Source organism: Gorilla gorilla, chromosome 18 (genome assembly GCF_029281585.2).
Source record: "Gorilla gorilla gorilla isolate KB3781 chromosome 18, NHGRI_mGorGor1-v2.1_pri, whole genome shotgun sequence".
Taxonomy (NCBI): domain Eukaryota; kingdom Metazoa; phylum Chordata; class Mammalia; order Primates; family Hominidae; genus Gorilla; species Gorilla gorilla.
In genome coordinates this window covers 110,198,614-110,342,792 of record NC_073242.2, presented here as the reverse complement: position 1 = coordinate 110,342,792, position 144,179 = coordinate 110,198,614, and the positions used below count along the sequence as shown (strand labels likewise).

Genomic DNA, 144,179 nt, shown 5'->3' with positions numbered 1-144,179 from the left:
ACATAACTTTGTTGTGAGCTCTTCCAAAAACCTGCACCATTGAGCCTGTAAGTAAGTTGTCCTTATAGAAGCGTATCTTTTGATTGGGTTTATCAAAAACATAGTGCCATACTTCTCCTAATGACCCAAGTAGAACCCTAACCATTCCATGGGGAAACGTTTCCTAGCCTAAATTATAATGTATATTAGTCCACTACCACGGTACAAACTATGTGGTCTAAAACCACTGTGTGTCCTCTGGACTCCAGTTTGCCCATTTGTAAGCTGAGAATAATAATAGTACTTATACCATGAGCTATTTGAAGATGTCATTTAATGCAGGAAAACGGTTGAGAACAGTGTCCGGTACAGATAAACACTCAATAAATATTGGAAATCCACTTACAAATACACATGGATATGTGTAGATACAGAATTCTCTCTTGAAGACTTCAGGAGCCAGAGAGAAAGGAGTGGCTGGCTCTAACTAAAGTCAAGTATCATTTACTCTTCTGGAAATCTCGATTACAGGGGTGGAAAAGAACTTCCACAAACTGTAGGCTAGTGATAACTAAATGGTAGGAAAGTAAGGTCAAAAGCAGCAGACCCTGGCAGAAACGGGGGGGAAGAAGACAAAAAGATTTTAAAGAGGGCCCCCAGGTGCCTGACTTAGCTCACAGGCTCCGGGATCTCCGGATAAATTCAGGGCTAAAAAAAATGAAGATGCCCTTACCACTTTGACAGCCTGACCAAGAATGCCATCCTTTGCACCTCATCTGGTCTAAATACTCAGTTTACAAATGCATGTTGCTCAGCATCATGTGTTATAGATGCTTTATGTTTATTCAAGAACTCAGTTTCCAGACATGCGGTTTACCGCAATAGACAGCTGTTGATACTCTGATCCCATGAGCATTATAATATGTTTTAAAATTGCGACACTTTTAAAACCAGATGTTCTACATAAATTGTACGCAGGGGGAGAAAAGAGAAAAAAAAGAAAGGGGAGAAGGAGAAGAGGACAGGCAGATCTGTCAGTTGGCAAAACACCGGAGCTCCTCAGGCTCACAGAAAATTCACAGCAAAACTAAAGTGAACGCCATAAAGCTTGTTCTGGGTTTTCTTCTGCAGAAAAGATTAAAGGAAAATTGTTTTAGCAGAAAGAAAGCTCCATCCTCAGGAAAGACAAGCAAGGGAGCTGCAGCTAAGGGAAGGTAAGCCCCTGGCTCTGCTGTGGTTCTGAGGTTCTTGTCTCCAGCTGTTTTCCAGGATACGCGGGGTATGCACTGAGGACTTCACTGGTTCCTAATCTCTTCTGAGGTCCTATGTGTATTGCACAATTTTACAGACTCCACTTCTCTCCCAAGAGTTCCTTTTGGTTGGAACAGAGGCTTGTAGGGTGCAACATTGTAGGTATATGTTGTGAGGTCATGTGGTTAAGAGGAGGGCCTCTTCCTTACACTACCTGGGCTCAAATCCTGACCCCACCACTTAGTGAGCTCCCATGGCTATATTACTTCATGTAAGTCTCCGTTGTCTCCCTCTGTAAAATGGGACCATGATGTCACCTCCCTAATAAGGAAGCAGAAGCATTTAGCATAGTGCTTGATGAACTCTAAACATTTCATATATTCTAGATACTTTATATGTAAGACCTTTTTCCCAATTCAAACTACTTAAGACTGAGTTGCTTTGAGAGGAATTTGGCATCTTTACTTCTCCCCTGGAATAATTGTATAATTTCGGGTGTCCTCAAGTCAGTCCTGGAAATCACGATTCCACCCAATTGGAAATGACCAGTTTGGAGAGAAGCAGAGTGGTAGCATGCAGTAACGGAAAGGCGGCACCATCAGACAGATCTGGGTCCTCACCCAGGATCTGCACTTTGCAAGCTCTGTGGCCTTTTCCAACAGCCTCAGCTGGCCAGGCCCTGACTTTCCACCTGAATTCTTAGGAATACATTTCCATCTCAGAGAGGGTGTGAAATTAAAAGGAGCCAATTCAGGTTAAGTATCTCGCATACAGTAGACACTCAATCAGTTTTATTTCTCTTATTCCATCATCTACGTGGCTCCTGAAAATACTTTTTTGTATATTTATCAAATAGCTTCTGCCCAAGTACAGAATTTATCAAATTATATTTCTATTTGCTCATATACCTCCTCTGCAAAAATAAATAAATAAAATAAAGAAATGCAAACAGAAATAACAAAGCAACAGCATCTGAACAAAATAAAACAAAAGTCTTAATAGATATACACTGACCCCTGCTTACCTCTCCAGTGCAATCTCATGATTCCACCCCATCCCGACCTCCTACCCAGCCACCCTGAAACCAGCCACCTCCTTCAAACATCTCCATTTCCGTCACCCTTGGCCTTTGCGTTTCCTGTCAGATTTTGGCCTCATACCCTTTTCACTGTTCATATCTCAGCTTAGACTTCAGTTCTAGAAAGCTTTCTCCAATATTTGCCTCATTTCTTTGTGTTCCCTTGATACTTAGTTCTTACCCTCATCCCAGCTAAGAGTTCACTGTATTGTCTTTTCCCGTTTAATTGTCTCTCTTATTGTACTATAAAACATTTGAATGCGGGGGTGGTGTCCTGTTCACCATGTTACCTTAGCATCCAGCACAATTCTGTTCCTAGAGAATTGAATAAATACTTGGTGAAGGTATAAATACATAAGCGCATGGATTGAAGTTTGGATGGATGGGGGGGTGAGTGAGTGGGTAAATTAAAGACAAGGGAGGGGATGAATGGATAGATGGATAACCGGATAGATGAGTGGATAGATGGATGGATGAATGGATTGATGGATGAACGGGTGGATAGATGGATGGATGAGCAGATGGATGAATGGATGGACAGATGGGTAAATGGATGGATGAATGGATGGATTGATGGATGGATGGATGAGTGGATGAATGAATGGATAGATAGATGGGTAGATGTATGGATCAATGGATGGGTCAATAGATGAGCAGATGGATGAATGCATGCATGGATGGATGGATGGGTGGATGGATGGATAAATGAGTGAGTGGATGGATGAGTGGAAGGATAAATGGGTGGGTGGATGGATGAATGGATGGATAGATAGATGACTAGATGAATGGATGGATGGTAGATGGATGGATAGTAGGTGAATGAATGGATGGGTGCATGCATGTTTGGGTAGATCGATGAATGGATGGGTAGATGGGTATGCGGATGCATGAATTAATCACTTAGGACTGGAAAAGTGGGCATCTGACGTCAGCTACATTTTCTGTAGTTTAGTTGTAATGTCTGCCAGCTGAATGTGCCCAGGAAATCAACAGTGATAGTGAATTGACTGTGTGATCAAATCTTTTCTTTGTGGTAACCACTTTATCTTTCTGGTAAGTTCTGAAGTCCTTCGTGTGGCCTACTTCGCTGTCACAGGTCAGCTCTGCTTACTTCTCCAGCTTCATTTCTCATACACCATTATCTCTGCTCCTCTTCATCTGCGAGGTCTCCCTGACTACCATCTCTTAGCCATATCCTTCTTCCACTTTTGCCCCCCTGACTCCTACTCATCTTTTTGGGCTGAGCTTCAGTGTAGCTCCTTTAAGTGAGTTTTTCTTGACCTGTAACCACCTTCTCCCTAAGTCTCCAAACTGGATTAGGCCTCTCTGTTATTTGTGCTTACACCTGCTTCTCATATTCAACATAGCAGTTACCACAATTCTAATTATGTGGGAATTGGTGTGATTGTTGGTTTAACGTCTGCCTCCTCAACTGCAGTGTGAACTCGAAGGGCCAAGTTGATAGTATTCACTGCTGTAACACCAGGGCATTTCTGGGGTCTGGTAGAGTGTGTACTTAAGAAATAACTCTTATTGAAATTAATATTTCAGGGGTAGGGGCCTATGAATCCCATAATATTGTTTCTAAAATGCAGAATTGGTAGTAACTGGCATGAATTAATATAAACGTACTAGTTGTTTATAGCACATGTCCCCCTGGTCAGTCAAATGTGATTGATTAGTCACAGGGGTGGCTAATACATGAAATATGAAATCTCAGATTTCATATTAGTTTTTCAAAGAAGTCCACAATAGATCTCCACCTTGGAAAAATGAAGTGAACATCCACCACTCTGGCGTCTGAGAAAAGCCCATATTATGAAAGATTCTTGAAAACTATCAGGGCCCCTGTCCACAGTCCCAGACAATGTTGAAGTTTGTGTTTTCCATCTGTGCCAGATTCCCCTTGACAAAAGCGTCCTTCACAGCTGTATGTTACACACGAAGAATATTCTGGGTCACTTGAAGTCATCAGTGATTCATGCCTGTGGAATCAATCTGTCACCAAGAAAGACACACATGGAATAGAGCAATGTGCATAACAGATTCCCTCCTTCAGGGAAGAAACTCTCCAAAAAGTTTGGGGGAGAAACGGACCTTAGTGGTCCACAGGACAGATGTGAACATCAGCCTCAGCCATCACCAGGGTGTCAGGAGGAGGGAGAGGAGAGGGAGAAGAAAGCAGCTAGCTCCTTTTAGAATGAGAGTATGCAACCCCAGGGTGACTAGATACCAGGTCACACACGTCACAGAAAAGAGTCAATGACAGTAAGGCAGCAGGTGTTGTTTACTATGTGCCAGACACTGTGCTCAGGGCTTGCCAGGCATTCTTTATCCACTATTTACTTAAATTCTTACAATCAGCCAGTGGAGGCTGGTACTGTTATTATCCCCCTTTGTGTAGGATCAAACAGAGCCTTCCTTCTTTTAATAATGGGGAAATGGAAGCAGGATGAGATTAAAGGTCTTGCCAAAGGCTACATAGCTACTAAGTAAGTAGCAAGACATAATTTGAATCCATTTCTGTGCAATACTAAAGCCTATGATCTTTCTTCTGTCTGCTATTATGTCTTGACCCATGCCAAAGTTTCTGAAACTCAGAGAAAAAGGAAAGCTTTTTGGCAACTCAGCAAAGGCAATTATGAACAAACCCAGACTGTGCTTGGTAAATGTGTATGTCTGGCTGGAGTGGACCGTGAGTGTTGGGGAGGAAAGTCAAGCAGTTTAGAAAAGGCTGACTTGGTCGTGGAGCATCTCAATACTTAGAGATGGGTTCTAGCTTCCATCCTCTTTGCAGCAGGGAGCCCGTGACCCATTCTGAGTGGCACTATGGTTTTGTTCAGAATTCTTTTTTGGATTGAATTGTTACAAGAGGATAGAGGCAGTGAAGCCAGCCAGAAGGCTGTGCAATGACTTATTTGAGTAGCCCCAGACTCATCTTGTTATCCTTTCACAGAGAAACCCCTGTAATTGCCCAAGACTTTGGCATCAACTCCTCACCAAGACATTCAAGGCCATCTACCTCTTTAGCATTTTCTAATGGCTATCCCGCCACTTGACACTTTAGACCACTGATCTTCTAGGTGTTCTGATTGGCTACGCCTCTGCCCAACTCAAGAGCTTCATACATGCTACTTCCTTTCCTCTAAAATACTCTGAAGGTTCTTTAGAGGACCAACTCTTATCTGTCTTATGAATCCTTCCAGCTGCAACGTCAGGTGCGCTTCCTCTTTGGGCATCTTTCTGACCCTTCCCTTCTGGATGGCCCTCTTCTATGTATACCTACAATGTCTTGACTTTTGCTTTCACCTCATTTATCGTCACTGTATTAGTTAATGAAATAAGTGTGCAGTTACCTCATTAACCTCCCTCCACCCCATCATTCTCCCTCTCTCTGTATTTCTTGAAGCTTTATGATGTCAAGGATGATGTCTCTCTTTTTCATTTTCATGCCATCTCTCCTTAGCACAATATTTGTTCAAAGAATGGATGAATGTGGTGAGGATTCAGAATGCTCAACCTGAAATGGTGGAGTGGGAAGAAGTGGGTTTTGATTGGGATGAAGTGGGTTTTGATCAGGATGAGTGAAAAAGGAAGGGTATTGAGCCTGGGCTCAGAGCACAGCCTTTTGTTCCACAGCCAGCTATGGCCAGCTGCCAATCTCAGCAGCAGGAAGTAGACACTCAGTGATTAGCAATTAATTCACCTATTAAACTAGCCAACTATATGAAACGGAGAAAGAAACACCCATAGCATGTGGCTAGCAGAAGACACCTCCAATCACCACTGCAGCCATGTCTATGTGCTTTTCGGTCTCTTGTCTATCTTGACTGACGTAGCGAGCCATGTCAATAGCTCCATCTTTTTGAGGTAGGAACAGGAATATATATGTTAATAATAATATGAAACAGCCAAATTGTCTCTTCCCAAATATCCAAATGAAGAGACACTTTCAAATCCAATAGAGGAGAACAACATTTCTTGAGTTGTTGCATGATAAAAAAAAAATCTCTCTGTTACCTTTGTATTTGAATGATAAAATGACTGGCTATAAATTTTAGGTGTAACATTTTCTTTCCCTGAGGGTATTTTACACATTGTCCCACTGTCTTCTAGTATTGAATTATCACTGACGTAAAGTCTGAAACCAGTCTAATTTTTCTCTCCTTATAGGTCACTTAACTGGCTTGTCATGAGAGTCTCACTTTTTCTTTGCAACTTGAGAACTATGCCAAGATATGTCTTAGTATTGGTTAATTTCTACCAATTTTTCCTGGAGCACATTATGCTCTCTCTTAAATTATATCTTTGAATTTTTTTCTATTTCACTTATGTTGTTGAATCCTTGCCTTAGACATACAATTGTGTTATGTTTAATCTTTTTTGTCTTCCAGAGTCATTAATTAATTTCTAATCTCTTTTAATTATTTCAAACCGTAAATTCACAAGTCATTATATTTTAGGAAAACATTCTTGACATATGTCATTAAATATGTCTTTTCTTCTAAATTTTTCTTATTTCTTTAGTGTAGTTTAGAAATATCAGCTCTACATATTCTTAACATACATCAGTTACGTCAAATATGCTTGTATTACTTTATTCCATTGCTATCATTTTATCTTGAATCCCTTTTAATTTTTGCCTTTTATTATTATTTTATCTTATTTATTTATTTATTTTGAGACAGAGTCTTATTCTGTTGCTCAGGCTGGAGTGCAGTGGTGAGATTTAGGCCTGGCTAATTTTTTGTATAATATATTTAGTAGAGAAGGGGTTTCACCATGTTGGCAAGGCTGGTCTCGAACTCCTTGCCTCAAGTGATCTTCTCGCCTCAGCCTCCCAACGTGCTGGGATTGCAGGCGTAAACCACCATGCCCAGCCTATTATTAAATTTTGATCACTTGTCTCAAGTCAGTCTTTCTGTTCTTAACCATTTGTCAGCAATTCTTCCTTTAGTGGCTTACAAATCGGTTTCCAAAGGTATTGACTTCTATAAAGGCCTTTTATTTTTCTCTGCTTTCCTGAGTTTGGCCATCTCATTTCTCATCTGTTTCTACAATTTTATCATTTATGTCTCAAGCCCTTATAGGTCTGTTTTGAGGTCATTCTCTGCTTAATCTCTTTGAAGAGTTGACTGAGTGTGTATAGTTACTAATGCCTGGTTCCCTTGAGACAACCTTTACACTGGATCACACTGCTTGAGAACGTCCTACCACAAGATGCAGTTGTCTTGATTTCCCACTCAGGGAATGGGGAGTTGGCAGGATTTGGATAGAAACAATATGCTCAATGACACAATCAGGCCTGTCATTAGCTGAGATATGTACTAGAGCCTTCCTGAATGGGTACACCTACACCAGCAGCATCAACACCACCTGAGAGTTGTTAGAAATGCAGATTCCCAGGTTCCACCCTGCCAGACCCACAATATCCAAGTCTGCATTTTAACAAGATCGCCAGGTGATTTAGGTGCACATTAAGGTCTGTGAAGCCCTGTCATAGGACACTACCACAGCAAAGATATTGCTTTAGAGATCATTCACTCCTTTCCTAATGTCCTTAAAAAATGATATTTACCTACACTCTGTGAAGAATGTCTTAGAAAGACAGCTCTCAGCTGAGAGAGAAGGCTCGGGACTGTATTTGAAGTTCCAGAGTTTGTTGGTATTTTTCAAAGTGTGAACACTTGTCAGCTGAGATTTACTGCCTATTTGAAGGGGAGAATGGCTGCCTGAGTGAACACGCTGATCAATAATTCAAATTAAGAAATCCCATTTTTAACACTCACACCACACCAAATTGATGGCAGGGCCCATGTTGTAATTATTACAAACTTCAGCTATTAGAGATTCCACTCTGATTCCTGTAGCCAAGAAAAGAGAAAGATGAGAAAAACCACTCTGCTTCATTTAAGAGATTGTGCTACTTTAAGACATAACCAATGGTTGGTATTATCCCTGCAGAAATCTTTCACTGTAGGCTGTATCATATTTTTAAAAAGTATGTACTGGGTCTTCTTTAATGAAGATGGAGGCACTGGGTTGAGAGTAGAATATGAAGCTCACAAACACAAGAGACTGCTTCCTGAAGATCCAAATATATCTAACATCCTAAATGTGGTTTTGAGGTGCTCAAATCTCTTGGGCTGTGATTTGTTTTCTGAAAGGACAGTTCAAGAGAACATGGTTTTGCAGGGCACCATGAGAAATGTGAGTTACATAAAAGAAAGCGCTTCCTCACAGCATAACACAGAAATCAATGAGAGGTTTGTCTATGAATGCCTCAGCTTCAGGAATGTCTTTACACACCTAATGGATGGCCAGGTGCATCAGAAGGATATTCTCACTGGAGGCTGAAGGATACAGTTGACGACCTTCAGAGGTATTTACCAATTTTTCTGAATTGTAGCTATGTGACAAAGCCAAAATATTTTCTAAATTTTTTGAGAAAACATAAACCTGTGGTTCAATGCTTGTAACACAAAATTCAGAATGTTGATTCCACTGACTTCAGTACCCTTTTCAGAGGAAGTGGAGAAATTGTCCATGAAAGTAGAGTGTCCTTTTGGTATCTTAGGATTCACTGCTTCCCAAACTTCAATCCAATTTCTCTTTCTTGATTCACAGTAGATCCTCATACTAGATTAGGGTCCAAGTAGTGCCCACATTCTTAAAAGTGAGATGATATAAAAGTGGGAATATTATATAATTGAGGACCTAGTATGCTTCAATCCAATTAAAATGAAATTAGACCATCCTCTAGGATGGTCCTCTGATCAATTAAAAATAAATGGGATTGAAGGTTGGGAAGCATATTAGATCCTCAATTATACAATGTTCCCATTTTTATATCACCTCACTTTTAAAAATGTGGGCACTGCTTGGATGAAAACCTTTAATTCTCTTAAGGGACTTGGAGGCAGATACTGTTATTATCCTGTTTTATGGATAAGATAAATGAGGCTCGGAGAAACTAAGTCACTTCCTCAAGATAACTTCCCTCAACTTCTAAAAGTCAGAACTTGAACCCAAGCAATTTAAGTCCAGATTCAGAGCTTTCAGTCACTATATGAAGCTGCCCCTCATCTAACAGTATTGAGTGCCAGGAGCTGTCCTATGTTTTTACATTGATAAGAATAGAATATACAAGTGCTGAGAAGGTCTGGAGTGGAGCTGGAGGAAAAGTCTTGAGAGTAGCCCTTGAAGAAAGTTAGGAGCCCAGATAGGCATAAAAGGTAGAAAGCACCATTATACGATATCCTGTCATAGTAGTAGTTAGATGTAGTTAGATACTACACATATGCTGGCCGTATTCATGTTCTGTATATCATGAGGAATGCTTTCGTCTGCAAGTAACAGAACACTTGATTCCAGAGGTACACACACATGAAGATTTAGTGTTTCCTTGTTGCATAAAGTCCAGTGGTAGGTAGTACCAAGCATTAGTCTAATATAATGGTTCTCAACCAGGGATAACCACCTCATCCATATGGGACATTTGGCAATGCCTGCGTGCATTTTTGGTTATCACAACTGGGGGATACATGTTTTGGTTGTTGCTAAATGCTACTGGCATCTAGTGGGTAAATTTCAGGGATGCTGCTAAACATTCCACAAGGAACAGGACAGCTCTCCAGAACAAGAATCTTCTGGCCCAAATCTCAATAGTGCTGAGGCTGAGAAATCTGGATCCAGTAGTAAATATCATTAAGGCCCATCCCTCTGCATTTCTCTTGGCCTTTGCCTCATGGCCTCAGATGGGCTGCTGAATCACATCCTTGTTCCAGACCAGAAGATAGCAGATGGGAGAAAAGGTGCCTATCATGTCTTTGTCTTTTCCATTTTTCAGAAAAAAAACTGCCATCTCAGAACCCTGAGAAGACTCCACTACTAAATGATGACCAAAACTGTGCCCCCTACCCCCCCATAGAGAATTTGGGATGGACAATGTCCTGCATAGGATCTTGCTGTCCCAAACAAACTCAAGGTCTCTTAGCAAGGAAGAAGACTCCTGAGCATCCCACAGTTACTGTGTGCCATATCAGGCCAATGTGTTAACTGCTATTCTTCATGAATGCAGATGGTTCTTTTTCCAATCAGCCCTGGAGAAGCCATACAAAGTGCAGTGACCACACCCACTTTAATTGTGTTAAAGCAGGCTCCTAAGTCTGCCAGCACCTCTTTACCCACATCCCCCCAAAGAAAATGTTTTTAAAGTGTCTTTTCCCATTGATAAATCATCTGAGCAGAGACAGATTGAATTATTTATCTGGACTCTGAAAATCAGGATGGTTTATTCTCAATGCGGCTGCAGTCCAATTTTAGGAAATGTATTTGTGGAGCAATAAATAACAATATTACTCCCAGCCTCCTTTTATTGCTGTTTAAGCCATTCATTCAACAAATATGTAATGGGCTCTGATCATTAGCACTAGGCTTGAGTACAAATTATAGATATGGTAAAACTTCTGGAGTATAAGCTTTTTGAGAGCAGGGATTGTATTATCCTAATATCCATCATAATATCCCCAGAGCCTAGCACACCAAATGGCTTATGGTCAGATTGAAATATATTTATTAAATGAATGCATGCATGCAGCATTATCTTCATGAGGATTATATTGTAGTTAAGTTGGTGGTGGTTACAGAAAGTGTATATTATAATAATGTACTTCGTTTGTTTTTGATGTTTTTTTTTTGTTTTTAAGACAGACTCTTGCTCTGTCACCAGGCTGGAGTACAGTGGTGTGATCTCGGCTCACTGCAACCTCTGCCTCCTGGGTTCAAGCGATTCTCCTGCCTCAGTCTCCCAAGTAGCTGAGACTACAGGTGTGTACCACCACACCCAGCTAATTTATGTGTTTTTAGTAGAGATGGGGTTTCACCATGTTGGCCAGGATGGTCTCCATCTCCTGACCTCATGATCCGCCCACTTTCGCCTCCCAAAGCGTTGGGTTTACCGGCGTGAGTCACCACACCCGGCCATATTGCATTAATATTTTAAGAAAATATGTATAATTTCATTTAAAAAGATAAACAATTCATTATAAGATTTTCACATTTCCTCCAAGTTCTACCAACTTGTGAGCCTATGATTTCGGTTCAATATTTCTGACTTGAATGAATATCAAGATATGCTTTCTTTTGGAGGTTTCACCACATACCAGAGACAGAGGAGAAAAGAAATGGTCGATATTCAGACTGCCCTCAGAGTATTTTACAGAGGCTACCTCTCTGGGTAGATCAGAGGAGCTTCTTGCTGCCAGAAAATGTGCTTCCATTTCTTCTACTTCCTGACCTCCCACCTCACCCTTTTCAGCCTCCACATTCTGGCGTGGCATTATCCAGGAAGCTGTAACCTTCTTACTGACAGCTGAAGGTGGGAGACAGCCTGGATTTCTCACACAAAGCTTCCCCCTGGGGATGCTTTTATGACGTCCTTTGTTGGGGCAGCTTCTGTGGAGGAGGGAACCATAATTCTCTCCAGATTAAGAAGCAACATGCAGGTGTGAGGAAGGCTCCATTGCCAGGAATGAATTCACCAAGTGAACGCATCATGACTCAGATCCAGCCTGGTCACTTCACAAAGTTCTTTGTGGACCATGTGGCCTAGAGAAGAACTGCTGTCACTCCCCACCCCTGTATATGCTTCTGTCAGCACACTGATGAGACTGTGGCGCTGGGGTTTATCAGGTCCATCTCTTGCTGTTATTTGTGAGCTCTTTTGTTCATGTGTTCATCCCACCCATATTTATTGAGCACCTACAATGCGTTTGCTGTGCACTACATGGAATGAGACAAACACAGGAGTCCCTGTCCTGATGAGTGTTATGTGCAGGAAGGGAAGACAGTGAATGAAATACTAGATTGTACTAAAGGGCAATTGGAAACACAGGTGCACACTTGGATGATATTGTTCTCTGGGGACACTTAACAATAGGTCTGGTTTATGGACCAACTCAGGGTAGGCTCCACGAGAAACGTGTGAGCCAAGGACAGACAAATCATGACAAAGGCTGTCTTATTATCTGTCTTGTGTCTCTAGACCCTCGTAGGATACCTGGAACAAAAAAATAAATGCGTGTTAACAGGACTAAATAAATGACTCTCCCGCCGAGGTGTCTTCTGGATCCTGCTCCAGAAGGTGGAGCTGAGACCTTCACCATTCCCTCTTCTGCATCTAGAGGCCTCCTCACCCACCTTGTCATGCACAGCATTCCCCACCCTCTGCAGTGATGATATTTTGCAATCACAAAGTGAATCATGTCACCCCTGCACAAATCTCCCTGTGCTTCCCCATGGCAGGTAGGGAAAGCCACCTCTCTTGAGCTCTCTATTTCCATAACATAGGTCTTCTTCTGGATTCCTGAATTCATCACACATTCTTTCTATTGCAACTTTGAACATGCTGTTCTCTTTGCCCTATGCCCTTTCTGTTTTTCTTCACCCAGCGAACACCCTTGCATTCTTTCAGAGCCCAAACATAGAAATCCTTTTGGTTATGCTTTTCCCAACTCATCTCATCATAGGTAGGCTCCCTGAGGATTGCATCGTGACTGTTCACGAACCTTGCATTTCCACTAGTCTGTGGAAGCCTTCTTCAAGAATGCAGGCATTATTTTAAGAACCTTTGCTTCCCCAGCACTCTGTCTAAAAGGCCAGAGGGACTCAATGAATATTTCTAAAATAAATTGGGCATTTTTCACTGCCTTCCAGGAATATTCACTATAAGACACAAAATAGTAAGCTTTTCGTTTTCTAAAAGTGGTAGTTACCATTACAAGCAAATTTTATTGTTATTTATGAAATGTAGAAAATGCTTTTTAGGAGCAGCATTTGGCTTTTGTTTATACTTTATATGCTGTACTTCAAAATGAATAATCAGCGTGGCAGTGCCCATGCCAAGGCTTCTTGCCTAGAGAAGATCTTCCAGGTGTCTTTGAGGATCACCAAGGCAAACAAACACATTTCAAGAGCACCTTATAGACAGTTACCCTTCATCTCCAAAGAAAGTTCTTGCCAAAGGCTTTATTCTCCAACATTCTGCTTGAAAACTGAAGTAGGAGCAATTGGATTGCCCTTCTGAGTGACTTTCTCAAGAAGATAAGTCCATAGAAATAAGCAAGCCCCAACCTCACTACTGAACTAGTTTGAGACAGCCCTAGAGAAAAGATCCCCAGAGAATGCATCAATTAATTTGGATATTTTCTTTATTGGTTATCAAGAAATGATATGCAGTGTATATGTACTGTACTGTGTATCACTGTGATCACTTTGCAAGGCCAATTTATCATTGCCATTTGCACCTTCAGTGGAAGGATGCTGTCGCTGCTGAGCCCAAAGTTCTAATGAACTTAAACTTTACAATAGCTACAGGAAATTAAGCAATGCCATTTCAGAATACGCTATCCCGTTCATCAAGTTAATGCCAGGGTTCCATGGACAGGATGTTCAGGGATTGATACATCTTTTGAAGCATGTAGTGACTCAAAAAAAATAACTTTGATAATTTATATAATTGACCATGTATGACACGTATTTGCCTGAAGTTTCCAGCAAGGTAGCAAAGAAGTTGTTTTTGTTTCTGATTTTAAACCCACTCCACTTCATCAGAGAGTTATTTGCAAACAGAACTGTTGCCTGTTTCAAGTGGCAATTCACAACGTTTTCAAAATGTTTTCCAATGAAATTGGAAAGAAAGAATTATTATTTGATGCTAAGATCACTTTTTTTAGTTAGGTTTAGACAAGAGCCTTAAGAAAACTTAAGAAGATTGGTGAATTGGGATTAGGAGAATGAGAGACTTTCTCTCACTAGTGTTGTTGTGTCATTGTCATTTTTAATGCCCCAGATCTCAGGACCATCATCCATAAAATGAAAAGATCAGAATGAAAGGTCTTAGAGTCTCACTTCCACTCTATCTGATTATATTTCAAATGAGGGTAGTGACAAGATAAAAAGTTACAAGTTGAATAACATAACTTCCATCGACACCACGCTTTCATCCCTTGTGAGAAAGGGTGGATAAATGTCGAGCCTAGTTAACTCAACCTAGGACTCTCTCACTACTATAAGAGAGTGAGAAATGTCTATCCAGATCTTTTGTCCATTTTTTTGATTGGATAATTACATTTTTTTCCTATAGAGTTGTTTGAGCTCCTTATATGTTCTGGTTATTAATTCCTTGTCAGATGAGCAGTTTACAAATTTTTTTTTCTATTCTGTGGGCTATCTCTTAATTTTGTTGGTTGTTTGCTTTGAGGGGATGGATACCCCATTCTCCATGATGTGACTGTATCACATTGCATGCCTGTGTCAAAACATCTCATGCACCCCATAAATATATATACCTACTATGTACCTATACACATTTTTAAAAATTAAAACAAAAAGAGCTTGTAAAAAATGAGGGAGAGGTGCAGAAGATGAAGAGGGAAAAGAGCTATCTCTAGTTTGAAAGCACTAGGCTGGGGCTAGAGGGCTTGAATTTGAGTTTTGAGGTCCCCTTAACTCTTTTTATCAGCTTTGGTTGCTTCATCCATCAAAAAGGCATCTATCACCTCCATCCTCCTTGTCTTGGGATGGGGGAGGCACTATGAGGATTAAATGATGTAACAGACCCGAGAGAGCTAAACCAAAAATGATAATCAATTGTACACATGTTAAGCATTATCACATTTATTAAGCTACAAGCTCCACTGACTGTTTATGCCAGAGTTTACCACGGTGGGTTTTTTTTTGGTAGATATTTGCTGAATGAAATAATAAACATATTTATTCCAAAATCCGATCACTATTGGGTGAAGAAGACTATTGGTTGTGATTTGGGGATGAGTTCTCCTGAGGATGGTGAGAAGAAAAAAACTGGACGTAAGAGTCAACCCACTTGCAGCAGTGGCAGCCCTGGTGATTTGGGGAGTATAGTCCTTCAACCCCCCAGAACGGTGATTCTTCCCAAGCTACTCCCAATAAACATGCTAGCTATGTAAAACCAGTGTGCCTGTTATGCAAGCACTGCTTCTTGGCTTTTCTAGTGCTTCTACAATAATTGCTCTATGAGCCCTGAGTTGCTCCTGCAAAATTCTGAAGCTGCCAGTCCCCCAAGGGTAGTAGTCCCTTTCCTATTACTCAGTGATGGATCAAGGAGCCTGCCATGAAATCTTCCTGGTATTCTTTCAAGAAAGTAGAGATGGGGGTATATAGTGGAGGCCCCCTAGGATCTGAACTGAAGAAGCTCTGTGATAAGAAACGGAAGGGTGAGGAACTCCTCATTTACCTATAAGGTTCAAGTCACAACTCTAGGGGCATTCCCTTGACTTAAACAGTACTTCCACCTTACGCTTGGTGGCCTGTAGCGTTCTTTATGTGGCTATTGTCCTAGATAGAGGGGAGGAATTATTTTGAGTGTAAGGAAGGAGGTGGCATCACTCAGACACCACCAGACCAGAAGTCCTATTTCATAAAAGGCTTGGGCATTCCCTGTGTGAGCTCCCTCTGGACTGTGATCCTGTGTGAGGAAAGACCCCACTTCCTCATCATGGAAGAGACCCAAGAGCAAAGCCAAAGAAGAGGAAATGACTGTGGGTCATATTCACAGTGGAGTACAAACAAACAAGCTGCCCTTACCCAAAATGCTACACATTCCAAAGACAAACATTGTGTTGTAACATTTTAGAACCTTAGTTTAAAACGGCACATGTTTTGCTGTTGAAAGACTAATTACTTGGTGACCAGAAGGCATTTCTGTGCCTATTTCTTTGAGACTTGATCCAATCCAGGATAAGAAATGAAATAATATTTATCACCATCATGTTCACATGAGAATACCTACTTTGAGTGCTTGGTGCAAGTCAGGCCATTATAGGTACTTTACTGGCATTGTCAATGAGCCTTGCAACAATCCTGAAAAGTAGATATCACTATCATTTTACAGATGAGAAAACTGAGGCTCATTTTGAAACACGGTTTCTCAGCCTTAGCATGACTAATATTCTGGGCTGGTTAACTCTTCGTGTTGGAGGCTGTGTTCATTGTAGGACGTTTAGCAGCATTCCTGGCCTCCATCCAAGACTCTGGGAATGAGTTTCTACTTTTGCTGTTGATGTAAACACCAACCATTTTGTATAAAAATTACACTTTAATAAAGCTATTAAACAAAAAAGCAAACAAACAAACAAAAAAGTCACTAACCAGGTAGCACTGTTGATCTTTGACAAAGAGGGTTGAATCTAAATTGTGTTGAAAAAATGTAGCGATCAGCATTAGATAATTAACCCAGTGACCGTTTTTTTGGTAAATTTTGAGCTAAATTTTGCCTTATTATGTTAGCCTCTTGCTGAGATTCCTATACTTAAACACTTAAAGAGGATCTCAAATACCAGAGCGATCATTTTCATCAAATTCCAAGAATTTGTCCAGTCTGATTCTGCTGGTGATAATGTTAACAGTATATCTTTTAAGAGTTCCAAGCATGAATTATTTGCAACAGAAGTTTGATGGTAATAGCACACGTTATACATTAGTTCTTAAAGCTGAATAATGGAAGGCTTGTGCAGTATGGGTCGATAGAATTTGGATTTCTTCAAATCATTTTCCCTTTGCTCTCCCACTAAGCAGACAGTCCTTCTGTGAGGTCAGTCCACTGCTGTGACAGCAGGTTAGTGCCCTCACCTTCTGCAATGCAAAAGAAACAGTGATACACCCTTATTTCAAGATCATGCTTTCTGTGTCCCAGGCACCACCCCCAGAGCTCTAGAGAACAGTTAGTAATTAATTGATGAGAGCTGGTTTTCCAGACACGTTAGAACATGTGCTCCTATTGCTGCTTGGGTAGGAAGAGTTGAAGTGGAAAAGAGGATGTCAGATAACACTCTCTTTGCCTAAAGAAAAGAAAAGCAAAAATATATCAGGGTAATAAGGCTGAGAGGGTGATAGTCACTTCTGGAGTTCCCCCATATGATCGTGACTTTCCCACCCTTTACTTTTTACATATTTTCCCCCCTTCTCTGTCCACCTCTGCATCATCTTACTCTCCATCTACAGTAATAGACTTTTCCCTTGGGCTTCCAACAGGTTTTTTTCACTGCTAAATGCCTAGCACCTGGAATAGTACCCAATATATAGTAAGTGCTCAGTAAATACTTTGGAATGACTGGAATGTATATATCTCGGATAGGATGAAAGGTCTGTAAGTTGCTACAACATGTCTCCACTTCTGCATGAGAAGAATGATGGCATCCATTTCCCCAAAGAAGGATTGGAGTGGTTCAATTGGATATTGCTATCTCCTCTGGACCAGGCCCTGTACCAGGTCTTCCCATATGCCACTGGCTTGTCCATAGCTTGGGCACCTTGGGATGAGGGGCTCTGTCCTTGTGTAATCATCTGTGTTCTAATGGGTGAGATGCAGGCCAACAAATGGCACCTTCTGCTTAAGGACCAACCTTGGGGCATTGTTATATGGACATGACAAGCATTCAGATATTCTGGACAGTTCTTTAGAACTCCAACAAATATGTATAAATCATCTATTTTGTGCTCAGCACTGTGCTAGTTGCTACATGTGTCATTAGAATAGAAAGAGTGATTTAAAAATGTTTCCTAGCCCGGGTGCAGTGGCTCACGCCTGTAATCCCAGCACTTTGGGAGGCCAAGGCGGGCGGATCATGAGATCAAGAGATCAAGACCATCCTGGCCAACATGGTGAAACCCTGTCTCTATTAAAAATACAAAAATTAGCTGGGCGTGGTGGCACGCAATTGTAGTCCCAGCTACTCAGGAGGCTGAGGCAGGAGAATCGCTTGAACCCAGGAGGCAGAGTTTGCAGTGAGCCAAAATCACGCCACTGCACTCCAGCCTGGGAGACAGAGAGAGAGTCCTTGAAAAAAATAATATATAAATAACAAAAAATGTCTCCTAGGCAAGAAGGGAGGATTAGAAAGGAACACAAGGAAACTTCTGGGAGAGACAGATATGTTCATGGTCTTAATTTTGGTCATGGTTCCATGGGTGTATTCAAAGGTCCACACTTATAAAAATTGTACCGTTTAAATGTATTCAGTTTATTGTACAGCAGTTACATATTAATACAGCTGTTAAAAAATGAAGTAAAAAAGATGTCTTCCAAAATGGTGAGACCATTGTTTGTCGGGATGAATGCTTTCATACCTCTCCCATTCCATAGTGTTTGTTTGAATGTTGGATGAGAACAACCTTGGTCTGAATTATAACTGCTGGGAAGAATGGGCCAAGTCAAACAGATGCTCTTTAATAAGGAACAATGTGAAACTTCTTTTATTTGTGACTGAAAAGCTAATGACACAAGTATGGGATTGGAGAAAAATGTCTAAATACAGAAAAATACATAGAAGAGATGGAGAATGTTTAATTGACAGTAAATTCAACAGTGCACTCTGATTGCCAGAAAAGAAAAAATAGTCAGATTTTAGGATGCATAATCTAGAAGAAGGAAGGAGATCATTTTGTTCTCTTGGGTTCTGTATTCAGCTGGAAGATTGTTTGTTTCTGGTGGATCATGAATTAACAGGGACATTTGGGTAGGATTTTTAGAGGAGACGAACCAGGATGGTAAAAATAAAAAGATTTAAGATAATGTAGCATGAGGAACAGTGGAAGGAGCTAAGAATGTCTAAACCAGAGAGTGCCTTCAAGGATCTGCCAACTCCTGGGGGAAGAATACTTGGCAGGTGCCAGGTACTCTGTGAACCATACATCACGTGGCTTAAATCATTAACCCTGCAAAACAAGCCTGTGAGGGAAAGTGGGCTCAGTGTAGTCATCAAATATTTCTGGCTCTTCACCTTCTGGGTCATATTAGGATTGCAGTTTAAAATCAGGCATAGCTGAGTAACTTTCTTTGGCCAGAAAATGTGAGTGCACAGTTTCTGGGTGGAGTGCCTATCAATACAGAGTCACCATCAGTGAGCTGGCTGAGTGAAGGTAACAGAGGTCAGGGCCTCACCCTAGCCAAACTAATGTAAGACTTTTCTTCTTGGTCACTTTGCAAGCCAGGGACCCCCTGACAGTAATGCTTGACCTGGTCCTCACTCAGCCAGAGCTGGCATGCCCCCACTTGCCTGTATTATAACTTGTACCCACTTTCAGTGGTTCCTGTGCTCTTGTACCATGCCCAAGAAGAATGAGGATATGCTGGACATTGAAGGGTGAGGAAGGCAGAGAAGAATTTTATTGAACAATGAAAACAGCTTTTGGTGGAGAGGGGACATGTTGGTGGTGGCCCCCCTACCTGAAGATGGGAAAGTGCCCCTGTGTGGCTAGATCCAGAGCCTTTCATGGACTCAGAATGGGGGGTGCATGCTGATCGGTTTGTGAATATGTAGAAAAGGTTAAAGCAAAGACCACTCAAGGTTGGGCATGACAGTATAGAAAACCAATTACAAAAGGTTAGGTGTATATGAAATAGGTGAATGGCGGGGACCAATGAGAGAAAAGCACGCCAAACAGGAAGACAACTTCTCAATCCAGTCAGAGGATTTAACGTGGAGCTTGGCTTTCAGGCTCTAAACTGTCTTCGGCTTGGAGATGGAGTTTCACGGGGAACCTGCCCCTACCTGCCTAGGCATTTGGCTGCCTCCTGTCGCTATCAAAACTACAAAGATGAGGTGTTATTTAAACTGGTCATTTAGAGCTACTAAGAGTTGTGATTGTCCGTTACTGCAGCAGAGCAAAGCTCACCATGATTGACAACTGATGGTAACTTATATCTTCATATTTTGAGCGAGTAAGTAACTTGCCTAAAACCTGACATTTGTTATCCCGCATTTGTTAACCTTGGGTGGGATCGATTGCTTGGCAGGTGACACTATAATGACCACAACCAAGTAGGATTTAACAAGGGTATTCTATTACTTGCAAAAAGTGAAGAGGACACTGCGAATAGTTCCCAAAGCAGCACCTCCCCCAGCAAAGGTGAAAACAGGGCTTTTATTCAGCAGGTTAAATGAGTCATTGTATGTAGAGGTAGGGTGAAGGCAGCACGCATGCTGTTGTAGATCATGTTTCCACACACATTGCATGAATAGAACATGGTGAATAAGCTCCTCTCTGAGCAGGGTTTTTAGTGTGGCAGTGAGGAGCATTGGCCAAAATTCATCTCCACTTCTGGATTCAACCAGTTTTTGTTTTTTCCAAGGCTAAGCTTCTTCTTGGAACTTTCTAAAACAACAACTCAGGGTGTAACAGTTACAAGTAGATACTTTTACACAGTGCATTCCCAAAAACCCAGAGACCCTGAGTTACACTTTCAGTCTGGGATGAGTATTCCCATGAATCAAGCTACAAACTGCATGCACTTCATCAAAGGCTTCATTTAATCAGTAGTCTTGAGGGCAGAAGAAGGAGCAAAACCAGAAGTTAGAAGAGGCCCAGTTTTTGGTTCAATGTTAAGAGATGACTTTTTTACAACTGCAGTTATCTGAAATAGAAAAGGTTGCTTGGAAGGTTTATATCTTTCCATCTCTGCATGTGCTAAAGGAGAAGCTTTCTAGCTTCTTTCCTGGGACGTGGTGGTGAAAATCGAAGCATTGATAAGGTGTTTTTGCTGAAAGACTTGTTAGTTTCCTTCCAGCCCTGATGTCCTAGGAGACTGTACCTCTTAAGTGGGAGAGATTCCCAGAGGGCATTTCATAAACAGGTGCTGACTGCAATAAAACATTCTCAACTAGAGTGGAGAGAAGGGCAGTTCTTTGCAGCGTCTAAGTAACTGGTATATTGAATCAATGCTGATTTCCTATACACCCTATGTAAGTTCAGCAAAACCCAGCTGAGTCCTCAAATATTAATTGCCGAGAATGACTTGTCTGCTCTAAGGGGTGATGCATAGCTTTGGGTCCATCTTTATTGTGTAATATCGCCCACTAGCAAAATACATTTATTTCTTTTTTTTTCCCTGACCCCCCCACCCCGCCCCCGCCACACACACACTGCCCCTCCTCACGCCAGATTAATAAACACCAATGTTTTGTTGTGAGAGGCAATTCTCTCTGCATTTTAGATTCCGTCTTCTTTTGGTGGGATACTAAGACCCATGCTCCCCCAGACTAAAACTCTCAGCTACATAAATCATAGAGCAAGGGGATTTTTATGCAAAATAAAGCACTTTCCATGCTTTTTCCCTTGCAATGATTACATGATTTTCCCCTGAAACCGAACAATGTATGTTTCATAAATAGATCTCTCTCTCTGTAAGCAAACCTTGGAAATAGATTATTTGTTTGGTTTGCATTTTGTTTCCCAGTGTTGCAGCAACCAGAAGCCGGTTCTCATAGACACACCCCAAAGAGGAGGAACGAGAAGGGCTGCAAGTCATCAAAGAGCCTGTCCTTTACTTAGGAACTTGCTGTCTCTGAATGGCATATTGCTTATTATAACTTGGATCGTGAGACAGTCAGAGAGTGTTGAAAGGGTCCATTTCTAATCCTGGGGTGGGGGATGGTTCTCAAATTATTGGTGAGAAAAAAAAGTAGGAAAAAATGTATATTTTAATATCTGAAAGTTCATAGCATTTCTAAGCAGATGTTTATTTTTAATAACCTCATGTCATTTTTGAGAAAAACTAAGAAAGTTTAACATTTGAGAGGTATTACCAATCTCTGCAGAAGATACCAAACTATAGGAAGTCTGTGGCATTCTTCACATAGTAGCACGTGTTAAATACACAGACTGTTGAACAAAAAAGACAATGCGGATCTCTTTGAAAGAAATGATACATTTAATACCAGGGTTGCAGGTGGTGTTCAATAGCAAAATACTTCTAAAAGGTAAATACCTCCATTTCAGAGAACACCTGTGGTGCAGAAGTCCCCTCCCACTGTCAGAGATGGAGATGTAGATTACATCTCCTGGCTCTGACTCTCTGACTTAGCATGGCCAATGGCCATGTGAGAACCAGGGCTCCATGCCCAGCTTCTCTAAAGAGACTAAGTCATTTGATTCCCAGGACAAAGGAACTCCAAAAGAGTGGACACAGCCCAGCAGGGAAATCCTGACATCACACAAAACAGAGACAACCTCATTCTTCTGGAATGTGAGGGGTTTAAAGGATAGCAGAGTTGAAATGTGTCTTTGTACCTTACCTAAATCTGAACTAAGCCCATCAGTTTTCAAGTATCACTGAGAATATGGTAAATAATCTCATCGCCTGCAGTACGTGAAACATTTGATGTGAATTTCAGGTTGGTTCATTTCAAAAGAGCCTCTATGTCTCAGGAAGGTAATATAGCCTCGTGGCTTCAGACCCTGGAGCTCTGAATGTCAGACCTCCTGAACTCAAATTGCACTTCTCCTACATGTTACCTACACGATAACTTTGCAACAAAATGCTTCTTTGAACCTCAGTTAACTCTCTGTAAAATGGAATAAGAATGGATGATTGTCAGAATGTACACAATTCTTACCTGATAGTATACACATTATGGTCATACCGTCAGCACTCTTCATCAGTGCAAAAATAGATTTCCTGAATATTTTGACTGGCCATCCTTTGCTATGGCAGTGATACTAAGCTGAGAACCCATACACATTCAAAATTACAAAAATTCTAGACATGGGAATAAAAAGCATCCAGGGTTTAAAGCCTGAGTTCTCGAGTTCTCTACATGCAAATGCATTAGCATGTGTTTTGACACGGATGTTAATTTTAATGCCTGTGATTGAGAGAAAGGGCAAAAAGCAGGGCAACTAATGTACATGGCAAGTCCAATCCCTGTTACACAGCATGGTTAGCATGGTTTTGCCTTTCCATCAACTCTTGGCCAAGTCCCTGTGCTTGACAAGCCTTTGAGAATGCAGGGAGGGATTCCAGGACCAAGACATGCTGTCTGGTTGTTCTTGATAAAGGGTCTCTTGGAATGGGGCGTAACTCTAGTATCTGCTATCTGAACCCTCCTCATTCCTTGCGCCATACTTCAGCTACCTCTGGCCATAGCATTCAGGCTACTTTCCCTTCACTTCCTAGACTACAAGCTTTTAGGAGCAGCTGAAGGGTCTAGGTATCTTTCTCATCCCCAGTGTACAGAACACAAGCAATGTATGTACGTGAGTGTCAATCGTTAGGTGCGTAATGAATGAATGAATAATGAAACATTGCCTTTCCCTATTGTTGAACACAGCAAGCCATATTACATGTATTGATTTAATTACATCTTTTTAGGCAGCACGTATATGCTGGTTTTACTTGGTGTCGTATCCTCAGGCTGAACACAGTGCCTGGCCCATGGTGGATGCTTAATAAATGTAGCATTGTGAATGAATGAAGGAGTGAATAAATGAGTAAACCATGGACTGGCTCAATAAATATTTAATGTTCTAGGCTAAATAAAACATTTGCCATCTGATGACTTGGGTAACTTGGGGTATATGCATCAGCTCATTAAGTATACGGCAAAGAATCAGTCATTAAGCTTGTCTTGTTATAAAATAGGATTTGAGGGCTGCAGTAAACCCAGAATTATGCATGCATGAAATAAAACTTTGGTTGTAGGCTTTCTGTAGCAATTCCATTCATCTGAGTTCCATCGTGAATTGAGGGTCTTTTTTTCAAAGCCTGTTTTGATTGTTTGTTTGTTCGTTTTGTTTTTTCCATCCCCCATCTCAGGGGCAGACCTGTAAATGCCAGTATACGTTTTTCGTAAATGCTTTCTCACAAAAAGATAAAAATAAAGCATGATTGGGTGTGTGATTCTTCTTTTCATAGACACAATTCAAGCTTTATTTTATAAAGCAGAGAATGTACAAGGGGCTTATCAAACACAAATGTCAGGACATCCCTAAGTGTTGGCAAGGATGTGAGAAGAACTGTCATACATTACTGCTAAGAATATAAAATAGTAAAACTACCTTAGAAATCCGTTTGTAGTTTCTATTAAAATGAACCTTACAACTGCACTATAACCCAGCAATTCTATTCATAGGAATATATACCCATATATTTGCATATGTCCAAAAATACATGTATAAGAATGTTTATAAATGACTTACTTATCTTAGCCAAAACATAAATAGATGCGGTGTTTCCAGTCAATGGAATACCATATAGCAATTGAAAAGAACAAACTACTGGTACAACAGTACTGTCCATGTATAACTTAGTCTGGAAGAATCCCACACATATTTTGTTCAGTTAAAGAAAGCAGACAAAAAGAGTATGTGTGTATGTGTGTGTGTGTATGCGTATGTGTATATATGTACACATATATACTTATATATATGTATATATATGTGTACATACATAAGTATATATTTACACTCTTTGTTATATGTATATATATATACACACATATATAAAACATTCAAAGACAGGCAAAACAAATCGATGATAATGGACATTTAAATAGTGGTAGAGGGAAGAGTACAGTGGTAGAGGGAGGCACATGGTAGCCCTCTAGAGAGTGGAAATGTTTTCTATCTTGCTCTCAGGGATGTGTACGTGGGTAACCTGTCTCATTAAGCTGTATACTTAAGTTTAGCATACTTTACGTACACCTGGCTATAGGTATATTACTCCTCGTTTAAAAAACTAAATAAATAATGGCACCTGGACTAGTGGCTCACACCTGTAACCCCAGCACTTTGGGAGGCTGATGCAGGTGAACTGCTTGAGGTCAGGAGTTCAGGATCAGCCTGGCCAACATGACAAAACTCCATCTCTACTAAAAATATTAGCTGGATGTGATGGTGTGTACCTATGATCCCAGCTACTCCGAAGGCTGGGGCAGGAGAATCCCTTGAACCTGGGAGGTAGAGGTTGCAGCGAACCGAGATCACACCACTGCACTCCAGCCTGGGTGACAGAGTGAGACCCTGCCTCAAGAAACAAAATAAATAAATAAATAAATAAATAAATAAATAAATAAATAAATAAATAATGGCAACAAATGTCAGGATACTCTTGCTATACCAAAATTGCTTAATTCCTTCATTCATAACTGCAATCTTCTTCTTGGTCCAATTTAAATAACAACAAATGGCCTTGGTTAGATTTCCTAGGTGTTACATTAACAAAATCAGTTCGTCTACTCTGATGTTGGTAACATGGACCTGTTACTGCAGAGGACAGTTGTCATATGCTGCATCTAGCTTTGACCCAGTAGCCATGTGAGTTGGGTTGGTATTTTGGCTTTGCTGTATATTATCTATGGGACCTTGGGCATGTCACCTTACCCCATTCAAGTCTCAGTCCATTTATCTAGGAAGTGGGAGTAATATCAGTATAACCTCATAGGGATGAAATGAGAAAATATACGTGAAAGTGGTTAGCTCAGTGTTTGGCACAGAATAAAGGTTACCTAGCCATGGTATCGAGAGAATTAATACCAGTATTTGTGCTGGCATAAAGAGCAATTGCAAAGGTAGTAACAGAATTACTAGAGTCACATTGACCTGTGCAGACCATAGCCTAGACAGCTGTGTTTTGAGCTACAAGGATCACAGTGAGGGGAATATGAGTGCTGATAGTTCTAATGATATTGCGGCCATATCTTGTCAGAATGGAAACCTCCATTCTGGCTGGGAAAAAAGGGAATGTGGCCTGTAAGATATTTGCTCCTGGATCTGGAAGAGCCCATACTTAAGGTAGGGCATTTATCCATGTTCCTGGTGTCACCAGACCCCAAAATAAAGCCAGATGTGCCATGTTCCTGCCTGCACCCCCACCTGTGGTTCAGTGGGCAGATGGATCATATAATTCTCCATAATGATTCTCCCCCAGTGGCTGCCACAGGACAGTGTGTGATTACTGTGCAGAAAAGGAAACCAGGGGTTAAACCTTGGTGGAACCCATGTCTGGTTAGATCATTTACGTTCATAATTACTTTCCGTCACCACAGTGGAGTGTGTCTGGTTGTTCATTATGGGAAAAGTGATTTGCTGTGGCGTCCACATGGAGAAGGCCGTATGACTCATAGGTTGGGGCCCAGATCAGGGAATGCCAAGTCCTGGATAGGGCTGATTCAGCCTGAGATGTTGCCACTTTTCCTGACAAAGCTTTAACACTCAGAGGTAAGAAAGGCGTGCACTCAGTTAGCACGTAGAAGATAGATGGATGATTCTCCCAGCAGGTCGTACCCTTAGCAACAGCAATGGAAGCTGCCTTTTGTGTAGTACTCACTGTATGCTAAGCACTTACGTGCAGTGTGGCATGATGACCTCACATGGTCATCTATTCTGTCTGTCTAGGCACAATTCATCCCCACTTTAAAGATGATGAAACGGAGGATTATAGGAATGAAGTCAAGCTTGTAGGTAACAGAGCCAGATGTCAAACTCTGTCATGCAGGATTCTCAAGTAGGTGCTTCCCAAGAGGACCTGGCTGACTCTTTGAGAGTCTAAACTTCCGCCGGCTCTGACTAGGCTCTATACTGAGGCTCTCCTTAAGGATGATCAGATTGCTTTACGCAAAGGAACTTTGTCTGTATTGGGCCAGTTATCCTTGTCCTATATATCAGCTCTGAATCTCCAAATGAAGTATTACATTTATTCATGCAGGGTTTTAAGTTCATGGTGGTTTCTGGATTTTTCCAAGAAGGCTGACCACACAAAGAAAAATCTTCAGGAAAATGCAGATTCAGAATAACTCAGCTTTTACGGTGAAATCTCACACACATTTTTAGATTCCTGGAAGACCCTAAGATGAAAAGAAGAGATATGAAACCTTACGTTGGCTCCACCGAAACACAAGCTCACATCTCAATGCACTAAAGTACCACAATAGTTTGACACTAAGACAGTATCCAAAAGCTTTGATGACAGAGCCCAATAAATAAAAGTAGTTACAATTGGGTCTTATGCCTAGTATACAAGATGTGTTCAGTGAAGTGTAGTAATTGTTTGTCATTCTGTAAAAGATAGACAGGTATTAGTTTTTATCTTCTACAAGTCAGCCAAGAGCCTTCTTAAAATAATTCAGCTTCCAGACAAGACTCTATCCCCCAAGAGAGACCCACACACCATTTTGCATGGAGGGTAGATTCCACCTTTGCCCATGGGCATCAAGTTCTCCTGGACCAAGTTGAAACCCACTTCTACAGAATCATGGGAGCAATGTGTCTTCCAACCAGAGGATAGAATCAAGCCCTTCTTAATGATACGGAAGACTGGAGGAAAAAAACAAATGCACAAGCATTTGATTGAGAGGAACTTATGCCTAACTTGCAATGGAATTTATTTATTCCCATCCACTCTGGGGCTGCTAGAAGCCACTGTGGCTGGCTGGTGTAGGGATATTCTCCACCAAGCCATCTCCAGGGGCCGCAGATATGCGCTCACAGAAACAAGTTGCATGCATACAGAGGGTGCTATGGTGGCCTGAGATTGTAGCAACTGTGCATTGAGAGACACTAGAAGTTGAAAAAAATGGCAGGCAGGGGTGAGTTGCAGTCACATGTCCCAGATTCACATCTGCTTAGAATATTTTTAGCTCAACACATTTCTTGTCACTGAAACTGAGCATGAGCTGTCACATACATTTCAAGATAGGGCCAGACTTGACTCTGTTTCCTATTTTTCAGCAGCTAAAGGCCCATACTTCAGAACTCATTTGGGTGATTATAGGAATGATGAAGTCATGACAATTTCATCATCGGGAAGGCCTGCCATGTCTTGTAAGTGATTTGATGTTTACATAGATCGGGCTTGGAAAATAATAAACTCTCAGGAAAGATATGGACACATCTCCCTAAGTCACAGAGAAGAAAATGCTAATTGCAAGGAAGAAACCAAAGCAATGTGTCCCCAAAGTTGCTCTGTGGAAGCCCAAATGTAGCTACCTAGTTCAGCTGTTCTCAAATTTAAATATGCATAATAATAGCTTAGGGGAATTGATTCAACATAGGTTTCCAGCCTCAGAGGATTTGGAATCACTGGTATGGAGTGGAGCCTGAGAATGTTCATTTTAGCAAGGACGGTGATCTTGGCATGATTCTTAAGAATTACACTCTGTACAGAAAGTTACATTGCATGCTAAGCTCACGCCCAAACTAGGGCGACCAACTGTCTTAGTTTGCACACAGAAAGTCTCTCATGCCAGGGAAACTGGGATAGCTGGTCACCCCGCAGGCTTCACTTGAACCTACACAAACCAATTTTAGCACAATGCCTGGCACATGGTGGACCCTTGAAAAATATTTGAGGAATGAATGAAGGAAGGAAGGAATATAGCTCCCAGTGGAAGCCTACGGTTGACTGGCTTGGCTTCCCTGCAGCAAGAGATTTGAGGAAACTTCAAAGGCTAACTCAGAGGGACAGCTTCGCCTGCTGCCCTGAGGAGCTGGTCACAGCCCTGGAAAAAGTGGTACCTCATCATGTTCCCATTTGTGCTGACGTGTGCAGGCGATGCTTGTCCTTAATGCAAAAAGAAAGGAGAAGAAGGCTGGAGTAAATCTCTTCTGTCATGATTACTCTTCCTGCCTTTTCACTGTCCTTTCTCTAAACCCTCAACCCTCCCTTTTCCCTTCTGCAGAGAGACCTGTCTACTGAGGAGTGGGAGGTGAGGGAGGGACCCTGGCATTGGGAGAATGAATTCCGTTCACGCTCTGCCTCTGACCCATTGGTGCTTCTTCTTGGCAAATCAGTGAACCTGTTGGGACCTGAGAAATGGCACTAAAAAGCTATGGGGATTGAACTCCTTTCTTATGTCACAAGGTTGGCCTGTGGTATGTGCATGTGGACAGGACTATGCTAAACCAGCAAGGCTCAGATAATAAAATGCAGTTCTCTTAAACATCCATTCATTCATCATTCCCTTATGCAATGGGTGGCTTGAAGGCCGTGTTCAGAGCTAAGGCCAGCACTGGGCTTTTGGAATCTTACTAGTTCAGAACTTCTGATCCTTAAGGAAGACTAGCATGTAACAGATAATCATATAGACCAGGATACATAATCATAATCATTACATCATGACGTGTACTAGAAAAAAAAAAAAGACAGATTCATCAGACCACATAATATGGGGACCTGACCCAGTCTTGTGGCTTATGGAAGATTTCCCTGAGGAAATAACATTAAGATGAGGTCACAGGTTGAGTTGGAGTTTGCCAGGTGAAGAAAGAGTGGAATGGCATTCTAAGACAAGGAAACAGCAGGAGCAAACACGTTGTTACAAAGGATAGCAAAGTTTTTCAATCCATCCATTTTTTTATGTTTCCCCTCTCGCTCCCTCTCTCCCTCGTTGTCTTTTTCTCTCCTTCTCCTCCATGTCATTCTAACATCTTTCTCGTTTTACTTCTAACGTGGTCAATATACATTCATCTGCTTTCTATTGGTGTTGTTAAACAGATATTATTGCTGGATCCCCAATTGGCATAAATGCTGTGGTGGACTTTCCTTCCAAATTTCCATCTCTAAGCATGCCCCAACATAAACACTGGCATTCAGTGGTGTGAAAGAAAATACAAGGCCAAAGAAAAACTCCTCATTCCATTGAGTTTTGCATTACATTGCAAATCACTCAAAAACACGATTTCTGGTACCGACCTTGCACCAGCTTCCGAGGTGTCTTGGGCTGCTGGTGGATCCTGAGGTCTTCAGGTGGGCAAGGCAGCCACAGTTGAGTTGGTTCAGCTTGCAGATTTGGTAAAGAGCTTGGAAGACATTTCCCCGGGAGTAGAAACAAGTGGCATCCTTCCAGGAGAAACAGAACTCTTTTCACGTCGTTCACTCTGATTTGTGCTACATTAAAATAAACCTTCAGTGTCAGCTTCTGGTGCGAGCCTTAGGACTCTTCTAAATGCATCGTCTTCACAAAGACATTTTCAGTGTTAATCAACAGAGCGCCATGGATTTGACGCTCTGGTATTGGAGTACAGGTTTTGCAGTTATTTATTTACTGGGAGGGAAACAGAACAGTGGTTCCATTTGCCACTCCTAAATTTATTGTCAGTCCTTCTGCGTGGTGTAAAATTGTTAGTCGTCTTCAACAGCTCTCAGAAATAAGCATTCCAAATATATTCGCCTACTGTACAAAGATGTGCTGATGCCACTCCTTGCAATTTTGCCAGAGAGGATGGGATATAATAGTAGATGTAACTGGTAGGAAATGAATCTTGGGAAGAAAACAAAAACCTAGGACTTTTGCAAAGGCTATGAAATAGCAGGAATTGCAAAGGTGCTTCCTGGCACAGCCTACTTAAAAATGCCCGGGTTAATCACTACAGGCATAAAACAGAAGAGAAGGAGTGTTCCCATATTAACACAGTGGGAAAGGGCAATATGATGAACTTTCTGTGTAAGATGGTCTCAACCAATGATCAATCAATGGGCCCACCAGCGCTTCCGTCTGCATCCACTACCTGGCAACTCATACCCTTCTCTCTTCTCTGCCAAATGAAAGAAAAATGGTCTGATACTGGAAAGAGAATTAGAATTGTGTAAACTGAAGCAATCTGGAAGTCCCCAAACCTTTCTGCCCGAGGGAGAAACTTCCAAAAACAAACAGGAAGTGGAAGAGGGATTTGCAACTATTTTGCCACCCAAGTCAAAGGTGTGCTGGAGCACGAGTGCCCCAGGTCACGGGAGCTGACTGGAAAGATCTCTTCCCAACTCAGCATTCAGTAACCTCTTAATGGCAGCGTGAAATCGGCCATGATTACCAATCAGGACTAAGCTAATTCATCAGCACACTTCTGCCTAACATCTACGGTTATCCACTTCCTACCCCTAGATTATATATCTATTTATTCATTCATTTAATTCATATATATTGAGCCCTTATTAGGTGCCAGCCCTCTGGAATAGGAAATCCATTCCCCATTTTACACATGTAAAAGCTGAAATTCAGAGAAGTGAGTTGACTTGTCCAGAAACACTTAGTGCCAGCCCTCTCCCAGGCACTAGGAATACAGGATGAAAAAGACAGATTAGATCGCTGCCTACGTGGAGTTTAGATACCGTCCCCTTTAAAATCTGCTTTTATTATATAATTATTCATTTATTTTTCATTTTTAAGAAATGGCATGAAGGCATGTAAAACTGCCCAGTGGAACTTCTGATCAGTTGAAGGATGCAATGTGGTCACAATGAACTAAAGTCCTGTCACAAAAAGTAAAGGCATTTTATATGGCTTTGTGGGTGTTGAAGATATCTAAGTGTGTGTCTGATTTTCGTTCATATTGCCAGTCACCAAAAAGAGTCACAGATAAGCCCTCGGGGTAGGACTCCGAGTTCCCATTTTATACATGTGAAATGGGACCGGTTACACCTTTAAGAAGTGGGAAGTGCCAATATCACATCTTTAGGAAGTGGAATGGGAATAGTGATTGACACCAGAGACCCCCAAAATGAGGCTACATATTCCCAGGTAATTTGTAAATAAGAAAGTGCTTTAAATTGTCACCACTGATTGCCATAATTATTAGCGGCTGGCATTGTTATTACTACCACCTAAAAGCATAAGGTCTTCTAATACCAAACCTGATCCTGAGCTTAGCTTTCTAGAAGAAAGAACCAATGTTAAATTTTTAGGTGTTGTTGCCTCCATAGCAGCCCTCCATAGAATTTCCTGGAGTGGTAGGGAGGGGATGGGGGAGAATGGGGGTTAGGCAGCCAGGATTTTCTGACGGCCAGTGCTCTGCAGTGTCTGAGATGATAAGCAGACAGAGATTCCATTAGCTCCACTGATCCAGCATTGGGCTTTAGCCAACAGCAGACCCATCACGAGACCCCGGGCCAGATATGAGCAACAGCTGCTAGAAACCGAGGCTTCTCTCCCCATCCACACAGTAAACCACTCTTCCTAGCGAAACAAAATGTTCTCATTTAAAATTATTTATTTATTTTTTAAAGAAAGCCATGCGAGGCGTTAAAGTTGTGCTGAAGTTGGTTGTGTTCAAAAACTCCACAAATGATAACAAATGTTTTTATTTTATTTCATTTTATTTTCCAAACCATATGGATGTGCCAGCTCAATGCATCACCGCTTGTTTATGCCACAGCAGCTGTCGGCACCCTGATAATGCTATATAGCATCACTCAAGTGCAAATTGCCAAACCAATGGAAATCATCTCACAAATTGAAAAAAAAATACAAATGAAAATAAAACCCCACTTCAAATAAGATTCCAACTGTAAACTTCTGCAAGAAAGAGTGTTGGGTGGGGGCGGGTGGTGTGTAGAATCCTATAAGTAGTTTTAAAATTCAGTATTGTTTTAACCAGGATAAAGTGTGACTCGTCTGGTTAATCACAACTAGTATTTGACCTTTACAAAGGTACAATTTATGTTTCATGGCCAAGTGCAACTTCGTGTTTTCTTTTTTTAATTATAACACTATGATTCAGAAGTCAGCCGCAAGAACAGAGTTTGGAAACTTGATTCCCTATAGCTTTTAGGCACTTTTTATGTATTTATTTGTTTGGACCATGAAAAAGTAACCACTCATGACAGGGGTAAACAGCCAAAGACACACATCTCTGCCTGGTGTCCTAGAATCACCCGAAACCTTTATTAAAGTAGTTCACATGTCCAGCCCCTGCGTCCTACATAGATGAGAGTAAGTTAAGCAGAGGATTACACTACAAAGAAAAGTCCTTCAGCTGGAAGGAAGCGAGCTCTGAAAGAACACATAGAACGTTGTGCTTCTGTTTAGCCTCTGTGAGCCAAAATTCTACCTGCTGGAACTTCCTTTATTGTCAATATTTCATGCTTTCATGCTGCAGACAGCTAGAAAGAAAGAGGAAGAGAAGTCATAGGCACAGCCCTTCAATGCAGGAGGCACTATGCATGATCTCATTCAATCCCTGACTTCAGCGATGTAGGCAAGATTATGCCCATTTTATAGATGCAGAAATGGAGGCCTGGAGTGGAGAAGTCACTTGTCCAGGGTTGTTGTGAGTTGAACTGTGTCACCCAAAATATGTGTTGAAATCCTAACCATTAATACCTGTGAATGTGACCTTATTTGGAAATAGGGTCTTTGCAGATATAATTATGATCCAAGTTAAGATAAGATTATACTGGAATAAGGTGGGCCCTCAACCCAATGTGGCTGGTGTCCTTATAAAAAAAGGAGAAGAGACACACACACAGAGGCAAATGTCATGTGAGATATGGATATGTACAGAAAGAAGAGGACGGAAGGACACATGTGAACACCATGTGACAATGGAGTCAGAGGTTGGAGCAATGTGTCTACAAGCCAAGGAAAATCAAAGATTGTTAGCAACCACCAGAAGCTAAGAGAAAGGCAGAAATCAGACCCTCCTCTAGAGTCCTCAGTGAGAGTGTGGCCCTGCCGGCACCTTGATTTCAGACTTCTAGCCTCTAAGCTGTGAGAGAATAAATTCCTGCTGTTTTAAGCCACCTCATTTGTGGTAATTTGTTATGGCAGGCCTAGGAGATTAATACAAAGGTTAATATGGTTCAGACATCTTACAATGGCCGGATATCTTTTACTCAAAATGAGAAAGAGAAATACTCTTGGCTGGGAGCAGGGGCTCACACCTGTAATCTTAACAGTTCAGGAGGCTGAGGCAGGAGAACCACTTGAGCCCAGGAGTTCAAGACCAGTCTGGGCAGCATAGTGAGATCCAGTCTCTGCAAGTATTTTTAATCAGCTGGACATGGTGGTACACTCCTATAGTCCCAGCTACGCAGGAAGCTAAGGCAGGAGGACACTTTGAGCCAGGGAGTTTGAGGCTGCAGTGAGCCATGATCCCACCGCTGCACTCCAGCCTGAACGACAGGGTGACCCTGTCTCAAATAAATAAATAAATAAATAAATAAATAAATAAATAAATAAATAAATAAAATATATAGAGAGGAGCAATTTCTATGCAGGAATTTTGGTGCATTTCAAAGAATTTCAAAGATAAAGGACAAATATACGACAGGGAATGGGAGAATTAAGGAGCATTCTCCATAGCTGTATTCATGACTCAGTATTGAATGCTTTCTCCATGCCACGTGTCTCACCAGGTATTGAGGATTCAGAGCTGAGCCCATGGGCCCTGCCTTGGAGAGCTTAGCGTTCGGTCTATAAGGCTGGGTAGTACTGGAAATGCCAGTGATGGATTTTATAATGCAGCGAGGCACTGGAGGCATTCTCACTAGAGAACTCACCTTTGCATTAGACTTAAAAGGATGAACAAGATAGTGCATGATGGAGAAGGCATAGAAAATTGCCAAGCAGATGGAGCTCTTTGAGCAAAGGCCTAAAAGCAGAAGGTTTCTGGGTTTAGTAACAAAAGAAAACCAAATTACAGAATTCCAAGCTAAGTTTGAATTTCAGATAAATAATGAGTTTTTTTTTAGTATAAATATTTGTTATGCAATAGTTGGGACATGACTTATACTAAAACAGTATTCATTGTTTATCTGAAATTCAAATTTAATTTGGCATGCTATATTTTCTCTGGCAATCTGATTGAAGCATGAACAGGAGCATTGTGTCCCGAGAACCACTAAGGGTTCCATATAACAGGGGGAAAGAACAAAACTGGGCAAAAGGCTGGCAGGAAAAGAATCTGAAACAGCAGGGGGAGACCAGGTCTTGAAAGGGTTTCCATGCCATGCTATGGCAGTGGAGAGACAACATTGTGGTTAAGAACCCGAACTCTGGTGCCAGAATGCTTGGGTTTGAACATCACCTTCACTGTTTACTCATGATATAAACTGGACCCTCAGTTTACCCATCTGAAACTGAGTGATAAAATAGCATCCAATGCAGACTATTGCTGTGGCAAGTAAATGAGTGGGTACATAGTAAGCATTCGGCCATGTTAAACTGCTTTTGTTGACACTGGACACATGCTCATGTATAAAAGCAAGAAAGAAATGCTTCTATCCAAATCAAATTGTTATCAGAAGTTGATAGACAAATATTGAGAGCACATACTGTGTACTTGGGATACAAATGTTTATGATAAATTCTTTGCTCTCCAGAGGTATGCATGTGTTTGGATACAAATTACCTAGAATATCAACTATGACAGTAGGTTCAATTATTTTTAAAGTACTTGTTGCCAGCTATGATTTGTTGGACACTTTCTACGTACCATCTCCACAGCCAAATGCAATGGAGTCTATCAACTCTGACAAGCTCTTTACAAAATTATCTGGTTTAATTCTCATAAAAATCTAGTGATGTTGGCATCAGTATCCCCAATTTATGGATGAGCTAAACAAGAATGGAGATGGAACCGTAACAATAGGAGTTTGGATGCCAAACGTCAGTGCAGGCAGGAGCTGAAGACATCTTCTTCTTAATAGAATGGGGGATGTTTAAGGCAGAATTTGATGGGTATGTGGAATTAGATTAGGTGACAGGAAGGGTGGTGATTGAGGAACAACTGCAAGTAAAGATCCCTGGCAGTGATTCACGCATTGGGGTGGTGAGGCAGCACTGAGGAGGAAGGTTGATTGATGCAGAAGCCATGTGTTAGAAAAGAGAAGACTGGCATCTTGCAGGAGGGCCTCCACTGGCAGGGTGAGTGGTTTTCTGTGGCTCTGGTGATCTACTGCAGGTTTTACAGAGAGGACAGACAGACTGGATGCCTGAGCTAGTTCTGAATGACAATCTGGAAGCAGGGTGGGAGCCAGAAAAGTCAACCTCTTGCCCAGACTCATCCCTGGCCAACGGCTTTCTCAGGTTGATTTATTTCTCTGGAACCAGTCTAGCCAGTGTGGGAGCTCTGGATTCACTAGCAGTGAGCCAAACCTGTGAGTGCCCAAGGCCTGATATATCTACTTGCCCTCCTCTCAAGGGACGTGACATCATCCAAGCACCAGAATGGGTCATTTTGATAATGCGCTACCTGGCGTCATTTGGCAAGAAAAATCCTACCAAAGAGAAACTGCACCCCAGTCCGGGGACCTATGAGTAGTGGGTTTAAGGAATGAAGAACCATTTTGCTCGCATGAGAAATATGTGGGTCTCTTCCAAGGCAAAATGGTTTTACAGGAGGAGAGCGTTCTTTGAAATCTTAACATTTACTTAGCAAACAAGGTTTACTCCTCTTTGCATGTTGCAGTTCAGATTTTTTCCTGGGTTTAAGACTTAAACCAATTAGTGTGAACACATAAATCTCCATATTTTTCAACATGTTTATTCAGTGTCTATTTTGTGTTAGTTTATTGAGTATCAATTTTATGTCAGGCACTATGTTCGACTTTTACATACTCTTTGAACATTAGTACATTCTCACTTAATCCTAATGGCACCAAGAGTTAACCCTATTTCATAGATAAGAAAACTAAGATTCAGAGAAGTTAAGGGACTCATCCATGATTAACTAGCCTGTAAGTGACAGAGCACAGACCTTGAATACAGGTCTCTTGACCCTAACCCTTACCTTTTTACCCACTTTTTATCTTTACAAAGGATTAAAAGACAAATAATGTTCTTTATTTTCTAGATGATGAAAGAAGAGAACCATTGCCTGACTTTTTATTGACTCAGAGAGACAGAAAACCCTCTCAGAATATCCTGCTCTTCTGAACTCTATCAGCTTAGAGATTCTTCCTGAAATATTCCTATTGCCAAACACGTAACACACATACACAAACACACACACACAACTGAAGCTATAAAAACGTCTTTACTCTTCAAAGGGGTCCCGGAAACAGCTTGAAATCAAAGATGCCAATCTTTTAACACTTTGTCCTAAGAAAATGTCGTGGGTAAAAATCATGGCAATGGGTTTCGGGTAGCGAAGTTAACGGGTGTCTCTTACTCTACATAGTAATTTCTTTGCTAGAAGTTGCATGTAAATTGATTCTTGCTTAATTCGATATGATTTAAAATTCACTTGCAAAACTTTAATTGAAATTAGTTCTACAGCATCTTGGTTTATAAGATGAATAGTCCTTCTGTAATCTGTGCATTTACAAATTGTGATTCCTTTACATTGTGTTACAGGAAACTTGTGACTATCTATCTGCTAAAGAGGTTGATCATTTATTTTTCCTCTTCTTGGAAACAACTCTAACTTAAGATTGGTCAATCTCAAAACATTAAGAGATGTAAGTCTTCTAAGTCTCCATGAGGCACTTAATATAAAATATTTTAAAAAATTCACCTGCAGTTAGGTGTAGACATTCCAAGTTCTTGGGTCTCAGTGTTCCCATCTAAAAATTAGATTAAATATTCTTTTCATTAACTTATATTTCTGTCAAATGCTCTCACATCTCCCAGGCTCTCTAAGTCAGAGTTTCTGGATGCAGAAGTATAGCATAGCCTAGAAACGATGAAGAGACTCCTTTTCACACAACGAAAAATGATAAATTCTAACTAGGAAAGAGAAATGATAATAAACAGATTACTGGAGCCACCTGATTTGTAGAACTTTTATTGTTCAGACAAGAATGTCAAGCTGCATAGAATTCACTCATCAGAGTCCTTACTGCAGACTTAACCTGCATCCAGAGAGAGCCAAAGAGTCCATGAAAATAGCAGTCATTCAAAGATCATCTCCTTTCATGACAAAAGCTCTCACCAAATCAGGTGCAACAACAATGTATGTCGACATAATAAAGGCCATATATGACAAGCCACACCTAGCATCATGTTCAACAGTGCAAAGCTAGAAGCTTTTCCCCTATAAGATCAGGACAAGACAAAGATGCTCATGGTCACCACTGCTATTCAGTGTAGTACTGGAGGTCGTAGCCAGAACAGTTACACAGGAGAAAGAAATAAAAGGCATTCAAATCAGAAAGAAAGAAGTACAGTTGTCTCTGTCTGCAAAGGAGCGATAATTTGGGGGTAGTAGTGCTAATGGTGATGATGGTGATAATACTGATGATGGCAATAGTGCTCATGGTGATGGTGATGTTGGTAGTAATAGTAGTCATGGCAATGATGATGTTGATGATGGTGGTGGTGGTAGTGATGGTGATGGTGCTGGTAGTAGTGATAATGGTGGTGGTAATGATGATGGTGGTAGTGGTGGTGGTGATGGTGATGGGGGCTGTAATAGTTGTGGCAATGATGGTGGTGATGGTGGTGGCTGTGGTGGTGGGGATGGTGGTTATAATAGCAGGTGTGACAATCGTGCCAGTGAGCATGACAGTGCTGGTGGTGGTGGTGATGGTGGTAGTAACGATGGTGATGGTGGTAGTGATGGTGGTGATGGTGATGGTAGTAGAAATAGTAGTTGTAGCAATGATGATAGTGAGCATGATGGTGGTTGTGGTAGTAATGGTGATGGTGATAGTGGTGGTGATGATAGTAGCAATAGTAATTGTGGCAATGATGCTAGTGATGTTAATAGTGGTGGTGGTGGTGATGGTGATGGTGATGGTGGTAGTAACAGTAGTTATGGCAGTGATGGTGGTGATGATAATGGTGGCGATGATAATGATGGTGATAGTTGTTATTGTGGTGGTGATGGCAGTGGTGGAGGAAATGGCATGGAAACTGTTATTTTAATAGCCTTGGAACTAATACATACTCTCATTCACTGCCCTTGATTCAGCTTCCACTCTCCCAACACTCAACCTCTAACCAGCATCCTTCTCTTGGTGTCTCCATACAACTACCCACCTGATATAAGTCTATCTTATCATCTCCCTTTCTCGTTATTCCTCTTTTCAAATCTAATTCTCCAACCAGAGACCTGTCTCATCTGCTCCCACTGAATCCAAATACTTTATTAGTGCCCCTGTATTTCTATTTCTGCCATGTGCACTATTTTTTCTTCTCCTTTTGCTCTTTTGAAATGACTTCATTGATTCTACCATCTTTTATTTACTTTCAGACTTGTCTTCTGTGGATACCATCATATCGGAGCAGTCCTCTTCTTTTAAATGGTCTCCAAAATTATTTGGCTATATGGTGTTTCTTTGGAATAAGTCCTAAAATGGTGAAATGTTTTCTCTTTCTGAAACTTAATGTCTGTCGTAAAGGCCTTTATGCACTCCTAAAATCTCCCCTCTCCAGTTCCAGAAGGCATCTGGACTGGCGTAGTCCACCTGTCCTGATATTGTGCTAAGAAACTATTACTGCATTACACATTCTCCTTCATGTTTTCTTTTCTAAACAAATAGCTGAACCAGTTAGAGAATCCTAGCTCTTCCAGTACATGCAAAATGCCCTTTCTACTCTCTTCTATTAACTGAAGTTTCTTTGGCCTTGGGTCTTCTCTTATGTCATGAGTTTATACCAATACTCTGTGAATCTAGGTTTAGCATATACAGTTGTTGTCTATGCTGCATTGTGATCTTGCATATATTAGATTCTCCTCATCCAAAAATCACTTTTAAGGATGGCTGTTGGAGTAAGAAGTCAGTGGGTGACTGAATGAACAAACACTGATTCAGTGCTGTAGACCTAGCACAATGGTCAGCATCCATTGTGCACTCAGTATTTGTTGACAGACTGACTGATTGACTGAATGAATGAATGAAAATGAGGAACTCAGAAAGAATGAGAAGACATGTTCCAACCATTCTCCTTGAGATGATCAGAAAAATTGTTACAAAGGAGGTGAGGTGATTTGCTTTTGGTGGCTAGAATTTGGATTGACAAAGAAGAAATGGATAAGGTGATAGGGTCCCTAGGAGGAACAAATAGGATATGAGGGTGGAGGTAAGAAGCAAGTCTCATCTCTTTCCATGAGAATATTTCCAAATACAATCTCCTTCTCTTCCTCCTCTTTCTTCTTCTTCTTGGATAATGGCTCTTTTCACTTCTTTTTTTTTTTTGCCTTTTATGTATTTATTTATGATTGTTTTAACTTTTATTTTAGGTTGAGGTGTTTATGCGCAGGTTTGTTATATAGGTAAACTGCTGGTGGTTGGGTTTGGTGTACATATTATGTTGTCACCCAGGTGATAAGCATAGTACCCAATAGGTAGCTTTTTAATCCTCACCTTCCTCCCACCTTCCACCCTCAAGTAGGGACCGGTGTCTGTTGTTCCCTTCTTAGGTCCATGTGTACTCATTGTTTAGCATCCACTTTTAAGTGAGAATATGAAGAATTTGGTTTTCTGTTTCCCGTGTTAGTTTGTTTAGAATAATGGCCTCCAGTTCCATCCATGTTATCGCAAAGGACATAAACTGGTTCTTTTTTATGGCTGCATAGTATTTCATGGGATATATATGCCACATTTTCTTTATCCTCTAATCAAATTATGCCAAGGCCACTAACTCCTAGAAGGTGCCTGGAGTGAATGAGGTGGCTCTAGCCATTTTCCCGTGGTTTCTCACAATCCTCCAGGACTCAGCCCTCACTTGCCTGGCCACATGCACAGTGGTTCTCAGTGTCCACTGTCAGTGTTTTATATTCCAACAGTCTCTGGCCCCATTAGCATGGTGACAAAACCTCCACTGCTGTTTCCACGTGGTGACCCCTTTTTGGTTTCTATCACATTGCTAAGCTCCTGAAGAACAGGGAAACCCTGGCAGAGAACTCTTCTCTTCACAGGCTAAGGGAGCAGACATTGGTGAGCAGATTAGCTCATCACTCAGCAAGGCAACAAGGGAAGAGCTTTGCTGTCTGTTCAGACCGAACGCACCCAACTCATACTGTCACATTGCAAGTTTATCTCCCCAACTAGTTGTACATTCCTTAGAAGCAAGGACTCTGTTTCTTTCAACTCTGTACTCCCACAATGCCTAACACATGGTTTGAAAACAGTAAATATTTATAAGAACAAATTGGTGAAAGCTTATCCCTTAAGCCGGCCTGAACTGAGTCATCATCAATGGTGCTTAGGATGATACGGTATTTGAGACTACAAGCTTTGGACCCAGAGGGACCAGGGGTTATGTCCTGATTCTGATCCTGTTGAATGACCTTGACCTTGACAAGTGATTACAATTTTAAGTGTCAGCTCCCTCATCCACGCAGTAAACACACCAGAACCTACCTCACAGGGTCAGATGAGGATTAGATAAGACAATATACTTAAAATGCCAGATAGCACCTAACATATATCAAATATTTCGTAAATATGGCCCACAGTTATTCCTTATGTTATGGCTTAAATATATAGAGTATAATCCAGAAATACCCATAATAAGGCCATTCCCCTGTTCAACTTCACAAAGATGCTCAAGATCAAGGCGATCTAAGACGACAGACCCAGCAGAAATGGAGGTTCCAAATGATGATCTTGAGACCTCTCAGACAAGCAGAGGTGCAGGGAAAGGTAAAGCACATGGAGTCGAGATCCGAAAAAATAAGAAACTTAGGCCCCTCTTAAATTACCTTTACCCAGCATTAATCACAAAGGATGCAGCATAAGGTCTATTTTTACACCAACACTAGAGGTCATCAACAGCGGACATTTTAGATTTTTTTTCTCTACTTCTCAAATTACTCAGGACTCAAAGTGGAAAAGACGACCTGTTGGTTTCCTGACAGGATATTTTAGGCAAAGTCATGGGGCACTGGCTTTTCTCTCCTCAGGACAAAGTAAAGTGATGCTTTGTCAACCGCCTGGCCAATTTTGTTGCTGTCGACAGTGGATCCTAATAACATGGTCGGCAAAGTAGGCTGGGGGCTCCTGTGTGATCTACTTTAGCTCCTGGATTCCCTATACAAGCTGTCTCCATTGATCAGATATAATCGAATAATGGCTGAAATTCTGCATCTCCATGGGCCCTATAGGCCATTTCTTTATGACATGACCAAATTGGCCATAGCGCATTCAATTTGTTTTAATGGCCAACACAGATGCAATTAAGCGGATTGACTGTGCAGCGATCCAAATTGTCCATTAAGAAGGTGGCCGAAATAACTGGACCGAAAGCCTGTATCCCCCATCCACTTATTTTGGGATGTCTAGACTTGGCCACACCTTTAATTTTCTTAAAACCCCTGTTAACTAGCTCTGTTTAATGTTGATGCTACAGTGTTTTTGAGGATGAAATGAAGCAGGTTTGAAAAAATAAAAAGATATTTTTAGGATTATTCTAAACCTTCTGATCTGAATGAAGTAATAGGAAGTAAGCACCTCATTCGAGCTCTGAAGATTTACAAGGATATGAGAAATTAAATGCATTGGTGCAGATTGCTACTCATACTCGTTTTATGGGGAGGGATTTATCTTCTCACATTAGCAGCCCCCAAGGTTGTGATCTGTCTATATAATATGTACCTGCATTTGAACAATTGACAATTGACTTCATCTGTTCCTACTTTGCTAATTCAATCTGTGAAGAATAACTACTCTTGCAGGAATTTTAAAGATGAAAAACACATCCATTACATTATTGAATACAATTGATCTGTGAGTACCTGTGTATGGTTAGATATATGCATTTGATTCCTTTGTACAACTATCAGACAGTCTATATAGGCAGTCTCATTTATTAGGTAGAGGCAGAATGTGTCTGCTGAGGTATTTTCAACTAGATACTTAGCAGTACAGGACCAGTTATTGCTAACAGAAATAGGCAAAAAAAAAAATGAGAAAAATCAATCTGATCTATGTTGAACTTTCATGTTTAAAGTCTCTATTTTCCATTTCAATGAGCATTTTTCTTCTACATATGTGTCATCAATAGTCACGGGCAAAATCAAAAAAGAGATGCATCAAAACAGAGTAACTAGCAAATAAATAAATGCATCTCAGCTGCCTTCCAAGCAATATATTTCTCCCATCATTTGCTATAATTACTAGTATCTTAGATCAATACTGTGTTTTTTGACTTTGAAAACACATTTTCACTACAATCTCATTTTATTCTCCAGGACTTCTTCTAAGTCAGGCGTGGCTATCCCCATTTGGCTGATGAGGGAAGCACAGCACAACTGAGGGGCTAACCAAGGTTACATGGTAATTAGTGGCAAATGGAGGAACTAGGGCTGCTGCCTTAGAGCCTTGGTCCCCCTCCTGAGAAGGCAAGGAATGCTCTGCAGTCACACTGACTATCTAGGCCCAATTCTCTTATAGACTCAGAGGAGGATGGCTCATCTCAACCTTACTGTCCCCAGTGTCTCAATTCTCTTGATCCCAAGCACTTTTCTCAGAGGCAATATGGTGCCATGGTTAAAAGTGAAGCATCTGGATTTGAATCATATCTTCACTTTTCTTGGACATAAACTAGAGATAACAAAAGCACCTACCTCATAGTGTTGTTTTATACTATCTCATGGCTGGGCTTATGAGTTCTCTCCTGTTGACCAGTCTATACTGATTGGGCCACTATGAATACCCAGCATTCAGTAAATATTTGTTGAATGAACAAATGAGAAATAAACTGGATGAAAATGTCAACTGCCTGTCATATAGTCATAAATACTCTACAAATGTTCGCTATTACTAATAAAAGTCTTTGTAATAGATGATATCAGAAAGACGGAGCCTTAGTTTCTTTATCTCTAAAATGGGCTAAATAATATTGCTCTTTTAGGGTTGTCAGAGCTATTTTAGAAAGATCTATACAGGGTGCCTGATACGGTATTTAGTCTTAGTGCTGCTGAGCTGTTATTATCACTGTTGGTGCTGGTGGTATTTAAACACTTTGGGACCCCTCTAAGATTTTACATATGTAAAGAAAGTGAAAGTGGAAAAGAAGCAATACAAAAAGGCTATTAGTCGTTGGGCAAAATCAAAAGAGAGAGGCATCAAAATAGAGTAGCTAGCAAATAAATAAATATATCTCAACTGCCTTCCAAGCAATATATTTGTCCCACCATTTGCTAAAATTATTAGTATCTTAAATTGATACTGTATTTTTTTGACTTTCAAAATACATTTTCACTGCAGTCTCATTTTATTCTCCAGGACTTGAAAGTGTTCACCATATACCACATATTTAATGTACAGCACAATAACTAGTCTATGTGGAAAATATCTGTTTTGCAGGTTACAGAAGCCGAGGCTCAGCCCTGTGCAAGGTCATGGCTGATAGAACTTGGGTGCCATTGTGCTTTTCTCCAAAATCTTTGATTTTTTTGAACCATATGTCCCTCGACTAGTGCTCTTGCCCTTCCCCATACTGAAGCATATTCTTCTCTAGGAATTTAATGCAGAGGCAAACTTTGAGAGCAGAGGCCATGTGAGGCTAATGTAGTTGCTCCCCCATTGGTTTGCAGGTAAGGCAAGGACTAGCATCAAATATCTGACATACAGCAGAGGCACAGTAAATACCTGCTGGATGATTAATAAATTCCTCCTTATCTGGGGAGAAGATCAGAGGGGTAGAAGTCTCAGGGCCTCCTTACCTGCCTTGGGTCTCAAGCAAACCCCAGAGGCTCCATGAGAACTCAAGACCACAGTGGATCTCTGTCATGCTATTGCTACTGCAAACACTTTTCAGGATATATTTCATATTTTCTCTCAATTTAGAAAGAGAGATTTGTTTAGCAGCCCTACATTAATACCTTCCCTTCTGCTGTGCCCCACAGCTCCAGCATTCAACAGCTCCCCCAGTAGACCCCATTTGTAACACACGGCAAATTTAATGATACTTGCAAAATATGAACCACCTCCTCAACTCTTCTATTTTTTTTCTGGTGACACAATTAGCCAGATGATGAAGCTCTTTAAAATGAAAGAAAACACTAAAAAAAATTGATTTTTCTACAAAGCCATAATATTAAAAGTATCATTCCAAACTGAAGTGGGGACTAATTTAGAAGCAATGCATAAATCTAAAACTATCTGAGTATGGTGACATTTTTTTTAAAAAGCCTTAAAAAATTATATATATGGAAACTTGTCTATCATTAAATTACTTGGTTTGGATTTCCACTAATAAAATATAAGGACTTGTTACTATATTAGGCAAGTCACTCCCATTATTAATGTGTTAGATAAATGGCTCCTCTATCTTGCAACTTTAAATGAAATGGAATTCACTAATCCTAATTGCTTTGCCTTCTACTGGAATTTTTTCCCATTAGTTCAGCATGTTTTTTTTTCTTCTTCTTCTCTTTTCCACTTGAAGAGGGGAGCCTTAGTCAACTTCAAGCCTTAGGGTATACTTTACGGGTTTATTAATTATCAGGTATTAATTCAAAGGGGTTAATTAAGCAATAACTTTCTATTGACTGCAGTATACAAAGAATTAAAGGCTTGACTTCACCTGCTGATTAAACACCTAGCGACCGTGCCTTCATGTTCCTCCCTGTGGTTGGGTGAAATAAAAATCTTTGACCAGTTCTGGTCATGGGTTGCAAGGCCACTCAGGAGGACAGTTAAAACCAGTTTGTATTTACAACTCAAGCTACCTTGAGATTGCCCAGAAAGAGAAAGGACTTCTGCTTCTCAGGGTTTCCGAGGAGAAATTTTGTCCCTAGCATCTTTGCTAAGAATCACCATTTTTTTCCTGCAGCATGCTTTTCAGCAATAGAAGGTGAAGGATGATTTCCTTCCCCATCTCTGAGGAGTTTTATAAAATTAAAACAAGTCAACATAATAACCCCACAGGGGTGATAGTAGTTTACACACCAATCTTGCAATTTTTTGAGATCATTTCAAGTTCAAGGTACATCTAAGCTTCATGCCCAGTGGTTGCAATTCTCCAAATCAAACTAGTGACAGAGGCATATCATACTTTCAAGGAAGATGGGCTCTTTGAAGACTGACCAACAACTCATCAAACAAGGGAAGAAGGAGATGAGCGTTCACTCAGAAGTTTCCACAAATTCAGCTTTTAGGAGGGAATAAAATAAAGCAGCTTTAAAGTCATGGTCTTGGGATGTGCTAGGATGTTCTTCTGAGAAGAGAAAATAAAAGGACAGTTCATGAAAAACCCATTCAACAGATGCTTCTGATTCATGGCCAACCCTACCCCAAAATTATGTGGTGATAGGAAGAAACAGAAAACTGCATCCTTGGGTCCCCGGTATCATCCTTTCCTACTCCTTCCTTTTCCAGAATAACTCAAATGAGATGGAACTTTATCCAGGAGGACCTACAGCATACAGTAGGGTGTTCACAAACATGGATATGGAATGATTTGCACTTGGATTTGAGCCACGGTTCTCCCATTTATTAACTGAGTGACCTTGGGCTGGTTATTAAGTTATCTGAGACTCACACACATACAATCCCATTCATTCCACTTAAAAATTTCATAAGGTAGATATTTCTCTAGTTTCCATATAATTGATGAGGAAATGGAAGAATAGGGCAGTTAAGTGGATGATCCAAAGCCACTCAGCTATCTCAAAGGTTGATATAAGATCAAATAAGACACATGTAAAATCTTTGGCACAGGACTGGTCCTACTAAGCACCTGATAAATGTCAGAGGTTGCTATTATTATTACATCACTCTTGTCAACTTAGCCATCTTTTTCTTAGCTAAATATACTCTAAAAGAAATAGGTATTTTTCTTAAAATGTAACAGAAATAAATCTATTAAGTTTTGCATGTAATTTTGACCTCACAATACACACATACGTACACACACACACACAAATGCACACATACCCACACAACTAATCTTGCTCATAACTCTGTATTTTATAAAATTTGCAAAGCATTGCTTTTAATGGCAAAAAACTGCAATTACTTTTGCACCAACCTAACATCAAAAACACATAGAGAATCCATTCTCTGTATAGGGAGACATACATATATAAGACCACATAAAACTATTGCAATATACACCCTCGAGAAATGACGTCATGGTACTCACAGTGGAGAACAAAAATCCATATGCTATAGTGACTCTCTTCCAAAGAGTACAGTATAGAAGGTAGGGGACATGAGTTACTGTACAGTGGGAAAACCTGGCAAACAATACTTCAGCCAGGTAATCAAGGTCAATGGCAACAATTTCAAATCATGTTGATAGTATGTGCCCTTGATGTGGTGTGATGAGAAGGGCATTTTACCTCTGGAGTCTTTCTCCCAAGATCCGTTCAATCATGAGAAAGTCATTAGAAAAAATTCCAGTGGTGAGGCATTTAGAAAATAACTGGCCAGTATTTCTCAAAACTGTCAATGTCATCAAAACCAAGGAAAGTCTGAGAACCTGTCCCAGCTCATAGTAGTCTAAGGAGATACAGCAACTAACTGGAATGTAGAATATTGGATTGGATCCTGGAATAGAGAAAGGATATTAGGGGAAAAAACATGGAAATCTGAATAAATTAGGGACTTTAGTTAATAATAATGTATTGACATTAGTTTGCTGATTGTGACAGATGCGCCACACTAATATATTAATAACGAAAACTGTGTGCAGGGGGCAGGAAACAGGTAATATGAGAACTCACTATTATCTGCCCAATTTTTCAGTAAATCTAAAACTGTTCTTAGTTTGTTAATAAAAAATATAAAAATAAATTTTTAATAAACTTTAAGAATGCATATAGCAAACAAAGGCCTGCCTTACTGCCCACATGCCAAGCTCTCGCTACCATGACCAGGTTAAAGGGGGGCCCCAGCCAGGCAAATGTTCAGGAGGAGAATTCTTTTGCATGTTCACTCCCTGAGACTGGAGCCCATCTGGCCAGTAGGAGCATCCGTAACCTAAGGGTACCTTTGACATTGGAAGTCCCCAGAGTAAATCTTGGTACCTTCTGAGGAAGGGGGTCCTTTAAGTTCAATGCTGGGGACATAGTGAATCCATGACTTCCAAAATCAAGTCTGTGTCCTTTGGTCAAACCTCCCTTCTCCATCTCTAAGTAGGTTGGAGAGGCTGAGAAAAGAGGCAACACTCACTTATGCATTGAAGTATCCTAAAAATATGTATTAAGTGGTAACCCTGTGTCAGTCTCTGATCGGAGCAAGTGCCTGGCTTCAGGGAGCTTAAAGTCTCCTGAAAAAGAACAGGGAGGTGGCCCTACTACAAGGTAACACCAAAGCTCTGCCTTATAAAAGACCCCAAGACAATGATCTGTGAAGGGCAGGACGGGATTATAAATCCCCATGTGCACTAAAGGGAAGGGTCTAGAAGGTCAATGTTTAGATATGAGGTCGCAGTGGTGCACAGACCTGGAGTCTCTCCCATGAGCTTGCAGCCCTCTTTCTATTTGCCTTGTCCCGTCCTTCTGGGATAAAGGCAAGCCTAAATTCAACATTTAAGAGAACAAAAGAGAAGCAGTGTGACCCAGAGACTACAAATGTTTTTCTTAAGCAACCACAAGGGACAGGCTGTTTGGTGAGCACACTCACCAGATGGCTGGGGCTCGTCAGCTGCTTCCAATCAAATCTTGCACCACTGAGTTGGTGCATCCCACACACTCAGCAAGATTCTGCTGAGGTGGGAGGGAAAAACACCCTATTTTCTCCATACCTAGAAAGTGTGCTCTTGGGGTTTGCAGGGCAGAATCCAAAACTAACAAGAAAGTATCAGGAGAAGGCAAAAGGAAACTGAAGACAGCACCCTGTTCTGGGCCATGTGTTTTGGTTTAAGTTTATGATTTTGGAGTAAAGGCAAGGAGAGAAACTGGTTCTTCAAGTCTGTGTGGGCAGAGAGAGGCAGGAAAGGGTTGGAAGAGGAGATGGAGAGAGCTGGCTGGGAAGAGATGAATGAGAAAGAGGGAACAAAGAAAGAAATTAGAACATCTAAAGATAATTTGCAAACATCACAAGGTGCAGAAGCTCAATTTATGACGATTAATATTATTTTGTAAATTAGATCTTCTTTACTTAATTTCAGATATGGAGAAAATCAAAGGCTGAATTTATTCATTTATATATAAATACGAATGTTGTACATATGGATATATATTCATATGTGTGCATATAAATATGCACACATACACGTATATACACACACATATATAAAATAGGAATTTTGGAAAACGCACCTTATTGGAAATTTTAAAATATATATTCAATACCCTACCTCCTTAAAGACCAGAATGTTTCCTTTTAAAGAAATGACTGTTAGAACAAATGTTCTTCCATGAAGGGGTTTCAGTGAGGAATGAGATGCGATTCTAATCATCGAATATGATGATGTTTGACTTTTAGCACCTCCCTGTCCATGCATCCACAACAAAATATAGCTCCTGAGTTTAACCTATAACCTAGATAGCACATTGGGCTTTGGACCACAGAACTCCAACAAAGATTCCAGTAGAAACAAGTGGACATTAGAAATGCTGCCTCCAACAGACCCTCCCTCTCAATCTGTCTCCTTCTCAATCTGAATGATGAGCTTTTCAGCTTTTTCCTAGAAACAGAACATCTTTTCGGGCACTGGAACGGTGCTTGCTGAATTGGACACCCCTACATAGTTCATAGGCTCTAAAACACAGGGAATTGCAAAAACACCCAGGTTTGCTGAGGACATTCAGTGTCATGTAGGTATGCACACCTTGCCACATCCTGGGGCCACCAGGCTTGTTCATACCTGCTTATCATTCCAAGATGCAGAGCAGGCAGATCTGCCCCTATGAGACGCTTACATAAAAGAAAACGCCACACTCTACCTGGAACAGAACACATGCCCCATCCCAAGCTATTCCAGACAGCAGGGATGGAAGAGGCCTTATTGGAGTTCAACAAAAGGCTTAGTTTTTGCCTTGTTCTCCTTTTCCTCCACTAAATCACGGGAATATAAAAATTAAGCCCAGCAATCTCTTACAAATGCAAATAAAAATTATCACTTAGATTATATACCTCCTGCTATCCAACGCTTCTTCCAAGCCCAGTATAAACGCACCATCAGACAGGATTTGAGCACTGGACATGCTAAGGTTGAAAGTGTCTTAGTATGGCCGGGCACAGTGACTCACACCAGTAATCCCGACACTTTGGGAGGCCAAGGTGGGTGGATTACCCGAGGTCAGGAGTTTGAGACCAGCTTGGTCAACAGGGTGAAATTCCGTCTCTACTAAAAATACAAAAATGAGCCAGGTGTGATGGCAGGCTCCTGGTAATCCCAGCTACTCAGGAGACTGAGGCCCAAGAATCGCTTGAACCCAGGAGGAGGAGGTTGCAGTGAGCCGAGATGGCACCACTGCACTCTAGCCTGGACAGCAAGAGCAAAACTCCATCTCGAAAAAAAAAATTGTCTTAGTATGAACTGGACACTTGTATGTATGAACGAGAATATGAAACCTTTCAGGGAAAGAAGAAGAGTGGAGAAGAAGGGAGGAAGAAAAGCGCTGCTCTTTCCTTTACTCAGGATGGAATACTGCCTTCCAAATTGGTCAACTTCTCTTTGCCCAGGAGTGGCTGGAATCTGTGTACTTTTACCGCCTATGGTTTGATGGTTAGAAATCTGGCCGTAAAACTTGATCAGTAAGCTATAATTTTCCCTCTCCAAGATTGCTCCATTGTGTAGAGATTTTGCTTGCTTGTTTGTTTGTTTATTTGTTTTAATTCTGATGAGATGCTAAAAATATCATGGGACTCATTGTTGACAAGGGCTGCTAAGTGTTTCTAAATCAGGATTTCAATGGATTTTGCTGCCATTATATGTGAGCTTTCTCTGAGAAAGAAGAAGTATGATGAAAAGGGCCAGGATGCAAATATACTATCCCGTTTATTTTATTTTAATTCAGTCAAGACTTTCCTCAGTCTTTTAAGCCAGCCAAAAGCATTTTAAATATTACAAGATCCCAGGTATCTATATTATCATTCATCAGTGGGTTACTAGCCCTTCACTAAAGTGATTCATAGTATATAATAGATGACCAGTAAATATAGACTTGGAGGATAAAGGGGTGACTGCGTAAAAGGATGACAGAATTAATGGTAAGTGGTTTCAAGGTTCTGGCTAGTTCTTTCTCTCTTCAATTCATCACTCAAAACTCTATTTCCTAGAAAAGTGCACAACTTATGCCAGGTGAGCCTGATTGTAGGCAATCTCTAGGCTGTCTCTGGCTTCTCTCCCACAAACTTTTCTTAAATAACCTGTCAGAGTGCTTGCTCCTGGTTTGTACAGAGCATGTAAGTTGCAGGAGTGTTTCCAGACTCCTCTGATCAGAACCATCACCTGGGTTGCTTACTAAACACACAGCTTCCCAAGTTCCTCCTATGGATTGCAACTTCGGTTGCACATTAGATTCAACTGGGGAGCTTTTAAAACTCCTGATGACCAAGCTGTCTTTCAGACCAACTCCATCAGAAATTCAGGGTGTGGGATTCAAACATCAGGAGTTTTAATGCTCCCCAGGTGATTTCCGTGTGCAGCCCAGTGTGAGTACCACCGTAGAGACTGTGAATCAGCAGATCTGCTTTGAGACCTCAGAGAATGTGCAACAAACCCCAGGTAATATTTGCCAGTTTCACCTAGAACCAAATGGTTTAATCAACGAAGCCATTTGCTAATAATTGTTTTATTTTTTATTTTTTCTGAAACGCCAAGCAAATCATTAGACTTATATTTTGGCTAGACTGAGATTTTTAGTCGACATCAAATAAAATTTAAATTGGTCCGCAATGTCAAAGGAAAGTAACACAACATCACCATAAAGCCTCAAAAAACTTGAGACAAAACTGAATTGAGAGCAATTAATGACCCAAAGTTAGCTTAATGATGACCATAATAGTTCACTTCTGTTTGGTAGGACAAGACTCATTTCTTTAATCTATACTGTCATTAAAATGGGCTACCATGGTGCCATGATAATTTGAATGGTTTAATATTGCTATTTAGGAATGAAGAATAACAGAGTTTACATCTTGGCTGTATATATTGTATATATGTATACAAATGTATACAATATAGTATATAATGTAATATAGTTACATTAACAAGTTGAGGGACTCTATGCAAGTTACTCCATGACTTTGTGCCTCACTTTCCCCATCTGTTAAGTGGAAATAATGCTGCCTACATTCTCTCAATATTAGCCAGAAGATTCTCTTATATGAGATGATATAGACAAAACAGGAGCAAACAGCAACCACTAATACATACTGGTAACCTTCCCTCGTGACCCCATATGGTTATTTATTAAGTCAATAACCTCTCTTCACAGGAACTGATTACACAATATTTTATGGTATTTTTCTGTTCGTACAGAAAAGCAAGAAAGAGCCCTGGGTCAGAAGTCGGGCAAAGTGGATTCTAACCTACATATCACTACCACCTAGCTGTGTAACCTGTAGTAACTTAGCCTATTTCTCAGGGCCTCAGTTTCCCTCAACACCAAATAAAGTGCTCCAAAATTTGGAGATGGTTTCAAAGCCATGTCAGAGTCCCTTACAGCTGCCACAGAGTGTGATTATCTTTGTTGGTAAACTAAGTGTCAGGGAAACACTCAGGCTTTCTTCTCATTTATTTCAGACTTTCACGCCATTGGTGATTTACTGATCATTTCATCTCTTAACTGAGAGAATTAGATCAACATAATCCAGAGAATAAAAACTAGGCCAATCTTTACTAGAAAAGAAGATTCAGATTTCAGGGTAACACAGATGCAAGAACATGTGCCTTTTCTGCCAGGCCCAGTGGAAGTGTATTCAAGGTTTGTTCCCTCCAGGGATAGCCAGCATCACACCAACCTCACTCACAGTCCAGTGTTTACAGGCACTCGAAAACCTCCTAAGAGTGTATTTCATAAAAGCAGGGCCTGTCCAAATCCCCTGTAATGTCTCCAAAGGGAAAGGATAGAGTCAATAATCAGGGCTGTATCTGTGTGTTGTAAATGCCCCAAACCTCTATTCCCTCTCTGAGTTCTCACAGGCACGTGTGCATGCACACACACACATAAACACAGCCATAAATATATACACTCCCATTTAATAGACTGGAGATTCAAATTACAGTTACAGTGTCATAAAACTATCTGCAGGGTGTGTGCAGAAGTCTAAGTGTGTGTGTGATGTGGGTTGGGGTGGCAAGCTTACAACCTTCCTCCTTCCCTTGAGGTTCTACATTCTCAAAACGTGAGATTCCTCTGGGACATTTAAATAAGCTGTATTCATAGGGGCGGCTACATAATTTGCAGGCCCAGTGCAAAATGAAAACACGGGACCTCTTCTTCAAATCGTATTAATAACTCAAAACAGCAACAGCAGAGCAGTAAACCAAGTATAAGACCTTCTAAGTACAGAATCTGCGCATTTGGGCTGGTCACACACCCACAAAGCAAGCTGGGGTTTGAGGATAACACACAGAGAGTCTGGATTCGATTTTTGCAATATACACCATTTCTTTAGGAAAGTTCAAACTTTCCCCCTGAAGGCTCTAATCTGAGTCTGCTGAATGAATTGACAAGAAATTAACAGGAGAAAAGCCATAACAAAGCTATTCAATCATAGTTTTATGTGACATGGGAGCCCTAAAAATGAAGACCGCAAGTCCCAGATAAAAACAGATACCCCGGGTATCTGTTTTTACCCGGGCTTAAGTTTGATGAAGCATGGATAGCCAGGTAGAAATAGGGTTAGATAAAGAAGAGTCTGATCTAATAGCAAGAGACTGAGGCAGAAAACCCAGCACGGCCTGTCTATTCAAATTTTTCTTAGCTTCTCTATGTAGCACGTCTTCCTCTCCAGTATGGGGCAGGACCTACAACCCACAAGGTAGGTCAGAGAATTTCTTTATGGCCAGTTCTGAAAAGTGCTTGCAGAGGTTCCTGGCATCATGAAACCAGAGTGTCTTGGGAATCAGACTGGCTTGGGTTTCACTCCTGTGGAACCATGTACTAACAGAATTTCTCTGACACTTCCACTCACCATTTTGAACTTCAACTTCCCATCTATTAAATGGAGACAGGGCAACCCACTCTCCGAATTACAATTAATTAGAGGATTAAATGCAATAAGGCATAGAAAGCAAACAAAATTCGAGGTCAAAGCCCGGTACATAATAAATATTCCAAATTGCCCTTCATTTTGGGCACAGATCTTGCAGATCAGTTCAAACAAAAACACACTATATATTAAAAGTGAGGCTATTGTAATTGAAGACCAAGAGAGATTCGGAAACCTGACAAATCGTTTTCAACCTGTCCGTTCTTTTGCCTCTAATGAGACTTCTCCTTTGGGTGGGAAGAGATGACCTTCTGAAAAGGCCCTCCGTCCGCGTCAGAATTTGGCGACTAAAGCATGCATGAGCTGGGAATGGTGACAAGTTGCAAAGGGAAAGGGGGAGGGTAGGCAGGGTAAGAAAGAAAACTTAGCGCTGGGGTGTGAAGGGTCTCTTGGTTTGTTTTCCTGGCTGGGACAGCGAACTTCTCCGCAGCCAAGTTTCTGGAGCGGGGCCGGCCGCTTCGCGGCTCCCATTGGTCCGGCCGCGGCTGTTGCTAGGCGGATGGACCAATGGCGCGCGAGGGGCGTCTGGGCTCCTCCTCTTCTGGGCCGCGGCTGGAGCCCGGGAAGCGGCGGCATCCGCGCTTCTCCCCGCGCGGCTTTTTCTCTTCTTCTTCCTTTTTTTTTTTTTTTTTAAGGCGGGGCGGGGCTGGGGGCGCGGCGCCGCGGAGCTCGGGCCGGCGGAAGGTTTACCTGCTAGGCTTGTCCCACCTGTGTGGAGCTCCCATCGCCCTCCAGCGTTGCGCAGCCTGGAGGGACAGGACGGACACGCGGGTATTTTTTTCCCCCTCACGCAAATGTGTATTTTGTGTTTTAATAACTTTATCAACTCGGTGAACTCTCGCGAGAGCACTCGCTGCGTGTCTTGCCTGTGTCGTCCTTCCCAGTCTCTATCCGGCCCCTGGGCCACCTCTCACAGTTGAGCCCCCAGCCCTTGAACGCACGCACACACGCACACACGCTGAGCTACCGCCAATGCTTGAGCCCCCAGCCCTTACACCCATACACGTGCACACACACACACACACACACACGTTGGACCACCTGCAACACTTAAGCCCCCGGCCCCTGCACACATACACACACACACACATGCTCTGGGCCCCTTCCAACACTTGAGCCCCTTGCCCCCCCCCCCCGCCACACACACACGCTGATGCGGGAGCATTTAGCACAGTTTCCTTGCTGAAAAAGCAGGACCTCGGTTTAGAAAATGGAAATTGCCCATGAGGAAAAGAGAGCTGAGATATATGCAGCCCCAGGTACTTCGGGTTAGTAATAATATTGTTAATAATACTATCGTTTCTGAGGGGTTTCTACCAGATGCTGTGTTGAGTAGTTGCCATGCTTAATCCTATTTAGAGCTTGGTGTGCCCATGGGTAAACAGAGGCACTGAGCAGGGGAGGCAGAAGCAGGACTGGAAACTGTCTGTGTAACTTTGGAGCTCTTGGTTCTATCCACTTACTGGTGTGGTTGCATGGCTGTACAACTGCCCATGTGGTTATGGCCCCCATCTTGGGATAGGTCTCAGTAGAACCTACATCGCCAGGGCTATGCCAGCCTCATGCAGTCCTATGCATAACTACCAATTCTCAGAATGAGCATGTTTATCACCCTTGGCCCATCCTGCCCCATCACTGTATTTAACACTTGCATCTTAGGTGGATCTTCCTCAATAATCCTGGAATGAGTAGAAAAGACCCATGTTCTGTGTGTTTGGGGAACATCTTATCTTCATCCTGCAACACACATCCACCTCGGCAGCTTCCCCTCAACTAATGTGGGAACTACAACTCAGAGAGGAAAGTGACTGGATCAAGGCTACTCTGATCAAAGCTGGTCACTTCCCACATCTGTGAGACAGTAGAGCCAGTTCTCTGCTTGGTGAAGCAATTCTGTAAAAGCATTTCTCTAACAAGTGACTGCAGACTTCATGTGAACTCAACTGCATACTGGAAGTCACTGTGATTCTAATTTTATGAAGAATTATCAAGTTGAGCATATTTAAAACTGTGTGGGGCTTTTTTTCTTATACAGTTTCCTTTTTTCTTTTTTTCAAGGTGCCTCCTTCTAATTCATCTTCACCATTGTGGTTGTCAATATGGCATGCAGAATTATTCCTCTTTCCAGGTGAGGACGCGGAGACATGGAGACACATGTAGCCCAGACACATAACAACACAGTAGGCAGGCCCAGTCCTGGAGCACAGATTCCTCCTCCCACTCCCCACACCTTAGCTAGCTTCTTTGCTCTCCCTGAGTGCCTATGGCTTACAAGTTATCCATTTACAACAAAAGGTTGTTTATTCAGAATGTAGGGACTGGGAATGCAGAAGCCAAAAAAAAAATGAAGTGAGAAATGAAATCTCTTCTGTTTTGTTGTTTGGAAACCGCCTGGGAAGTGGCCTGCCAGCTAGGAACAGGGTTGGCTGGTGAAGAAGCCCCTGGCATGACATTTTTCTGCTTAGCAGATGCCTGTGTGCCACCCTCGCCCTTGCTCTGAGCCTGGCAGTCGAGGGAAACGTGTCTGTACTCACTGTGCTGTTGTCTAAAAGGCTCAGCAGAAAGGCCCCAGCTAGCTTCCTTCTTCCCTTCGCAGCAGGAGAAGACCTAGGCATGCCCACCTCCTACCCTAACAGACAGCACCTAAGAGATGGTTCTTTTGATAACTTAAAGGAGATATTTTTGAACATCAACACAAGACAGTATTGCCCAGCAAGGGAGAGGTTTTCGGCTCCACCCATCCGCAGAGACTCACTTGGTCTCAGAGAGATAGTACTGTCTCCTTTCCTTAAATCCCCCTAGCTTAAAAAGCCTAGCCAGAACCCTGCTTATAATCTTTCGCCGTAAAGTTTATCTTCTAACTTTTCTTTAAAACCTATGGAAAATAAAAATTGGGATTGGAGCAAAGCAGATTATTCTGTTTGCAGAGGCTGATATAATTGCTGGCTGTTTTCCCTGGGATCCCACTGTAACTCTTTAGGCAGCCCTGAATTTTAAAGGATGTTTGCAAAGCAGCTTTCTTCCTGAACACTGTCCTAAATCCCTCCTGTTGTAACCCTCCACTCCCTCTGTTTGCCCGGCTTTGCCTGGTGCAGTGAGACGCCTATCCACACAATGGTTTGTCTCTCCTGCTTTCAGTTTTCTTTTCAGCCAACAGCCTCACAAGCATTCTTTCTCCCTTCTGCAAGTATTCCTGTGGAGTGTGTTCTGCCTCTCTGCTAGACGCTGGGATATAGGGAGCCAACACAGACAGGGCTTACAGTCAAGTGGGAGAAATAATATTACCCAAACTTTCACAAACCCCAACTTAACACTACTACAAAGATGTATGTTCATGACACAGTGACAACATACGCTAAAGGGACTTAAATCCAATTACAGCAATCAAGACAGGCTTCATAGAGGAACAGACCTGTGAGGTCTCATAGATAGACAGAGGGTAGAAGTTGGAGATGAGAGTAGATAGTAGAGCTAGCACAGGCAAGTGCCCTCTGCTGGGCTTCGCATCTGCCCTGAGAACAGTTAACAGAGCCTGTTCAGGCCAATCCACTTTCCATGGATGGGAAATTACTTTTTACGGAGACTGGTAAAAATTAGCTTCTCTAAGAACACTGGTCTTTCCCTTGAGACAAGAAATTGGGACCATATGTTTAGGCCTGGTCTTGCTAGGTGGGTGTACAGCTCACCAAAAGGATAAAATCAACACATTTTTCACTGCTTCCATAATCAGGGAGTGGGAACGTTGGAGTCCTACTGATTTTTGCCTTGGCTCAGGGTAGCTTATATTATTGAGAAAGGCTAACCTTTCAGTGCCCCTGTATTGAAAGAGTTCAGATTCAAATTTAACTGAGATTTATTAAGTGCTGACTAGGAACCTGGTATTTCCTAAGTATTACCCCTTGGAAGCCTTACACGAATTCTAGGAGGTAGAATTTTTCAACCCCTTTTCACAGATGAGAAAACCAAGGACTAGAAAAACCCCTGGATCCTCATCCCAAGTATTTGTCATGGATGCATAAGAGGATAAAGTCTTCTTTGACAGCTCACCAAATGAATGTTTTATGTCACGGGCTCACAAAATGTCAGGTTCAGACAGCATTTCATACAAACATTTTTTTTTCAATTATTTGCCAGTGTTTGATCTTTAGCATCCTTGACATGTCCACCTCGAGTTGAATCTCTCTTCTCTTAGGAAATTCACTGCCCTTTTGATGAAGGCAGTTTGACTTTCAGATCTTTGATTGTTGAAAAAAGCTTTTAGCCTTCAGACTTCCAATTGGCTCAGACAAGAAACATAACCATTTTAGGAATGATGTGGATATAATGTTTAAGCAAAGGTAATGGGCGTAAACAGAATCAGGGTACTAACAGCAAAGCTCATTACTTGGTGATTATGCCAATTCTGCAAATAAAGGAAGAACTCAGAGTAGCTTCATAAACACCATAATCTGAGTGTTTAAGAATCCCTGAGGGCTAGGCTCATCTCCTCTTGACCCTACAACCTCTCCTGCATCCTTGGGATTCTAAATTGCAATATTAAGTCATTGAATTGACCATTCTTCTCCATGGCCTAACAATGGAAATCCTTCTATACCTAATACCACCAAATTGCTGCTCTGAGGTTTACCTTTCCACACTTCTATGCTGGGGTTGGAGCAGAAAGGACCATGAAGTTGACATATTCGGAGCCAATGATGAGCCAAACCTAGAGTCAGTTTCCTAACTCCACCGGCAACCTATGTTCTGCTTCATGTTGCTTCTCCATTTGGGTGTTCCCTTGATAGATACCTACTGGATTGCACCTGTCTTAAGTATCAATCACAGCAGTCCCCTCCACCACTACCAAATAGAACCTCTCTTAATTCATCCATCCATCCAGCAAATATTTACTGAGCTCCCGCTGTGTGCAACAGTGAGGGGGTGAAGTGCAACAGTGAGGGGGTGAAGTGAAAAAGCAGCCCTGTCTCCACTTTCATGACATGTGCAGTTTTGTGGAGGAAAAAAGATAATATTTAAAGGGCCAGTAGTGAAATGCCAAAGTCCAATGATTATGCATAATCAGATTTTCCCTTCAAAAAAGTATCTTTGGTTCCTGAGAATGGAATGGAAGACAGAGAAGCAGACTTTAATCTCAGTCCGTTGCTAACAACATTGACATTTTATGACCTTTACTAATTTTTTTCAAGTACCTATCAGGCTGTGAGGTTATTGTGTCTGTTGGCTTGTTTACTAGTTGATGATCTTCCTTTACTGCATTAGAATGGAAGTTCCATGAAACGAGGAACTTTTCTAGCTTACTCACCTCTGAACCTCCAGCCCCTATCAGAATTTCTGGAACCAAGTGAGAACATCATCAGATTTTTTGAGCTAACACGTGACTTTCTCCTTAAACCTGACTGAGGCAGGAGTGCTAGAAGCAGCTCAACATCCAGGTGAGCAGGAGTTTCAGCAGGCAGCTTTCCCAACCCTTACCTATCTGGAGCTTCCTGCTGCCATTTTGTGTTATTGTCATTCCAAGAGCTCTAGTTTACTCTTTAGCAATTCCTTGGGGATTTGGAGAGAAGGCTATTTTTGTTTTAATAATTTAATTATGGGTTAATTGTTACATCGAAGTTCAGAGATAACTTCTTGAGTCTGCAACTGAAAACCTTATTTTCTACTTTCTCTCCCTGACTATCCACCCATCTCTTCCCAGAAATAGGTGCCTAACATAAAACCCATGTACTTGGCAGCTGGTCATGGAAGCATGTGAACTTTATCCCATGCTAATCAAGGAAGGGAGAAATGGAAAACTTGATCCCCAGGTGGCTTCATAGGAACCAAAAAAAAAAAAATAGAGGAGATGCTGGCATTGTCCAGTGCTGATAACATTTTCCTTTTTTAAAACAATCATTATGTTTGTGCTTGCAGCATGCTTTGTAATCACTTCTGATCACCATTCTTTACATCAGCACAGCATTTTATCCATTTTGAGGAAGCTGCAGTTGAGGTCAGGAGTGGATGAGGGCCTTCTCCTTGAGATAGGACAAACAGCTCTAACCCTGGAACAGATCCACATCCACAAAAGTCCCTGCTGTCCCTGCTACCATTTCCTCCAAGGGTTAAATCTCCCACATGATCAAGTGCAAAGGGGAACATCCACTTTCTGAGTAGGATTTGCACATGAAGAAAGAAGCAGCATCTCCAGGAAGTTGTTGTCAGGCCTGGAAGCGGGGGCTATGCTCAGAGCCCAACATCCACCCCATCTCTATAGTGTGGCACTGGCAGTTAGGGATGTTGTCTGTCATCCCCAAATCCCAGACTAGGAGGGGGGCAGTTGAATGTCACTGGAGGAGACAGAAGATGGATGGTCTTGGGAGGTTCCTCTGTCCTGTCGATGCAGACACACCCGTCTCTCTGTCTCATTGCTTACATCACCTTCAATTTGACCAGATGGACATCATGGGAGGATTTTCGTCTGGATCAGGATTCTTAAAACACTAGCAAAAAGAGCTGGCTCTTGGGAGAAATGAGGATGGGGCTATTAGAAGTTGGGAGCTGGGGCCATTAGGAAGCAGCCAGGCTGTGTGGAGGCACAGGGGGATTTCTGCTCAATAATGGGAAATGTGAACACAGGTTAGTGCTGTGATTACAGCATCCTGGAGGGGGTCCCTGAGAGGCCAGGAATACATTATGACTCACTCAAGCAAAACGTAGGGGAAGGGACTAAGGTTGCCCCTCCAGACTCTGAGAAAGGCACCCCTGTAGGAAGAGATATTCCACTCCAGGGTGTGGTTGGGAAGGGTCATTACAGAGCATCACACTGAAAAGTGGCACGTAAGTATTCGTGGACCTGGGAGAACTAGACCAGATTGGATCTGTTCAATGAAAGCCCAGAACAGAACTCTTTAGAGAGCTTGTAAAAGCATCTGCTAGCCCTGGAGTGGCAAGATCACTGAATTGTGGAGTTTTCACCCTGTTTCTGGGGGGTAATTTGGCAACATACATCAAGAGCTTGGGGGAACAGACTCAAAAACACAGATTTATTCCAAGAAAATATTTAGATATACACATAAAGATTTATACGTAAGAAAGTACATCCGTGGGATATTTATGTGGGTGAAAAAATGAGAAATAATCTAAATGTCCCACAACAGAGGAAATTACTAAATCAATTTCAGTGCCTTCCTACAATGGTACTTAGCAAATCTTTAAATATAAAATTATGTTTTCAAAGCAATGTTAATGACATGGAAGAATGATTATGACATGCTAAGTAAAAAATGCAGCTTACCTTATGAAAGCGAATTGGATATAATCCCAATTTAATATAGGGAAAAAAAACCCAAAAGGAAATAAGCCAAACTGTTAACAGTATTTATCTGTATGTAGCAGAACTAGGGGTAATATTTTTAAACGGTGTTCAATGTTTTCTAAAGTATCTACATATTAGTATGGATTGATAAGTATGTGTGTATAACTAATATATATATTACATACACATTATTTTTTCTCCCCTCCTTATCTTTCTTGCCCTGCTTATTCCTCTCCACACCAATGTTCACCACTTGACATACTATGTATTTAGTGGTTTCTTTGCTATATTTCACTCTTTGCTCTTTTTGTCATCATAAAAATTAAATATTCTTAAAATATTTTAGAAGAATAATTGTAATTGCAGGAAGGCTAAGCTTTCCCCATTTTTATAACTGTGACAAGTCGAGACCAGGATACAGGATATATTAAGCTTATCCTTTGTCATGGGGGCTGGTTAATGACAGCCATTAGTTTCAGTCCCAAATGGGGAAGTAGAGTAAGAGGCTACCCCAGCAGTAGAAAGATAGGATCGATGACCCCAGAGTAGAGGCTCTGAACCCTGCGATTCCACTAGGAAAAAGACTAAGTCCTTAGGATATAAATTCTCAACGTTAGACCAGCAGGTACCAAGGGCTGACTGCGGCAATGTGAATTTAGTCAATTCATCCACAATGTCCAAGTTCTCCCCTGAATGACTGTTGCTCCAATCACAATCAACGCGTGACACATTTTGCTTGAAGGCAGGAGTTTAGATGTTGCATGGTATACTGAAAAGGGTCAAATATATATGTTGATTTAGAATCCTGATTTCAGTACCTCTTAGCCATGTGACCTCATTGAAGGTATTTTAACTGCTGTCCTAATCCTTAGTTCCCTCAAAGTAACACTAATCTCCCTAAGTTATTTTAAGTATGAAATGAGACTATAGATAAAAGTTCTCGCACAGGGCTGGGTGTAGGGTCTGCCCCAAATTCACCCTGGCCACTGTTCTGAAAGTCTAGTTTTCTAAGAACAAACCCAATCAGTAATAGATTCATACAACACATATCAATCTCCACATTGGCTTAATCATGATTTAATGATTCTATAATCTCATTGCAGATTGTAATCAGGACATAAAGGGATCTTTGAGCAGGGAATTCCTCTATTTCAGTGTGGTGTGCGGACCCCCAACATCCTGACTCCCAGCAGGGCTTGTTAAAATAGGGCACAGGTTAACAATGAGGAGCTCCTGGCCTCCCTGGACATCTGAGTCACAAGGTCTAGGGGTGAAACCAGAGAATCTACACTTTTAGAGGGTCACCAGGTCGTTCTTTTGCACAGTAGAATTTGAGATCCACTGCAACTAACGTTTCCAAGAATCAGTAGAGGTGCTCATGACCTTTTTTAGGTCAAGCCACAAACTTTGCATCCTTTCTCCTCTTCCAACCCATAATTGTTTTTGTTAGAGTGATGTCTAAGAGAGTGGCCTTGCAGAAAGAATACAGTCATTTTCCACATAGTGTTTGCGATCCTTCGAAAGATTCTTGTTCAGTGGCAAAACTGTGACATGCTGAGCCTGGCCTTGCAGGGCTGTGGTTAGCCATACAGTAGTCCTGAAAGTCCAGGGTTCAACATGGGTTCATACAGGCTGTGCTTTGGTTTCAAGATTTGTACAAATGATCTCATTGAAATCAGAATCAAAGAAAGAAAAGATTTATCTTCATTTTCATAGCTCCCCACAAATTAATCTTTTTCCCTGTTTCACCATATTTCTTCCTTGCAGGCCTTGAATACTTAAGTTTTATAAATTCATAATCATTACACTGATATGCTTCTCAGATACAGGTCTTTTAATTCATGATCAATATTCTTTCTGCTTTCCCTTTTCTGGTGTTCCTCCCACGCTATAGAATTTCCTTGTAATAATTAATTCTTAACATTTATGAGACTTTGCAGTTCTCGCAGCATTTTCATGCCCATTATCTTATTAACAGAATAATTTATTTAGATAGCTTTGTTCCTTCTCATGAAAAGTATCTCAACAGAGATTCACCCAGCGAAGTGCTTGGAAGCATGAGCTCTGGAACCACAGACCCAAGTTTAATTCCTGCCATTTAATAACTGAGAGAATTCAGACAAGTAATGTAGCTTCCCAGAACCTGTTTCTCTTGTCTCTACCATGTAGGTAGATAATCACAGTACCCACCCAAAGTGTAGGATGAAACGAGATAATCACTTGTAAAATGCTTAGCGTGATGCCCAGCATAGAGTAAGGGTTCCATTAATGTCAATAATTATTGTCATTATCATTGTTATTAAATTATTAGATAAAGACTTTTAATGACTATAGGAAGTAAGAGGAAACTCACTTCATTTGACCGGATCTGACCCCCAAATCTAGCTTACACGAATCCAGTTTTCAGCCCAGAGTTCAGGAAAGAGAGGACAACATTTTAGGCAATGCCCATCACTGATTGTTTGTCTAAAGGAGAGATTATGATTCCATATTGTAGAAGTAACAGCTTCACCTGGGACAGAGAGATAACTTTTGAGTTTTTACATCAGACTTGGATATAGCTGGTTAAAATTAAATCCAAATTTTTCATAGCTTAGAAATGTTTGAAACCTGCTTTTCATAGTTTTCACATGGTTCTTTTTAGACTGGGTATGAGAATGAGGAGAGGGGGTTCTTATTGCCAAGTTTCTCATGGGGAAGCATGTTCTTGCAGGCCCCAGCAAACTTGCTTGGTTCCAGGAGTTCAGGCCCAGGTAAGCTTTGGACAAACACCTGAGGCTCTGGGAGGCTTAATTGAGATGAGCCTGAACTTAAATGTTTTATGAGGTACGCCCATTGCTAATTTTCTTGGCCAAGTTTGAGTCTGTCTCACTCCTGCTAGCACCTGACAAACTCAAGTCTTCACCATGAAGCCTTGATTGATTTCACCTTACTGTTTCTTTGAGCACAGTAGACTGTGTGTGTGTGTGTCCTGGGCACCCAGCACTGAGACCTACAGCCTCCTATCCTTTCAACCTGGGAGTCATTACTGCCTTTGTGCAACTTGTCTGGAAGTTCCAGAAAAGCCAGGCCTCATGTCTTCTATAGCAAAGTCCTCAAGGACAAGACCAAATTCTCTCTCAAATATAACAAGTCTGGTGAACAAGGGAACATGAAATCCAAGCATCTTACCAAGCTTCCATGTGACTTGGGAGCAAAACAGCCTGTTTTATGAAGGAAGAAAAAAATACCCCAGCTAGATAAAGCCCGTGGGGGTGATCTGAGAGAGAAGCCAATTACTCTACTGAGATTTGCCATCTCTTTTTGGTTTCAACAAGCTTCTCCCCACCTAAGTTCAGAGTCATCTGGAAAGCTTTTTCTCAGCTACCTCCAACCTTCAGACTGTATATCCCTCAGTTGATTTATTTTTTGTTTATATCGAGAATCACTCATACATATGCCGACAATATTATCAGAAAACTCACACCCAGAAAGCTTGAGTGGAACAATACGTATGGGTCCATGCAATTTTCAGAATGTTTTTCAGGCCAGCAGGAAACAAACTGAAAAGGCACCAGCTAGTTAGATAACAGCACACTGACATTTCACTCCTACATGTGTATTGCTGTTTGGAATGTTCTAGATATTCTAGATTAGTTATGTTCCAGCCAGAAGAAGAATCAAAGCCTAGGAGCTCAATGGCAAACATTCAATATGGGAAACCATATCATAAGGTACAAAGACATTAAAGGGTATGAGGAAGCAACCCACGGATCTGCAGCAGCTAGATTCTCCTAGGGCTGGAGAGACAAAAGGATGTGGCTTTCTCAAAACTCAAAAGCCAGAGCTGTGTGGCAGCAGCTTGGATGATAGAGGCTTTCTGGGTGGAGCTGGAATTCTGGAGGAGAGACAAGCATTTGCTGGAGATGCTGATTAGAGCATAACAAGAAAAGGAAAAATATCCTGACTACTCTCTTTCTCTCGCATTCCCACTGCAACCAGTGGTTCCCATTGGCTAAAGCCAATCAGGAGCCAGTTCCTAAAGGAATGGGGGAAATATAGTTTTCAGGATTCAGTTTTCCCAAGGAATAGGTCTAAAAATAGTCAGTATACAGCCAGCACACAGATACGACCAGTGCCATTATATGTAATTTTTATACTTGTTACCTAAAATCAAAGTTACCGAAGAGCAAAGTACATTTTTTTCTTTCTTTTTTTTTTTTTTTGAGATGGAGTCTCACTCTGTTGCCCAGGCTGGAGTGCAGTGGCACGATCTCAGCTCACTGCAACGTCCGCCTCCCAGGTTCAAGCAATTCTCCTGCCTCAGCCCCCTGAGTAGCTGGAATTACAGGCGCCCGCTACCATGCCTGACTAATTTTTGTATTTTTAGTAGAGACGTGGTTTCACTATCTTGGCCAGGCTGGTCTTGAACTCCTGACCTCGTGATCCACCCGCCTTAGCCTCCCAAAGTGCTGGGATTACAGACGTGAGCCACCGCGCCCAGCCAAGCAAAGTACATTTTCAAGTGCATTAGTATGTGTTGTCTCTCTATATTACTATCTTCACATGTTGTGGTAGATACTTTATTCTCATATTGTCAATACCTAGTGCATACAGTAAAGCCTCCATCAATGTTTCTTATTTAAGAAGGAACACCAAGTCTATGAAGAGCACATTTTTAACTCTAAGGAGAGACAGCAGGAACGTAGGTGGTGAGTGGACTCCTGGGCTGACGGAAGGATTCCGTGAGATGTTAGATTTATATATGCCTCATAAGTGTAAGGCCCAGACAAATACACACATTGTCAGTTCTCTTTGCACTGTGTGCGCCAGTAAAACAATCCAACATCTTCTTTTTTTCAGGGTGATGTTGACACACGTCAAATACATTAACATTCCTATTGAAATGACTCATTTACAGGGAACAGTCAGCTCAGAAGGGTAGGAGGCGAAGAGTGAGAAAAGCATTTTACAATTGTTCAAGATTTTATGAGCAGCACGTCTTTTGTTTTTTGTTTTAAAGACGGCAATCATGGTATTACTGTTATCATATCATTATTTTACATCATCACGATGGTTGTTGCTGTAATTTGTATGTTGCATTAACTGCACCAACTTAGAAGTCCAAAGGAGGTCACCGAGCTAGAAACTGGACGTGAGTGACAACACCTCGCCTGCCGGGCTGCTGTAGCTCCCCACGCTTGCTAGGTTCTCTCTCTTTGTGTGTCGAAAGTGGTGGTGCCCTAAACCTTCTCTGGCATCTGTGTGGCTCCTGCCCCGTCCTCCTTTCTCTCACACTCTGCTGAGACCTCTGCTCACCCTTCTCAGGTGGATGCTCATCCCACGAGGCTGAACTCTGGGGTTAGGTTTTGGGGAGCTGCCCTCCCTTCCCTTCAAAGCCTCCTCCACATAAAGTTAGAACTTTGCTGTTGGTGTTGCTTGGTTGAGTTGCGTTTTGTTTTTAGGAATATTTGACTGTATCTGGGGCTGTAAATGAAAGGAAACAAGAACCTATCCATTTTTGCAACTAACGGTGAGCCTGTTTAGAACACCCCCACCCTAGGCCTAGAGCCTTCCTCATGAGATCTTCACAGAGCTGCCTCGCTATGTGCATTCTAAACTTCTCCATGCAGGGAGAGCAGCTTCTCTCTCTAGGAAATAATCTCAAGCATGTCTTAGTCCCAGAGTCCATGCCTACTCACCATGGGATGCAGAGGGAGGGAACTGTGCTTCCTGCATCATGTTTAAGGCCAGCTTTCTATCTCTGTCCTAGTATTGACGTCAATCCTGGATGACAGACAATGGGGATTTCCATTGTCTTCAAGAAAACACATCTCCTCCCCCATCGTCCACACCTGCCACCCACACATACACACATAACGCTAAATAGGTGGTCAGAATGCACTTGTCTGACATCCAGGCAGTTCTCCAAGCCTGAGCCGTTAAATGTTCAAGAACTCTGCCCGTAGATTATCAACACAATGGTTTAGGGTGGTCTTTGACCAGGATGGTCTACTTTCTGTTTTTCACCATGCCTTTTGAAGATGACAGGAGCATTCACCAGCCATCTTCTGCCTTATACACTATAACAGAAACACACTAATACCACCAAGGACAAGCCCTGGTTCACAGGCACAGTGCAAATGGAATCTCAATGGAAAAAAAAAATTCCACTTCTGTTCCACCACAAAATATTGATAATGAAAACAGAGCTGTGGCTCAGCCAAACATTCCATTTTAAGTTACCAAACTTCTAAAAATGTGTATTCAATTTCATGACTCCTTACAGGTTTTCCCCAAGGACCCTGGACAATGCTGGTTTTTCCTATGTGCACCACCAAAGGGCCTATCCAGGTAATTTTCCTCAGACAAGAAAATAGGGTACTATGTCCCTAAAGGGGTAGTCATGTTTTTAGCAGAAAACTGCTTGCAGATCTGAAATGATAGAGCTTCCAGCTTTGACAAGACCTAGGCAAGGACTTGAAAGGCAGTTTTAGTCCTGACACATATACACCACTGTTGCTCAAGTCTGGTGGCTTCAACAAGTGGTTACCCTGCTTGGTAGTGACCCACTGTGGCCGTTGGCCCTGTCTTCACTTGATTTACCCATCGCATGGTTCCCCACCTCCCCCTCATATGTACACGCCATTGCAAGGCCTCTGCACATGTGATCTAATTTAGACCAGCTGCTTTCCCTGTGTTAGTCCAGATAAACATACCCAGGAAAGTGCTCCATCAACTTGCCCGTGTGAGAAGTCCAACTGCAAATCAACCTCTCGAGCCTGGAACATTCTCTCCTGTGACATTTGATATGTCTTTCCTGCTTGAATGCTTTGGATTTTTTGATGTTATTAGTGATGATTTTCTGTATATAGCATCTTCAGTATCTGTGCCATCTCTCCTACCAAGAGATCACAGGATCTTCCCTTGAACTTCAGTTTCAGCTACTTGGAGAATAACTGTCTATTTCTTAGAAAACTCTATAACCCCTACACTGAAATCTTTATGTGCCATAAAGCTTACAGTGGAAGGAAACCCATTACAAAGAAATCCTGAGAATTTTGTGATATTGTTTGACTGTCTTTACATGATGCAACAATAGACATGGTTTTTAAAAAATGGATTTGTGGTAGAAAGCAAAAGGAGAGGGTGTTTTTAGAAACTGTGACTCACCTTGAGAAACTGTTCTTCCATGCAGTCAACTCTGTTTTGCTACCGTCTTGTTTCCCTGGGATTGCAGGGTAGGTTTCGCTGATTTCAAAGCCTCATCTCTTTTCGCGTTACCACACTGCGTACCATTTAGTTGAGCAGTTGTTTGACAGCCATGTCTTAGTTCTGTGATGCATCACTCAAATCAAAGTTTTGAATTCTGCGGTCAGTTTACCCAGAAAAACAGCCAGGAACAAACAGCCTCAAACTACCCTTCCTTCCTTCCTTCCTTCCTTCCTTCCTTCCTTCCTTCCTTCCTTCCTTCCTTCCTTCCTTCCTCCCTCCCTCTCTCCCTCCCTCCTTCTCTTCCTGCCTTCCTCCCTTCATTTCTTTTTTCCTTATTTTCTTACTCCCTTCTTCCTTCTTTCTTTTGTCCTTTTTTTCTTTATTTTATCAGTTTTGGTAATTTACCTGGGTATCTTTTTTTTTTAATTTTTATTTTTTATTATTATTATACTTTAAGTTTTAGTGTACATGTGCACAATGTGCAGGTTAGTTACATATGTATACATGTGCCATGCTGGTGCGCTGCACCCATTAACTCGTCACTTAGCATTAGGTATATCTCCTAATGCTATCCCTCCCCCCGCACCCCACCGCACAACAGTCCCCAGAGTGTGATGTTCCCCGTCCTGTGTCCATGTGTTCTCATTGTTCAATTCCCATCTATGAGTGAGAACATGCGGTGTTTGGTTTTTTGTCCCTGCGATAGTTTACTGAGAATGATGATTTCCAATTTCATCCATGTCCCTACAAAGGACATGAACTCATCCTTTTTTATGGCTGCATAGTATTCCATGGTGTATATGTGCCACATTTTCTTAATCCAGTCTATCATTGTTGGACATTTGGGTTGGTTCCAAGTCTTTGCTATTGTGAATAGTGCCGCAATAAACATACGTGTGCATGTGTCTTTATAGCAGCATGATTTATAGTCCTTTGGGTATATACCCAGTAATGGGATGGCTGGGTCAAATGGTGTTTCTAGTTCTAGATCCCTGAGGAATCACCACACTGACTTCCACAATGGTTGAACTAGTTTACAGTCCCACCAACAGTGTAAAAGTGTTCCTATTTCTCCACATCCTCTCCAGCACCTGTTGTTTCCTGACTTTCTAATGATTGCCATTCTAACTGGTGTGAGATGGTATCTCATTGTGGTTTTGATTTGCTTTTCTCTGATGGCCAGTGATGATGAGCATTTTTTCATGTGTCTTTTGGCTGCATAAATGTCTTCTTTTGAGAAGTGTCTGTTCATATCCTTTGCCCACTTTTTGATGGGGTTGTTTGTTTTTTTCTTGTAAATTTGTTTGAGTTCATTGTAGATTCTTTGCCTGGGTATCTTTCAACTCCTATCAAAACTTAATTTGCTGTCATCTTTTACCTAAGCACATGAAAATTAATCTTCTCACAGAAGTGGAGACATCTGTGATTCATTTCCTGAGCTTCTCCAGCTGCTGTCAAATTGCTTGCACTTCACCTCTGTCCCTACCAGCCTGAGCCCAGTCTAGGAGAAACCTTCAAAATCACCTCCACAAACCTTTTCTCTCCTTTTTCCTATGAACCCAAAATATCAAAGGCCTTTCTAGAGAGAATGGCCATTTTCCCCTGTGTATGCCTATTGTCCTTAAATGATTATTTCAAACGTGCCCTTTAACTCTCAAAAGTGTCCTGATTTTCTGTCAAATTATGCAGCCACTCAATTCCTAAGAGATCTTTCAACTTGGCTTAGACCCCAATTTCATGGCTTGGGGCAAGCAAGCTGAAGCCCTCCCCGGGATTTCCCAGAAATCCGTGCGTTCCTGAGGTTCACTCCCGCTTGCTTCTTTGTGCCTCCCTGAATTTTTTTTTTCTCTCCTACCAACCTGGATACAAAATTCAGCTTTCATTGCGTGACTCAAAATCTCCACTAATGTAGATCTTATAAGCCTTTTGATATACTTTATTTAAATTTTGAGAGAGTGCTGGGAATAGCCACATTGTGGTTTATAAGCCCCTCCCAGTTGATGTTTCTGGTCCTCTCCCACTTCCTGGGCCTCAACCTCCCTATCTCTCCTCCTCAGCTCAGGAGCAATAAACACATTCCTGTCTGCCCCCTACAGAGCCTTGCTGTTCATATCAAGCCCCTAGAGGCCTCAGCTCATATCCTAAGTACTTGCCAAGAAAGTTTTCTAAATAACTTGTTCTTCCTGAAAGAAGCCTGGTGAATTCATTTTTCATCATGTAATTAAATCTAACTACCTAAATACATTTGATTTCATTGTACTTATCTTGGTTGTCACTGGCATGTGGACAAGAGTAAACTTTGGCAGAAAATATGGGAGAAAAGAAGAAGTGATTAAAACTTAAAAGAAAAAAAAGCATGGTACAGGAAAAAGAAGAGGAGAGGGAAAGAGAAAGAGGGAGGAAAGGAAGGAGAAAAGGAGGGAGGGAGGGAGAGGAGGAGGGAGGGAGAGAAGGAGGGAAGGAGGGAAAGCAGGAGGAAGAGACCCTTTGTTCTGCGGTTTAAGATGTTATCCTCCTGAACAGTGATTTTAAAACTTTTCTGTGAGTAGGTGTTCCTGGGAGTGTTTGTTGAAAGTTTAGATTTACAGAATCTCACACTCAAAGACCTCGACCTGGTAAGGCTGACAAAAACCATGCTTTGAAAACTCTTCTGGGACACGCCTAAGCTTAAGGGAGATAGCAAGGTTATATGAAACTAAACACAGCTAAATCAGAGAGGATCACAATTATTTTTTCTTTCACCAATTTATTTGAACTCAACAGAGATCATCCTGTCAGGCTTGATACCTCCTTTTAGCCTTAGAATATGAAGTCATCTTGAGTGACAAAAGTATAGAACACAAGCATTGGAATATCAAGGTCGTTTTCAAATCTGACCTTAGTTTAAACAATGTACATATTAGCCTTATCCAGTATCTTTGTAAACAGACACAAAGCCAGATCATCCAGGAGAGCATTGGCCAAATTACTGGGTTGTTTACTGAGCTTCTTTGAAAGAGCGTGTCAGGGAAATATTAAATAGTACATGGAAAGTACCTAGTATTTTGCCTGAAATCAAGTATTATTGTATTGGAAAGGACAATGATTTTTCTGATGGAGACAGCGAATGACAAGCTTCTCAGCAGATGATGTCCAATGTATTTAAACGATATCCTGATTATGAGGAGTGTCCCTAGTCTAAGTGGTTGACACTGTCAAAGTTGACATTAGCTGGTTTCGAAGGAGCCATCACAAAGGCTTTAAGTGACCCTTGCTCTACTTTCATTCCCTCTGCAGTTGTCATCCAAGCAATTGTCCCCTGCTCCTTCATGCCCATGCTATCCCTGGCTCCCTCCCTCCTTCATTGCAGAGCTGCAATGGGGCAGACAACACAGGTGATCAGAGCTCACCAGTCAAATACGAGGAACAGAAGACCATACCCATAAAACTCAAAGACCTAACACATGGGCATCAGAATACAACTGAGAAAAGAAACCCCACAGTAAAGAGGCTGTATGAAATTAGTCCAGTGTGCATTGTGAATGTCTTGGAAAACCTTCTTGAAATTGACACTTCCTGGTCTGCCATCTTGCTGTCTGATTCTCACCATACCCCCAATGCCATGTCTAGCTCATAAACTCTGCTTTCTTGGTTTTCCCGTCTTGGCTTTCTACTTAGAGCTGGCTTCTGTGCTACATTCTTCTATATATCTGCCCATAAAGGGGGAAAATCTGTACCCCTCAGCCAGATAACTAAATTCTCTTTTAAGGAAAATCCAAAGACTCCCAATAGCATTGTGATAAGTCTTCTGTTGATGTGTTTTTGTCTCCACACCTCCTTCAAGGCTCCTACAGTTTTGTTACCTTCATTCTCCAGGAAATAGAGAGCCTCATAAGACCTCCCTGGGGTCCTTAAGCAGATCCCCTCTCTCAGTTATCACAAGTATGAGAGATCACCAACTCTCGTCATTTTAAAATAATCAAGTCAGGTGTTGTTCTTCATGCAAAAGAGAGGTTGAATGTCTTATCTGGGGCCAACCAGTGACTTTGTGTGAGATCAGATCTGGATGAACAACAGTTCTATAAAGGACCCGTACAAAGGTCAGCTCTCCCTGTATTCACTTCTAGTCTCCTGGTACTAAAAACAAGTTTGAGCAGGATCTATTTCACAGGACCTTGCTCACTCAGAGGCCACTGGGCAGATGACTTCATCATCTTGCATGTAGATATTAAATTTCAAAATCCCTAAGCAATCATATGGGAATACTTATTTTGAGTCTCATAATTCATTGCACATACATTCATAATCACAAAGAGAAATTTCAAAAAACCACTTTTTGGTGTGAACTGAGCTTGGTATGTTTTGAGGACTATCTGATTCACAAGAGTTACTTAAAATAGATGAATGCAAAATGATTTACCCTCCAGAGGGATTTTCATACTGGCTTGCTATATAGCTGTTTGATAAATTGGACTTGCATTAGCATTTTTGGGGTCATATTGAGAGGGCTCAAAATATACTTATCCTCATGACATGGGCCCTCCCCTTGACCAGGAGTGTGAAAAAATGCACCCACAGCCTCCATCATAATGTTTAACTTGCCTTGGGATCTTTCCCTCAATACTGGGGATAGTCTAACGTGACATATCTGCAATTAAAGGGTGATGTCAGTTGACACCATGCCACAGAGACCAGTTAAACATTGTTCCTTAGAAAATAAGAGCAGGATTCAATCCTAAAAAACTTTGGTAGTAGTCCAGAGACTGAGTCATTTGGCGCACTCGGAGCGTCTCAGCTAGCTGGAACACGTCGAGAAGCACAAGCTCCCTTCACACCATGGAAGCAGGAAAGCAAGAAGTAGGAAAATGAAATTTCAAAATAACATACTGTTCTAGGTATCTACTATTTCCCTCACAATTCAGGTCTAATCTTATTCATGGGTATTAACCCTGACTGCAGTTCACCACCTCTCCTGGGTGGAAAAAGTGAAGAGCTGCACTTGTATATTCTTTCCATATTCAACACAATGTTAGGTGCTTGCATTTTTTTCCCTTCTTTGCTTCTTGCAAAAGAGCTGGGAATTGAAAGATTAAATCTACTTTGATTTATGGGCACCTCCCATTTTGATGGGAATACTTGGAATGAACTATATACTTGTAAAATAAATGACTTAATGGAAACTTAAAAGTGTACCCAAGTGACTCTGTGCTCATGTTTGCTGGATTGAAATTTCATGCAAAAATAAAGATATCTAGTGTGGAAGAGAGATACTATGGCTACCCCTCTAGGGGGAGAATGCAGTTAACTTCCTGCAGGAGTTTTTTTATGGCTGATGTAGCGAATTACCAAAAACTTGGTGTCTTCAAACAACAGATTTATCATCTTAGAGTTCTGAAGGTCAGAATTTTAATATGGGTCTCACTAAAATCAAAGTGTCAGCAGGACTACATTCCTTTGAAGGCTCTCAGGATAACCCATTTCTTGCCTTTTTCAGCTTCTAGAGTCTACCTGGATTCCTGGGCTCATGGCCCCTTCCTCCATCTTCAAACCAGCAATGGTGAGTTGAGTCTTTTTCACATCACATCTCTCTGTGATCATCTTCTGCCCTCTCCTCCACTTTTAAAAACCTTTGTCGTTAGATTGGACCTGCCTGAATAATCCAGGATAATCTTCCTATTTTAAATTGAGTAGATTAACAACCTTAATTTCATCTGCCATCTTAATTCTTTGCCAAGGAAAGTAACATAGTCACAGGTTCTAAAGATTAGGGCATGGAAATCTTGGAAAAAGGGCACCATTTTGCCTACTGTGATTTCCAGCTTATCCTATGAAGTAAATCATACCACGTAAATTCCAAATGCAAAGGAGTTCTTTTCCATCTGTTTTTCTACAAAGAAAAACAACTCAAATTGGCTTCATACAACAATTACATGAGTAAACTTCCAGTTATAAATTTATAGTAGAAAGAGAAAGGTGTTTTCTGATAATGCATTTTGGTTAAGAGCCAAAGAGTCTTCACTAAACATTTGCTGAAAATACTGCTATAAACAATGACTATTAAAGTTAAATAGTCATCAAGTTAAGTAAAATTCAATTTAACTTAAATATTTATTAGGAGTGAAAGCCAACATAAATGTTGAAAACTCAAATCCTTATTTCTCAACTGCCTCCTCATTTTTCCACAATGTATTTCTGGCTGTTCAGAGGTAATTTCCTAGGTTTTATTAACCTGTAACAGAAGGAGTTTACAGCTGAATCCATGCCACAGAAAAACTCATTTGCAACCTGATGTCGCAGCATCCAGGGCCAAAGGGATTGAAAGAAAAAAAAAAAGCATGAACTCAGAAAACCTAGTTGCCTGGAAGCTGCAACAGGACTAGAAAAAGAGGGTCACCCCAAGAAATGTAGGTAACCTGATCCATTAGCAACATGTCAGCTTTTCTTTGCTAAAAATTTCCAGATAAATACAGTATACATTTTAAAAAATTATTAAGTGACTAATTTATGCCTAGCATGGTTTCAGCTACTGAGAATATGGTCATGCTGTGAACAAGGAAGACCAGGTTTCTCCCTTTGTGGGGTTTATATTCTTGTAGAAGGTGTTAGACAACAGAAATGTAAATGATGAAAATAATAAAACAATTTAATTGTGAGTTTTAACAGCTAAGTCTGTCTCTGTCTCTGTCTCTCTCTCACACACACACACACGCTACTAAACCCATGACACAAATCGAATCATTAAGGAGAATTTCATACAGGACTATTTATGAAGGTATGAGTAGGTTCACAGTGGACAAAGGAAGGGTGGTGCAGTACCCCAGAGCTAGCAATTGCAGGGAGCTGTTACCAGAACCAGGCTTGAAGGAAAGGACCACCCGATTCAAACCCAAACTTCAGAAGCAGCGCGTCCTTAATCCATGGCAGCCCAGGAGGAAGGGAACTGGGGACGTCATTATTCTGATTCATACTCCTGTTGCCTGACTGCCCTCCCCCAGCTAAATCCAGCTGGAAGCCTGAGACTCAGGGAACCCACTACTGCAGTCCATAAGGATCAGCCTCCCTTGGCACAGAAGAGGATGGGGAAAGGTGGAGACTGTATAGCTAGATGAGCAAACCAAAAACTTCCAGCACGTACTGGTATGTGGAGATGCATTGGAGTAACAAAATGGTGTCTGGTTGGGTATGGGATGGTGCACTGAGATTATTTAGGCAGAGTTCAAGAAAGATTTCTTTTAGAGGGTGACATTTGAGCTGTGTCCACAAAACAAGAAGAGGCCACCAAGGTACAATAGTATGGGCAAAAAGGACCAAGTGCAAATGCAAAGGACCTAAGGGAGGAATGAACTTGGTGTGTTGAGAAGGGAAAAAAGTTCAGTATGGGTGTAACCTAGTCAGGTAGGAAGCAAATTGTAGATGAAGTCAAAGAGATAGGTGGCAGCTATGTCAAAAAAAAAAAAAAAAGGCTTGTCTTAGGTTGGGTCTCGCCGTAAGAAAACCACAAGATGAAGGTTTGAGTACAAACAGCTATTTGGGAGGGCACAATAAGGTGAGTGGGAAGTGAGAGAGGGAGGGGAAAGATTCCAATTAAGGGTGTGTTATTGACCTGGCTACCATATGGGGCTCAATCCCACGGGGACTGTCCATGGGGCTGTACACAGCACATTGCACACTGCTTCTTCCGGAGAGAAGTGGGCTTCTTACTCCTCCACCCATCTTAGGCTCCTTAAGGAGCCTATGATTAAATTTATTTATACTTCCTGGCTCTTCTGAAGAAGGCACAATCCCCAGGTGAGGAGTTGCAGGTGTTTGCAGTGGGATGCTGCTGGGCAGGTGTGATCTGGAAGGGTAAGTGCTGGATGACAAGGGTCGGGCACCCTCAGAGTCTGTTAAATGTCTGAAAGTCATTTGGACTTTTTCTAACTGTGATGGAAAGCCATCAGAGGTGATGAATTATTCACATTTGCTCTAACTGGGCTGAATCATTAGAGTATAGGGGTATGAATGGGTTACTTTTATTATTATTGAGATATAACTCACATACCATAAAATGTACACTTAAAGTGTACAATTCAGTGCATTTTACTATATTCATAGAATCATGTAACCATCATCACTATGTAATTGCACTACGTTTTCGTCACCCCCAAAAGGAACCCCATACCCATTAAGTCATTCTTAAATGGTCATTTGGGGAAGATGGTTAATGATGGTCTCAGTGTCCATAAAGGAAATATTGGGATAGAGAAAAGAGTATTGGCTCCTGAGTCAAACACCCGCAGCTTTGATTACTGTACCTCTTTCCGGCCCTGTATCTATAGCATGTTGCTTCCTTCCCTGACCTCGGTGTTCTTATATATAAAATGGAGGTAGTAGTGTCTCGGTGTTACAGTTTTTCTGACAATTGCAAGCACTCTTGTGAATAAGAGTGCCTGCCCCATAGTCAGCTCTGACGCACTTTAGATGCTATAATCATCACATGTTATATACAAATTGGGTTGGGGATGTTTGCTTCAGATAGGAAAGACAGTCCCACGAGAGTGTAAAGTCCTATGTTTGGGAAGAATGTAAGACTTAGAAACAAAAGAGTAATAATAAGTTATAAGGGAAGTTTTGGTGAGTTGAGGCAGGAAGTAAAACTTCCTGAGAAGGGCTGGTTTGGGGTGCTGTTTGGAGTGTAGTCTTCCAGTCAAGAAATACAGAGATAGAGTGACAGATAGCAGCAACCCCAGGCAATATGGAACTTGCACACCCGAGACCAGAAGTTGCTGGTGACCCATGGAAAATGACCTAGCTCTGTCACAGACAAGGTGAGCTCAGAAAAAGTGCTCTGGCCAGGGTGATGGGGAAATGGACTGATATTAGGAAGAGGTATTAGGTCACTCAGGGAGCCAGGGTGGGGCAGGGCGTGACTCCGGAGGGAGCTAAACTCAGTAGCTGGGCTGTTTACCTATAATTTATAGGCCCGCATGTATCCCCTTCCATGAGTCTAAATACGTGGCTTGGCCAAGGGTGGTGTTGCAAATGAACTGACACTGAAGAGGGGGAAGGATACAGAACAACGTGGTAAAAGGGGTGACGTCTTCTCCCCAGCACTTTAAAAGCAAACACAAAACTCTATCCCCAAGTCAAGGAGCAAATACTATCAGTTTTTCTCAGATGCTCTGAGAATATTGTAATTACATCAAGCTCCCATACCTCTGACTACCACAAATAATCAATGACACTTATTTATAGAGTCCGTACCAACTTTATCATGCCCTGCCCACCATTCTGGGAGCTTGTACAATAAATGATTCATACTTATGAAGGGTACTCCATTTGGCACATGGGAAAACTAAGCACAGAAGTCTAATAAGTTGTCCAAATTCTAAATAGAGCTGGGATTTGAACCCTCGAAGTGTAACTCCACAGCCTGCACTCTTTGACACCAATGAAATATCGAGATGGGAGTATTTATCTAAGAAGTCACAACACAACAAGGTGGACGGTGCCAAATTACCCATTTTTACAGAGACGCCAAGATGTTAGACTCTCATGCACTCACATTTTCTTCTTCCTCCTCCTCTTCTTCTTCTCCTTCTCCTCCTCCTCCTTCCTCCTTTCTCCTTCCTCCTCCTCCCCCCTCTTCTCTCTCTTCTCCCTCTTCCGTCTTCTCCTTCTCCTTCTTCTTCTTCTTCTTCTTCTCTTCCTTTCTTTCTGGTTAATTCCTTCAGTGTCCTAAGTACATAATATAATATAATTGAACAACAGAAATAGAACCTAGACCCTGGAATGTGGGCAGTAATAAAAACACCGAAATCAACCATCCGCCCTTCCATCAGGGCCTCACTGGCTCCTCCTGGTGCATTCTGGAGCCTACAAACCAAATTGGGAAACCATTCACTTCTCAAGGCTGAAGCTCACCCCTTAAGAAAGAACTCAAAGAAGAGACACAGGAGTAGAGATGTTGAGCAAACATTCAACAACCCTGCTTTGAATGCTCCATATCCCCTAGCTGGAAGCTTTGCAACATTATACCAGTTCTGAGGCAAGCGGAGACAGTGAACATGTACCCCTGAGGATCTGGGGACATCACCACTAACTGCCATAATTTTGGCAGTTTCATCACATAATCTGACAGTCCCTGTTTCAACTTCTAAATCTTGCAGGTTTTGCATTCATCTTCATAATGTGGCTATAAAGTTATTGCTTAACGGTGAAGGTGCAGCTGGGCGTGGTGGCTCACACCTGTAATCCAAGCACTTTGGTAGGCTGAGGCGGGTGGGGCACCTGAGGTTGGGAGTTTGAGACCAGCCTGACCAACATGGAGAAACCCTGTCTCTACTAAAAATAGAAAATTAGACAGGCATGGTGGCACATGCCTGTAATCCCAACTACTTGGGAGGCTGAGGCAGGAGATTCACTTGAATCTGGGAGGCCGAGGTTACAGTGAGCCAAGATCATGCCACTGCACTCCAGCCTGGGTGACAGAGCAAGACTCCATCTCAAAAAAAAAAAAAAAAAAAAAAAAAAAACCAGTGGAGGTGCGTTTCTCCAAATGGCCTGGGATTGGGTTGTGGCTCCATCAATTTCAGGTTGAATAGATATGAAATTTAATTTCTCTATGCCTCAATTTTTTCCTCTCTATTAAATTATAGAGATGTTATAATGTTGTTGTGAGAAAAAAGTTAACAAATACCTGAACCCCACTAAGATCAAGGTCTGATGTATAGTAAGCATTCAGTACATGTTGTCCTTTATGTATTTACCCAAGAAATAGTAAATAAATGTTCATATAGACTTGATACTGTCCTGGGTTTTGGAGAGACTGCAATTTTAAAAAATTGAAACAGTTAAAGAAAAAGAGTCCCTGTCTTCCTGGAGCTTACAGTCTAGTGGTAAGAGATTATAATAATCTCCGATCTCATGAACAATTTAACAGAATGATGGTGTTTTATATTTTTACTAATAAAGCAGCTGGCCTCTACCCTCTAACTTCTCAATCTTCTTTGAAGATTGATAATGTAGAAGGATGCCCAAGTTTTGTTTCCTGCATTCCCATACTTGCTTGCTGTCTGCCTCCTTTTAAGGAGCTGGGGTGCTAGGGGACTTCGGTGAAGCACAGAATCTCTACTAAGTGCCTCAAGAGCAGGATCACGGGACCTAGAATCAGACTGCAGGGCTTCAAATCCTCACTCTGCACTTACCAGCTATGGGACCTCAAGCAAGAATCTTGACCTCTCAGTTTCCTCATTTGTAAAATGGAGACAATAATAATAATACTAATAATACCTATTATATATCCGAAGGTTGCTTTGATTACCAGTATTAATTCATTCTGCAATCACCAACATGATTGCAAAATGAACCAATGTATGTAAAGTGCTTAGAAAAAGTTTTGGCATAAAACCAGTTCTCAATGTGTATTTGCTTCTACCATTTTAATTATTATTGTTTTTATTATATATCATTATAATTATCTTTATATATTCAATGCTAACCATGAAGTATGTGCTTAATAAATCTTTATTGAACTAAATAGGAGATGGTGCCTGGCATGGAGATACTCATGGTCTAGTGAGAAGAAAGACATGAGGATAACATACAAACATCCAAAGCAAGCTGATGAGTGCTAAGGGTGGCCTAAGAGCCAGCCAAGGCCAAGCGCACTGGTGGCACGATTTGCCTTCCCTCCCCACAGTTCCTGCTTTGTCATATGTGGAGAAACCAGAACTTGTGAAAGTCTCCTTCCCAATTCAAGGAAGAGTCAATCTTCCCACATCAGGGAAGATGATGTGGGAAGATGAGTTATTTGTTTTGTTTTGTTTTGTTTTGTTGAGATGGAGTTTTGCTCTTGTTGCCCAGACTGGAGTGCAATGGCACGACCTCAGCTCACTGCAACCTCCTCCTCTTGGGGTCAAGTGATTCTCCTGTCTCAGCCTCCTGAGTAGATGGGATTACAGGTGTCCGCCTCCACACCTGGCTAACTTTTGTTTTTTTTTTAGTAGAGATGGGGTTTCACCACATTGGCCAGGCTGGTCTCAAACTCCTGACCTCAGGTGATCTGCCCTCCTCGGCCTCCCAAAGTGCTGGGATTACAAGCATGAGCCATCACTCCTGGCCAGAAGATGAGTTATTGTTTCAACTTATGTTATAAAGTGTGATAAATTTTTTATTATGTATTATATAAATTGTGATATTATTTAACAAATTGTGATGAATTTCATATAACATAAAATTTACCGTTTCAGACAGTTTAAAGCATACAGTGAAGTGGTTTTTAGTATATTTTTGATGTTATACAATCATCACTACTAATTTCAGGACATTTCCATCCCCCAAAAAGGAATTACTTACTTCGCAATTACTTCTTCCCCATCATCCACTGGCTACTACTATACTATTTTATGTCTTCCTGGATTCATCTGTTCTAGACACTTAATATAAATAGATTTATACAATTTTTGGCCTTGTGCATTTGGCTTTTTTCACTTAGTAAAATGCTTTTAAGATTCATCCATGTTGTACTATGCATCAGTGCTTCATTCCTTTTTATGACTGGATAATATTCCATTGTATGGGTAGTCCACATTTGGTTTACCCATTCATTGATTGGTAGACATTTGGGATTTTTTCCATTTGTTTGGTATTATGAATAATGCTGCCATGGCATTTGTCTACTAGTGTTATATGGATATATGTTTTTATTCTTTTGGGTATTTATTTAGATGTGATATTGCTTAGTCATGTGGTAACCCCATCTTTAGGTTTTTGAGGAAGTGACAAAATTTTTCACAGTGGCCGCTATATTTTAAGTTCCTGTCAACAATGAATGAGGGCTCCAGTTTATCCACATTCTCACCAATACTAGTTATATTTCTTTTTTCTTTTTAATTATAGCTATCCTAAAGAATGTATACTGATATGACATTATAGTTTTCATTTGCATTTCCCTGATGATTGATGATGTTAATCATTTTTTATGTGCATTTTAGCCGTCGGTATACTTTCTTTAGAGAAATTCCTGCTCAAATCCAAGTCCATTGCATGTATTTTAATTAGATTGTCATTTTATTGCTGAGTTGTAAGTGTCCATCATAGATTCTGGATTCTAGACCCTTATCAGATGTATGGTTTGAAAATATATATATTTCCTTCCATCTGTGGGTTATCTTTTTTACTTTCTTGATACTATCCTTTGATGCACAAAGTTTTTAATTTTGTTAAAGTACAATTTATATATTTTTTCTTTTGTTGTTTGTGCTTTTGGTGTCATATTTAAGAAACAATAAAATAACCCAAGGTCATAAAGATTTATATCTATGTCTCCTTCTAAGAATACTATGACTTCAGTTCTTATATTTAAGTCTTTGATCCATTTTCAGGTTCTTTGTATAAGGTGTGAGGTAGAGGGTTCAAATTTATTCTTTTGTCTGTGCATATCAAGTTGTTCCAGTACCATTTGTTGAAAAGACTATTCTTTCCCCATTGAACGGTCTCAGTTACCTTGTTGAAAATCAATTGATCAGGGATATTTAGGTTTGTTTCTGTATTCTTATTTCTATTCTGTTGATCTATATGTCTATCTCTTTGCTAGTACCACAAATTTTGATTAATGTAGCTTTGTGTTACATGATAATATTAAAAGTGTGAGTCCTTCAACTTTGTTATTCGTCTGGACTTTGGTTATTCAGGGTTCCTTGCATTCCCATATGAATTTTAGGATCAACTAGCCCATTTGTGCAAACAAAAAAAAAGCAGTTATAGTTTTGATAGCAGTTGTACTAAGTCTATAGATTAATTGGGTACTAATGTCATTTTAACAATATTTTCTAGTTTTCCAGTTCACTAATATGAGATGTGTTTCTATTTATTTAGGTCGTCTTTGATTGCTTTCAAAAGTGTGTTGTAGTTTTCGGTGCATAAGTCTTGTACTTTCTTGGTTAAATTTATTACCAAGTGTTTTATTCTTTTCGATGGTATTGTAAATGTAATTGTTTTTTAAATTGTGTTTTTGTATTGTTCATTGCTGGTGTACAGAAGTAGAGCTGATTTTTATATTAATCTTGTATCCTACAACTTTCCTAAACTTGTTTATTAGCTCTAATAGTATTTTTTATAGATTCTTCAGGATTTTCTCTACATAAAATCATGTCTTCTGCTAACAGAGATAGTTTTGCTTCTCATTTCAATCTGGGTGCTTATTCCTTTTTCTTACCTGACTGCTTTGACTGGAACTTCCAGTATAATATTGAATAGAAGTGGAGAAAACAGACATCCGTATACTGTTTCTTATAAATAAAATGTCCAGTCTTTCACTGTTAAGTATGACTTTAGTTGTGTTTTTTTTTTAAATAGAAGCTCTTTATCAGATTGAGGAAGTTCCCTTCTATTCCTAGTTTATTGTGTGTTTTCAACATGAAAGGTGACAGATCGTGTCTGATTCTTTTTCTGCATCTATTGATATGATCCTGTGGCTTTCTCTCCCTTTATTCTATAAATATAATATATTACATCAATTGATTTTTTAACAAACCTTGCATTCCTTGGATAAACTGCACTTGGTAATGATGTATAATTCTTTAAATATGCTGGTGGAGTTGGTTTGCTAGTATTTTGTTGGGAATTTTTGTGCTGGTGTTCACAGGGGATATTGATCTATAATTTTCTTTTATTGTGATTCTTTGTCTGACTTTGGTACCAAGGTAATACTGGCCTCAGAAAAAGTTCAGAAGTGTTCCCTCTTTTTCTATTTTTTGTAGGGTTTGAGAAGAATTGATGTTATATTTTTTAAATGTTTGGTAAAATTTACCATAAAGCCACGTGATCCTCAGCTTTTCTTTTTTAGAAATGTTTGTTGGATTGTTGGTTGGTTTTAATTATTGACTTAATATATTTACTTGTTATAGGCCTATTCCGATTTTGTATTTCTTCTTTAGTCGGTTTTGATAGTTTGCATGTTTCTAGAAATTTGTTATATCCAAGTTATCTAACTTGTTGGTATACAACTGTTCATAATATTCTCTTTTAATTCTTTTTATTTCTGTAAGGTTGCTAATGATGTCCCCACTTTCATTTATATTTTAGTCATTTGGATCTTCCCTTTTTGCTTGGCTAGTCTAGCTAAAATATGCCAATTTTACTGATCTTTTCAAAGAACCATCTTTTTGTGTCATTGATCTGGGTTTATTTTTGAAGGGAGGTTTTCACTTTATAATATCTGCTTGCAATTTGAGGAAGATTATATTGGTTTCTGCAATCACAAATGTACTGTTCTCTAAGGTGCAGTGTTTAAAAAGTGATGTCTCTGTATTTGATGAATGGACTAATACATGTACTGACTTACAGAGAAAATTTTCCCCCTTTTGGTTAAATGATGTTGGCTACATTCTGACAGATGAAGCCTTGAGCAGGTAATAAGGAGAAATTATTGCTAAGGACACTGAAATGTGTTACAGTCATTTTAGTGCTTATATTTTCTGCCAAAGATAAGTTAAACCAAATATAAATCTGCAAATGTAAACAATTCCTTTATGTCATCTTATTCTCAAATTCTTCCTCAATTTTTTATTTTTTATTTTTAGTTTTATTTTTTGAGATGGAGTCTCGCTCTCTCACCCAGACTGGAGTACAGTGGCATGATCTCAGCTCACTTCAATCTCCACCTCCCGGGTTCAAGCGATTCTCCTGCCTCAGCCTCCTGAGTAGCTGGGATTACAGGTGCCTGCCACCAAGCCTGGCTAATTTTTGTATTTCTAGTAGAGACGGGGTTTCACCATGTTGATCAGACTGGTCTTGAACTCCTGACCTTGTGATCTGCCCTCCTCGGCCTCCCAAAGTGCTGAGATTACAGGTGTGAGCCACCGCGCCTGGCCAATATTTTGTTCTCTAGGTACAGCACTACCTTTTTTTTCTTTTTTTCTTTTTTTTGTTTTTTAACAGAAGGCCCATTTCATCTTATCCCACAAACCCATAGAAATCTCCCTTTGGGAGGTAAAACCAGAAAAGAAGTCCTGACAAACAGCTACATGGCCTTCCCTTTTCCAGATCTGAAACTTTATACAGCCTGTCTCCTCTGCCTCATGACCTGATCTATATCTAGCAAATTCCTATCCATTTTCTTACATCTTTCAGAATAGAGAAGGGTCAAGAATGCTGGACTTGTTTTTGCCAGAACAATCTTTATGAAGAGCATAAAGCAGGTGGACCTTGATCTACTAATTGCAGAAAAGCAAATACATGGTCTTGTGCATGAGGCAGGTCAGTCATGCATGAGTGATGGTCTGGGCAAAGGGTTAGTGACAGGAAAAGCTGAACTGAGAACAAGACATCACAGGATAGCTCAAGATCTGAATATAAAGTCTAAAATGACCTTCACCTCCCTGCCAGATACACACACATGGGTGCACGAACACGTGCCATACACAAGTACACATACAGACCACGAAGGCCTTCCTTTCAGTCACACAAAAACATATGACTACCTGTGATCTGAAACCACTTTCTTTTGCATTTGTCTCCAAAGGAAATGGAAATGAAAGCAAAATGGAAGGACGTGAGGTCCTTATCCTTGGAGATCCTATGGAGTCTCCACAGACATTCCTTGAAGAAATCAGGTATGATGGTTGCTAATGCAGAGCCTGGCGTTTAGCAAAAGTGAGTCCTACATTTCGTGAGCTGGATTATGTGTGTGTGTGTTAGTTTGTCTACATAAACAACCACCAGCAATTCCTCCCATTCCTGTATGCTCATGCCACTACTTCTATCAAGAATAGGGGTCTCCTTGTCTTGAATCAAAGCTGTTCCTGTGATTGTTTTGACCAACACAGTGCATGTGTTGAAGTGATACTGTTTCTTGGGAAGCCTGAAAGTTTTCACGTTTGCCTTTTGGAATCCAGCTCTTATTGAAAGAAGCTGGATAGACTACTTAAAAAAAAGAGAGAAACAATGTGGAGAGAAAAAACTCATTTGCTTACTTTTATAAGATCTTAGGTGGTTTGATTTCTTAAAAACATGGCTTTCAATTTGAAATAAAAGTAAAATAGCTGCGTCTGTTAAGTGCTAGATAGGGGTGCAACTGCACACTGGTCTGTGAAGTCATTTATGCATAGCCTAGACACAGCTTCCAGAAATAGGCTTTCAAGACTTGGTTCAAGGTGCCCTTAAATATGTCTTTGTTTTCAGGATGATGAACATAATGTTTCTTAGAGAAGCAGAAAGTCGACACTTGGGTCACATGTTCATCTCTTCTAGTCTTGAATACTTCTTGTATGGGGAGCTCATCAGCTTCCAAAGCAGAAGTTCTACGTAGAGCCTACTCAAATGTAGAGTGAAGTTCCAACAGAATTCCAGCAGAGCCACAAAATCAATCCATGTCTCATGCACATTCCATTCTCTGTTCACACTAATCACTCCAAAGGAGAATTAAGGGACTAGGCAAAACTCGTTAACTTTCTCAGGTCGCTTGGGTAAATGTCAAATGACTGTGAAAATGGGACTCTAGTGAAGGAGAGAATGGGGCTCTCTAGAGTCTGACTCATTCCAGCTAAGAAGGTTGGGACTTTTGAGGAGGATCCAGGTTCCTTGACTTATTTATCCAGATTTATTCCATTCTTACTCATCCATTTGCTCATTGCATAAACATATATCTATTATTGATCAAGTGCATGCATTGGGAAGTATCTTTAAATACATTAATGCTCATCTTCAAAACACTCTACAGAGTAAGTATTTTTATCCCTTTTACAGTAGATTCAGAGAAGGACTTTGCAACAGTCACACATTTAGCCATGGCCAGAGTCAAAAATCTTACAAGGTCTTTGTATTTCAAAGCTCATGTTGACTCTGTTACCCTTGTGTTACCCAACTGACATTAGACTGAAACATCTAGTTTCACCTATATTATAATTTGCTTATTTAAAAAAAATTACTCAATCTTTATAAATAAATTTATTTTAATAAACTCTACATGGTTAGCAAGAGAAAAATCATACATTGTTTTAAATATCATAGCAATATTACTGACCACAAATGGAAAGGAGCAATGAAAATGAAGCTGAATTGTTGGGTTTTGGTTAGATAAGAGGCATTTTCAAGGGCTTGAGCCAAAAGTTTGTTCTCACTGTTATAAAGGGAAACTAGCAAGTGGTACCCAGAGGTATTAGAAACATATTGACACACAGCTGAGACTTTTCCCCCCTATTATTTAAATGAGGAAGAATAAAAGAGAATTCAAAGGGCAATGAGTTCTCAACAGGCGTTAGCGACCTTCCTTTTGTGCACCTTCTAAAACCACCCCCATATCACTGTCAAAGAACTGCGGCTGTGTACGGTGTTTCTTCTCTCAAGAGTGCCTTGAGAGATCTTGAAGAGACAGACAAAATCCAGACAGATGCCATGCAGTATGAAAAGTATAATGTCATCATGCTCTACAAACTTTTTGATCACGAACTCTTGTAATAAATTTTTGAACCTATACTCTCTACATACATTTATAGTCCCCCTTTTAAAATGAATATATGTGCAATGGCATGCCAGTATTTTATGCATCTTGTAAAGCGAACAAAAGTATAATTTTTTTACAATAATTTTTTTTTCCAAATTACTCAAAAGAAGGGCATGAGTTGTCCCATTTGGGAGACTATGGGTTAAGGTGGAAAGTGCAGGGAACACAAATAGAAGGCACCCAGCTCACCAAAAAAGATGAAATGGAGGCTCAGACAAGGCTCTCTGATGGGGGGTTCACATGAAATGATCCTGGTGTCAGCAACGTAGACAATTCAGAATAGAAGGGGCCAACCCAAGTGGGCATCCATACACATATACACATGCCGCAAATGAGGGAGTAGGGAAATGAAATGGTAGAAAAAGGGGAGGAAAGAAAGCAGAATCAGTTCCCGAACGGCTTTGCAAACTGAGCTGAGCCAAGAGGCAATGGGGAAACATTGAAGGATTTTAGCAGGGAGCAATCCAAGTTCCAGAATGTCTTTCCTCCATTCTCAAAAACTCACACATGGGTGCACAAAGCCACCCTCACCTTTACACAAACAAGGAAAAGAACTGCCTGCCTACCAAATGATTAAATTCACAGCAGTCATTTCTGCAGTCATTCAGCACACATTTATTAAGTGCCTACTATGTGCTATTTGTAGTGGGTAGTCAGAAGCGAACAAAACATCAAAGAGCTTTCAGTCATGTGGGGAAGATAGACTAAAAGCAAGTAAATAATCAAATTCATTCATAATCAAATTGCAGAAAGAAATAATGTGACTATGAGAGAATGGGAATAGCAATTGGCAGTATCCTGAGGTGAATGAAAGGATATTCATTGAAATCCTTTCATCAGATTGAAGCAGTATCCTGAGGTGGGCTTCTCAAGCAAGGCCTCTGGGTAGGAGACGGGTAAGCCAAGATATGAATGAATTAAAATAACCAGTCTGTAAAGGGGTTGGGGAGGAGTTGTCCAGGCTCTAGGAATGTTTTAGATGGAAGAGACCATGAATATACAAAATCTTTGCATAGGTGGGGAAACAAAGAAGCCTGGAAAGCTGAATTAGAGTGAGGGAGGATGACATCACAGATGGTTTTATAAGATGGGCAGAGACTTGATGCCCAGGAAGCAATGGGAAGGCAATGAAGGTGATTGACCGGGAGGAGTGAGTCTTGCATTACATTTTGACTTTAAAAAATGTTTTTAAAGAGATGGGGTCTTTCTATGTTGCCCAGGCTGGCCTTGAACTTCTGAGTTCAAGGGATTGTCCTGCCTTAACCTCCCTAGTAACTGGGACGACAGGTGTGCACCAACACTGTGCCCAGCTCACATTACATTTTGAATAGCTCCATCTGGCTGCCGGGAGGCCTGGTGATTTTTGTTGCTGGTCTTCTTCAGGGGAGCTTGCTTGGCAAAAGGTGGTAGTCATAAATGAAGAGACAAGTAGACATTTGAGTAATAATATGGACAGAACTTGGTGATTGTAAGATTGAAAAGAGTAGAATTTGGCAAAAGATGCAGAACTCAAGCACATGATGTCCAGAGAGCCCAACTGCATAAAACAAGGAGAGCCTCAGCCTCCAGACAGCATGGGGTCAGGACTGTTTCATGTCACAGCAACAGGGCATCTCACTGCTTCTGGAAGGAGACAAATCTCTCAGAGGATCCGGGGTGTCCTCAAGTCCAAACTCAAAGGGTGGCTGGTTACATTTTTCTTTGTCTCCAAAAACTTATGCATGCTTGATGCTGCTTTTCAAAACAACACTGAAGAATTAAAAATTATAATGAAATCTGGAAATGTGGTACTGATCAGGGGTGTTTTCTTCCTTCATCACTGGGCTCTGGAGTGACTCAGAGAGAGCTCAATGCAGGCATGAATTATCTTTTCCATCAACACTATCGCCCATAAGGAAGCCACATCTGCAGCACTACTCACCAACCAGTTTTGGGGACCACCTGGGAAAGGGGTTGGGGGGACTCCAGCTGATTACTCAGGACAGACCACCCTTTGGTAGGAACTGCCCCCAGGAAGCTGATCTTCAGCCTGATCTAGCCCCCAGTGTTTGCTTTTTCCTTTGTTTTCTTCTTCTTGCTTCTTCCATTGATCCTAAGTGAATAGCAGTGCTTTGAGCTCTCTTGGAGAAAAGGGAACTGGCATGTTTTAAGTAAGAAAGCACTTGCTGGCCGGGCGCAGTGGCTCACGCCTGTAATCCCAGCACTTTGGGAGGCCGAGGCGGGCGGATCACGAGGTCAGGAGATCGAGACCATCCTGGCTAACACAGTGAAACCCCGTCTCTACTAAAAAAAAAAAATACAAAAAATTAGCCGGGTATGGTGGCGGGCGCCTGTAGTCCCAGCTACGCGGGAGGCTGAGGCAGGAGAATGGCGTGAACCCGGGAGGCGGAGCTTGCAGTGAGCCGAGATCGCGCCACTGCACTCCAGCCTGGGCGACAGAGCGAGACTCCGTCTCAAAAAAAAAAAAAAAAAAAAAGAAAGCACTTGCTACAATCAAGTCCCTGAGTTAGTGGCTTTACATGGCTTATCTGATCAGAGGTTCACAGCAAAGTTCGATGTGGGAAGTATTACCCCTGTGTTACCAACAAGAAAAATGAAGTTCAGAGATGTCAAGAGAGGTATCCAAGGGTCTTGCATCTAACAAGTGGTAAGGCCAACAAGACCACAGATAATAAAATCAACAGTGTCCATTTTGATAGTTTTACCATGGGCTAAACAAGGGTTTAAGTGGTTTACACACACCTACCTAAATAATCCTCACCCTCAGTCCTCAGGAGGAGGCAATAAGGAGGAAAGACCCCCTATGAGGAAGGTGTTCCTATTATCCCCATAGCCCGAGGTCATCCAGATAATAAGAACTGGGATTTGATCTCAGCCATTCTGGGTCTACTCTCTGCCCTAGATTTGCTCAAATTTGTACTCTTTTCATTGTACAACTTTGCACACAGAATCACTTAGAAGACAGTAATTCTAAACCCATTATGAGGACCTCAGTGGGAGTCAGGAATGAGAGATAATTAAAGAAACACTTTCTATAATGAATGTCACATGGGCCCACTGCCTGGGTTTGCATATGTTTGCATATGTCAGCCACATGGGTACATTTCAAGGGACAGATAGCATGAAGTCTTGGAGGCTTTTCATGTTTTTATGTGTGAGCTAGAACACATGGTTGAAGCTTTCTGTCCTCAGTTCCCTCACTGTCAAAAAGAGGCTAATTTCTTCTACATGAGATATATCCTTGGAAGTGTTTTATAACATCTAGCACATAGAGGCATAGACACACAGATTTCAGTCCCTTTCCCACTTTTAAGGAATCAGTGTGTCAAGAAAAGAAAAGTGGAGGAGAAAGAAATGGACACACAGGGTTTCTTTGGGTTCAAAATGGAAACACTTACTGAAGACACAGTGCCTACAAGGGAATTCAAAATGGAGATATAAGAGAACCCAGAGGAATCAGGCAATGATTGTGATAAGAACAACTAGAATAGCAGAAGAAATATTATGGTGAAAGAATCTCTTATTAGTCAGATTGTAGGGAAACAAAGGGTCTGGCCTGCCAATTTTTTTTCTTTTTTACAATCTGCATATGCCTCACCCAGACACACGTTAGGCCACCCACAATAAGTATAATAGGCTGTCAGGCTAAAGAGAATCCCTTCTGGGGGGTATGAGTTGGACACCCAGATGTTTGCATATTGACTTATTCAGAGTAGAGATAAACAGGGACGTAGAAAGAGAACGTCCCCAGCCTCCACTGGGGAAAACTGGCCAGTGAGCAGCATAGACAAGAGGAAGGAGTAAAATCCAAGTATAACATGGGAAAGAAGATATTGCAGGAAAAGAAACCAGGAGGGGAGAGTGTGGAGGGAAAAGACTCAGGGATGTGAGGAAAATGAGTGAGGTGTGCAGGATTCAGGGTGGGTTTGGGAGGGTGTGAGTTTTGCGGAAAAAAGATGTTAAGGAGTTACTGAAAAAAAATGGGATAGAATTGTAAATTCTCAAGAGTTTTCCCTCTGAGTCAAAATGAAGTGGTGGGGAGCAGGGCATTTTGTGATACCTGTGATTACTGCTCAGTGTAGGATGTCCTCAGGGTAAGGACTTTGTTTCATTTGCCTCGTGGCCCCTACTATCCAGCAGGATGTGGACACACAGTTGGCGCTCAGTTAGTGCTGAATGAATCAGCACCTATGGTAGGAGGGGAGTCATCTTGATCCATGGCCCCTGCTATCCTGCACCATGAATGCAGGGAGCCCAGAATCCCAGCAGCAAGGTGAGGGTGGAGGTAGTTGGGTGGGGGAGACAGAAACCCCCCAGTAGCCAGTGCTGTGTGCTGGAAGGAGAAGCCCTTCATCTCTTTGCAGTGCCCACAGGCACCCAATCAGCTGAGGGGTGAAGCTGTATGCTCTGCACTAGGGCAGGAGAAAGGAGGAGAGGTAGCAGTGGTGGGATGTTCTCTCTCCAGGGGGGCTGAACCTGCCCAGACCTCTCTCAGTCTCATGCCGAACCAGACTATGTGGCTTTCCATCCCTTCTCCCTCCCACAAATAGATCCTTTTGTTTGCCTTTCTTTTAGTTTTCTCAGAGTCAACTTGGACTCCCAGTGGTCAGTGTGGGCTCACCAAGATGTTAGTCTAACACTATCACAGACTAGAGTCAGGGCAAAGACTAAGGGCCAGTACTGAGTCCTCATTATGTACCAGACACTGTGCTAAGGGTTGTACGTGTCTTCTCTAGGATTCATAATAACCAGAAAAGATGTTGTCCAAGTCCATGATGAATTGCATGAAGATCAGCGTAGATTCACAGCTTGCTCAAGATAACCTCGCTAATAAATTTGGTCTTTCTGGCTCTTATATCTCCTCCTATAAAACCACATGGGCATTCAGCCATTTTGATATTAGTTTTCGGGGTGGTGATGGAGTGATAATGGTAGGGATGGGGAAGGTGACATTAATCATTTCTATTATTTTATCATGATAATACTGACATAATTATAGATGAGAAAACTGGGACTCAGAGAGGTTAAATCATTTGCCCAAGATCACAGAATTGGTAGATGCATCCTTAAAATACACTAGAAAACTACTTCGAATGTGCCACACTGCTGATACACAGACATAAATAGAGATTGAAGAGTGGAGGGTGATGGGTTGAGGTATAAGGCATACACTTTCCTCCTACACCCAACATGTTGCATTCAGACAAATTACTTGTTTTTATGCTAACCAGTAGTTATGTTAGGTATGCTGTATGGCCTTACTGCAGCCGTTTTTGGGGACTGTTTCCATGTGTATTTATCTTATTCCACCACCTTGGGATCTCACCATAGAGGGTTGGAAGGGAATGAACAAGTCTGCCCAGGGACCCAGCTTGGAGAAGAACCCTTGGTAGCAGAAAGTAAATCTCAGCCTTTTAATATCAGTTTTCATTTCTTATTGATCCATTTTATTTTCCTTTTATAGAAGAGGAGTGCCCCTGCAGTCTAGCTCATCAGTGGACCTTTAAATGTTTCCTATTGATCTGTGAAACTGTTGTCTCGGTCTGCATTATCCCGTTTGGAGACACCCTTTGCTTTTGGGTCATGTTCTGTATTTAGCTTGCCTTCCCAACATGGCTTCTTTTCTCAGAGCAAATAGTAGACATCTTGTGCTCAAGCTTACAGATTGATCTGTTATGGTAATGCTGCTGACACCTGTTTTGGGGCTCCAGGACGTCTTCAATTCTGAAAAGCAATGGGCAAAGTTGGTAGAGGGGTGAGGATGTAGTGAGGACCCAATGGCCTCATTCCAAAGGAATAAAGTAAGGTTAAAAACAAGAACTGCCCTTTAGTGAGCACTTTCTCCTTGCTTCATCCTCACAACAACCATGGGAAGAAAAGTTATACAGATGTAGAAACTGAGGCTGAGACATATGTAGTTGTGCAGACATACTCAGCTTTGAATTGTTTTACTAGAGCTTGTCTATGAAATCCTTGTCTCCAAGATGAGAATCATGATAGAACATTCTAGGGGCATTCTAAGGTTCCCATTAGGTGATATATCTGAGGCCCTTTATAGAGTGTCCAGCACAGAGGGCGTACCCAGTAGATACTTGATGAACGAAAAGATACCTCTTTCAACCCATTACAACAAATTATAAAATTCATTTGTCTCCTCTACCCCCATCATTAGAGGGAATTCCATTATTCTTTCTAAAACTAACACTTTCCATGAAGCGTAGCTTCCAGGTTATTTTTTTTAAAAAGTATTTGAAAATAGCTAGTTTAGTGCTTGGCATACAGTAGGTGCTCAATACATGTTGGTTATTTCATTTATTCTTCTTCCCCTGGCTCCTGAGAAACTCTATGACTCCTGTCTCCAGCATCCTCAAATTTCCTTATCGTTTACCTTCAGACACAATCTTCCTAACATTCTTTTTTTTCTTTCCAACTTTTAGGTTTGGGGGATACAAGCACAGGTTTGTCACATGGGTAAATTGCATGTTGCAGGGGTTTGGCATATAAATTATTTTCTCACCCATGTAATGAGCATGGTACTGAATAGTTAGTTTTTTGATCCTCATCCTTCTCCTGCCCTCCACCCTCAAGTGGGCCCTGGTATCCATTGTTCCCTTCTTTGTGTCCACGTGTACTCAATGCTTAGCTCCCACTTACAAGTGAGAACATGTGGTATTTAATTTCTGTTCCAGCTTTAATTCACAAACACTATTAACCTCTCTCCAATATTTTTTTTCAGCCATACTCCTTGAGCCTTCATCAGCACAAGCTTTCTTCCTCACAGCTCACTCTTTTCTTCTCAGCTCCTAGGAATTGCCTCTGACTTCTCCTAAGGTCCTATCTCTTCAGTGTTCTATTGACCTATTCATTTCTGGACATTCATACTTGTCTTTCTCAGCCTCTCTCTTGCCTTTTATAATGTTCGTTATCCCCTCTTCCTTGACAAAATGCTCTCTTCTCTTGGCTTCTGGGTCATTTCATTAGTTCATTCATTTATTCACTCACTCCACCATCTCCATGTGCCTTTGTGTGCTATAAGAGGCACCAGAATTAAACATAGCAACTATTCAAGGAGCATTGAGATACGATGGTATACTCTGAGCTTTCTTCTCTCTTCTGCCCTTCTGCCTTCTGTCCAACCCTGAAGGATCCTTTCGGCCTCCCTACAGATGTCATCTCTGCAAAGACATCCTGATCATCCTTAGACTGGGACCATTGTTTCTTTTTGTCTTCACTGTTCCTATTCATTCAGCTTACTTCAATCATTGCCTATATCCCTTGGATGGAAATTCTCTAGTTTTGCTCCCAACTCACACTGTGTGTTCCTTAGAGGTATGGAATAGGCAAGGCTTGATAAGTATCTACTGAGTTCAATGGAATATTGCCAGTAACTCCTTCACTTTCTCCCTTGCTTACTCTTTTTTGTTCTGTTCCATAAACGGAGACATGTCTTGAGAAGTTCAATCTTTGTCTCTTCATGCTCTTTAGGTGGTTTGTTTATTATAAAACAAGCTGGAAAAGACATACTCTATTTATTCCATTACGGTCTTCAGCTATTATCTTGTACACAACCATACAAATAGAGTCTTACCATTCTTTCTGACCTTGGCCCTCATTTTCCAGGGCAGCACTCATACATCCTTTAACCAGGAATCTTCACCCTGGTCAGTTGTGTCTTGCATTCATTTCTCAAGGCTGCTATAACAAATTATCACAAATTGGGTGGTTTACAACAACAGAAGTTTATTCTCCTGTAGCTCTAGAGGCTGAAAGTCTGAAATCAAGGTGTTGGCAGGGCCGTGCTCCATCCAAAAGTTCTAGGAAATAATCTGTTCCATGCAAATCTCCAAGCAGCTAGTGGTGGCCAGAAATCCTTGGCGTTCCTTGGATTGTAGCCATTTCACTCTGATATCTGCCCTTCTTACCTCTGTCTGTGTCTGTATCTTTACAAGGACACTAGTCATTGGATTTGTGGATTTATTACCCACCCTAAATCGTTATGACTTCATCTTAATTTCATTATATCTGCAAAGACCCTATTTACACATAATCTCACATTCTGAGGTTCTGGGAGGACATGAATTTTGGGAGGACACTACTCACTCTCCTTTCTTCAATCTATCTTGCTACCAAAATCACATTACCCAGTCACTGCATGGTCGTATCCTTCCAGGCCTCAAAAAGCTAAAAACAACTTTACATGTTCCCACTTTCTTGACCACCATAAGCTACCTAAGCAGTCTGTTTTCCAATCATAGTGCACATTAATTTTAAGTACTTAAAAGAATTATGACCCTGATAAACTATAAACTCTACGGGAATAGAAATCTAGTCTGCCCTTTTTATTCCCATTTCCAAGCATGCTGCGCAGCTTGTGTGTAGGTGTTCAATTGCTGTCTCTTGAATGAAGACACGGTGAGTTGAGCCTCAGTTTCCAGTCCTCTACCTGACTTCAAAGAGTCCTCTATTACCTGTCACTGCACCATCAGCTCCCGTCAGCATTTGCTGAGCAAAAGTTAGGTGCTCTCAGTAGATACTTGCTGGTTGATTGATCAATACATCAACCAGGTTTCCTGCTCTGAAGCGTTTTTAATCTGGGTCTCCAGAGGGGTGAGGTAAGGGGCATAAGAGGGGCAAAAGATGGACAGTAGAGACACTTGATCAGCATTCCCACCTTAGAACTTCTGGGACTTGCACAAGGTTTCAATTTTCCTGAGAATCCACTTCTAGTCCTTCAAGGAGAGATAAAAACAATGACCTTTGGAGCCATGGAATGTGGGGACACGCACATGGACATGAAGATTCATATGAAGAGTATGGTATGAATTAAGATTCACGTTTCTCTGCAGAGAATGTTAGAGAAAGGCAGGGTGCTGACTTAAGTTGGAGAGGTGCCAGTAATCTGCATTCTAACCTGGATTACCAATAGGTCTGTGTCAGTAAAGAAAGTTTGTGAAAGTTACACTGGGTGGCCACACATCTTCTAATACACGCCACCTTGGCGTGACTTGCACCTGGGTCTTTAAAAAATGATGTTATGAGACTCTGGATGAGGTTGCCCCTAGAACGAAGCTGAGACTAGTGGAAGCAGCTGTTTCTGATGTAGCTAATCTTTCTGTCAGTTGGCCTCTGCAGAAAATGTTAATGTCTATCTATCTAGGATGATTACAAAAAAACAGAAAGAGCAGAGGAGAGGTTGGGGTACCAATCACTTTACTGTGAAATTTGGTCATAGGCCATCACAATCGTTACCCACACCTGAGTCAACTCCCCTCCCCACCTCTACCCCAAGCTGATGTGTCCTGAAGCAATGAACTTCAGACATCTAGTAAGTCAAAAGACATGTGCATCTACTGTTTTATTTTTCCATGTTGGTTTTTTCTTTTCTAAGTGTCCTAAGTCACCCATCCTCTTAGCACTTATTTTTTTCGGGGATTACAGAACTAAAGCTGGCTTTATTTTGTTTCAGTTCCCTTGTATCCATTTCAATAGAATCACTAATACCACTCATTTTCAGATTTTGTGTGCTTAATAGATTGGGAATATGAGGTCATGTGTCCAAAAAGATAATTATCATTCTGGGCAATGATTGAATGGTTTCATTGTCCTCAAAATATACTGCAGGCAAAAACGACTTTTGTTATGGCATTACCTGATGTGTGTGTGATTCCCGAAATTTCACATGACTCAATTTGCCATTCTAGAATAACAAAAAGTTAACTTTGCTACAAGGAAAGTGGAATTTTAATAGCAGATACGTCTGTATTATCAGGAAATGCAAGCTATGCAAAAATTGTATTCACTACTAGTTTATCAGATCTTGATGAGTGAGAGTTTATCACATGTGCCTATAAGTTACTGAATTTATTTATTTCCAAAATTCTCATCACTTGGAGCTGGAGGGATGAGCAGCACTTCCCCTGGCTTTCTGTAGTAAGAACATTGGTTGACAACACTTCTTTCACAGCCTCTTTTACTTCCTGGAGGCAGAGAGGGCCTCAGCTTTGTGCTCTCCTGGTGGAATGTGGATGTGAACTGAGGTCACCATTCCCACAACTCTTTGAATCCCAAAAGGACTGACATAAAGGATTCTTGGAAAGAATGTCCAGCTTCAGGCCAAAGCAGGAAATAGGAAATGCCAAAGACTAGGTGCATAGATTAAATCATGATGAGCAACCTAGAACTTTCTTCAGTATTTCAACTCATCATGTTGCTGCTGAGCTCAACATGGACGTGCCAAGAGTGGCCCCACTTAGAGGTCTGCCTCATCTGTGTGGCTGTGTAGCTTCCATATGGCCCCAGACTCCCCACTGCTCCTGACCTAACCACAGCAGCACCCAAGACAACAGGGCACCATGGACAGGGTTTATGTTGCCATCTCTGGCCAAGCATGTTTCATTCTCTATTTGCTTTCTATCTCTTCAACATCCCCCTCATCTCTCATCATCAATCTGCATCAATGTAGCGTTAATCTTCAATAATAATCAAAGATGAGACCAATCAGTCAAAAGACTGGATGTAGAAACTGAAACTTTTGGGTATGAGTCTCACTGCATCACTTACTAGGTGAGTGAACTTAGGTAAGTGACTGAACACCTCCCAGCACTCACAAGCCTAAATGTCCTCCAATAGAAAACGGGTAACAATACCCACCTGACACAAGCTGAGATTCAAAATGCCTGTACCACATACCATAATCCAGGGGCAGGGTGGGAAAACCACCTTTGCTGCTGGAACTTTTGAACCATGTGCTCTCATTGCAACAATAATCTAAAGTAAAATTGGCGAAGCATTTTCTGCACTATCCGGATGTCCCTTTATATTTAAAGAACTGCCATTGCATTTTAATGCCGATGGTTGCAAAGAAAGTTTGCAAGATCTAATACTAATTTGATTGGCTCTACTAGTAAAAAAGGAATAAAAGGGAAATAAATTTAAAATTATGCACTGCTGTCAAATCAATGCCAAGTAACATCATGATGCCCAGTATAAATGGGGAGCAATCATGGGACACTTGAGTCATCATACCACGTGTAGGCTTGGTGAATGGAAATGTCCTGTACAGCAGCATTCAATACTGCTTTTGCGTAGTAAGTTTTGAATCAGTTTCATCCATACTATATCATCTGTTGTATTTAAGTAAAATTTATATATCTTTGTTTGCATTAAATTTATTAATTTATTTTGTTTTATAGTTTCTTAGCAGCAATAAGCATTGGGAGGTAAAACAGAATTTTACTTTACAAATATTTTTTTAAAACATTATGCTAAAAAGAATATGTCAGATTTTATTCTGTACTTTAAGTGGATTCTGTGTGTAACTAAATTGGGGAAGCATTCTAATAACGTACTTGAACTTCTACATAGTAAATGACCCAGAGAAGATACATAAGAAATGCTGAGTTTTCTTTTTGGAGGTGTGTGTAATGGCAGTGTATCTTCCGCATGGTGAAGGATAGGAAGGATAAAAAAAAAATGAATAGTCATAAATCTGTCTATTCATCACTTTTTATGTGCACCTAGTAATATACTAAGGATGTCGCTTAGATTGCCTTTCTAATCTTCATAACTATTTGAAGACACAGGATATTCTTCACATTGCCTTACTGCCTTCAAGGATCTGACAATCTACTCAGGAAATGACTCATGCATAGAAATCATTCATTTGAGGTTATGAATGTTAAATGCTAAAAGAAAGGTACGTGAGAGCTCTAAGAAGAGAGGGATCTGTCAGGGTGGGTTGTCTGGAAGGTTTCATGAATTGAGGGTCAGATATGGATTGATAGCATTGCAGGAATGTTCCATCTGTCCCTCCAGACTCACTGTTCCCCTTCTACACCCTCCTCTGAAACCCCAGGAAGCACCTTTCATAGATGATAACAACAGTTTCTCTTGCTAACTACCTGGTTTCCCTTTGGGCTCCACCAAAGGGATGGCATCTTCTTGTTCCACAGAAGCTTGGAAGAAAGTTTTCTCCTTTCAGAGGTCATCTTCTTCTGGAAGTCTCTTAGTAGGTTTCACGGTCAGATCACTAGTAGGACTGGATGTCTAGAATGGAGGGTCCCGTGAGGGTTCCAGAGCAGTTTCAAAATGATTTGCATGGTGTTGCTTTTCATACATTTAGCCTCTAAGCTGCGTGCCAGGCAGAGGTGTATCCATTGGTGTCCCCTCAGGAAATGCAGCTTTATCATGAGCATGTAACATGGGCACATAAGATAGCTGCCTGCCAATATCAGAAAGTTGGTTGAAATCAATCGGAGGAGAAACCAAGCCAAGATCTTGGCAAAAGCATGAGGAGGACACAGGAGTGTGGGAAGACAGGAATCAGGCTATTTATTCCTTGGCATCTTGACAAGTTGGCTGTTCTGTCTACTGAAAGCCAGAAGCTGGGGGGGAATGTACCTCCTCATCTCCTACCCATGCCACCATATGTTATTTATTCCTCAAGTCCTGCCCTCACCTCAGTTAAATATCCATTTAGTAAACTCTCCTCCCATTACCCAGTTTTTGTATGTATCTGTTTTCCTCTACCCACTGCCTGATACACAGAGGGATGGGGTGATGTAGACCCCATACCAGGGATCTCAGGTGGGCAGCGGGTGGGGGCTCATCTAGGCAGGTACAAGGTGTATGTTAAGGTGCAAAGGATGGTGAACACGGAATAAAAATAATAATTATTAGTATTGGCATTTTCAAGCCTGCTTTTACCTAACTGGAAACTAGGATCTTTAGCTCCATAAGTTTGAATCCTGGAGAGACCAGAGCATTGCCACTTCCATTTTCCATGGGAGGAAACAGAGTCACTGCTTAGACCTAAGGCAGTTTAGCTATTAAATGGCAAGGTCAAAATTCAACTGAGGTTCTATCTAATTCTGCCTCTGGATGCTCATTCAGACCTCTTTCAACCTCTCAGTGACAGAAACAGTCTGATGAGAATAAGATAAATACTTGGCTCAAGTACCCAAGTAAGTATCCCAGTCTCCGTTGAGGGGACTTAAAAGGAAGAAAAGACCTTATACCCACCTACCCTTAGATCACAAGGGTTCTCTCTGAGGCCACCCTTTAGAGGAAGGGCTAGTGGAGCCATCTCTTTTGTACAAGGAACTTCTTTGAGCTCCTTTAAACTGCAGAAAGCACCCCGCCATGTTAACTGGAACGCCCTTTCCAAGTGCAGCCAGAATCAGATTTTAGAAACTCTCTGGGCTTCTCTGAGTTAATAACTGTCCATCTTGCACCTGGCTGGCCTGCACGCCTCTGGGTCCTGAACTTTGGCCAGCAGCTATATCTGAGCTGGGGCCCACCTGCTCCTTGGAGAGTTGAAGCCTCCAGAATGAGCATGCATTAATGTGATTTCCTTGTGGTTAGATGCTGAAAAGGCCTAGTGTGGCTCTAGGAGAAAATCATGGCATCAGGCATGCAGACCTGGCAAAGAATGTGCTGGAAAACCTGGCTGTGTGACAAACTTTTAGAGAAGGGAAGAACTTGCATCAATAAAATTTATTGCATTTTTAAATGTTTTTACATGTTTGTTATTAAATTTCTGGGAAAGATAGTACAGTTTAGCGAAGGGGGTGAAAAACACTGTCCCCCATCTTGAGTATAGCCTAGGAATATTTTTCTATATTTCTGTATAAATGCATATACACATTTTTTATTGTAAAAGTGTACACCCTGTTTACTCAAAGTGGAGTCCATGGACAGGTAGCCCTGGAATCACTTGAGAATCCACTGGAAATGCGTAATCTTGGGCTGACCCCAGATTTACCAAATGAGAATTTTAGCAAGATCTCCAGGTGGTGGAAGGGCACATAGACTATAAAGCTGAACAGTGTCCAACGGTGTGAATGTGCCATGAATAATTTCATTAATCTCCTTTTAGCTCAAAAAATTATGCTTTGTCTAAATTTTCATGATCACATGCTACAATACAGTGAAAAATGCTACAAAATAGCCTTTTCCATTCAACTTTGTACAAACAGTAATGATGGTGATCACCATTGTTACTATGATTTATTGAGTGCTAATTACTTGCTAGGCCCTGTGATGAAAGCTTTACAAGAATTCTCATCTCATCCTTATCATGGCCTCCTACAAAGGCGCTATCTCTCATTTAGAAGTGATGTTACAGAGACATATTTTAAATAAAGTATTTCAAATAATTATGATATTTTAAATATTGATATTACTATGACCGATTGACCGATGATAACGGTTGATAGCATGTATTGGTCACACGCTACAGAGACTGTAGTAACTGCTTTATGTTCATTTTCTAAATCTGAACTTCAAAGGCTGAAGAGGCAAGTGTTATTAACCTCTCAAAATCAAGGTAAACAAGCTCAGAGGTTAAAAATCTTGTCCAAGCTCACATCTCAAGATCACAGTAGAATCCCAGTCTGGACGAGGGCTTGCCGGTTCCTCCACTCTCAGTCATCATGGTGCAGGAAGAGGAATGTGCTAATTTGCTTTCAGTTCTTCAGTGCGTCCTTGGGGCCTCACCTCTCTGTCACTGTTGAGCTCCTAAGCAGGCCATTCTTCTCCCCAATCCTTTGTGTGTGAATAGAGAAGGGGATTCACAGCACTGCCTCCTTGGGGGGATGGGCTTAGAGAACAGAGGATTTGTTCCTAATCACACATCTCCACAGCAGAGCTGCAGGCGTCGGAATCCTCAGACATTCAGACTGGCCAGCCGTGTGGCAAATATCCCAGGACTTTGCTGGGAACAATGGGCACTGAACTGCAGGTGACCCGACCTGCTAATCGCTGCCTGATTGCCAGCTAATCAGTGCCTTGTTTGGGACACTGAATCCCAATTCCCTTTGGACTGGGCTGGGCCTTGGCAGACAGTCACCTGGTTAATGTGGCAGGGGCGAGGCAGAGGGTCATGTGCTCCAGTGCACGGAGTGGCCAAAGGCCGCCTTTGGGGAAATGGTCACAGGGTCATTTTCTCCCTCTGATCCTGGGCAACTATAACATTTGTCAACAGCATGGAAATGAATTGAGGTGGAGAAGTAAAGGCCAGTGCCTCTTTCCTGAAGCCTATGGAAAAAACAAGTGAATCGACCTTTAAAGGCACAGAGAAAACGGAAGTGTTCTTTTTTCAGAATTTCTCAAAAGAAAATATCATCTGGGAGGGTGAATTAACCACCATCAAGAACCCCATAGCTACCACCTCCATAATCAATATCATCACCACCTCATCACTCTTATCACTTCTGTCATGGTAACCATCACCCCACCCCCATCCTCACCATCACCACTACCTCCACCACTACCACCACCACTACCATCACCATTACCATCATCACCATCAGCAACAACGCTTCTATTTCCACCACCACCCCACCACCACCCTCACCACCACCACCACCACCACACCACTACCTCAACAGTTGCCACCCTCTCTCCTACCATGGCCTCCACCACCACCACCACCACCATTGCCACCAGCACCATCACCATCATGATCATCATCATCCCTCTCCCACCATCACCATCACCACCACCACCACCACCACCACCATCACCATCATCATCACCACTGCTGTCACCATCACCACCCCCTCCCCACCATCGCCACCACAATCACCACCACCACTATCACCGTCACCATCACCACCCCCTCCCCACCATCACCACCACAATCACCACCACCACTACCATCACCATCATCATCACCACTATCACCATCACCACCCCCTCCCCACCATCACCTCCTCTACCACCATCACCCCATCCCCACCTCCACCATCACCACCACCAACCCCATCACCACCATGCCCTCCTCACACCTCCCACCAACACCATGTCCATCATCACCACCATCACCACCACCACCATCACTACTTCTGGCTCTGCTGCCACACCACCACCACCACCATAGTTATCACTACCACTACCAACACTGCCATCACTGCTACAACCATTACTACCACCATTATCACTATTATCACCACCCACACCACCATCACCAGCAACACTTCTACCACCACCAACACCATCACACCACTATGAGGACAACCACCTTCACCAATTACTTATCATCATTAATTTCACCACCACCAAGAACAATGAAAACAATACCCTCACTGCTGTTCCCACCACCATAACACCACCACGATAGCTGCCATGCCTAACTCACATTGCCATATCCCAAGGAAGCAGTTTAGAGTGGTATTTTTAAAACACTGGTTTGAGAGTCAGACCAATTTAGGATCTATTCCAAGAAGTACTAGTTGTTTGAGTTTAAATAATCAATTAACCTTTGAAACTTAATTTCCCCCCCACAAAAAAAAAAGTAGAAACAGTAATAGAGCCAGCTCATAGGAATGTGGCTCATACTGAACATTTAACTCAATGTTTGACCCATAACTCAATGAAAGTTCACTATCTTTATGATCATTATTTCCACCCCAACTCCTTTTTAATACACAGCTGCTCCCCTAGCATTTTTGCTTGAAAATGGGTGAGGAAAGGACAATTTATCCCTTTATTTCTAAATGTCATGGGACCCTCTAGGCTGCCTGACATCCCTTAGAAGCAGGGGTGTGGTCATGGCAGTATGGGCTGAAGAAAGTTCCAGATTTGGACTCAGCTGTCTGGGTTTGAATCCAGATCTGCTTTTTAAAAGCTCTCTGACCTTCAAAATGTGTCTGTCCTCTCAGAGACTTCCTCTTCTGAAAAATGGGGAATGATCATCTCTTCCTTGAAGCATTTGGGGAGGATTCTATGAGATAAGATAGAGAAAAGCCCCAGCAGATGATGGGCAGAGAGTAGGTACCCAATGCATGGAGTAGACTTTGATTTACTGATATTTCAGTTTTGAATAAATAGTTATAAGGAAGTGAAAAACGTATGCACTGCTCTAGAGAACCTTCTACTGGGGAATAAAATCAAGTCTTTCTCTCTTCCAGATGGAGCTGAGCCTGACACTCTAACCGGTTCTCTGGGTCTACTGCAAAGGTCTAATAAAAGGCACCTTTGCCCGGTTGCTTCAATTCTAGGAAGCTGTTCAATGTTTGACTATATTTCTCCATACTCATTTGAAAACAGTTCATCAGGTTAGTTCAGTTGAATTATTGCTCCTTGGGAGTTTTCCAAACCCTGGATTTCCTTCGGAGAGAGCTAGATTCTATTCCATTCTTGGAATTCAGCTCCTTGCCCCTCTCTGTGACCCCGAATCGCAAATGCAGTAAAAATAAAAATATCCTGCTGCCTCCTGCACTAAGAAAGGACTCCCTGGCCTCCTGCTTAGAGATGGAATCTCATCTCTTGGGATTTTCAGAGCAAGAATGTTAGACAAGCTGTCCTTTTTCCTTCTTCATTTCTACATTTTGGTCACCGACATTTTGGTAGCAGACACTAGCAATAATGGATACTCCTAAAAGTATATATATGGTAAGAAGAAGAAAGGGAAAAAATATTCTATCCAATCACACTTGGCTCCTCCATACCCTGTATGAAGTGTTACTTGGCAGATTTTGTTAACCACTCTGAAAGAACTTTCAGCACAATTCCATCCATGGTCACTTAGCACAGACTACATATGGGGGAGTTAAGGGAGGCAGTGAATAATTCTGAACCCACATAAACAAATTCCCTAGAATTAACTTTAGCAAATGCAGCACCTGGCTGGGGCAATTCTCAGATATCCTAAGGAACACCAGGACAGGTAGACTGTCAGCCAGAGATGCAGTGTTTCATGTTCTCAGTTTTCTTTCTTGTAAAAGTCTAGATTCCACTATCAAGTAAGAAAGAAAGGATGCAGGAATGAAAATTTATTAGCAGGTAGTCCACAAAGTGTCTTTTGAATCGTTTCAAATTTCACTTCCACCTCTATGGTCTTGAGTCTTTTGTCAGGGTGGTCTGACCCCTCTAATTCCCCATCTACCTCTGGATAGGATCTAAAGTCTTCTTTGAGCCAATTGCTACATCAAGGGTTTTATTGCCATTTAATTCTCCAAGCAACCCTGATTGTTTTGCCTTTTCTTATTTTTTTACCCAGTACTGCATTTTTAAAAAAACTTCACACACTGCTAATCAGTGATTCCAGATAATTGTTTCTAACTGCCGCATGGTATTCCATAAAGGGCACCTCTTTAATTTACTTTCCCATTTCTGCAGCTAAGGACCCCCTGGTTGCCTCTGTGGCCCAGCAATCACAGGTCTTGGCTGCATGAAATCCTCTTAGATTCCCTCTTCTGGATCCAAGGACCCAAGTGGGGATTCTTTGGGATGTTCTGAAAGGGAACTACTGATTCTAATGTACATAGATGCTCAATTTTTGTGAGCTTATTCTTTAGATTGGCTTCACTTCTATAATCCTAAGAGCTGGACTTGAAAAGTCATGTGTTCTGACATCTTAGACTTGGCATTATCCAACTTGCCCATTTTTACCAATCTGATGAGTATAAACTTATAGCTCATTGGATTTGGTTTGCTTTACCCTGATTTTGAGCTTTGTATTATTATGTGAACCATTTGGATTTTTACCTCTGTGATTTACCTGTCATATTCTTTGCCTCTGTTTATTTTTGCTTGTTTGTTTCTTTTTTCGTTTTTATTTTTGAGACACAGTCTCGCTCTGTTGCCCAGGCTGGAGTGCAGTGGCGCGATCTTGGCTCACTGCAACCTCTGCCTCCCGGGTTCAAGCAGTTCTCCTACCTCAGCCTCTTGAGCAGCTGGGACTACAGGCACACACCATCGCACCCAGCTAATTTTTGTACTTTTAGTAGAGACAGGCTTTCACCATGTTGGCCAGGCTGATCTCAAACTCCTGACCTCAGGTGGTCCGCCTGTCTCGGCCTCCCAAAATGCTGGGAGTACAGGCGTGAGCCACCATGCCCAGCCCTTTTTCTTTTTATTTCTTTTTTTTTTTTTTTTCTGATAGGGTTTTGCTCTGTTGCCCTGGCTGGAGTGTGTGGTGTTATGCTAGTTCAATGTAGCCTTGAACTTCTGGGCTCAAGCGATCCTCAAACCTCAGCCTCCTCAAGTAGCTTGGACTACAGGTGCACACCACTACACCTGGCTAAACTTTTTATTTTTATTTTTGTAGAGACTGGATCTCACCATGTAGCTCAGGCTGATATTGACCTCCTGGCCTTAAGTAATCCTCCCACCTTGGCCTCCCGAAGTACTAGGATTGCAGGTATGAACTGCCATACCCAGCCCTTTGCCCCTATTTCTGATGGATTTTATGATCCTTTTCTTGTTAACTTACAGGTTACCCTCATATATCCTATACTGGCTGTTAGTCAGTTGTAAATGTTGCACATATTGTGTTGCAATTTTTTAATTTTTAACTTCATCTTTACAATCTTTCATTAAAAAGAAATCCTCAACTTTTGTGTCATCAAACACTTTTTTTTTTTTTTTTTTTTGGCTTTATATTTGGTAATTTTAGGTCTTCTTTAGAAAGTTTCTCCCCACCTCTAAGTTGTAAAAATACTCTTCTAAATTATCTTTTGTTAACCATATAAGCTTTCCTCTCATACTGGATATCATATGCATCTGGAGTCCACCTTTCTGTACTATAGAAATATAGATGTTATTGGGCCGGGCGTGGTGGCTCACACCGATAATCCCAGCACTTTAGGAGGCCGAGGCGGGCAGATCACGAGGTCAGGAGATCGAGACCATCCTGGCTAACACGGTGAAACCCCATCTCTACTAAAATACAAAAAATTAGCCAGGCATGGTGGCTGGCGCCTGTAGTCCCAGCTGCTCGGGAGGCTGAGGCAGGAGAATGGTGTGAACCCGGGAGGCGGAGCTTGCAGTGAACCAAGATTGTGGCACTGCACTCCAGCCTGGGCAACAGAGCGAGACTCCGTCTCAAAAAAAAAAAAAAAATATAGATGTTTTTGTTCTCCATATGGTGAGCCAATTTCTCAATACCATCTACTAAATAATCTGACCATTCCCAATGATTTTTAAGCCATGTTAAACATATTTCAAGTCCTCATTTATAAAGAGGCCTGTCTCCTAGGCCTCTGTTCTGTTCACTGGTCTCTATTCTCAAGCCAGAAGCAGACCAATTTTACGATGATGGTTTTGTAGAAGGTTAACATTTTGTAGGATAAGCCCCTCCTCCATATTCCTCTTCTTCACAGTTGGCCTAGCTCTCTGGGGGGACTTTACTCTTCTGTATCCATTTTAGCATTAATTTTTCTGTGTTCCACAACAAAAAATTTTAAAAAATACATCCAGCTGGAGTTTTTTTTTTTTTTGCAATTTCATTGCATCGCGTTTTCTTTTCATCCTTTAAATAAAACAAGACGTTTTTCTTCAGATGTTTTTCAGGTGTAAGCTGAGTCTTGGAGATGTGCTCTCATTTCACATTGTAAGTCAAGGTGAAGGGTGTAACTCCAGTGAGGGACACTGGCACTTTTCTCCTGATCAGCACTGTCCCAGGGCACCCAGGAAGCCTTAGCTTTGGTACTGGGTTGGGATAGTTCTGTTAATGTCTGATCCCTTCTTGAGTAATGACTCTGCTCAGGAAACTGTGCCTCAGGGCTCAGATTTCCCTCCATTTAAGCTTGTGGCTTCTTGGCCTGGAGCTTGTTCCCTTCCCAAAACGTTTGTTAGTGCAGTGGCTTTTTATGGCACTTTATGGAAAAATTAAGGGGTGGGGGTGATGACCGTATTCTGCAAATCAGCCCGTCTTTAACCTTCGTTTACTGGAATTTGAGTCCTCTGCATACCTTGTTAGCAGAAAAAACTTCAAATATATTTTTTTCCATCCAAGCTCACAATTGGAATGTTCTTTACCTCTTAACTCAGGCCAGGACAAATGTGGCCCAGGTTCTGAAAAACAGCCTCTTATTTAAAAGGCTTGTACAGCAGCCTTCGCATAACATTTACGACTGCAGTTATCTGCACATGGATCTGGAGGGGGCCTGGCCTGTGAAAATCAGAGGACAGAGGCCACTTCATCCTGCAAATTGCTCAGGCGTGCAGTGTTGGTGAACTCAGCCCTCACTCCCCGGAGCCCCTTTCCAGCTTTAAAATCATTCCTGGGAAACTGTTGGATTAGAAAGGAGCCCTTCAGAAGGTGGCAGTTTGTCTGCTTCTGGAAAAGGGGGTTAGGAGACTTAAGATACAACCCAGTCTCAGATAAAGGGTGGGAAGTCAGAGATATTGGCCGTGGTACTAGCAGAGGAACAAAGGCCAAAACAAGGTCTTCCAGACATGTCATGTTTTTCTTAGAACTAGGGCCTATATTACACACAAATTTGAGATTATCTCCGACATTTATCTAAAATTAACTGTGGTTTTCAAAAGAAAAACATTTAGGGGAGGATCAGATAAGAAGGAGGCCTATTTATAATACTTGCCACGGGGAGGGAAAGGGAAGAGAAAAAGCAAGAGCAAGAGCAAGAGCGAGAGCGAGAGAGAGAGAACGAGACAGAGATCCTTAAAATGATACTGAACATTCTTGCGACACCATAAGCCATAACTCTGACTCTCTTTCCCTGCCTTTTGTGAATAACAGAAAAGAGAACTTTTATCCTGATCCGCTGTAGTTTCTTCGAGAAAATCCTGCTCCCAAGTAGAATGCTGGATTTCCATCTCATTCTAGTTATAGCCAGAATTGGGTTACAATCATTCTGAACCACTGAGTGTGGCAGAAGTCAAAATGTTTGTTCCTAGAGATTGAGATATTAGTCAGTGATGTCTGGCTCTGAAATGGTTATTTATAGATTGGAACGACCTGGAGCAGCCAGCAGAGTGACAAATGAGGAAGAGGACAGAATCTAGCCGAAGAAGCTCTGGAAGATACCATTTGAAGTCTTGAGTGCTTGAACTCACAAAGAAAGCACGTGAGTACACACTAGCACTTGAGCTCTTCATTTTAAACAGAATAAAGAATGTACTGCTATTATTGTCATTTTACAGATAGGGAAATTCAGACTCACCAGGGCTACCCAGATACAAAGAAAATGAGCCAGAATTTCAAGCAAGCCTGAGCTTAGAATCTACACTATTTTTTTTTTTTTTTTTGAGACATGGTCTTACTTTGTCACCCAGGCTGGAGTTCAGTGGTATTAGGTGGGCACAAAAGTAATTGTGGTCTTTGCCACTTAAAACTAGAGCTCGAAACTGCAATTACTTTTGCACCAACCTAATGCACTTACCAGAGCTCACTTACGCCTTGACCTCCTGGGCTCAAGTGATTCTCCTACCTCAGCCTCCCAAGTGGCTGGGAATATGGGCATGGACAACCCTGCCTGGCTAGCTTTTCTTTCTTTTTTTCTTTTTTTTTTTTTTTGTGGAGACAGGATTTTGCCATGTTGTCCCGGCTGGTCTTTAACTCCTAAGCTCAAACTATCCTTCTGCCCTGGCCTCCCAAAGTTCTGGGATTACAGGCATGAGCCACTGTGCCCGGCCCAGAACCTATGCTCCTAACTGCCACACCAATTGACCTCTATTCAGCCCTTTTTATTTCTATAGCACTTGGTATAATTTCACTTTGCACACAGTATCTATAGATAATCATTCCAGGGCATGTAATCGTCATAAGATTATTTATGTTATTGCATGTGTATTACTGCATGTAATCTTCACGTGTTATTGCCTCTAACAAGTTATGTATTTCCATGTAGTCTTCATAACTGTGTATGGAAGGCCATTTTAGAGATGGAAAACTGAGACTCAGAAGTGGTAATTGTCCTACTGGTCAGAGATTTAGCCAGGGTTTGGATTGTGGAATGCAGAGGACCACTTACTTTTCACTAGACCATAAATGCTCCTCACCACTGACGCATGTCAAATGCCAGATATCTCCAGGAACCTTAGGCTACGTCTCCATTGTTTTTGCTTTTTCCCCCCTTAGACACAGCTTGGCAAAGAACAAATGATCCCAAACACCAAACAGCACACTTGGAAACATTTAACCCACATACTTTCAGACTTTCTGGCATGGACCAACCTCTTGTCTTACCTTTGTTCCTGGCCAGAAAGAAATGGCATGAAAAGATGGACAGTTTTTATAACCTCTTTGAGCTCTAAACCATGTTTCCTGTGCACTTAGGAGATCTTAATAGAAACCAAGTACTTCTTTTAGGCATCTATACTCTTAATGCCGTAAGTCAAGTCAAGTACCCAGGTGGTTAAGATAACTGTACCAACAGAAACATTTTTAAAAAATATCCTAACACAACACGAAGTGACCATCACAAATTCAAAGAAGCAGGCATATTTCTTAAAGGTTGAAAAGAGGTGAGTCTTTCACAAGATTCTAGCTCAAGGCCGTATTTGCACAAGTATAGTCATTCCTCTAGCAAGGTTTTGTTTATCTGGCCATTAAAAAAATTAAAACAACTTTTACTTTCGGCTGTTTGAACAAGAACTGTTTTTCCAGCTGTGCAGTCTAAGGAGGATACAAGCGGCCTGGTTTGGTTATATTTTTTCCAGAATAGGAGAGTTTCCTACACAATTCTGCTTGGGCTAAACTGCATACAGAGCAGTTTATTTATACTGTTTTATCACACACCTGTTTGGATATGGGCTATTTTCTGGTATTTAAACATACCATTTCTTGCCAATTGCTTTATCTTCAGAGTCCTATGGTTTGGCTACAAATGTTTCTTATTAACTCAGAAAGAAACACCAATTGCTCTATGAACATTATTAGTGAGGACAAAGATAACTTAATTGTTACTTACTTCAAACATGTTATCACTGAAGAACTTTATCCCAGAAATCCATTCAAAATAAGTTAGAGGCCATTTCACTATACTTAAAGGGAAAAAAGGAGTTAACAAAGCCTTTTTGGAATACAATCTTTAATAAAACACTGTTTTTCTAAAAAAAGCCACCTGCTTATTTTGAGCTAGTATGTTGCAATGGAAGGAAAATATTGCCATTCTAGTCAGTAATGAGCTATTTTACCCACTAAGGAAGTTCTGGGATGCACAGATGGCAACCTGAGAATTTGGGCGAAAGCCCTGACTCCACTCACATGACCTTCTCTGAATCACTTAAACTCTAGGTACTTCTCTTATTATATCAGTAAAATGTGGGTCATAATAGCTATCCAGTAATTAGATCATTTAAATCAACCCATCAATATTAAATAGCTATGATGTGATAAAGTTTGGTCTTGGCCTTGGGGTATAGAGATGAATGAGACAAAGTCTTTATATCTAGAAATTCACATTTCATAATCCTGCACATAGTAGGCCTCTCTTCTATGTTAGGGGAATCTGAATATTTATGTGTAGATTCATTAGTAGCTAACTATAAAGTCAAAACTGAACCTATAGAGTTGCAATCTAACTGTTTATGTGAAGGGGTTAGTTTTATCTTGCAGCTAAAAAAGCAGACTAAAATACTAACTTAACGAACTCTATTAGTTGTCTATAGCTGTGTAACAAACCATCCCCAAAGTATAGTGGTTTAAAAAAATAGGCACTTACTGCTCACAGTTTCTGTAAGTCAGAGCCCTCGGGTGGTTCAGTTGGGTGCTTCTGCCTTAAGGTCTTTCCATAGGCTGCAATTTGTTTGCTGGCCAGGGCTGCGGTCTCATCTGAAGGGTTAACTAAACGGAGATCTTCCAAGCACAATCAAATAGCTGTTGGCATTGTTCAGTCCTTTGTGGAGGCTGCTGTACTGAGCACCTTAGTTCCTGGCTGGCTGTTGACTGGAAGGCACTCCCTCAGTTTCTTGACATGTGTGCCTCTCCATAGGGCAGTACATAAAGAGGTAGCTAGTTTCCCTGAGTAAGAGGGAGTGAGCAAAAAAGAAACCACATTCTCTGTGTAACCTAATTTGAGAAGTGACATTTCATCACTTTTTCGATCATCTGTTTAGCAGAAGAGAGCCAGTAGATCCAGCCCACACTCATGGGGAGTGGATTACACAAAGACAGGACTATCACAAGGCAGTGATATCTGGGGCCATCTTAGCAGCTGCCTACCATACAAATGGAAGCTACAATAGGTAAAGACCCATCAGCAGCCTCAACCCTATCTCAGTATAATGGGGTTGGTTCCATAGAGTCTCCACTTTCTGACACAGTGGGGCAGCCCCCTCCACATCTCCATGAGAAGCTTCTGTTTCACTTGCAGGGCAAATCTGGGATATAACCACAGTGACCTCCCCTGAAACCATTTCATGGGGGTTTCTTCAAAGAGGAGCCATCTCTACACCTAGCAGCTCCCATTGTATCCTGAGATGATGGCATTGGGATAACACAGCCCCAGGCCTGTGGTCCTTGGGGTCTTCTTCTTTTCCTCTCCCTTCAGCATGGATCTCTTTTGTCTTTTGAAGCCTCAATTGTAAAATAGAAAGGCTGGACAACTCTTACCTCATGGAGTTGTGAGGATTAAATAACACAAGCAGTTAACAGAAGTGCATATTGAGTATTTCAGGTTGCAGGTCCACTATACTCTAAAACTAGCCCTGCTTTCTGGATTTTAGAATGTTACCAAAAACACAAATAATCACTGCTCGATAACATGATTATGAGACAAATAATCATAAGGCAGAAATATGAGCAGGGATTATATGGGCCAATCAGAATGGATGTTGGCTGTAACCTCAGATCAGGGGTCTGAAAGTCCACTATGGTGCCAGAGAATAAACTTTTAGTTGCTTGATTTTGGAGTAATGGGGAGTGGGCAAAAGGGAATGTTCCAAAGAGGGTCCGTGTGGTCAGGGCTTGACACTGGAGGCCCAGAGCAGTAATAAATCATCAACAATTACAAAAGTATTGTCTTCAATATTTTAACTGGTAAGCATACAGTGAGGGACACAGTTTTACTGAATGCCATCAGCTCTGAGAATGGGCATGGTAGAAATCCAGGGTGAAATGACCTGACTTGTTTGGAGGATTTGAGAAAGCCTTCTCTGACAGAGACTTTAGCATAAAACAGGAAGATAAGTAGAGGTTATAAAGGTGAAAAGAAGGGGGAAAAGCATTTTATAACATGGGAACTTCCTGTGCAAAGACCCTGAGACTAGAGAAGGCATGACATATTCCGAGATCCGTGGACAATATGGGGACACTAGAGCAGGGAGGACAAGAGACAGACTGTGGCCACTCTAAGTCACAGGAAGGATTTGGACTTTGATTTTACAGGCTCCAAAGAAAACAAGCCACTGAAGGGATGTAAGCAAAGGCATGATAGTATCAGCTTTCATTCCAAGGGATCATTCCAGCTAAAGATCCCAGCACATAATCATTGTAAGAATTATTATAATTTTTCCCTCTTTCCCATTGCCATTGCAAACACAAAGACACAGTTAGTTAAAGAACACATGGGCTCTGCTGCCTTCCCTCTTGGGGAACACAAAGTCCCTGCACCTTTGGATTCAACCCACCAAAGTCTGGGTCCAAGTCTCCTGAATTAGTCAGGCAGCACAAATAATAGAAATCCTATCCCCAATCCCTGCTGCCCTGGTTTGAGTAATATTTTAAAGATTCTAGCACAAATCCTAATGGTATTTAGAGAATTAAAAACTTGATTGGGCCGGGCATGGTGGCTCATGCCTGTAATCCCAGCACTTTGGGAGGCCAAGGCAGGCGAATCACGAGGTCAGGAGATCGAGACCATCCTGGCCAACATGCTGAAACCCCGTCTCTACTAAAAATACAAAAATTAGCTGGGCATGTTGGCACACAGCTGTTGTTCCAGCTACTTGGGAGGCTGAGGCAGGAGAATCACTTGAACCCGGGGAGAGGCAGAGGTTTCAGTGAGCCAGGATCGCACCACTGCACCCAGGCCTGGCAACAGAGTGAGACTCCATCAAAAAAAGAAGAAAAAAAAAACTTGATTGTGTGTAATAAATCTTGACATAGCATCAGTGAGGACAGGAGACAGACCTAGCATTCTTGAAGACCAATATGCCAGTCACGATACTTACAATATTTTCTTTAATCTCTACAACATCTTCTTGAGGGTAGAGTTATCATACACACTTCTCAAATAATTGAGAAAATAAGGTTCAGAAAGATTGTAAAATCCAGGACACTAAACTAGTGAATGGATGTTTATTTCAAAGCTCATTTTCCCACTTGGAGTAGAGTTTTTCTCAGATGACGTCGGTGTATAGCCCAGTTTCTCAGCCTCGGTACCATTCACATTGAGGGCTGGATACTTCTTTTTTTGTGGGGAGCTATTCTGCACATTGTAGGATGTTTAGCAGCATCCCTGGCCTCTACTCACTAATGCCAGCAGCATTACCCCCATATGTGACAACCAAAAAGATCTCCAGATATTGGCAATTTTCCCATGGAAAGAAAAATCAAGCCCTAGTTTAGAACCACTGGTATAGAATTTACTCCTCCAGGAAGGTGTTTAACTAGAGATGGCTAAAATTGGTGCATTTCACTGTGTTTTTTCATTGGCTAAATCAGGTCATATGGCCAGAACCAACATAAATGGAGTAGGGAAATACACTCTTCCCACAGAGCGGAACTGTAGGTCATACAATAACAGGCAACGATATATAATCCTCTTACAATACAAATAGTTGGAAAAGATAGTAAAATTACTAATTTCAGGTGTGATTCATGCTATAAGAGAGAGTATAGTGTGCTATGCAAATGATATCAGAGAGAAATAGACTAATCTGGATGGTCAGAGACTTCTCTGAAGAAGGGAGTTTTAAACTTAGACCCAGAGGATAAGCCACTGTTAACCAGGGAAAGGTCAACTGTGCATAAAGATAGTGTTTCTGGCAGAGGGACAAGCATGTGTGTAGGAAGATTTAAATACCTATGATGATTTCTCCAAAAAACTTAGTGGTCTCAACCAAAAGCCCTGATTTCCATTAAAATATGAAAACAACTATTATTAGTGGTGTTATTTGTTTAATATTAACTGTATGCCGGGGAGTGTGATATAAATAATATGGAGTCTTGGCCACAAGATGCTCACAGTCTAGTTAGTTGGGCAGTAAACACACCACTAAATTGGCAGCTAGTAAGATATATCAGAGGAATGCACCAGGAAGTGGGTGTGTTGGAAATTTGGAGACTGGCTAGAGACTTGTAGTCTGGGGAAGTAGAGGAAATAGAGCTTTAGTTTAACTGGAAGGTTGGTGTATTAGTTTGTTCTCACACTGCTAATAAAGACATACCAGAGACTGGGTAATTTATAAAGGAAGGAGGTTTAATTGACTCACAGTTCAGCATGGCTGGGGAGGCCTCAGGAAACTTACAATCGTGGTAGAAAAGGAAGCAAGTAAATTCTCCTTCAAGTGGTGGCAGGAAGAAGTGCAGAGTGAAAGGGGAAAAAGCCCCTTATAAAACCATCAGATGTCACGAGAACTCACTCACTATCACGAGAACTGCATAAGACTAACCGCCTACATGATGAAATTACCTCCCACTGGGTCCCTCTCCTGACACCTGGGGATTATGAGAACTACAATTCAAGATGAGATTTGGATGGGGACACAGCCAAACCATATCAGTTAGGTAAAGATTCAAAGAATCAAGGGAAAGATGACAACATTTCTGATGTGAAAGGTAGCAAAAGCAAAGATGGGGGAATTGGGCTGGAAGGAGACCTGTGAAGCAAAGAAAAGAGTCTAAGAAGGAGGAGAAAAAAGTTCAGTGAGAAGACCACTGCCAGGTTTAAGCTGTAAATGCCAGTCTAAATTTCAGGGTTGAAGCTGATGGGTGACAGCCAATGGAGAAAAAGGAAGGAGACTTACAAAGTAAAAACAGTGTGTTCTAGGACCTGCCTCTCAAAGTGACATCCACGAACCACCAGCCTCAGCATGTGAGATTGCCAAATCTCAGGTGACCCTGCAGAGCAATGAACAGGGAATCTCATTTTCACAGGACTTCCAGATAATTCTAGTGCTTGTCATAGTTTCAGAAACACAGCACTTGAAGATCAATTTGAATAAATTAAAATAAGAAAAGATGAGGGAAGCAAATGAAGTGTCTTCTGCAGGCTTTTAGCATGAACTTCTAAGGATCTTGTTTGTGATTAACCAGAGACAAGAGAAGAGACAAGTGGTAAGGATGAAGAATCAAAAAGGCATGATACCTGCACAGTTAGAGTAGATAATGCACAAACAACACAGAGGATGGGCAAGTGGAGGAAGGAGGAAGAAGAATGCTGGAACCATGATAGATGCAGGAAAGTCAAGGACAGGGTGGCATGGAGGGCAGCTGATATTTGGAGAGAGAGTAAAATATGGCCTTTTGAACACATTGATGAGAAATTTCCAGGACAGCCTAACCACGGAGGTCTTCAAATGATGTCATGGAAGATCCAGTGGAGGGAAGGGCACCATGCATTCCCCATGAAGGGAGGACCACTCTTTGGGTCTCCACTCTATTTTCAGTTCCTACAGCAGTATTGGGCATAGAACTGGCACTTTAAAAAAAAGAAAAAAGTTAATCAACCAGGAAGGGACGGGTAGAGTGACGCACAGGTAGCCTTGGGAGCTTGTTATAAATGCACCTCCAGGACCCACCCAAGCCCTACTATTTCACCCTCTCTCAGGGTAGACCTTGAAATATGAACTTTTACCAAGCTAAGAGATTCTGAGACTTTCTCAAATCTGAGCCTTTCAATTATAAAGACAAAGAAATCAAAGCAAAGGAGGACTCAAGAGAACAAATTTGGACGATGCCCACCAATAGGAGAACGAAGCATGTAATGAAGAAAGAGAAGGAAAGTGAAAGCAAAGGTGGCTAAAAATGATGACAATCCATTTGGATCTCCTCAGCATTCAGTATCTTACTTTTTCTGTAATGCATTCATAGTTGTATTGGTCCATTTCTTGGGGGTAATAAGCTCCATAAGTTTGCTACCTGGTAGAGAAAGCCTTATTTAATTTTCTTTTGAGCACCAAATGAAATCTACCTTTATGAAATAAGTTTGACATGCAATGATTAAGCTCCTAGTGTGTACAAGTTGCACTGAGGTCAAGGGATATAAAAATTAGTAAGATTCAGTTCTTGCCATGGACACACCCATTGCCTATGTGAGAGACTCACAATAACAGCAGCAACAACAACATCAATAGTCCAAGTGCTGAGAAATGGTCAAAAGGTGGATTGTGTGAGGGCAACCAAAGCATCGCAGAGGAGTGGAGTAAGCGTCTTCAGCAACCCAGGAAGGCTTCTTGGAAGTGGCAGCACACGAAGAATAAGCAGGAATTTGCTAAACAGAGAAGATAGGTACAGAGAGAAGAGTTTGGGAGAAAAAGCTGAGATCTGATCCCTGTGGTCCCTATGGGCATTTGCCCATGGTTACTGGGCATGATGAACACGGACAGGCAGATGAGGATGGAGAAGAGGACTTAGGATTGTGGGTGGAGCCCAGCAGACTCCGCCTGTTGAGAGCCATCAAGGTGGCACATGGGTGGGGCTGGGAAGAGGGCTGCCCCTTCCTCCCACACCGCCAGGGCCTCCAGCCCAGTGTCTTGGAAGGCAAAGACTGGAGAGAGGGAGTGAGAAAAGCAAATTCTGGCACCCCCGCCCTGTGACTCACTCTTGGCCTTTTGAGCTCTAGCCTTTGCCGAGAAGCCCGGAGGTGCTCAGGGAAGCTGCTGGGAAGTGAGGCCTAGGCTGGCCAAAGCCCTCCTTTTCCATCCGACACACAGGGACAGGCAGTAGACAAATGCTCCTGAGGCTCTAAGATGCCATCAATTGCAGGAGAAAGTCAAGGGACATGCATGCCAGCTGAGGCTGACTGGGGGCTGAGGGGTCAACTGTTATAAGATGGGGAAACTGAGTCTTAGTGAAGGAACAGAATTGCCAAGTCCATACAGTTAGATCTGAGCCAAGCTTGCAATCATTTCCAGGCCTCCCAATGTTTATCCAGTGTCTCAAAGAGCATCTCCTTTTGTGAAATGAGAATAAATGAGGCTAACATATGAATTCAGGCTTCAAGCTATTTTGGTTGACTGAATGGTTTATCCCAGAGGCTGGTAAACTATGTCTCATAGGCCAAATCTAGGCATGACCATCTATGTATTGCCTGTAGCTGCTTTCATGTTGCAATGCCCAGTTGAGACTTTGCAACAGAGACTATACTGTCCACAAAGCCTAAAGTATTTACCATCTGGCCCGTTGGAGGAAAAAAAATGTGTCAACCCCTTTTCTAACCCAATGCTTCTCAGATTTAAGCATGCCTGAGAATCTGGTAGGGAACTGATATGAAATAGTTGGTGCATTTACAGTAGGACCTAGGAATCTGAAGGTAATAAGAGTCTTAGGGATTTTGATGTAGATAACTCAAGACCACTCTTTGAGAAACTTTGGCCTATCGTTGGCTCAGGAGAGGCAGGGCTGACTCTAGGAGCACCCTGGGCTTTGGGGACCAGGTCTGCAGTTCAGGCTACACCAGGTAGGACATAAAGGCTTCTTTACAGACTTCCAGAGCTCCTCCACCTTCCACAGAGAAAATCCCCAGGAGGCCTCTGCAGGGTTACTCACTTGGAAGGCACAGAGTACTGGCCACAGAGGAATGAACCTCTCTTATCAGCTATGTGGCTCTGGTGGAGGCATTTTCTCCCTGGGCCTTAGCATTCTCATCTGTAAAATAGACCACTCAAATCCTATTTATTCGGATGTCTTTCTGTCCTATGGTTGCTAATCTTTTTTTTCGTTTCTTTCTTTCTTTCTTTCTTTCTTTCTTTCTTTCTTTCTTTCTTTCTTTCTTTCTTCTTTATTCTTTCTTTCTCTTTCTTTCTTTCTCTTTCCTGCTTTTTTTTTTTTTCAGAGTCTCACTCTGTCACCTAGGCTGCAGTGCAGTGGCGCGATCTCAGCTCACTGCAACCTCGTCTCCTGGGTTCAAGTGGTTCTCCTACCTCAGCCTTCTGAGTAGCTGGGAGTACAGGTGTGTGCCACGATGCCTGGCTAATTTTTGTATTTTTAGTAGAGATGGGGGTGTCACCATGTTGGCCAGGTTGGTCTCGAACTCCTAATCTCAAGTGACCCACTCACCTCAGCCTCCCAAAGTGCTGGGATTACAGACGTGACCACCATGCCCAGCCCAGCTGCTGATCTATTATAGTGAATGACACACTAATACCAATGTCGCTGACATCCTCATAACTGTGGCAGAGTACCAGGAAGCGATGATGTGACTTGGCATCTGCTTTCTAACTCCCGGTCTCAGGGGCCAACAGACCTCATGAAAAGAGACTAAACGGAAAGTTGGGGAAAAGGGAAAGTTGTTGAGAAAAAAATGAATAACCTTCACTGCCAACAAGCATTTATTCACATAACTAACCATTAGACAATCATCTTTTGTTGAGAACATATGATAAACCTTGTGAGTATAAAGAATTACTACTGGCTCTGCATTGAGGGGCTTATCGTACTGAAGAGCCATAATCATTTTGGCATTTACAATACCCATAGCTTTAATTTGGCTCAGTGGTTACAGAAAAGAGAGGAATACTAATGTGTTAATTTGAAACACTTAAATGTGTTCAATGTTATTTGTATTAGCTAAAAAAATTTGTGATAACTTATACACCGAACGATAGAGGACTGGTGTTTAACTAAATGAAAAACTTTCAAACCATAGAACAGTATGCAGGCATCAAAAATTACATCTACTGTGAGGTCTCCAACATTGGTGTTTTACTGACACTGGGAACTGGATCATTCTTTGTGGTGGGGGATGCCCTGTGTATCACAGGTTGTTCAGCAACATCCCTGGTCTTGAACCACTAGATGTCAAAAGCCAAACCCCTACCCACTACCTCCAATTAGTTGTCACTAACTGTAACAATTAAAAATGTCTTTACACATTGTCAAATGTCGCCTGGGGGATAAAATTGCCCCTTGTAGAGACTTATTGGTCCACAGAAAATTTTGAATCATCCTAGAAATTACATACACTAGCATAGGCAAGAAAAACAAAAAAAAATGAAAACTAGGCATAGAGTATGATCTTCTCTATAGAAAATAATAGTAGAAGGATGAGGAAAAGAGAAAAGAAAGGGGAAAAAGGATAGAAGAAAATGAAAAACTTAGTGACACAGAAAGGACTGAAAGGAAATAGCCCAAAAGCTTAAAAATAGCTGCTTCCAAGTGGTGAGATGATAATCACTTAGATGTTTCTATAAATATTCTGAATATGATTTCAATAAACAGGAAGAACATGTAGAGGAAACAAGTTAAAATACTGAGAACTTGCACAAAGATAGATATTATTTCTGATTTAGTTAGGTGTTATTTATATTAGCTACAAAAATTTGTAATCACTTATACACATTCAACAATAGAGGGCTGGTGTTTAACTAAATAAAAAACTTTTGGCTGAGGCGGGTGGATCACTAGGTCAGGAGTTCAAGACCAGCCTGGCCAATATGGTGAAACCCCGTCTCTACTAAAAATACAAAAAGTAGCCAGGCATGGTGGTGCCTGTAGTCTCAGCTACTTGAGAGGCTGAGGCAGGATAATTGCTTGAACCCAGAAGGCGGAGTTTGCAATGAGCTGAGATCCACCACTGCACTCCAGCCTGGGCGACAGAGCAAGATTCTGTCTCAAAAACAAACAAAGAAACATTTCAAACCATAGAATTATATGTAACCATCAAAAATTACATCTCTAGTGAGGTCTCTCAACATTACCGTTGTATTGACTTTGGGAACCAGATAATGCTTTGTAGTGGGGGCGGCCATGTGTACTGAAGTTAAAAGACTGAGAACATGCACAAAGATAGATACTATTTCTGATGTATTTAGTTGTTATTTATATTAGCTACAAAAATTTGTAATAACTTACACATCCAAAAATAAATGTAGACTGAACCACTAAAATCCTATTTATGCAAGTATCTTTGGACTTCACGTTTCTGAAAATTGCGTCTTCGTTCGGATCTATCTGGGGCTTGGTGTTAATGGGCCCATGTCTACGCTGTGGAATCTCACCAGCTGGCAGGACATCTTATGGTTCTACTCACAGGGAAGTTTTAAACTGAGACCCATAGGATAAGCCATTGTTAACCAGGCGAAGGACAACTGTGCATAAAGGGAGTATCTCTGGCAGAGAGACAAGCATGTGTGTGGGAAGATGTAAGTACCTTTGATAATTTCTCCAAAAAACTTAGTGGTCTCAACGAAAAGCTCCTATTTCCATCAATAAAATATGAAAACAACTTTTATTAGTGGTGTTATTTGTTTAATATTAATTGTGTGCCAGGTAGTGTGATATAAATAATATGCAGTCTCGGCCAGAAGATACTCACAGTCTAGTTAGTCAGGCAGAAAATACACCCTTAAATTGGAAGCTAGTAAGATGTATCAGAAGAGTGCACCAGGAATTGGGTATGTTGGGAATTTGGAGACTGGCTAGAGACTTGTAGCCTGGGGAAGCAGAGGAGATAGAGCTTTAGTTTAATTTGAAAGTTGGTGTATTAGTTGTACTGACAGGGGAGTTTTCCCTATCCTCAACTTACAGTGGGTTTGAATAAAGTCACATTGATCTTAATGTAAACTTTTGCTCTTTCATCTCTATTGACATATCATAGAGACCCTAAACCTTTCTAGAATTTGCCCCAGTAATTTCTGAGAGGCTTCAGGGGATGTCCTATGGGATCATCAAGTTGTCCTTGGGACTCTGCCTAAATGCTATTGATGATCTTCGTCCAGAAAGACACTGGAAGATGGCACCTAACCCACAGTATTGTTGCCTCTTCATGCTCATATCTGCACCAATGCTGCCTCCTCCAGCTGTTCCTGAGGCAGGTAGGCCCTGAGATGCCACACTACTTTATGTCGCAAAGCTCTCATGCTTCACTGCCTGGACCAGCTGGTAGAAAAAAAAAAAAAAAAAAAAAAAACCTCTGATTCTGACTCTACCATCTTCATCCATAATTCTTGAGCTCTATATCAGAAACTGACAAGCTTTTTTTCTACTCTAAAGGGCTAGATATTTCTGTCTGTGTGCACTACAAGGTTTCTGTTTCAATTATTTAACTCTGCCATTGTAGCATGAAAGTTAGCACAGGCAATACATACAAAAATGCACATGAGTGTGTTCCAATAAAACTTGATTTGTAAGCTGGGCACAGTGGTGGATGCCTGTATTCCTTGCTACTCAGGAGATTGAAGAGGGAGGATTGCTTGAGCCCAGAAGTTCAAGAACAGCTTGGGCAACATAGTGAGACCCCATCTCAAAAGAATGAGAAACAAAACAACTTTATTCCCAGACTTTGAAACTTGAATTTCATAGAATCATTTCCTGTCATGAAATTGTATTATTTTTAAAAATGTCTAATCATTTAAAAATGCAAAAGCAATGATTCACTCATAGGCCAAAGTTTGTAAGTGTTAGGTGTCAGGCTAGATTTGGCCTGAGAGTTATAGCATACTAGCCCCTGCTCTAATGCAAGGGGAGATGCCAGAAGACAGACCAAAAGGGGAATTTGGATAGGACTTGGTGGGAAGACTGGAGCAGAAAGATAGCATGGTTCATTGGTTCGTGTGTCCATTCATGTAATGACAGTTATTGAGAACCTACCATATAGGTGTCAGGTACTCAATGAAGTGCTAGGGTCAGAGTAGTGAGAAAGATAGCAAAGGACCCAGTGCTCGCCAAGCTTACTATCTATCAGGAAAAACAGACTTTGAATCAACATTTAAAACTGTGCTGGCCAGGTGCAGTGGCTCACGTCTGCAATCCCAGGACCTTGGGAGGCCGAGGTGCGTGGATCATGAGGTCAGGAGATTGAGACCATCCTGGGTAACACAGTGAAACCCCGCCTCTACTAAAAATACAAAAAATCAGCCGGGCATGGTGGCAGGCTCCTGTAGTCCCAGCTACTCAGGAGGCTGAGGCAGGAGAATGGTGTGAACCTGGGAGGCGGAGCTTGCAGTGAGCTAAGATCACACCAGTGCACTCCAGCCTGGGCGACAGGGTGAGACTCTGTCTCAAAAACAAACAAACAAACAAACAAACAAAAAACAAAAAACTGTGCTAAGTGCTGTGAACAATTCCAGGAGTCCAAGAAAACATACGTGAGGGAGAATACAGGAGAGGTATTAGTTGTCTATCACAGCATAATAAATTACCATGAACTTAATGTCTTAAAATAACACGTTTATTATCTACCAGTGTCTGTAGGTTGAGAGTCCAAGTACAGCTTAACTGGGTCCTCTTCTCAGGGTTTCACAAGGCAGCAAACGAGGTGTCCGTTGAGCTGCATTCTCATCTGAAGGCTTAAATGGGGGGAATTTTTACTTCCAAGCCGTTTTGAGTTGTTGGCAGAATTGATTTCCTTGTGGTGGTAAAATCGGAGGTATTGGCCTTTCTTGGCCGTTGACTGCAGGGAACCCATAGGCCCCTAGGGCAGCCCACAGTTCCTTGCCCCAGGGACTTCTCCATCATGACTATGGCCACTTACATTATCAAGCCCACAAGGGAAGTCTCTCTTTGGGAAGACCCAGTGTCTCTCTCAAAGGCTTTTACCTGATTTAGTCAGGCCCAGAAGGGCAGGATAGTCTTTTAACTAACTAAAAATTGATTTATTTTGGAGCTTAATTATATCTGCAAAACCTTTCACCTTTGCCATAGTCTGTTGCCCAGAGGCAAGGCACAGGTCTCACCCAACTCAAGAAGAGGGGATTACACAGGCTCTGAATACGAGGGCTGGAATCACAGGACCATCCTAAGGTCTGCTTACCACAGGAAGGGAAGATTTTTCATTGAAAGCAGTATTTATTTTTGGACTGATAGATGAATATGATCTAGCTAGGTGAAACCTAGAGGGAACAGAGTTCTGGGAAGTGCAAACGGTGTGCGCAAAGACCCAGTTTTGAGGAGAAATGGCAATTTTGCAGAGCTGTAAAAAAACCAGTTTAGTAGAATGGCTCTCATTTCTGGCTGTATACATCACTTGAAGAACCTCAAAAATAGTCATTTTAAAAAAACTATTTTAAACCAATAAAATTGTAAAGTTCTTGGCTTAGGGTTTGGCAACCATCTTTTAAAATTTTCCCTAAAATCTCCCAAATTGTCTCTGGGTTGGACAGGGGTTAGGGGCTGCCCAGATGTTAGGAACAGAGAGATAAGCAACATTTCTGTTGACTCAGACCAAAAATTGCTCAGTGAGATTTCTCAAAGAATGTAAAACAGAACTACCATTCAACCCAGCAATCTCGTTACTGAGTAGATAGCCAAAAGAAAATAAATTATTCTACCAAAAATACACATGCACGTGTATGTTCATTACAACACTATTCAAAATAGCCAAGATGGAATCAACTTAGGTGCCCATCAGTTGTGGACTGGAAAAAGAAAATATGGTATGTAACATATGGAATACTATGTAGCCATAAGAAAGAATGAAATCATGTCCTTTACAGTAATATGGTTGCAGTCAGAGGCCATTTCCTAAGCAAATTAATGCAGGAACAGAAAAATAAATATCACATGTTGACACTTATAGGTGGGGGCTAAACACTGGGTACTCATGGACATAAAGATAAGAACGATGGACACTGGGGACCACTAGAGGAGGGAGGAAGACAGGGGGCAAGGGTTGAAAAACTCACTATTGAGTACTCTGCTGACTATCTGGGTGACAAGATCAATCATTTCTTAAACCTTGGCATCACACAATATAACCAGAAAACAAACCTGCCCATGGACCGTCTGAATCTCAAAGGAAGTTGAAATTTTTTTTTTTTTAAAGAAAAAAAAAATTTCTCAGTTAGAAGATGCAAAGAACAGCTCCTTGCTGTTTTCAAAATCCAGACATCATTTAAATATTCATTTAAGGAAATCAAATTCATGTTATTTAGAAAGCAATATTTTCTTTGGACCAACAAAGCTAGACTTTAATTGGAGACGTGTAGCACAAGTTTTGGCAGAGTTGCCCAAGGTGCTCTCCATTATGGCCGTCTCTGTTTTAAAAATATACAATCAAGCCGGGCACAGCAGCTCACACCAGTAATCCCAGCACTTTGGGAGGCCAAGGCATCAGGATTGCCTGACTGAGGAGTTCGAGACCAGCCTGGGCAATGTGGTGAAACTCTGTCTCTACTAAAATACAAAAAATTAGCCGGGTGTGGTGGCATGCACCCGTAGTCCCAGCTATTTGGGAGGCTGAGGCAGGAGAACTGATTGAACCCAGGAGGCAGAGGTTGCGGTGAGCTGAGATCATGCCAATGCACTCCAGCCTGGACAACAGAGTGAGACTCCATCATATATATATATGGAGATATATATATATATATATATATATATATATATATATATATATATATATATATATATATATATATATATATATATATATCTCCAATCAGAATGTACTCAGGTTTTACTTAAGTCTGCATTTGATTCAAGAAGCTGTGTTTGAGACAAAAGATTCAAAAGCAGCTTGCAAATGAAACTTTGATTTCAAAGCAATTAGTGTGTATCACTCACTGACTGTGTGTGAAGTACTTTCCTGAGCATCTTTGTGTAGAATACGGTATTTAACACACACAATAGCACAACAACAGCACAAAGAAGATATTATCATTCCTACTTCACAGGCAAAGAAGAGGAGGCTCAAAAAGTAATTAGTGCCAGGCAAGGTATCAGATGGGAGAGTTCAGGAGTTTTGGAAGTAGGCAGTGTTGATGTTTTTCAAATCCTGGGCCCCTTTCTCATGGCCTTTGTGAGCTTAGAGAAGATATTCAGTCCCTTTAGTCAAAAATCTTCATTTGTTAAATAGACAACAATAATACCAACCTTCTAGCATTGCTGGGAGGAGAACAAGGCAATCTTTACAGTCCTGGGAAGAAAAGGTGAGTTCTGTTTCTTAGTATTCTTCTGACCTACACCTACACCAAGTCATAATAAACAGATTCAGGAAGCCTACCCCACCTTCTCAATTCCAAGTCCAGTGGACTTTGCACTGAGTAAAAGCAGAAGTACATACTCTTCAGCAGTTTTCTAGGAGAACTTTTCCCACCCAGGTAAAAAGGAAGATGATTATTCAAGTGCCCTCTGGAAGTGGAAATATCTTTAATTTTTCTCATCCCTAAACATTTTACTTAGAAATCGAGCAATCTCACAGATTTAAGCTTAAGAATCAACTATGAATTCTTTTATGAATTCATAGTCTTTTATGAATTCTTCTGTGAGACTCAGATTTTTCACAATGAGTTAAGATAATGACGGCTACTGGGTTTTTGTTTATTAGTGGTGTAATCATGGCTCACTATAGCCTCAACCTCCCTAGTAGGTGGGACTACAGGTGGTCGCAATCACACCTGGCCTTTTTTTTCTTTTGTTTTCTTTTTTTTTTTTTTTTTTGGCAGGGACAAAGTCTCACTATGTTGCCCAGGTTGTCTCGAACTCCTGGGTTCAAGTGATCATGATCCACACCCTTGGCTTCCCAAAGTGCTAGGATTACAGGCATCAGCCATTGCGCCCAGTGATGCCTACTTGTAAATATTTTTGCAGCTCTCTAAACCCGATGCTCATGCAACTCTGACTTAGCTTGCTGTCTGGATCTTTGCAGTTGCTCAATAAAGAGTCTCTGTTAATACAAGAACCAAAGAATAAAGGGTGCATCAAGGAAAGTGGTGAAGGAGATTTTCCCCAAATTATTTACTGAACCGTTCCACTCATTAGTCCTTAAAAAGATGACTATTTTGATTCTCCTTATCTAGCACCCACTGCATGATGTGAAAAGATGTTAAACATAGTGAGACCCTGCATTATATAAATAACACACACTCTAAGGTTTCAGCCCACAGTTTATTTTAGGTCTCAATCTTCAGGTACTTGACATCCAAGGTCAGGTATACTGAAAACCATTGTCCTTTCACCATGAGGTTGGAACATGTCATAGAGGAAGGCCTGTCACAATCATTATTAAATTGTCTGTTCACTCAAGCCTGGAGTACATTCTGAGGTTATGTTACATATCACCAGCCCATGGCCAAGGATAGCCAAGCTCAACCCTCCCTGGCCCCCCTACCAGACCCAGAAGATTCACAGTTTTGCAGTTTGAATGGCCCAAGACCTTCGGGCCATTGCATAGACTGAGTTTCCAACCCTGAATTCTTGCTTTTGACTCCAGAGCTATATTGGGAAAGTTATCTTCTAGAAAAGCAAACAAAAAGAAGGCCGCTTGACTCCTAAGGGTCATTTCCGAATGCATGTGTAATGCTCCAAGAGCAATGGAAAACAGCTGTGGAACTCCAGCTGCTGCTTTGAGTAGTAAGAGGGAAACCGCCAGGCTTGCATGGACTCCCTTTGGTAGCCACGTATCTCAAGTGGCTTTTGTTTTTGAATGATAAGATAGTGCATGTGCTTCTTATTTTTTAAAATTCCATGTCATCCGCTGCACCAGCAGAAGCCCTGGCAATCTGAACTCTAAAGGACAGCTCAGTGCACCAGAAGTTGAGCCAGTGTTGGGAACATTGCCAAAGGATCTTTGTGGGTTTCTCCTAAATACTGGAGTGCACAGATGATGCTGAAATAAAAGGAAAACAGATAATCCAAACTACCCATGATAGAACAACAACAAAAAATCTTTTAAGATTCCAGAAAAAACCCTTACAATTAGATTTCGTTTTTTAAAAGAAATATGAAAGAAAATGTCTTCCTCAGTTCTTAGAAGAGAAATGACTGCAAGCAAGATATAGAAGAAACTGAAAACATGTTTTGCTTAGTGAGTATGCCAACTGTTGGTGAGAAAGGAAGGAAAGAAAGGAAAGGAGAGGAGAAGGAAGAGAGAGTGAGCAAGAAAGAGAAAAGAAGAAAAAAGAAAAGGAGAAAAGAAAGGAAGGAAGGAGAAGAAAGAAAGAAGAAAGAAAGAAAGAAAGGAGGGAAGGAAGGAAAGAAGGAAGGAAGAGAGGGAAGGAGGTAGGGAGGGAGGAGAAAGAAGAAAGAAACGAAAGAAAGAAAAAAAGAATGAAAAAAGGAAAAGAAAGCAAAGAAAGAAAAAGGAAAGAAAGAGGAAGAAAGAAAGAAAAAAAGTGGAAAGAAAGGGAGAGAGACAGGGAGGAAGGAAAGAAGGAAGGAAGGAAAAAAGGAGGGAGGCAGGAAGGAAAGAAGAAAAGGAGAGAGAGAAAATTAGAAAGGGAGGAGGAAAGGAGGGAGAGAGGGAAGAAGTGGGGTTACCTTCTCCACTAGGTAGAAGAGGCCCATTATTTAGAGACTATGATACTTTTAGGGGTCCACATCAATGTTTTAACTTTATTTTTCTTTAAAATCAGAAGAAAAAAGTGAATATAATAACAAATATGTACTATTGAAGCCTGCCTGTATCATATTTATTCATATACCAATGCTGTCATAAAATGCAGTTTTTAAATTTATTTAGTGGAGAAAGTGACCCATAAAGTGCCCAGGGCCTACAAAAGTCATCACAGTCTTAGGAAGGAGGAAAGGGGAGGGGAGAAGAGAGGAGGGAACTGGGGGCAACAAAAGAAGAAAAGCTAGAAGAGAAATACGGTAAGATTGTGAAATTTTGGGCTTGGTAATAATGGTTGCTAAAGATTCTTCCAGTGGTAGCTTCTAGATGGTTATCCAGTTGGAAAACCTGGTTTGGAGACTTGAATGCAATTACCGAAAACTGTATTTTAACTTTCCGGTGATCATTAATGCACTGGGGAAAGAGTTACAAAGGCAATAAGTTACTTTAACTCATCCCATGTTTCCTGGTCTGTATTGTAGCACATTTGTGGCCTTAGATTACCTGAACCCTTTAAGTCTTTTTTTTTTTTTTTGGAGACGGAGTCTCGCTCTGTCGCCCAGACTGGAGTGCAGTGGCGCGATCTCGGCTCACTGCAAGCTCCGCCTCCCGGGTTCACGCCATTCTCCTGACTCCGGAGCAGCTGGGACTACAGGCTCCCGCTACTATGCCCAGCTAATTTTTTTTTGTATTTTTAGTAGAGACGGGGTTTCGCCGTGTTAGCCAGGATGGTCTCGATCGCCTGACCTCGTGATCCGCCCGCCTGGGCTTCCCAAAGTGCTGGGATTGCAGGCATGAGCCACCGCGCCTAGCCGTCATATTTATGATCTTTAAACTTTAGGGAAGCTGAGGGCAAAGGAATATTTTCACCCTCAGAGGAACAGAGTTCCTTTTTCTAATGTTGTAAATTACTAGGTCCAATGCTTCCTTTCCTGAGTAAGGGATGGTTGCAAGTTAAGGAACTTATAAAAGCTCTGGCCTTCCGGGGCATCTCTCATCCTTTGACACTTTTTAAATCTTAATTTTTGAAATCCTTAGTCCAAGTAGTCACCGCCAAGCCTGGCCTCCCCTCTTCCGCTTGCAGAGGGGGCCGCATGAATTCTTTGGAAAACTGTTTCTCTGGGGTCCATCTAGACCTTTACAGACTGAATGCAGAAAAGAAGAATTTACTATAAGAATGTGTCCTTCTGAGTTGGACTAGAGTACAAAATATTACCATGAAACTCAGCTGAACCATTTGATTCACTGGCAAATATTTAGGTAAGTTGCTCTGTGCCTTAGCTTCCCCATTTGAAAATGTGACAAGTAGCATCTTCTATGCAAAATTATCGTCAGGATTAAAATTAACTTATGTGTATGAAGCATTTAGCACATGCTTGACAAGTTTTGGATGCCAAATAACTATTGTTATTTAATTTTCATTTTTTCTCAATTATTAAAGAGATGATACGTATTGTACAAAAATTAAAAGTATTGAAAAGTGTAAAGAATCAAATCAAATAGAAAATCACCCATAATCACTTCACCTAGAAGCAACTAATTCAACATTTTGGCATATCCCTATTCCACTCATATGTTTGACAGCATTTTAGATACAAACTATTGAAACTAATAGGAGGGTGCCATACAAAAATCAATTGTGTTTTTATTTATCTGACATCACATAATTACAAAATGTATTTATTAAATCGGGTGTGATTTATAATGGCAACCCAAATATGTAGAGAAAAAAACTAACAAAAATGTACACTTTCTGTGGAAAAAAATAGAATATGTTACCTTACGTCATAAAAAAAATCAGTATCTGAAGATGTAGATCATAGTTATGGGTGATCAGATTATAAACTGACAGTTCTTCCCAAATGAATCTATATTTAAATTCAAAGTAATTCCTATAAAATCCCAACAAGGAACTTGAGAAGATAATACTAAAATTTCACATGAGAGATAAAAGAGGCCGTAATAAAGAAAATTTTGAATAAGTAGAAAATACCAAGGGACTTACCAGGTATCAAGGTAAGTCATCATTATAAGGTGAAAATACAGACCAATGGGATTGAATAGGAAACTCCAAAACAGATCCAAGCATTTATGGAAATGTAACATAGAATATAATGGCCATAGAAATCAGCAAAGGGAAAGTGAACTACATAATCAATAGTCCTGGCGCAGCTGGTTTTCCAAAAGAAGATAAATAGAACCAATCACTTTCTCACTCCATGCACAAAAAATTATTCCAAATGGATTAAGACCTAAATGTGAAAATCAGAACCAAAAATGTAGTGGTATATGTAGAAGAGTATTATCTTTATTCCTCGTAATAGTAGAGTTCTCAACCATTGCTCAAATGCATTATTATTTCTTTAAAGAAAATTAATGATAACTTTGCCTTTATTAAAATTTGAAAATTCCATACAACAAAATAAAACAAAGCCAAAAGGCCTCAGAGAAGATATCAGCAATCCACTATCTAAGGGTTGATATACAGAATATCTTACAACTAATAAAGAAATGCGAAGAAGGCAATAATAAAATGAGCAAAATTTATGAATGGACAAGTGTTAGAACAGAAAACCCAAAAGACTAATGCATGAGTGAAAAGATGACCAGTCTCACTAATAACAAAGCAAATCAACACTAAGATACCATTCCACACACATAAGATAGTTTAGAATTGAAAAGTCTAACAATACCAAGTGTTGGCAAGAATGCAGAACAAAGCAAATTCTCATACTTTCTTGTTCAGTGTGTGAATTTTTAAAATCATTTGGGAGAGCAGTTTTGCAAAATCTAGCAAAATTAAAGATAGGCATAACTGAGACCCAGCAACTCCCAGGAATATGCCCTGGAGAAAGCTTTGTACATATGTATGATGTGCAGGTACTGGAATGTGTAGTGCTATAACCTAGGATGTTCATAATAGCCAAAAGTGGAAAGCCCTGCAGACATCCATCAATAGGAGAATAGATACATTAATTGCATATTTATGCAGTGAAATACTCCTCAGCAGATAAAATAAATCAACTAGAAATATATACCTATCAAAATGAATTGATCTGCCAAACATAATAGTACATAGAAAAAGAAGACTACAGGAAGTTGTTGGTTATATAAAATTTCAAATATAAAAACAACACTATTATGTTGCTTATGGGTATTTCTATATTCAGTAAAAGTATAAAATTATGAATTAGATTAATAATCAGCAAATTCAGGGTAGTTGCTTCTGAGAAGAGACTGAGAAAAACGGAATGAGGGAAATTCAGTGGATTTCAACTGTCTTTATAATAATGAATCATTTAGAAAAAAATGAATGTGAATATGGCAGAGAAAAACATTTTAACAAAGGTGAGTGGTGAATGCATTGGCTAAGTTATATCATTGTCTGCATTTTTCTATATACTTTAAAGATTTCATAATATGACAAATATTTTTAAAGCTTATAACTAATACCTATTGCAATTGCAGTTAAAGGAATAAAACCCAACTGTTCACAAATATGCCAAATGAAAAGCACATTGGTAAAAAAAATTAGTAATAATAAATAAAGGTCTGGGAGAGGAGTAACTTCCCAGGGAGGGAACTGCTAAATGGAAAAGTTGAGTTTTTCTTCTCGACTGGCTGATATCTTCTGGAATTTTCTTGTATTAAGTGTCAAGCCATTTGTACTCAGTACCATGATGTGGGGAAACTTGGAGCCACAGGCATCCATGCATTCTGCATTTCCCCCACTGCCACCACAACCAAACACAAAACAAAAACATTTGGACCATGACCAGCAAAGCCAACATGCACCAGGTAAGAGGTAAAAATGCAAAATATACCATTGTGTGACCCATGTTTGCTCAGTGAGATCTGGCTCTGAACTTCCCTGAAGTCAAAACAAAGAGGAAAGCATGGACAATCCCAAGATTTGCAGCATCCAACAGGCAAAATCAAAGGGCTTATCAGGAGAAGTACAAACATTTCAGGAGATTAGAGCCCCAAAGAAAATTCTCCCTTGTTATGATAAAGATAAATAGAAAATGAGAAACAAAGCCATCTACCCAAGAAATAGCTTAAACACTGAGCACTGAATCTGCTCCAACCATACACACAACTTACTGTCTACACTGCATGACTTGTATGATAATGCATACATTATCATGACTTTCCTATGCCGTTGTCTTCACTAACGACTTCACTACTCAAGAGGACTTTTGTCCAGGCATTGATTGTTCATTACAGGAACTTCCCCAAAGACCTAGCAACTCTTCCCTTGAAAGCATCAACAGACAACTGGGGCCCTAAGAGCCTTTGAATCTTTATTGTTTCCCCAATGCTTTAGGTAGAAAGAGGATACAGAATGGGTGCTGGTATCTGTTACTAGGTAACAAGTGTCTTCCACAATTTTAAATTGTATTACTAATATCAACAATTGGCATTCAGTGGGTCCTAAAGATTTTGCATTTATTATCTCATTTAATCATTAAAACATCTCTAAATGCTTGGTACTGATATTTTTCCCATTTTACAGATATAGGAAAACCAGGGCTCAGACAGATTAAGTAACTGGTCCAATGTCAGATAGGCAGTAACTATCAGAATCAGGACTTGAATTGGATCTGTGTGCCTTCAGTGTCTGAGTTCTATAACCAATATGCTTTACTGTTTCTATTGGAAAAAATCAAGTCTATGCCACCAACAACTGGTTGATTCTAGACTCCATAAAAGGAAGAGGCATGGCCCTTTCTCCATCTTAAAAACTAGTTCCATGAGATAGCTATTCTGAATCTGACCCTGTAGTTCTCTGGGCTTTGTGACTAGCCAATGCCCCTCTTTAACACAACCCCCTCTCTCCCACTCCATCCCAAGAAGAAAGCATGGCCTTTGTGATATAAACTCCTGGAGCCCCCTCCATGAAAGCAGTGCTGGGTCCACAGACCCAGCCCAGGGACCATTTGGCAGGCTGAGCCATGTGGTCATGGGCCAGGGTTCACACAGGAGTGCAGAGTGATTTGCAATCAGTTGGGAGTGATTACACAGTGTTTCTCATCGATAGGCAGGAGGGAGCCCTGATGGGATAATGAGATGCAGCTGATGGAAAATCACAGCTGACTGTCACCAGTGAGCAAGCTCGCACAGCCCTACAGTGCTGCAGTCGAGTCCTCCCCACTGCAAAGACCAGGAGAAAAATCTGTGGAATTTTAATACTAAGCCACCCCACAGTGCCAAGGGAAATTGACTGGAGGGTCCACCAGTTGAGTAGCAGATAATTGGGTAAGAACAGGATACAGGGGATTCCTCTGGACAAACCACAAACCCTGCCAGGATAGGGCTCCAAATAGCTTTCCTAAAAAGAGAGAGCAGCAATGCACAGGCAGCCCCTGGGAAAGGGCTAAAATGCAGGGTACTAAAGCATGGGGCCCCTTTATCTTGCCTGGCCCCAGCAAAACAAAAAGAGTTTCTTTGCCTCTGTGCATTACCTGTGCATGGTTAGAAACTGCCACGGAGTGTTTTCCTCACTGTGCTCAATGAGAGAATCTGTTTAAGCTATGTTTCCATGGATCAGTTCGCTAAGGGCCAACTTGAGCCCTGTTTACCCTTCTGTAGTCAAGGAAAGACAGCTGTTTGCTTAAATTGAGGTCTCCTTCTTCCATGACAGTCATTACTGCCTCCCCAGTTAGAGATAATAAGCTTGAATTTCCCAAGCAGATGTGAGTTGCTCACGTCTTGACTATTCTTGTAAAGGCCATCCAGAACCCAGAGTGATGTTCCCGAGGAAGGTACTATAAGACTAAATCTTCATTACCATTCCCAATGGATGTACAAAGAGGTCCCTAATAAATAAACTTGCTGAGTGCACAACTCTGGCCCAGACCTTTAACCCCATTTCCTCACATAGCATTTCTATCTCCTACATTTAGGCTGTGTTGCCCCTGAGCAACTCACTGGACTCATTCATAAGAAAGGAGGTGGAATTTGGCCAATCAGTGCTTGGCTAGTGAGTGCCTAAATAAACAAATAGTGCAGTAAGTTGAAATGAGTCAAACCCTTGGTTAACCCATTCAGTTTTGTTTTGTTAAGAACTTACAATATTACTTTTTTAAATTAAAGACTTTTTTTATTTTGAGAAAACTGTAGATTCAAAAGCAGTTGTAAGAAATAATGCAAAGAGATTCCATGTAGACTTTACCTCGTTTTCCCCAATGGTAACATCTTGCAAAATTATAGAGTCAAATCACAACCAGGGTATTGACATTGATACAATTCATTGATTCTCAGATATGCCTTGTTTTGCTCATTTCTTTTATGCAATTTTGTCTTACAGGTAGGTTCCAGCATTCAGCACCATGGTCAAGGTAGAGAAGAGTTCCATCACCACAAGAATGCCTTGGGTGCCTTTTTTTAACCCTCCTCCCTGACCCATCCCTAACCCCTGGCAACCATTAATCTGTGTTCTATTTCTATAATTTTCTCACTTTAAGAATTGTACATCAATGGAATTGTAGGGTATGTATTATTTCAGAATTGACTACTTTTTCAGTTAGCATCATTATCTGGATTCATCCAAGTCGTTGCGTGTATCCATAGTTCATATCTTTTTATTGCTGAGTAGTACTCCATACTATGGATGTACCACAGTTTATTTAATCATTCACTTGCTGAAGAACATCTGGGTTACTTCTGGTTTGGGGCTATTTTGAATAAAGTTGTTTTGAATATCCACATGTTAGGTTTTTGTGTAAACATATATTTTCATTTTTCTGGGATAAATATCCCAGAGAATAATGGTGCGGTCATATGACAATTACATAGTTAATTGTATAAGAAATTGCCAAACTGCTTTTCAGAATGGCATGGCCATGTTACATTCCCACCAGAAATGTGTCAGTGATCCAGTTTCTCTGCATGCTCACTACCTTTTGGTGTTGTCACTATTTTTAATCTTAGCCATTCTGATAGATGTGTAATGATATTTCACCGTGGTTTTAATTTTTACTTACCTAAGGGCCATTGATGTTCAACATCTTTTAATGTGTTTATTTGCCATCTGTACACCCTCTTCAGTGAAATGTTTATTCATATATTTTGTGAATTTTCAAATTGGAATTGGATAGCTTGGCTTTTTTTTTTTTTTTTTTTTTTACTGCTGACCCATCCCACTTTTCCATTTATTGCTAGAGACAGAAACTAAAATCCGTGGCTTCAGGCTGCTAAAAGCCGAAAACAAAACAAAATAGAACAACAACGACAACAACAACAAAATAAGGTGTGTTGGAAAAGCTTGCATGAGTTTATGTATGTCCTCTCACTTAATGATCACAATCCTGTGAGTTAATTTCTGTTTCCTTTCTTATGTTACTGTAAGGAAAAAAGCTTGGAGAAATTGTGTGCCCAGGGCCACAGAACAAGAAAGTTGCAGAGATGGAAACCCAGGTATCTTGACACTATAATTTGTCCTCAAATGCCTGTATTATAATGTCTACCTGTGTATTGTTTAAATTATTTGACAACATGAAGCATGTCTTTTGTAATCACACACAAGAAAATATTGCTGAAAATAACTTAATCTTGTAAACCTGTAAAAGAAGAGATATGTCCTCTCTTTGACTAGCTTAGCTGCAATGTCAATTTACCATCTGTGGGGTTGAGTCTGTGGTCTATGTACAGCCTATGGGAATGTTCACTTTAGGACCTTTTGCCCATAAACAAACTTCTAAAATTTCTTGAATATTCTAATGACTTACAGTCTCTAAAAAGAAATCTTTTTTTTAAGAATATAATTTTTTTCCTTAAAATGGGTTTGGCTGCTTTCTAATAGCTCCTGAGAATTAAATGGTCTCTACAATGTCCCCTCCATATTCCAAATAAACAAGTCAAAGCCCGAAAGCCCTGTGGTGGGACATGACCCAAACACACAAGTTTTTATGGCCTAAAGTCACCTTGCCAGAATGCACTGAAAGACAAACAGAGAGCATTCTTTAAATATTTCTAGTTTAAGAAACAAAAACAAAAACAAAAACATTATTTCTTTTTTTTAAACTAACAAGCCCCTAGAAAGAAAATAGTAAATAAATGAAAAAGTAAATCATAAATAAAATGTATATTAATTAAAATAAATATTCGCTTGACAAAAAACATCTCCAGTAACCCAAAATCCTGCAAATGAAAGAAGTGGGGGAGTGGGGGCTTGGCATAAATATTCCAGAGCTCTTCCTCAGTCTCTTTATTTCATACTTTTCTGATCCGCTGACACCTCCCCACATACTCAAACCTCTACAAAAAAAAAAAAAAAAAAAACACTAAAAATTAAAAAAATAAAAATAAAAATAAGTATGATTATTTTTCTAAGGGCTGTTCATTCTACCCTGGAAATATTTCTTCTATTACTAACATCCTTTCTGTTGTGATGACCACTAACTTAGTTGGGCTCATGTCGCTCGTTTTCTTCTGGATTCTTCTAACAATCTTCTCCTAACTCCAGTTTCTTTCTTCTTCAACCCATCTTACCCAGACTGCCATATTAACTGTCACAAAACACAGCTCAAAGACCTTCAGTGGCTCCCCACCACCTGCTGATGCAAGTATAAACTCTGCAATTTGGAATTTAAGGATATTGAAATAATTATTTCAATCTAACTTTCCCTACTTTTTCTCCCACCTTCATTCTGTCCAACCTGGGGGGAGAACCATTTCCAAGCTGACCTTGCTATCTCTGTGCCTTTCTTCAAGCTGAGCCTTTAGCCTGTGCTGTCCTCAGGGAACATGCGGCCATTCACTGCCTTCTTCAAAGCCATCAGAGCACCTCCTCCGTAGGATTTTCCTTTTCTCCTATAAGTCAAGACCTGGAACATTAGCTAATGGTAATCCTCAGTTTGGCATAGCTGCCTGCAAAGATAAGCATTCTGAAGGCACTCTTAATCTAATCTTAACAATGATGTGAGTTAGGCAGCGGTGTGCTGGTAAATGTTTAACAACTGGTTCTTGGGGGAAGAGAGGGAGACAGTAAATGCATATATTTGCATACATACATTTATTGTAACTGTTGTTGGTATAAAGGACACAAAGCCCCCTTACAAATAATAATGAAATATTCAATACTCCTTTTTGTAAATTCCATATAGCCCCTCGATTCTTAAGGAATATTTTGTTGTTTTTTGGTCAAATAATTATATCTATAGCCAAACTGTGGTCGCAAAGGACAAGTGAGGATAATTCCAGCATAAATATTTGTTGATAATTTTGTTTTCATTAGTGAGTAAGATGAAAGTGAAATGTGAAATGCTGGAACTTCACTTACTTATTAATGACATGAGTGAATTCTTAGCTAGCTTAGATAATAGCGATGAAATACTGAAATAATATTTGCTCAAGTTGTGATTTGAAATATTATATTCTTAAAGTAATAGTTGCAGACACTACACAATTTTATGGTTAATTTGCATCATTAACATCATTTCTAACACTTACTTAAGTCTAGAGAATCAAAATAGCAATGAAGCCCTGATTTGCCTATTTCCATGGTGTAAGTATTTCCATCAGCACTGATTTCAAGCTACTAACCTGGCATTACTGAACATGGAGGCAAGAAAAGATGCACAGCAGCTCCCTATTACATAATATTTCTACTATACAGATATAATAGATGTAAATAAACCAAAGAATATAGGTACATGTAAAATAGTTAGAAAGTTTTAAGTCTTGAGGATTTATTACCTTTGTTTTAATGTGATTGGTTTAATGATAAATTTGTATAATTTAGTCCTTAATTATGACTGTGCTTAATAATTGGCCTGAACATTTTCTGAAAATTTAACAATCAGCACTCATATTCCAGCACAAGCCAGCCCCAGCATCTCACTGGAATGAGAGATTATTAATGTCCATTTTACTGATGAGGAAACGGTTCTGTAGTCCAAACACAAATGTGTCGATTGAGTAAATAAATCTATATGAATCAAAATTATTTCACCAGTGCTCCAGCAACCTGAGATCCTGCTCATATTTATCTTCTTGATCTCTGTATCAGTGGGCCCAGCATGGCAACTGGCTCAGGGGCAGAGCTTGATCGATTCTTGTCAACCTTGCCCTTCCTTCCCTATTCAGCTGTTTATAAAGAAGGCTGACCTACAAACTTATTTTGGTGAGAGCATAGGAAAGATCTATTCTTGATCAGTGAAACACAACTAGCTTACCCCACTCCATTTTCCAGGTCTGACCTAGCTCTGTGACCTCAGCCCGCCACTGCACTCTAAAGCTCAAAATGGAAACCACATGATACAAACAGAATAAGAGAATAATTACAAAAGGCTTTTTGTAAACTGTAGAGTACTGCATTCTAGGGATTTGTTCTTTTGAAAGAAGAGAACCCATGGTAGAGGTGGGAAGAAAGGTTTTCTCACTTCTCTATAGGTATCCATATCTCTTACTAAAAAATATATTGACTCTGGACAAGATGGGAGAAGCCCTCCCACTATAAGCAACTATAACAGTAGACAAAAAATATATGAAATAATTATCTCCAAGCACTGTTGCAAGCAGCAGTGCGGGATTCCATTGGCTTTCCACCTGGACACACTTTTTTGTGATGTAAACTAGGGAGAAGGATCTAGAGCAGTACAATCTAGCTCAGCTGGAGAGACTGAGATGAGAGTTTGGGGTCATGATGTTGTTTTTGTAACATGACATTACAAAATTATGTATACATTAGATATTTATTCTGGATTCAAGATAGACCAATGTATTTTAATATGACATAGTATGAAAAATTTATTGATATGGTTTCAGATTCTGCATTGCAACTAATCTCACTAATTTTTTGATGATACAGTTGCTTTTCATAAAAACATATTTTTTGTGTGTAATGGGATTTATAATTGCCATTTTAAATAACTTAACATTTACAATTTTCAGTTCTAATTTATAATATTTTAAACATAGATAAATACAGTGCACTTGAAGGGCCACAAGACAACAGTATTTGACAAGGGCTTCCCTAGAGTCAAGGTTATTCTAGACCTCTAATGGAGTTTAAAAGAAGGGTTGAAAGGATTGCACTGACCTGAAAGTAAGTTAACTGCCTAATAGGACAAAATTCAACACTTTATTAAGATTTTATTAGGAATGATTAGGAAATTCAGACACTCAAAATTTAGTATCCATACAATCCAATATCCAACCAAAAATTACTAGACATTTGAAGAACCAAAAATATGTGGTCCATATCTAGGAGAAAATTCAGTCCATAGAAACAGACCCCAACAAAACGACAGAGATAATAAAATTAGCAAAAGAAGAATTTAAAAGAGTCACTATAAATATGTTTGTATTTAGGATTCTCCAGAGAAACAGAACCAACAGTGTAGAGTTTTATTATGATGGATTGGCTCACATGAGTAGGAAGGGTGAGAAGCCCCACAATCTGCCATCTGCAAGCTGGAACCCCATGAAAGCCTGATGGTCTAGTTTCAGTCCAAACTTGAAGGCCTGAGAACCAGGGGAACCAAGAGTGTGTCCCAGCCAGAGTCCAAAGGATGAAGAACCAGGAGGTCCAGTGTCCAAGGGCAGGAGAAGATGGATGTCCCAGCTCAGGAATAGAGAGCAAATTCACCCTTCCTCCGACTTTCTACTCAGGCTCTCAACAGACTGAGCGATGCCCAACTGTATTATGATGTCAATCTTCTTTATTCAGTTAACTGATTCAAATGCTAATATCTTCCAGAAATACACTGACAGACACGTAGAAAAATGTTTTACCAGCCAACTGGGCATTCTTTGGCTGAGTCAAATTGACATGGCCATGCATGGTGGCTCATGCCTGTAATCCCAGCACTTTGGGAGGCTGAGGCAGGCAGATCACTTGAGGCCAGAAGTTCAAGACCAGCCTGGCCAACATGGTGAAACCCTGTCTCCAATAAAAATACAAAAAAACTAGCCAGGTGTGGTGGCATGCACCTGTCGTCCCAGCTAATCAGGAGGCTGAGGCAGGAGAATCACTTGAACCTGCGAGGAGGAGGTTGCAGTGAGCCAAGATCACACCACTGACCTCCAGCCTGTACAACAGAGTGAGACTCCATCTCAAAAAAATACAAACAAACAAACAAACAAAAATTGACACGTAAAATTAGCAATCACAATGTTCACAAGTATAAAGGAAAAGAATAATGTAGAGGAAACATAAGGAATCTCAAGAAAGAAGTAGGCCGGGCGCCATGGCTCACACCTGTAATCCTAGCACTTTGGGAGACTGAGGTGGATGAATTGCTTGAGCCCAGGAGTTCAAGAGCAACCTGGGCAACATGGTGAAACCTCATCTCTACGAAAAAATAAATTAGCCAGGCATAGTGGTGTGCACCTGTGACCTGTGGTCCCAGACACTTGGAAGGCTGAAGCAGGATCATCTGAACCAGGAGGTTGAGTGTATTGTGAGCCAAGCTCATGACGCTGCACTCCAGCCTGGGCGATAGAGTGAGATCTTGTCAAAAAGAAGAAGGAGAAGGAGAAAGAGAAGAAATAGAGGCTATAAGAAAAGAAACAAATAGAAATTCTATAATTTGAAAATACAGTATCTAGAATTTGAAAATACAGTATCTAAAAATCTAGAATTTGAAAATACGGTATCTAAATTTCACTAGTTAAATTGCTAGATGGCTTAATAACAGACTAAACACTGCAGAAGAAATGATGAGAAACTTTAACACAGAAAAATACAAACTATCCAACATAAGGACAATAGGAAACAAAGCTGGAAACAAAATGGAACAAATTTTCAGTGCCTTGTGGGACTGTATCATGCAGTCTAATATATATGTGACTAAAGCAGCAGTAGGAAAGAAGAGACTGGAGCAGAAAATATATGGAAAAATAATGATGGAAGTTTTTCAAAGTTTTTAAAGTTCACTAAACTTTAAGCAGGATAGCCAAAGACGCACACAAGCACACACACACACACACACCCTAACCAAGACACATCATAATCAAATTGCTAAAATCCATGATACAAAGAAAATTTTAAAAGCACCAGAAGAGGAAGAGTTAAAACAATGGGCCGGGCGCAGTGGCTCACTCCTATAATCCCAGCACTTTGGGATGCCGAGGTGGGCGGATCACGAGGTCAGGAGATGGAGACCATCCTGGCTAACAAGGTGAAACTCCGTCTCTACTAAAAAATGCAAAAATTAGCCGGACGTGGTGGCGGGTGCCTGTAGTCCCAGCTACTAGGGAGGCCGAGGCAGGAGAATGGCGTGAACCCAGGAGGCAGAGCTTGCAGTGAGCCGAGATCCTGCCACTGTACTCCAGCCTGGGCGAAAGAGCGAGACTCCGTCTAAAAAAAAAAAAAAACAAAAAACCGAAAATACACATTATATAAGAAAAACAGTAAGAATATCCAAAGTATTTGTAAAAAAAAAATGCAAACTAAAACGTAATAAAATGATGTCATTAAAAGGCTGAAAGAAAAAAAAATTTCAACCTAGAATTCCATATTCAGTTAAAATACTCATTAACGATTAAAGAAACGACAACAACAAAAATTTCAGACAAATGCAAAGTCAGATAATTTTTCATCAGAAGGCCCGCACTCTAAGAATATTAATGAAAATGTTTCAGGCTGAAGGAAAGTGACATTAGACAGGAACTGAGTTATGAATAAAGGAATGAACAGTGTAATTCTATAGGTAGATATAAATAAAATACTTTTATTATTTTTTAATGTAATTTAAGGCTTAAAATTGGCAACAATATATTTCAGTATTATCATAGATTTAGAAGTAAAACACAACAATAATAACAAATAGTGGAAGGGGATAACAAAAATAAACTGTGCTAAAGTTCTTACATTTACATCAAGTTTTGTAATAGTATTTGAAGGTATACAATGATAAATTATACATGTATACTGTAAATATAAGGACAGGAACCTCAATAAATATATATATATATACACATATATGTATATACATATGTCTACATACATACACATGGAAATTGATAAATAAAACACTGAGATGCAGATAATAAACCAATACAGAATACAAGGTAGAATACTAAAAAAAAATCTGAAAAAAGTACTCATTTTATCCAAAGAATGACAAAAAAGAGAAGGAAAGAAACAAATAGAAACAAATATCAAGGTGGCAGGCTTAAACCCAAGCATACCAATTTTACATAGAATGTAAATGGGTTCAGCACTCCAAATGAAAAATAGAATTTAACAGACTAGATGGAAAAGAAAGACACAACTATATGTTTTTTCACTAAAGATACATTTTATATATAACGACATAAACAAGTTAAATATAAAATAATAAAAATAATATGCCCTACAGCTAGGAATTGTAAGAAAGCTGGAGTGGCTATACTGATGTGAGACTAAGTAGATGTTAGGACAAGAAATTTTTCCAAACATGAAGAAAGATATTTTATGTCAATCAATAGGTCAATTTACTAAGAAGACATAACAATCCTAAATCTGTGTGCTCCTAATGACAGAGCTTCAAAATACTTGAAGCAAAAATGACAGCACTGAGTGAGAAATGAACAAATTCACGATTATAGATGAAGATTAATAAAGGCATGTAGACAGAAAAATCAGTTTAGCCTATCAGTGAAATTGACTTAATATTTATAGAACACTGTATCCAACAACTTCAAAGTATATATTATTTTTAAGTAGGCGTGGAATAGTTCTAATACAAGGTATGTGTGTTGGGGCACGAAACAAGTCTCAATGAATTTTTCTTAATTAAAATCTTACAGAGTATTTCTGTGGCCAAAGGAATTAAACTAGAAGTCAATTACCAAAAAATCTGGAAAATCCACAAATATTTTGAAATCAAACAACACTCTTGAAAATAATGCATAGGTCAAAAAAGAAACATAAGGGAAATCAGAAAATAATTAGAACTGAACAAAAAGATCACAACCCATCAAAATTTGTGGGATGCAACTAAAGCAGTGTTTTTTGTTTGATTGTTTGTTTGTTTTGAGATGGAGTCTCGCTCTTGTCACCCCGACTGGAGTGCAGTGGCTCCATCTTGGCTCACTCCAGCCTCCATCTCCCAGGTTCAAGTGATTCTCCTGCCTCAGCTTCCTGAGTAGGTGGGATTACAGGCACACACACCACACCTGGCTAATTCGTGTATTTTTAGTAGAGTGAGGGTTTCACCATGTTGTCCAGGCTGGTCTTGAATTCCTGACCTCATGTGATCCTCCCACCTCGGCCTCTGAAAGTGCTGGGATTACAGGCATGAGCCACCACACCTGGCCTAAAGCAGTGGTATAAATAAATTTTTTTAACTTTTATTTTAGTTTCACGTATACATGTGCAGGTTTGTTCTATAGATAAACTGCCTGTCGCAGGGGTTTTGTGTACACATGATTTGTCACTCAGGTAATAAGCGTAGGACCCAAACAAGCGTAGTTGTTTGATCCTCACTCACCTCCCACTCTCCAACCTCAAGTAGGGCTGGTGGCTATTATTCCCATCTTTACGTCCATGTGTACCCAATGTTTAACTCCGGCTTATAAGTTAGAACATGCCATGTTTGGTTTCTGTTCCTGCTTTGGTTCACGTAGCAGAATGGCCTCCAGCTCTATCTATGGTGCTGCGAAAAACATTATCTCATTTGTTTTTATGGCAGCATAGTATAGGAGGAAATTTATAGCTTTAGGTATTTCTATTAACATAAAAGAAAGATTTAAAAGTGTGGACCTAAATTTCCACTATAAGAAACTAGAAAAATAATAGCAAATTATATCTAAACTATTAAGAAAAAAGGCAATAATAGAAAGAGTGGAAATAAATGAAAAAATGGATAAACAACAGATAAAAATCAAGGAAACAAAAGATTGGTTCCTTGAAAATATTAATAAAATTCATAAACCCCTAATTCCACTAGTCAAGAAAAAAAGAGTAATCATTTACTAGCAATATAAAGAATGAAAACACTATAAACACTACCAACATTAAAAAGATAATAAAGGAATATTGAAAGAGCTTTCTACCAATGCCAAGACCTATTTCTTGAAATACACAAATTATTAAAACTGACAGAAGAAGAAATAGAAGTTTCAAATATTCTACATCTATTAAAGAATTTCAATTCATAAACACCTATCACAAAAAAAATCAGGTACAAATGGCTTCCCTGGTAAATTTTATTAGGCTTGCAAGGAAGAAATAATGCTACTCCTACATAAATTCTTTCAGAAAACGAAGAAGG

General features: G+C 40.9%; 1 protein-coding gene across 1 annotated transcript; it reads left to right on the top strand.

The window, feature by feature from the left end:
* The first annotated feature begins 54,541 nt into the window (after positions 1-54,541).
* LOC101152016 (uncharacterized) lies at positions 54,542-136,226 on the top strand. The gene is made up of 10 exons (XM_004058038.3): positions 54,542-54,674; positions 55,962-56,031; positions 67,466-67,530; positions 73,865-73,927; positions 84,875-84,965; positions 103,765-103,911; positions 108,550-108,669; positions 134,285-134,315; positions 135,139-135,226; positions 135,326-136,226. The coding sequence occupies exons 3-7, from the start codon at positions 67,489-67,491 to the stop codon at positions 108,579-108,581; spliced, it is 375 nt and encodes a 124-aa protein (XP_004058086.3). The 5' UTR covers positions 54,542-54,674; positions 55,962-56,031; positions 67,466-67,488; the 3' UTR covers positions 108,582-108,669; positions 134,285-134,315; positions 135,139-135,226; positions 135,326-136,226.
* The last annotated feature ends 7,953 nt before the right edge of the window (positions 136,227-144,179 follow it).

Bases quoted from the DNA above. Each gene is read 5' to 3' on its own strand.
- LOC101152016 (XM_004058038.3), top strand. From the start codon at position 67,489: ATGCTGGTTTTTCCTATGTGCACCACCAAAGGGCCTATCCAG. The intron at 73,928-84,874 runs GTGAGTTGAGTC...TTGTCTCCAAAG, and splicing joins CCATCTTCAAACCAGCAATG to GAAATGGAAATGAAAGCAAA. The intron at 103,912-108,549 runs GTTAGTTCAGTT...GGTTATTTATAG, and splicing joins ATTTGAAAACAGTTCATCAG to ATTGGAACGACCTGGAGCAG.